The sequence below is a fragment of the Phycodurus eques genome, chromosome 9 (assembly GCF_024500275.1).
Source record: "Phycodurus eques isolate BA_2022a chromosome 9, UOR_Pequ_1.1, whole genome shotgun sequence".
In the NCBI taxonomy this organism is placed as follows: Eukaryota; Metazoa; Chordata; class Actinopteri; order Syngnathiformes; family Syngnathidae; genus Phycodurus; species Phycodurus eques.
Window position 1 is genome coordinate 5745332 of NC_084533.1, and position 129421 is coordinate 5874752.

At 42.8% G+C, this 129421-nt stretch overlaps 4 protein-coding genes across 11 annotated transcripts; 1 reads left to right on the forward strand and 3 right to left on the reverse strand.

The window, feature by feature from the left end:
• The first annotated feature begins 28483 nt into the window (after positions 1-28483).
• On the forward strand, positions 28484-45030 carry LOC133408071 (equilibrative nucleobase transporter 1-like). The gene is made up of 12 exons (XM_061686562.1): positions 28484-28667; positions 30388-30517; positions 31168-31214; positions 38098-38174; positions 39279-39371; positions 39460-39599; positions 40414-40517; positions 40598-40741; positions 41006-41113; positions 41410-41596; positions 43165-43288; positions 44680-45030. The coding sequence occupies exons 1-12, from the start codon at positions 28484-28486 to the stop codon at positions 44809-44811; spliced, it is 1470 nt and encodes a 489-aa protein (XP_061542546.1). The 3' UTR covers positions 44812-45030.
• A 3891-nt stretch (positions 45031-48921) lies between these two features.
• Positions 48922-89866, reverse strand: LOC133407290 (catenin delta-1-like). 6 transcript variants are annotated; one of them, XM_061684967.1, is made up of 22 exons: positions 89731-89866; positions 80689-80804; positions 76139-76302; positions 73294-73362; positions 73084-73203; positions 72062-72321; positions 68376-68657; positions 68057-68297; positions 67750-67972; positions 63537-63729; positions 63324-63441; positions 63077-63233; positions 62905-62922; positions 61745-61813; positions 61321-61448; positions 61070-61220; positions 60788-60980; positions 54007-54209; positions 53883-53924; positions 53712-53779; positions 53441-53542; positions 48922-50363 (listed from the first exon to the last, which is right to left on the reverse strand). In XM_061684967.1, exons 3-21 carry the CDS (start codon positions 76295-76297, stop codon positions 53483-53485), a joined length of 2754 nt encoding a protein of 917 aa, XP_061540951.1. In that variant the 5' UTR covers positions 76298-76302; positions 80689-80804; positions 89731-89866; the 3' UTR covers positions 48922-50363; positions 53441-53482. The 6 variants fall into 6 exon arrangements, with proteins under 6 accessions (XP_061540951.1, XP_061540952.1, XP_061540955.1 ...); XM_061684968.1 differs by having other exon boundaries at positions 80689-80807; XM_061684971.1 differs by lacking the exon at positions 76139-76302.
• Positions 89867-93222: 3356 nt separating this feature from the next.
• On the reverse strand, positions 93223-104069 carry LOC133407855 (zinc finger protein 813-like). Its single transcript, XM_061686149.1, has 4 exons — positions 103584-104069; positions 99112-99194; positions 98939-99014; positions 93223-94369 (listed from the first exon to the last, which is right to left on the reverse strand). Exons 1-4 carry the CDS (start codon positions 103876-103878, stop codon positions 93621-93623), a joined length of 1203 nt encoding a protein of 400 aa, XP_061542133.1. The 5' UTR covers positions 103879-104069; the 3' UTR covers positions 93223-93620.
• Positions 104070-106017: 1948 nt separating this feature from the next.
• Positions 106018-113487, reverse strand: smtnl1 (smoothelin-like 1). 3 transcript variants are annotated; one of them, XM_061686575.1, is made up of 6 exons: positions 113163-113487; positions 107585-108132; positions 107389-107503; positions 107156-107307; positions 107025-107075; positions 106018-106909 (listed from the first exon to the last, which is right to left on the reverse strand). In XM_061686575.1, exons 1-6 carry the CDS (start codon positions 113241-113243, stop codon positions 106564-106566), a joined length of 1293 nt encoding a protein of 430 aa, XP_061542559.1. In that variant the 5' UTR covers positions 113244-113487; the 3' UTR covers positions 106018-106563. The 3 variants fall into 3 exon arrangements, with proteins under 3 accessions (XP_061542559.1, XP_061542560.1, XP_061542561.1); XM_061686576.1 differs by lacking the exon at positions 107025-107075; XM_061686577.1 differs by having other exon boundaries at positions 106822-107075.
• Positions 113488-129421: the final 15934 nt, after the last annotated feature.

Below are 129421 nucleotides of genomic sequence, written 5' to 3' on the forward strand. Positions count from 1 at the left end.
TAACTAAAAAAAAAAAAAAAAAAACATCAATGCCACAGAATCTTGGACCAGATAAATGAAAACTGGACCAGACAAAAGAAAAATCCTGGGTATATTTTACTACATTAACAAAAGTGTTGTCTATTACTCAAATGAAACGGTTACATTACACATTACTTTCTTATTGAAAAGAGCTAGAAACTTGCCAAATTGTGTTAAATCTTCCTTTCCTCTTGGATGGAAGACTCATACTGGTGTGATGAGTTCAACTGAGGTTAAAATGTTACAAAAGATCATTGCTTTTCTGACAATAAACAAAACTGTTAAAAGTGTACAATGTTTTGGATCGATAGATTGATTTATTATTTATTTTCTATTTAGATAATCATAATTTTCGGCTCTCCCCCAAGGCACCTAAAATGCACCAGAATGTAGGAAATCACATCCACAATATTGCGTCCGGCCAACGCTCCCCCCAAGACATCACCACGTCATGTACCCCTCTGGCTGCCTGTGGGGCTGAGCCCCCCTCCAAAAGTCCGAACCTGGAATCACCCCCGCACTGCATCACATCCCTTCCTTAAACAAAGATCATTCACTGCAACAGCACAGGTAAAAGTAGGTGATAAGCCAGCTCACCGTGATGTGGGGTATTTTGGATCGACTCCTGATAGGATAGGTGTTTCTGATAATTGAGACTTGCTGATGCGCTGATGACGAGCTTGTCTTCGATTGTGCAGGATTCTAGAGAGAAATCATACCTTGATCAATTAAAAAAAAATGTTTTCACGTATACCGTATAGATCGATCGATCTATCTATTTATCTATCTATATATATATATATTGAGAGAGAGATACACACATGCAGTATATACACACACATACAGTATATACACACACACACATTTATATAAATACATATATATACACACACACACATACACAGCAGTTGAAATAAGTATTTAACATGTCACCATTTTTCTCATTAAATATACTTCCAAAGGTGCTTTGCTCTTGGACAACTCTTCTAATTATTCTTTGCACTCCTCTGTCAGAAATCTTGCAAGGAGCACCTAATCGAGGCAAATTTATGGTGGTATGATTGGCTTTCCACTTACGTATTATGGCCCCAACCATGATCGCTGGAACGTTCAGAAGCTTAGATAAGCGCCTGTTATGTTTTGCAACAGTTAGTTTGTGATGGTCTTGAGACAGCTCTTTTATCAGATGTGTCTTGACTCACTCCTTGGCAATGAGACGTTTTTTTAGGCCATCAATTAGGACTGATGTATGTATGGATTACTTGGGTTGTTCCCAACATCTGGTGAAGAATTTATGTCAATAGGCCCTTTGGAAATATAATTGAGAAAAATAGTGACATGTGGGAGGAGACCCCGGAGACGACCCAGGACACGCTGGAGAGACTGTGTCTCTTGGCTAGCCTGGGAACTCCTCGGGATCCCCTCGGAAGAGCTGGAGGAAGTGGCTGGGGAAAGGATAGTCTGGGCTTCCCTGCTGAGGCTGCTGCCCCCGTGACCCGACCTCGGATAAGCGGAGGAAAATGGATGGATGGATGGAAAAATAGTGACGTGTTAAATACTTATTTCATCCGCTGTATATATATGGAACTGTGGCGCAATACAGGCAGAGAATGGGATTGACATCTTTCAAACACAGATATACAATATAACTAGATCCAATTCCAAAAGACGTGCCTCCCGTGCCTACGTGTCGGCCATGTTGAATGTGGGACATTGACATGGCGGCCATGGTGATGATGATTATATCTATAGTCTTTTGTGTCTAGAGCGCTAAGCAGAGAGAGATCAGCATGGCATTGGCGTTACCTCTGAGGAATACAAAACAAAAGTATCTGGAGTCTGCAACATGCTATTTTTGGTAGAGTAATTCTTTTTTTGTCAAGCCACTCGTCTGTGGCATTGGATTTGGAACTAGGAAAAACACTAATTCCTCGTGGCTCATGAAAACTACTAGCCTATGATGAGTACTGTACGTCAACGTCACCAGTAAGTTTGGATAAAATTTAAAACTTTTCTAACATTTTCAAGCTTTTTTATATTCACGATAACTTTGTGCTGTACTGAGTGTTTTAGGCCATGAAAATAAATACCACAAAACAATATGTAGTGTAGAGTAATATGGGTGCATATGGCCACAAAAAAAAAAAAAACTGCTTCAATGTAACGGACAATCAGCTATTACGGACCCCCCCAGCTATAACGACACCCCCCCCCCCCCTTTAGTATTAATTGAGGTTCCGCTGATAATATACTGTATAGTGTGTCCCAAAAAATTTACTCACTCTTTGACTGCCCATTACTCATGTGTTTTTTGTTAGCGTTCATGTGCAAATAACCCTGAATAATGGCAAACATACAATTAACTTAAGTACAAATGTACTTACGGAAATACAAAAACAAGTGCAAAGACGGAATGAGGCAAAGTTTGGCTTGGATCGGGGTAGCGTTGAATTCCCTGTATGTTCTCCAGACCTCACGTCAAAGTTTTTTTTTATGGGGATATCTCAAAGATATTTGCACCGCAAAACCAACAACAGTCAATGAGTTAAGGGACAATGGGCTCTATTTTCGTGACTAGCGCAAATCCAGCGCTGCAATTGACGTAATGGCGAGGAGCCGGGCGAAACTGGGTTTTTGGTCATTTCATGGACTGGCGTAACCCCAGCATATTTCAAAATGGGACATCTGCGCTGGTGTGGGCATTACTATAGCCGACTTGGCAGATCACACCCTTTTAAAAGCAATAGTCTCGTATGAAGACCTCTCTGTAAAAGAAGGAGGACTAGGTGATCTGTGCATGACTGGAGCATTACCACTGCTCTTGGCTGATGTGGCAACAGGCAGTGTGAGCTTGTGATAACCGTGGGTGACATACATATCAAATCAAATCAATCTTTATTGATAGAGTGCTTTTATAAGAGCTTTACATAGTTCAAATCAATTCCCTGGCTTCCACCACTCATCTGCGCACACACACACACAGACACAGGTTAAAAAATAAGAAAATAATAATGACCTATGACCTAGTAATGTCCTATGACTGAGAACAGAGAAACTAAATATGTCCACAGACGTCATGCACAGTATCTATCCCCACCCATCGTTTGTTTATCCCCCCATAGCTGCATGCATTCCAGTGGGATGGTTTCCTTCCATTATTCCCAAGACATGCATGGTAGATTAATTGATGATTCTAAATTGCCCGTAGGTGTGAATGTGAGTGCGAATGGTTGTTTGTTTATATGTCCCCTGTGATTGGCTGGCAACCAGTTCAGGGTGTATCCCGCCTCTTGCCCTAAGGTAGATGAGATAGGCTCAGCACGCCCGCAACGCTAGTGAGGATAAGCGGTACGGAAAACTGTAATAATGATGATAATAATAATAATGGGATCACTGGATTCAGAGGGTACACATTCACATATTAATGAATGAAATACATCTATCCACCACACGAGCTTGTTTATCTGTCGGCCTGCACCTCGATCAAATTCACTAAAATCAAGGTAGCCTAGCTGTGACAAAAGTTAGACGTAGTCTGAACATGTGTAAGTTTAGATTGACTTTGTCACCAAATTATTAATGCGCTGGCCGGATGTCAAAGGACACCTCATTTCATCGATACGGCCATCTTGGCGCAAGCCGGTCAGCCAAATTCACAAACACGCCAGCGAGCCTTACACTTTCCCGAAAATCAATATACTGTACAGTATGCCACCATTTGCGCTTCGGCGCATGTTGCGCAGTCTGCGAAAATAGAGCCCAATGTCTAGCAACTCCAAAACGAATGTTCCATAATGAAACACGTTTGAACATTTGCGAACATGCACAAATGGGTACACTAGACCAGTGATTTCTAACCAGGGTCCTGATTCACATTAGTAAAACGTGGGCGATTATAAGGGGTGCTGCTGAAAATTACAACATTTCATGAAATTTCTCAGAAAATTATTTATTAATTACAAATGTACCTTTGTTCATCTATCTTTGCCAGCGATGAATATTGACAAGCAGCCCAATTAAAAGGTCTTTCACTTGATGGCAGAAGGTGGAATAAACTTGTGTATCCACCTCGCTTCCTGGAAGTATATCTGATTTGTGTTCAATTAAAGAGGACCAGATTTCACTCAAAGTAAGTCAATTTCTAAGTTAAAGTGAGACAAGATCATCATTATTTCAGTTTACATACCTTTTGTGACATTTTGGTTTGGTGTGCCGTGAGATTTTTCAAATGTAAAATGGGTGAATTTGGCTCAATAAAGGTTGGGAAACACTGGAGTAGACTGGCGGGAGGACTAATGTTTTCTTTTATGGCATTAAATGATCTTCGATTGACTGTTATTTTCTTTCATTGAACACATTTGGGCGGCACGGTGGCCAACTGGTTAGAGCGTCAGCCTCACAGTTCTGAGGACCCGGGTTCAATCCCTGGCCCCGCCTGTGTGGAGTTTGCATGTTCTCCCCGTGCCTGCGTAGGTTTTCTCCGGGCACTCCGTTTTCCTCCCACATCCCAAAAACATGCATTAATTGGAGACTCTAAATTGCCCGTAGGCATGACTGTGAGTGCGAATGGTTGTTTGTTTCTATGTGCCCTGCGATTGGCTGGCAACCAGTTCAAGGTGTACCCCGCCTCCTGCCCGATGACAGCTGGGATAGGCTCCAGCACGCCCGCGACCCTAGTGAGGAGAAGCGGCTCAGAAAATGGATGGATGGATGGATGAACACATTTGACTTCTCTCTATGCCAATGGACACAGTAATGGCCAGTCAAAGAGTATTTTTTGGGGAACAACCTGTATATATGTACAACCCCAATTCCAATGAAGTTGGGACGTTGTATTCAACATAAATAAAAACAGAATACAATGATTTGCAAATCATGTCCAACCTATATTTAATTGCATACAATTCAAAGACAAGACATTTAATGTTCAAACTGATAAACTTGATTGTTTTTAGCAAATAATCATTAACTTAGAATTTTATGGCTGCAACACGTTCCAAAAAAGCTGGGACAGGGTCATGTTTACCACTGTGTTACATCACCTTTTCTTTTAACAACATTCAATAAACGTTTGGGAACTGAGGACACTAACTGTTGAAGCTTTGTAGGTGGAATTCTTTCCCATTCTTGCTTGATGTACAGCTTCAGCTGTTCAACAGTCCGGGGTCTCCGTTGTCGTATTTTACGCTTAATAATGCGCCACACGTTTTCAACGGGAGACAGGTCTGAACTGCAGGCAGGCCAGTCTAGTACCCGCACTCTTTTACTACGAAGCCACGCTGTTGTAACACGTGCAGAATGTGGTTTGACATTGTCTTGCTGAAATAAGCAGGGATGTCCATGAAAAAGACGTTGCTTGGATGGCAGCATATGTTTCTCCAAAACCTGTATGTACCTTTCAGCATTAATGGTGCCTTCAGAGATGTGTAAGTTACCCATGCCATTGGCACTAACACAGCCCCATACCATCACAGATGCTAGCTTTTGAACTTTGCGTCCATTACAGTCCGGATGGTTCTTTTTCCTCTTTGGCCCGGAGGACACGACGTACACAATTTCCCAAAACAATTTGAAATGTGGACTCGTCGGACCACAGAACACTTTTCCACTTTGCATCAGTCAATCTTAGATGAGCTCGGGCCAAAAGAAGCCAGCGCCGTTTCTGTTTGTTGTTGATAAATGGTTTTTGCTTTGCATAGTAGAGTTTAAAGTTTCACTTGCAGTCATTTCTCCAGATTCTCTGAACCTTGATGAGCATTCCACAACTTTCTCAGTCTTTTTTGCCACCTGTCCCAGCTTTTTTGGAACGTGTTGCAGCCATAAAATTCTAAGTTAATGATTATTTGCTTAAAACAATAAAGTTTATCAGTTTGAAAAGTAAATAGCTTGTCTTTGTAGTGTATTCAATTAAATATAGGTTGAACATGATTTGCAAATCATTGTATTATGTTTTTATTTATGTTTAACACAACGTCCCAACTTCACTGGAATTGGGGTTGTATATCAGTTGAGCCTCGTAGCATGAGGCGTTCAGCAGCAGAGCGTTACTCTTTAGTTCCACCACAGGCATCCGTTGTAACCTCTTATCTCCTTGGTCATAATCTATTTTATTCATCATGTCCCTTACTGACTCATGGATCCGTTCCTTAGCTTGTAGAGGACGCCGTTTCTTTCTTCTTCTCTTTCGTGCAGCTTTAACTCTCTTAGTGGCATTGCAAGAAGTTGCTGTTTGCGTGATTGAGCGTGAGGACGTTGATTCCTCTTGTCTATGCTGTGGGGAGTGAATGCGACCATCATCTTGCTCCTCTTGTGCCTTCCTGATAACACAGCTGCCACTCTGTTGCTCAAAAGACTGCAGGAACTCTTCCAACACAGCTCTAAGATCTGCATCCGCCCGCGGCTCCGGAAGGACCAGCTCGCTATTTGCTCGTCCTGTAGCAACCTCTGTGGAGCTATGAATACACGAGCCAGCAGGATAGCCAGAGTCATCACCACAGGAGGCGACGGTGCAGCTGCAGCTCTGGGGTGATGGAGGTGGCTGGTAGTGTGGAGCGCTGCTGCTCGTTCTAACATCCGTGTCCCTCATCACTTCATCGAAGAGACAATCTAAGTGCTCTGGTGAATCCACATGAGACAAAGGACGTGGGGCAGTATGTGGCACCTGGGAAAAAAAGTTTGTTATAAATGATCATTGTTTTTACAACTCTTGTGTTTAATCATACACTGTACACTAGTTACATAAAAGTTATGTGATATTCAGATTTCAGATTAAAATTCAGGATGAACCTAAACATTTTTTTTACTTTTGACCCTTTTGCACATTTACAACTGTTCAATGTTTCAGTACTTTGTACAGTACTTTGTACAACTTGCTGTTCTCTAACAAGGAGCTGAACAGCAAAATTCCCAACATCTGTTTGATCCATTGAACATTGGACAAACATTCACACGGAGCAGCGCAGAGTGTTAGATGCTTAATTTTTGTATGATAACTATTAATGAGGACATGGGAAACAATTACATGCCTGCATTTACTGTATCACTCGTCAGAATGTGAATGTATGTCGCAACAGATTATACTTGGGGGGAGCCTCGGCATTATTGAAAGGGCAAACGTGTACACAAACACGCTTTGCTTAAACTAATGAAGGGACAAACGTTTACACAACAACGCGCTTTGCTTAAACTATCCACCCATCCATCCATTTTCAACACCGCTTATCCTGGTTAGGGTCGCGGGACGCTGGAGCCTATCCCAGCTGACTTCGGGCGAAAGGCGGACTACACCCTGAACTGGTCGCCAGTCAGTCGCAGGGCACATATAGACACGGACAACCATTCGCACTCACATTCACAACGTCACTGAGTGGGAACTGAACCCACGCTGCCCGCAGTTAACTAATGCACTCAAATATAGTAATGCTAATATGCATGTTAAAACATAGGGGTAAAATAATACCGTAATTTCTCGTGTATTATGCGCACTCATGTATAATACGCATCCCCCAAAGTTGACCTCAAAATTCTGGAAAACCTTTCTACCTATGTATAATGCATTTTTACAATGCATGATTTTGCTTCTAGCCATATGATCAAAACATAAAGTATTATCTGTATTTTGTGAGTTTTTTCTAAGAATTATTCTGAAGTTAACCACTTTATTTGAACACGTAATTCTTTCTTTTTATTTACTCTCTTATTTTGAAATTCACAGCCCTACTTTTATTTAGTAAATTAGAAAACACACAGTTGTGCTCATATATTTGATTACCCAGGCAGAATTTGTAAGATGGGTACAATTCGTTAAAGAAAAAAACGAAAGACCAGGCGAAACACATTTAATTTTATTTTAATGGGATTCAAATTAAACGGTCAAGCATTTCAGAAAAGCATTATCATTAAACAAAACATACCACAAAGGAAATTAATGATGGTTGATGTTCAGTCATATATCAGTCATATTTACAAAATATATATATATTTCACAAATTCTGCCACGGTATGAAACTTATGAGCACAACTGTACATATATGCAATCATATGCACCCCTGTCATGTTGGAATGAAAGTGTACAGCTTTTTCAAAACCACTAGATGGTAGCATACATTTATAAAATGTGATTTCTTTTTTTTCTCTCTCTCCATTTACCCCTATACCCTTGTATAATGGGCACTATTGACTTTTGACAATTTTGGGGAGGGGGGAATGCGAATTGTACACGAGAAATTACAGTAGATTGATTAAAAAAATCTAATAGTGTTACAAATATGCTGATGAGTCTACAGTATAAGTGGGCAGAAATTATTTTTACGTCATGTATGGCTTGACTATTGGTCAACACTACTATAGCGTATATTAGTTGAATAAAAATGTTAATAATTTCGGGCAAAAAAATAAACTGGAAGCGACACCTGTGTTATTTCCGGTTTAGCGTAAATTACAGTGTTATAAATCAAGCTATTTTATCTCGTAAAAGGGGCACCACGTCACTTTTTACGTGGCTAAAATTTAGGGAAAGTGACGAGAAACCTTTTTATCAGTCTCGTAATCTGAAGGTCGCGACACTTTCTGAAATTTTGATAAGAGTTCTCGACGACCAGAGGTTTCTTTCCTCCAACCCAAAGACAATGCAGGTTGCGAATTTTATGTAAATTTTAATGGTCTAACATGGGGAATCTACAGGGAAGCAATACAGAAAAACACAAAACAAACAAAGTACAGACGAACATTGGCAAAGGAAACTGACTTGTGATGTGAGGGTGGAATGAGCATGTAGTGACAATGCATATAGCTGGGGATTCCTGTTCTCATTAAATTAAACCCAAATATGCACTAATCTGTACTTTTAGTCAACCGCAATGTTGGATTTACATGTCTTGAACACGATTGTGGCAGGCAGGTCGAGCTTCCGAGTGTTCGGCCGGGCCGGTCCGCAGGGGGAGCAGGTGGATTTGTCGGAAAGGAGGAAGAAAAGGGAAAAAGGGAGCACAAAAAAACTCCCCAGGCAGAACGGCCGAAGAACGGGCGTCTCTGCTCGCAAGACACTCGGAGCGGACAGGTGGTGCCCGCTTCCGTCCCCACGGGGTGTGCTCAGGCCCCCAAAAAGGGTAGCTCGGAGCACTTGCAGGATGCCCCCCAACTGGTGGAGGGCTGGAGTGATGGTTGACTTTCTAGAAATTTCTCCCATCTCCCGACTGCATCTCTGATCTTTGGGTTCTTCTTTACCTCTCTCACCAAGGCTCTTCTCCCCCGATTGCTCAGTTTGGCCGGACGGGCAGCTCTAGGAAGGGTTCTGGTCGTCCCAAACGTCTTCAATTCAAGGATTATGGAGGCCAGTGTGCTCTTAGGAACCTTAAGTGCAGCAGATTTTTTTTTTGTAATCTTGGCCAGATCTGTGCCATGCCACAATTCTGTCTCTGAGCACTTCAGGCTGTTCCTTTGACCTCATGATTCTCATTTGCTCTGACATGCACTGTGAGGCGTAAGGTGTTATATAGACAGGTGTGTGCCTTTCCGAATTAAGTCCAATCATTATAATCAATCACAGCTGGACTCCAATGAAGGTGTAGAACCATCTCAAGGATGATCAGAAGAAATGGACAGCACCAGAGTTAAATATGAGTGTCACAGCAAAGGGACTGAATACTTATGGCTCTGTGATATTTCAGTATTTCTTTTTTAATAAATCTTCAAAAATGTCAACAATTCCGTGTTTGTCTGTCAATATAGGGTGCTGTGTGTACATTAATGAGGGGGAAAAAAATAACAAATGGCTGCAATATAACATTAAGAGTGAAAAATTTAAGGGGGTCTGAATACTTTCCGTACCCACTGTATAAACAAATCACAAACAAACAACCATTTGCACTCACATTCAAACCTACGGGCAATTTATTCTTCAGTCAACTTATCATCCATGTGTTTGGGATGTGGGAGGAAACTGGAGTACCCGGAGAAAACCCACACAGGCACAGGGAGAACATGCAAACTCCACACAGGCGAGGCCGGGATTTGAACCCCGGTCCTAAGAACTGTGAGGCAGATGTACTAACCTTTCTTCCCCCGTGCCGCTGTTTATGTCACAGTTTCTATTTTATTATTCACTTTAAATCAACATACTGCAAATCACAAATGATCTAATGAGATAAATGAATGTAAAAAAATCCAAATGAATAAATATAGTCCTACCTTTGCTACTATGACATCCTCCACTCATGGGTTTGTGTGTGTGTGTGTGTTTGTGTGTGTGTGTGAGCGCATGTGCCCACATCACCTGTGTATCCTGCTGTATTTTGCTCCTCTTTTCAGGCTTCTTGTTGTCCCCAACCCCCATCCAGCTGGAAATCTGACTTGGTCCACTCAGGCTAAAATCCATCGCTTTGTGCCGCCCTCGTCGCTTCTGGGGGCTCCAGGGCAAATCCAGAATGTGTCTAGTTTTTAGGTACAACTTCCTGCCTGTGGCTCCTCCTCCCTGGCCCGTCCTCATAGTGGTCGCCATCCCGCACCTCTGCAGGAATGACTTGTGCTGCCTGCTCACGCCGACTTCCTGCACGTCCACTGTCTGCATCCACCCACCTCTCCGCATCCCCCCTCTGCGAGCTCGCGGGCTCCGCGCTTGTCTCTCAGCTCCTCCGCGTTGCCTGGCCCTGCCTGTTCCTCCGGACGTCCTCTTACCTCGCCCCCTCTGGGACGCCTCCTCGGGATCCATGTTTAAAAAGTGGCTGATGAATCCGGGGATGTTGTCACAAAACTGCTCAAACTGCTTGTGCCCCCCTTTTTCACCCCCTAAAATTCTGGCTTCTGCCTGGTGACTGCTGGACAAGTAGCTCTGGGAGTCAGCAATCCACAGCGTGTCTGGGTGTCCAGCCACAGAGGATGTTTGAAGATTTTGGGCTTCATCTAGCGAGCAAATGAGGGGAATTGGAACGTATGGATGAACGAGATGATTGTTGGCCAGTCCTAAACTCTCAAACTGAGTCATGTCAATGGTCTCATAGGCAGGCACAAGATGACAGGAGGGGTCGGAGCTTGCTTGAATTTCTTCTGTCTGAGTCAGTGCGTCTTTTTTGCCGCTTGACAGCGTCTCTTTCCACATGATAGTGCTGCCGTCACTAACCTCCCACCTCCGCCATGTGACGTCCTTCTCCCCGAGCTCCACCATATCAGTTTGCACACCCACCTCAGTGGCCACGCCGCCTCTCCCCAACTGCCCCGTGACCTCCACCAGCCCCAGGATGCCAAGCTTGGTTGCTGCCGACACAGCCTCCTGCTTCTCACTCTCCCCCTCCCCAGCCATCTCCCCCGAGTACAGCAGTCTGACCACATGGAGCAGCGAGCTGGCGCCCATGGTCCCAAATTCCACCAGCTGCTTTTGTCCAGCTGGGGGCACCGATGAGGAGGACAGAGCAGTAGACAGCTGAGGGCTGATGGCTGAAAGGACACAACTGTGTGCTGGCACTGTAACACCTGGAGGGACAAATTGACATTGAAATCAGAAGTGCTGGAAAAGAGTGACGACCAAATATTTACGGATACTGTCCAACTATTATTAAATTTTTCTTAAAAAGGCATTTGGTGAAAATAAATGCTTGTAATATCTGTAAGAATGTGAAGGGGAAAAAATGCAATTTTGGTCCTGATTTTCTGACAAAACAAAAAGAAATTCATTCCAAAAAATATTATATATATATATATATATATATATCACTTTATCTTTGCTTTAGTAGGCTGAAAAAAAGGATGTGGCGAGCTGGATCTAGCTCCAAGGCCTTGCGTTTTACACTTGTGGCTTAGGGTGTTTGTATTCCTCATACAAATGGCAATGTGGTCAAAACCATCCCTGTTCACATAGAAATGGACTGAAAATACTCCAATACGAATGCCAGGCCAGTAGGCTCGTTTGTGAGGTGTTAGGAATGGGACAAAATCTAAATATTGCGATATATCGCATTATCTTCCAGAGTACAGAATCAACACAGCAGCCGCAGAGGTCTATACTGGTATTATTCGGCATCCAAGGGTATCATATGTGACCAAAATGGTGACATATGCGACCTTTTTTCCAAAGTGTGCGAGCCCAATGAATATAAGCATTCATGGTTTCACTGAAGTCAAATGTATTAGATTTCTTTATAATTAATTAATTTATGATTGATTAGGATTACATGTTTTTAAAATACATTAACATGAATCAATAACATTTTATCAAGTTTATTTACATTTATAGATTTTGGAACTCAGTGCACACATAAGGCGCGCCGCATTATAACGCGCCCCGTCAATTTTGGAGAAAATGTAACACTTTTAAGGGCGCCTTATGGTCGTGAAAATACAGTACGGTTACTTGACAATAATGTGACTCCAGTAAAAGTAAAAAGTAGTCCTCCAAAAAAATTACTTGACTAAGAGTAAAAAGTACAAAGTGACATTATTACTCAAGTACTGAGGAAATAGTGAGTAACTTTACCACAGCATGAACATCAATTTAAAAAGAAATTACAAAATAAAATGTGAATGTGCAAATTCTGATGTTGTTGGGTGTAAGTGTGTGTGTGTGTGGATGCACAGTCAAAACTCCCAAAAAACATCTGCAATTTCCTGCAGGATGTTTTCTCAAGTTATAAGGGAGCTAAAATATCCACGTTTGGGCAGACGGTGCCAGACAAATACTACAATACATTAAAGCTGTTGTTTTTGTTCGTCTAAATGTAAACATGAGTAGCGCACCGCTGCCTTCATGGTAACGACGACCTTCCCAACATGGCCGCCATGTACGCACGACGATCAGCGGGGCAGACTGAACTAGTTTTAATACCTATGCCCGGGAAGCCCAATGGAAGAGGTTGTGTGAGGACATGTGACTTTCTTGAAGTTGTTTGATGGCTGCACTAGACTTAAACGTCACTCGCAGTTAAACTGGATTGGCGCAAACAGCGCCCGATGCGGACATCAAAGTCGTAGTCTCACGCACGAAATAGTTGATAAATAAGCAATAATTGATAAATAAAAGTAGCGAGGGACATTTAGATAATTGTAACGCAGTAAAAATACCTTTACTTCTTATTAGAAGTAGAGGCGGCGGAAGTTTTTTTCTGGTCTCATCAACTCCTGTGAGTTATCCAAACCAGGTCCCGAGCGCACAAGGCAGAACCTCAGGCCGCATATTAGTCTGCCGCGGAGTAATATTCAGAAATACATCTGTGTGTGGATGGTGAATGTGTGGAACTGATCTAGCTGCCAGCGTTCAAGGAGTACAAAACAGCCTATGACGTAATCGACGGCGACTCCTCCCCCCCTTCCAGGAAAAATTCATCGGATCTATACGATTCACTTAAATGGCCTATTTTGAGTTCAGAACAGCGAATTGTATTATGCTCATTTTCCCCCAAAATTGTCAAAAGTCAATAGTGCGCATTATACATAGGTATAGGGGAAAATGGGGGGAAAAAACGTTCCCATTTTAGAAATGTATGCCGCCATCTAGAGGTTATAAAATAACTGTACACTTCCATTCCAAAATTTCACCGCCACCTAGAGGTTATGAGAAAGCTGTACACTTTCATTATAATATGCCACCGCCACCTAGTGGTTATGAAAAAGGTGTAACCTACACTTTCATTCCAATATGACAGGGGTACGTATGACTGCGGATATGTACAGTTGTGCTCATAAGTTTACATACCATGGCAGAATTTGCTAAATATTGTTTTTTTATTTTAAATATGACTGAGAACTGAACAACACCCATCATGAATTTCTTTGTGGTTATGTTTTGTTTAATGATAATGCTTTTCTGAAATCCTTGACCGTTAAATTTGAATCCCATTATTATTAAATTAAATGTGTTTCGCCTGGCTCTTTGTCTTTTCTTTAAAGAATTGTACACATCTTACAAATTCTACCTTTGTAATCAAACAATATGCGCACAACTGTGAGTTTTCTCATTTACCAAATAAAAGTAGGGCTGTGAACTTTCAAAATAAGAGTAAGAAAATAAAAATAAATGATTACGTGTTCAAATAAAGTGCTTAACTTCAGAATAATTATTTGAAAAAACTCACAAAATACAGATAATACTTTATGTTTTGATCATATGTGTAGAAGCAAAATCATGCATTGTAAAAATGAATTATACATCGGTAGAATGGTTTTCCAGAATTTTGAGGTCAACTTTGAGGGTGGTATTGGGGGTATTATACATGGGTGCACATGATACACGAGAAATTACGGTACCCATTGCAGTGATAAAAGTGAAAAGTATTTTGGTCCGAAAACTCACTTTTGGGAGATTTTCAGCAGGCAAAATGTTTTGGTGACTTAGAAATTTGTACTGCGGGCCAGAGTCAATAGGTACGTGGCGGTGCGAGATGACATGATGCTGGAAAATGAAAGCATTGTTAAGGAGAACTGCCATTGTTGGAGGTGTACAACTCCAATGGAATCGGCCAATTGGACCCCGTTTTAAGTCAGATTCCCACCACTAATCAGCACTAAATTGTACATCTTGATAGATACCCCTCTTCTGAATGTTGTTCTTACAATTCATTGACAACATCATATTAACAGAAGTGCTTAGTAATTGGGCCACAAAAAAAAAATTAAAGTGAGAACATAACTTCCTTAGCAAAGAGTAAAAAAAAAAAAAAAGAAAAACTGAAGGTGTATTTTATAGATGGTCATTACCTTCTGCCCGCAGCAGAGTGTCACACAACTGCTGGTGCTGTTGCTGTTTCTGCAACTCAGCCACGAGAAGGGCTTTAAATCCTGGCTTCTGGTAGCGCCACATCTCCACATCAACTGGAGAGGGTCAGACAGGTGAATATTCACATGTAAGCCTTACTGTTGTTGTTGGAATGAATAACACTATTTAACACTAGCATTATTTTATACTTTAAAACATATTTTCATTGGTCAGATCCCAATACTTTTTTACAAGATCAAATTTCAAGCTTTCCAGCCCCCTTTACTGACCGCAGTTACCAAAATAAAAATAAAAATCACAACACTGCATGCTCACAGAATAAGTTGACACGGATAAAAGTAACAATAAATTTAAATAATAATCGAAATTCATGAATGAAAATCAGGCATTTGTATTGTATTTTGACCAACTCATCGTGAGCAAACTGCTCCGGCTTTCTCTGTTTCAGCTACTTTTGCAGATGTTCAATAGAATTTACATTAGATGTAGGGCTATTCAGAGAAGTCAGATATTTTCTCCTGAGCCATTCTTATGTTCATTATTTTTAGCTGCGTGTTTTGGGTCATCATTATCCTGTTAGAAGACCCACCACCTGCGGCCGAGACCAAGCTTCCTGACACCAGGCAGCAGATTTTGCTACAGAATGCCTTGATAGTCTTGAGATTTCAGTGTATTCCTACACAAATTCAAGACACCCCGTGCCAGATGGAGCAAAGCAGCTCTAGAACAGAGCCTCGTCAATGTTGCACAGTAGGGTCAGTGTTATTATGATGCTAAGTTTTTGCATCTGTAAACATAGAGCTGATGTGAATTGCCAAAAAGCTCCAGTTTTGTCTCCTCTCCTAGAAGATCATTTACTTTTCAATACGCACTGGCAAATTCCAGTCTGGTTAATATTCAATTACTTAAGTGAAAATTGTGTGCTTTTCTTTCTTTGACGGAAGGGCACAATTTTGTCCACGTGTGGAAATACAATACCAGTCTGAAACAGTAGGTGTTTCCAAACCTTTGACTGGTACTGTAGCTCACGCTCAATAATATTATTTGAATTATTGACAAATTATTTTCACAATAACTGTTTTTCCTGTCAGGAGTGCACTTCTTACAAAGTCTTTCAAGGGATAAATTAAATGTTATGTGACATTCTATTTACATACATTCCTGTGTTATGTTACATTCTATTTCTCCATTCATTTAGCATGGCCCTTGGAGGATTTTATCACAAGTGAAATGGCTTCATACAAGAAAAACGGTGTTATTATTAAAAATGTGCTAGTGTGCACTGCTACTATGTTTATGATGTAGCTCGATACAGCTTTGCAAAACCTTAAATGAAATATTGACTTGGGTAAATACGAGAACGTTGCAATACTGTATTACATATCATATTGAAGACTGACAATATAAAATTTGTACTAAGAAAAAATGTTTCAGTGCGTAAATTAGTTGAGAAAGAACCTTTAATGTTATTTAATACCAAATCACTGTTAGCCTCGCTGCTAACAAACGAGCAGCTTGCTCGCAGCAGTCAGATTAAGCGGGTCTCACATGTCGTGCGTCACTTTATTAACGAGTCATGAACTGCACAAATACGACTTTAGCACTTGGACATGAACTGAAGACTACTGAATGAAGACTACTTAATTCGCATTTTCTTGTGAACTGCACTTGGGATGATACACTAAAGACGTTTGGCATAAACGTGAAAGTAGCATCACTTACCGTTTTTCTCAGCTCACTAGAAAAAAAAAAATTAATAAAACAAAATATTTTTTTAAAAAAAAGTATTATAACGACACCAAACGAGCATTTGTTTGTGCCCCGCTGAGTTTTTCCCTCATTTTGATGACGTCAAGCTTGGTCATTTGTTTGGTGTCGTATTCATTCCTGACCACTGGAGGGCAGTAGCGTAGACACACTGTGAACGTACAAGCGAAACAAACAAAACAAAGATGACAGTCAATGAAAACAAGACAGTTGGGGGAAATAAATCAAAATTATATATTTTTTTAATTATTAAAATTTAAAAAAAAAATAGTCTAATGTCTGGAGTGCTAAAACAGGTGTCCAGTATTAAGCACAAAAGCAAAATTCATCAGCGGAAAATGCTGAAAGTTGAAACAATAAGTCAAATACAAATTTATTAGATACAATTTGAACTAAGCAATAACTTTGTGTGTGTGTGTGTGTGTGTGTGTGTGTGTGTGTGTGTGTGTGTGAAGATGGAAGTCTCAATACAAACTCTACAATATAAAGGAAAAATCCACTAATTTTGAAAGTAAAGTAGCAGCATTCTGTTGAATTCATTTCTTGGACAATAGATTGTCACTATCAAATGAAAAGCATGTTTTTTGTTCTTTGTTTTCATATCATTTTCAATGGACAGTAATCAAAGTATTTCATCCCTGAAATACTTTTTTTCCCCCTCTCTAAAAAGTCAACAAGACTGGAAAAACAGATGGAATGGTCACAAAGGCGGTGGCATTAGTGTCTGATTGTTAACAGGGTGGGGAGTGTTATAATTTAATAAACACAAAGGGCCTTTTTTCTTAACATTTTATCCACTCGGACAATCAGTAGTGCACATAAAGAAAGCAAATAATCAGTTTTCAGGACCATAGATGCCTTGGCCATAGATGCCAGCTCAACCTTTTGTTTGACTTTGTTTTTTGTTTTTGTTTTTTTTAATGGATAATTTTACATTTTTAGCATGTTTTGTTCTTGTAGAACTCAGGTAAAGGTGTGCTTCTGCACCCTACCCATATGAGATGAAGATAAAAAAAATAGTCACGATGGTCATATTTCTATTTTCTGCAATATTTCTATGCATTGTAAAAAAAAAAAACAGAAATTGAAAAACAAACAAAAATACAAAGAATCCAATGTGTATTTCTTTAAAAAGGGAACTTGTCTTGTTTTATTTATTGAACTAAAATCTTAACCATTTGGTGGAGGCTAATATTTTTTAAAACTATGGATTTTGGTGATAACAGCCCAAAGGAAATATGAACTGCAATTGTTTTTCTTTGCATTGGTTGTTAAATGCAAAAAAATGCAATGTAAATCATAGCTTTGCCTTCCACATTGGAGTATGTTAACAATGACAGAAAAACACAAGCGAATGGTATACACAACAAAATGATACAGTATTCCCCTCTGAGAACCTGTTGATATTAAGCCGGGTTGCAGTAACAGTCCATGCTAGTTTGGGGAAAGAGTGTCTGGTTGGTTTGGAGTGGGCCTGGGCCAGCGCTGGTTGAACTTGACAAAGAAGTGCGGGTCTTTGAATGGGCCCCCGTAGATGATGGCCTGCATCAGGTAGATGAGGGCCACCATCAGGAAGCAGATGAGCAAGAATGGGATAAAGGGCCTCAGATGGTGCCATGCCACACTGAACCCGTAGCACAAGCTGCCGATTCCACCCTGCTTCGTCCTGTGAGATGTGTACCGGAATGAGTCCGGGGCTAGCGAAAGATCAAGTGACATGTCATCTGTGCTGGAAGGACACGGACTCGAGGAATCAGGTGAAGCCATCGTGCTGAGAACTCAACTTTTCCACTGGAACCCACGTATCATCCGTCAAAACCCCCACATAATCCCATCAGTGTTTATCCTCCAAGTAGTCTTCTGATCACTTGTGTTTGATATCACTGTATTTGAGCTTAGACGCAAGATGCAGATAATGTGAGACCAACTGCAGGAGAGCTCTAAATAGACATGACGAAGAGGGGCGCGGGGAGTATGATCTCAAATATTGGGAAAGGAATGTTTTTACCCCAGCAGAAGCTATAAACATCCTACAAACGTAAACACACACACAAGGCATGCAAGACGGCTTTTCTGCAATTTGCGGACTAAGCGGCAGCTGACATACTATGTTGCAAAAGGGGTCATGGAAACACGAAGTACTATAAATAATGAATGAAAACACAATAATGCCATAAAATAATTATAGCAGCACAGTGACCTTAAAAATGGAACCAACCACTGTGCTGCGGCACTTTCGTGTGGCCTGAAAGATCATCACGTATGCCGCGGGAAATTATCCATTTTCTTAAATGGTCTGAAAATTAATATTTATTCACTACAAATAATATATCTTTGTTCATTTCGCTATGTCAGTCACATGTAGTAACTAGCAGAACAATTAAATGCTCTTCCACTAGATGGCAGAAGGTGAAATTAACCTGTCACAATGACACAACAGCACAACTGGTGAGGGAGAAAGGTGCTCCAGGAGGCGGGGTCGGGTGCAGCCACGCAGCGTAGGACAGACTCCAGATTTTGATTTGCCCCCTCCGTCTGACCGTTATATTGCGGATGGTAACCTGAAGACAGACTGGCTGCAGCGCCCACCGCCTTACAGAACTCCTTCCATACCTGGGAAGAGAACTGAGGACCTTGGTCCGAGACGATGACAACGGGGATGCCGTGGATCTGAAATTCATGCAGGACTAGGAGGTTAGCAGTCTCAAAGGCAGAGGGCAACTTGGGAAGGGTACATAATGGACCCGATCAATGATGGTAAGAATGATGGTGTTACCTTCAGAGGGGGGTAGGGCGGTAACAAAGTCCAAAGCGATGTGGGACCAAGGGCAGCTCGGGACGGGTGAGGGTAAGACCAGCTGGGGGCAGATGTGAAGTTTTTCCTTGGGCACAGACGGAGCAGGCAAGGACGAACTCTCGGGTGTCTTTAACCAGGCTGGACGGCCAGAAGTGCTGTTGGATGAACTGGATCGTGCAGGTGATTCCAGGATGACATGTCAGCCTGGAATTGTGGGCCCACAGAAGGACGTCAGAGCTTGCGGAATTGGGTATGAACACCCAGTCTGGAGGTTCAGTCTTGGGATCCGGTTGAGTCCTCTGAGCCTCTTTAACCACTTGTTCAATCTCCCAAGTGGCTGCCCCAACGAAACAAGAGGAAGGAAGGATGGGGTCTGTTTCTACTAGACATGTTGGTGATGTTCCTTTGGGGAGCGAGAGTGCTGGAGCCTATCTCAGCTATTAATGGGCAGGAGGCAGGGTACACCCTGAACCGGTTGCCAGCCAATCGCAGGGCACATATAAACAAACAATCATTCACACTCACATTCACACCTATGGGCAATTTAGAGTCTTCAATGAACCTAGCGTGCATGTTTTTGGGATGTGGGAGGAAACCAGAGTACCCGGAGAAAACCCACGCAGGCATGGGGAGAACATGCAAACTCCACACAGGCGGGGCCGGGAATCAAATCCCGGTCCTCAGAACAGTCTAATTCAGGGGTGCCCAAACGTTTTGGCGCAGGGGCCACATTGCCGTAAAAAAATTGTCATGCGGGCCAGTATTACTTTTACATGCTACCGACGAGGGGAATGCTTTTTTGTATGTTTATTTTACTGTTTTACTATGCGAAAAAAATCGCATAGTAAAAGAATGCGAAAAAAATCGCATCACGAAAAAAATTCAAACTCCACTCCTTTTGCGTCCAACTGTCTCTTAATATCAGAAGAAACTTCTTCGCTCCTTCGTGACACACTGCTACGAGCCAGGCAAACATTGGCGAACTGCTGTTTTTTTCTCAGGACAAATGTTCTCCATCATTTTCATCACACGGTCTTGAATAAATTCACCCTCAGTAAAAGGTTTGCAGTGCTTGGCAATCAGCGTTGCCACCTCATAGCTTGCCTTTGTTGTATTTTCATTTGACTCACTGGCTCTTGTTAAAAAGTGTTGCTGTGCCGTTAAACCAGCTTCCAGTTGCTTCAATTTTTCACTGCGTTCGTTCCCAGTTAGCTTGTCGTAATTAGCATGTTCCGTCTGGTCGTACCTCTTTACATTGAACTCCTTGAACACAGCCACAGTCTCTTGGGAAATTAGGCAGACGCAGTTGTTTCTAAACTCAGTGAAAAAATATTCAGACTTCCATTTGTCCTGGAAACGTCGGCCCTCGCTATCAACTTTCCTTTTCTTACTTCCAGTTGCCATTTTAGAAATGGGCAAAAAACAGATCATGCGCAAAACGGCCCCGCGAGAGTTCAGCCACTAAGTTTACTGCCATCCTGTGGTGAAATATAGAATTGCGTGTCTATTTTGTACTGCCGGGCCACATATTATTGGTTTTATGACAGAGGCTTCGGGCCAGTGGAAATATGAACACGGGCCGGACTTTGGGCATGTCTGGTCTAATAGATAACGACAGTAATTCTTCAAGTGATGTGGGCTCGTCTCTGGCTGTGAGCTCGTCTTTGAGCTCTTCTGACAGTCCCTTAATAAAAAATACCCCTTAACGCAATGTCATCGCACCCGCACTCACTCGCGAGAATTCTAAATTCAATGGAATATGAAGCCATGTAACTAAAGCTGTAAGAGCAAGGAGGCGCAGAGTGGCTTCCGTGCCCTTGACGGGGTGGTCGAAGACCCTTTTAAGTTCTGCCTGAAATGAGTCGAAAGAAGCAAGAGTGCAGTCGCCCATTTTGTAGCTCTTCGCGTAGGAGGTTGGTCATGAATGCTATTTTGGATTTATCGGAAGGATAAGTCAACAGTTGTAGATAAAATACAAGGGCACAATTTAAAAGAAATTGACTACATGAACCTAGGTTCCCCAAGTAGGGTTCCCGGGGCATTCCTGGGGCCTCCTCCTGGTGGGACGTTCCCGAAACACCTCACCAGGGAGGCATAGAGAAGGACATCCTAATCAAATGCCCAAGCCACCTTATCTGGCTCTACTCAATGTGGAGGGGCAGCAGCTCGACTCTGAGTCCGTCCCGGATGACCGACCTGCTCAGCCTTATCTCTAAGGGAGAGCCCAGATACCCTGCGAAGAAAACTCATTTCGGTCGCTTGTATCCGCAATCTTGTTCTTTCAGTCACGACCCACAGCTCATGACCACTGGTGAGGGGAAGAACGTAGATCGATTGGTAAATTGAGAGCTTTGCCTTTCGGCTCAGCTTCTTCTTTACCATGACAGACCAATGCAGATTCCGCATCACTGCAGACGCTACACCAATCTGCCTTTCGACCTCCCGCTCCATTTTTCCCTCACTCCTGAACAAAACCTGAGATACTTGAACTTCTCCACTTGGGACAGGATCTCCTTTTCAGCCTGGAGAAGGCACTCCACCCTTTTTTTCTGACTGAGAACCATGGTTTTAGATTTGGAGGTGCTGATTTGGAGTTGAAGATGAGGGCTTGATGAAGCTATCAGAACCACATCATCTTCAAAAAGCAGAGACATAATACTGACGTTACGAAACCGCCTTGAAATTCTGTCCATGGAGGTAATAAACAGAATTGGTGACAAAGGGCAGCCTTGGCGGAGCCCAACTCTCACTGAAACATATTCAACCAAACGCGTACCAAACTCCCGGTCATACGGGGATGGAAGAGCCCTTATCAGGGGGTCCGATGCCCCGTACAGCCCCACAACATCCAGAGCCTTTAGGAACTCCGGGCGGATCTTATCCACCCATGGGGCCCTGCCACCGAGAAGCTTTTTAACCACCTCAATGACATAGACTACGGAGATAGGAGGACCACCTCAGAGTCCCCAGACTCTGCTTCCTCATAGGAAGGCATGTCGGTAGAATTGGGGAGGTCGGTCCACTGACTCACAACGTTCCGGGTTGAGGTCAGCAACTCCCCATCGCCAAAACAACTCCCTTGTTGGTGCACCACTTTCCCCTCCTGAGACGCCGCATGGTGTACCGACCTCTGCCCGTATATTAAACCTCTCTTTTTTTAAACTGTCCATTTGTTTTGCAGTCGTGCATTTCTGGGTCATATCCTTTGTTCCGTTCATGACAGAACGAACTGGCCATAACATGGACCCAGCAGACTCAGACCCGGTGCGCAAAGCCCTTCAAGTGCAGGGTCAACGCCTCTCGAAGCAGGATTAGCAGCTTGCTGTCCTACACCTTCATCTAGAGGGACTATCAGAATATCACGACAATATGATGAGACAGGTCGCCTCACCTGTTTGAAGTTCTTATGACAATGTATAAAGTATATTAAATCTGCTAAAAGATTAAATGCAAGGCAGGCTTGATGGGCTCTGTTCTTGTCTAGATTTAATTTCATGTTATCCTACCAACCTGGTTCTAAAAATGGTAAGCCAGATGTTTTATCACGTATTTTCTGCCAAGATAATTTTTTCTCCGACCCTAAGACTATTTTGCCCAAGTCATGTTTTATTTCTGCTTTTGTTTGGGACGCTGAAACTGCGGTTAAAGAGGCTCTGAAGAACACTCTTAGCCCTGAAGATTGCCCTGAAAACAGGATTTATGTGGTTCCGACCTTAAGGGGAAGAGTCATCCACTGGGGTCACACTAACCGTACCGTATGTTACCCAGGCATTGCCAAAGCGCAATCTGTGGTCAGCGCTTTTGGTGGCCTTATGTTAGGAGGGATGATATTGATTACGTCAATGCTTGCCAGGTATGTGCTGCTAACAAGCCCTCTCGTCAACGTCCTTCTGGGGAGTTGCGACCCCTGCCAATACCACAACGTCCTTGGTCAGACATTTGCTTAGACTTTGTGACAGGATTACTGGCCTCTAAAGGTAATACCACCATTCTCAAAGTTGTTGACAGGCACTCTAAGATGGCACACTTCATTGCACTTCTGAAACTCCCCTAAGACACTGCCCAGTTGATGATTAACCAGGTATTCAAGTTTCATGGTTTTCCCAAGAATGTGGTATCTGATAGGGGCCCCCAATTCATTTCACGATTTTGGAAGGAGTTTTGCAGTCTAATAGGTGCTACCGTCAGTCTGCCATCTGGGTTTCATCCTGAAACCAACGGACAAACCGAGAGGCTGAACCAGGAACTAGAGACTGGGCTCCGATGTCTCGCTTCACAGGAGCCTGTCTTCTCTGTGAGGCGGCTGTTGTTGTCTCGTCGGAGGGGTTTTCAATATCTGGTGGACTGGGAGGGCTACGGGCCTGAGGAATGTTCGTGGGTGCCATCTGCGTTTATCGTGGATGACTCACTCATTCGGGACTTCCACGTTGCGCATCCAGGGGCTCCAGGGCCGTCTGGGGCCGGTTTCTGTCATGGGTGTGTGTTCCAGTTTTTGTCTTCCCCCTGTTTCACACACACCTGCTCCTGAGAGCATCTTCACCACCTGTGCCTCGTTCACCCTAATTACCCCTTGCATTTAACCTCGTGTATCATTCTTTCTTGTCGCCAGTTCGTTGTACCTTGTCGTCACGTTCCAGCATTCCTTGTTTCCACGTCAAAGACTCACAGTAAGACTAGACCTTGTTCCGATTATCGACCTCACCTTTTTGCCTCATGTTTTTGGATACTGTTGCCTTTTTGGATTGCCTGCCTGTGGACCGACCTCTGCCCGTATATTAAACCTCTCTTTTTTGAAACTGTCCATTTGTTTTGGAGTCGTGCATTTTTGGGTCCTATCCTTTGTTCCGTTCATGACACGGACGACAGGACGTCCATGACTTTGAAAAATAATTTGTAATGTGGTCTTCTCAGACCACAGCACACTTTTCCACTTTGCGTTCGTCCATCTCAGATGAGCTTGGGCCAAGATAAGCCAGCAGCGTTTCTGGCCGTTGTAGATATATGGCTTTCACTTTACATGGTAGAGTTTTAACTTTTGCATTTGTAGATTTCGCGACAAACTGTGTTAACTGAAAAAGGTTTTCTGAAGTGTTCCTGAGCCCATGGTTTTTTAATGGAGCGTCGCCTGAGGGATAGACGGGCACTCACGGGCATTCAATGTTGTTTTTTGGCCTTACCACTTCCGTGCAGATTTCTCCATATTCTCAGAATGTTTTGATTATATAATGGGCCGGAGATGATTCATCCATCCATTCATTCACTGTACCGCTTATCCTCACTAGTTTCGCGGGCGTGCTTGTGCCTATCCCAGCCATCTTCGGGCGAGAGGCGGGGTAAACCCTGAACTGGTTGCCAGCCAATGGCAGGGCCCATATAAACAAGCAACCATTCACACTCACATTCACACCTACCACGCATGTTTTTGGAATGTGGGAGCGCCCGGAGAAAACCCACACAGGCACGGGGAGAGCATGCGAACTCCACACAGGCGGGGCCGGGATTTGCACCCTGGTCCTCAGAACTGTGAGGCAGATGTGCTATCCAGTCGATCACCGAGCCCCACCTCCAGGCCTGGCTCCAGAGGGGGCCCCTCAGTGACCCGCGTCTGGGCAAGGGAAACCTAGATCCATTTGTTTCTTTCTTCATAGGGGTTTTTGGAGCCGTGCTTTGTCTGGTCCCTCACCTTGGACCGGTTTGCCATGGGTGACCCTACCAGGAGCGTGAAACCCCAGTTCCCTTTTCAATAGGGAGCCAAAGTTGTCTAGTTAAATGCCAGATCTTCAGTTCTGGCTCTGATGCGGCTATTTTGTGGGATCACTGCGTGAAATAGGCTTTTGTCACGTGTTGACCTTGTGAATGACTTGGTTCAATGGCTTGGAGCAAGATGAAAGTTAAGTGGCTGTGTTTGGACATCGTCCAGGAAAAATGTACATTCCAGGACGTTTGTCAAGCAAACAAATGTAGATCTGATATGAGTTTGAAGGATGTAACTTTTTTCGATGATGAGAATGCCAGTTGACAAAAAAAAAACAACACATGACAATTGTGCAGCAATTGCAGAAGCGATGCTCTTTGTTCCCCCTTAATACACAGACAAGAGGCTGTGTGAAGCTGTACATCGATGAGAGGGAGGAACACGACCAAAAAGAAACCCCTCTTTTGGAGGTGACAAGGGGAGCGTTCGCGATGGGAATGCGATCGACATGTCACTACACTGATGAGTTTCATGACATCATATGTTTTGGACTGTTACCAAAATTATTATATTTTACAGTCACTTTCAAGCACAACCAAGGCTATAATAGCTTGTTAACAAGAAATAATGTGGTGGACATGTTTGAGGATGTACAATGTAGAAATGCTCTAAAAAGAGTTTTTAACCTGGATTTAAAAATGTTCACACTCAGGGCTCACATCACTTCTGTTGCCAAATTATTCCATTTGTGTGCAGCATAATAGCTAAATGCTGCTTCACCATGTTTGCTTTGGACTCTGTGCTCCACTATTTGACCTGAGTCTTTTGATCTCAGAACCCCACTGGGTTTATATTCCATTCGTATTTCTTTCATGTATTCAGGACCTAAACCATTTAGTGATTTATAGACCAGTAGCAGAACTAAAATCTATTCTAAAGATGACAGGGAGCCAGTGTAGAGACTTTAGAATTTGAGTAATATCTTCTGACCTCTTTGTTCTGATCAGAACCTGAGCTGCAGCATTTTAAAGCTCTTTTGGGGGAGTCCAGTCAGAAGACCATTACAATAGTCAAGTCAAGTCAAGCCTTCACTCTGGATATGTTCTTCAGCTGGTTGCAGGCTGTTTTCATAATTTATTTGATATGATTGTGAAAGTCAGGTCGGAATCTATCAGTACACCAAGGTTCCAGACTTGGTCTTTGTTTTTTAAAGAGAGTGATTCCAGGTATTTACTAACAGCAATCCTCTTTTCTTTACTGGCAAAAACCGTTATCTCAGTTTTATTGATAAGAGCTGATTCTGCACTGTGATGTGTGCAGAAACCTCATTTAAATTTGTCAAAAAGTCCATTTAAGTTCATGAAATTGCTGAGTTGATACCTTCTTGACCATCTTGGCGATGAAGGGGAGATTTGAGATGGGTCTATAGTTTGCCAACATGGAAGTGTCCAGCATTCTAAAGTCCAGGTTGCTCGCTGTGAGGCTAGCACCCTCTTTTGAGGATTCCGAAGACAGGGTTTTGACGTACCCTACCCTTATAAAATACAAGAATTAACATATTTTAATCACGTTCACAACAGGGAACCTTTTTCAGTACATGATTTCCTGGAAGACTGGTTAAACGTCATAGGTCGACTAGCAAAATTGAGGAATTGGATGAAACAGCGATGCTAGGACTGATGGAATGGAAATTTTCATAACACCGAAGCACTTCAACCCTGCGACATATGATTATTATATGAAATTAAAGATCTTAGTAACCAAGTAATGAGTAGAAAGTAAACACATCTGTTTTGTAAGTATGTAGGAGGTAAAAGTAAAAATTCATCAGAAAAATATATACTCAATTAAAGTACAGACACCTGTAAATCAAATATAAATACAATAACGAAGTATTTGGACTTAGTACCTTTCCACCACTGGGTTCTGTGTGAAAGGGAAAAGACATTAGATACAGTTCTTGCCAGATCTTCAGTTCTGGCTCTGATGCAGCTAGTTTGTGGGATCACTATGTGAAATACGATTTAGTCACATGTTGACCTTGCTGAATGACGGACTTTGACCGAGATGAAAGGAAAAAAGGGGCATTCCAAGACAGCTGTCAAGCAAACAAATGTAGATCTGATATGAGCTTGAAGTATGTAACTTTTTTAGATTATGAGAATGCCAGTTGACAAAAAACAATAACACATGACATTTGCGCAGCGATTGCAGATTAACAAAGAGGAGTTGCTCTGTATAAAGGAAGTGTTTGAGCCAGTGATAAAGTGACAGGATTTAGGAAAGCAGGTGGGGACCTCTGCTGAGGAACGACAAGGTCTGTATTCTTTGTGTTTTGGGTTGATGTGGTAACTTAACCCTTACATACTGTTCACTTTCCATGCGCACAGTATGTTGCGGCCAGGAATATGCTCATAATAATTGTCTAAAACAAATTATGAGCTACATACTGTGTCTTTTCAAAATCTTTGAAATATGCAGACTGGTGTTAATAAATGGATGATCCATCCTTCATCAATGTTTCACAGAGAAAAGAAAAAAATATTTGCTGGTCAGATCTCATGCCTGTGCTCAGGCACCCTCTGACCTCTCTGACTTGTTTCTTCTACTTCTTATGTTTAGTACATACAGTATGACCATTCTTATGCTATTTTACTTTTTTTGCTCTGCCGAGAAACTCCCTTACCCATCTTGTATGTTTCTGCGGGACCATGTACAAACCCCAATTCTAATGATGTTGGGTCGTTGTGTAAAATGTAAAAATAAAAACAGAATACAATGATTTGCAAATCCTGTTCAACCTATATTCAATTGAATACACTATAAAGACAAAATATTACATGTTCAAACTAATAAACTACACTGCCTCAATGCCACGGCACATTGAGGAAGTGATTAAAGCAAAGGGATTCCCAACCAAGTATTAAAGATTAACGTATCGTTTTGAAAGTACCATATTTTGATTGATTTAATGTGACCCTGATTTTTTTCTTTTTTTCCCCCACAAAAACTAAGAAGTAAATGGCGATTTCTTCACAGTATTCACATTTTTGGAATTCCCGATTTCGTCGGTTTTATGAGCTGAAAGCCAAAATTGTGTAAAAATAAACATAAATACTTGAAATTTTTTAAATTGTGGGCAATGAATCTATAATCTATGAAGGTTTGACTTTTTGAATAAATTATGGAAATAAATAAACCTTTCCATGATATTCACATTTTTTGGAAAGGTTCTGTACATAAGAATGACCTTTTGAAATATTTTCAGTTTTGTGTATTTTATATCACTTCAGAAAAAGTCATCAAATTTAGGGGTAAAAGACTGGCATTTAGGGTATTTTTATTGCCGTCAAATATCAAAAACAGGTCAATTTTCACCTGAACAGTATGTTAGAGTTAACAAAGTCTATTAGTCAATGTGGACAGAGCATTAACAGGTGCAGATTTTTATCATTTCGTATCATCTCCTCCTTGCCAGGTGTGTGTTCACGAAGCTTGAATGATGTTGCTATGTTCAAAGCAACTCAAAGTACAAGTGCTCATCTTCGTCACAGGCCTGGTGGAGTGTCTGTTCTTTGCAGGAATCGTGTTCGGGTGGGCCTCACTTGTGTTCATCTTCAAGTCGCAGGGGTTCTTTGGCTCTTTTTGTGTCAATACCACAAACAGTAATAGCTCGCAGATCCAAGGTCAGTTTGCTCTTCTCCCCTCTGAGTTGGAGTTATTCTACTTTCACCTGTGCAGCTTCTTCTCTGCTTGCTCCTGCTTCAACTTAATTTTTCCCCCCCCATTTCCCGTTTTCTAGCAGCTGCTCGAAAGTTGCCAACATTTACTCAAGAAAAACTATGCTGTCGTCATTTTGAACTAAAACGTGTGAGAAATAATAGAAATTGGAAGTACAGTGACTACAGTCTTCTCAAAATGAGTATTCAAGGAGTATTCCAAACAAACTGTCCTTCTGAAAACTGTTGGATTTATCAAAAAGAAATGTATGCGATACAAGCAAAAACATTTTGCCTTAGAAACAGAAAAAGGATTTCATGGAATGGTCCTCGTGGAATCCAGACTTCAATAAATTATTTCAGAGTCTTGAAAAAGTGGCAGTACCAACTTTCATGATTGGACCGCTCCCAAACATCGACAGGAGGATAAACAAATTCAGCCGGCCGCTTCAGTTGTACACATGGCTGTTTCGAGTTGATATGACCAGACAACTTCATTTCATTGAGAACTTTGATATTGTCTGACAAGGAGAAGGCTTGTTTAAAGGGAAAAGGCCCACACCAGAACAGAAGTGGTGTGACACAACTGACGGACGACTCCGAGGCATCAGAATATCACACCTGTCACTGACAAAAACAGTCGAAGAGCATCTGCAGTTTGAGTCCATCGAAGAGTTGCCTTGATGAGTCACCCGGTAGATTTCTAAAGTCTGTGCTGTCCAATATCAAACCTGGCATTCTAAGGTACTGTAAGGTCATAGAAAGTTGGATACTAATTTGCTTCTTCTGTCCAGGAATGATTTTAATATATATATATATATGGCCATCTTGCTAGCTTGCAATGCATTGTAGGTGGAAGTAATCAGAGAGTTGAATTGTTTTTAGTCATTTTTATCAGCACTGTACATTTGCACTCCAAATTATTCAACATTCATTGTAAATTGCACACTTGCAGTCAGACATTTACATATACTGGCCAGATGTTTAGACAGTCATTGAAATTTCGTGTTTCACTCAGTTTACATGTTTTTGTGTGCATGCTGAAAAATAATCATACACAAGATTTCAATGGAGAATAAATCACATTTATCTCAATTCCAATGCCTATTCTTCAGAATCAGCAGTAATGACAACTTTTAAAAGGGAAATATTTTCCCAAACCAACGTTTTCTATTATTTGGAATGTAATATTGTCTCTATGGTGCCCCAGTAAAAATGTAAAATATGAATTAAAATCGTCCACGCATTCCTGAGTTCCAGATGTTTTTTCTGCTGAGATGCCTGAAACCAGGTCATTCGGATTCGCTTATCTAAATCAGAAGCGAAGATCTCCACCTTCCCTTTGCGCTTCTGAGCCAGTGCTGTCAACATATTAAACACGTGTGCTCTCACAAGTGGGTCTTCTACACAGAGGCAACCAACCAGAGGAAAGGGGGCGGTCTTAGCCAGATATGGACAATAAAACTAGGTCAAACAGAAGTAACTGTCAGAGGGGCCTTACTTGGGGTGTAATTTGAAATTAAATTGACACTTTTATACTAGGTCCATGTTAGGAATTCACACTACGGAGGTCTAAATAGCCGAAATACGGGACCTTTAAGTTGTTGCTGCAAAAACGTCCATTTCCAGAATGTTATGCAATATTTGCAGTTTTTATTCTGTTAGTTTGTTTGTTTGTCTTTATCAGATTGCAGGGGGCAGGATGAACAGTTCTCTCTGGTCTTCACCATTGCATCCTTCTTGAATAATTTCCTGACATTTCTAAACGGCGTCATCTTTGACCGCTTTGGCACCTTGGTGGCTCGGCTCTTTGGATTGTGAGTGCTAAAATAACATATTTAAAGGGACTGTATCGTCATCTTCCGCTTTTGTGGTGATTTTTTAAAATGTATTTATTAAAATTTGGCAGGCTTTTTAAAAAAGAAATCTTCTCTGTGGTGTGTCAAATTTACAGGACCAGTTTTTGTCCCTTTAAAATAACACCACACAGTCTATGTTTGAGCTACATTTCATAAAACGATGACAGTAAAACAGTTTATCTGCATCAGTTACGTTTTTAGGGGGTTGAACCCGTCTCTCTACATTGCATCGCTGTGCAATCATGATCTAGATTAGATGACCTAGACTCTAGGTCACATTAGTGCGCCGTGAGAGCTCATCAGGTTTGCTGTGGGAAATTATCCAGTTTCCCTTAATTGAGCCAATTAATTTCTATTTTCTACAAAAAAGTATCTTTGTTTAATGATCTATGCCAGCGACATATAATGACAAGCAGAACAATTAAATACTCTTTTACCAGATGTCAGAAGGTACATAATTAACCTGTGTATTCACTTTTTGCAACAAGTTTATTTGGTGGTGTGCCATGATATTTTTTCTGATGTAAAATGTTTGCTTTGACTCAATATAGGTTGGGAAACAATAACCTAGATGAGTACAAATAATGACTTGTGTTTTGTTGCACCAGAGCTCTTCACACTGGGGGTCTCTTGATGTTGGCCTTCGCAACTCCAGGTAAATATCTACATATTTCTATTGCCCAAACCAGGCGTCCCCACCCTTTTTGAAACTGAGAGCTACTTCTTGGGTACTGGTTAATGAAGAAGGCTACCAAATGATCACTTTTACAACATTTCTATGAAGTGACACATCACTGGTGAGCCCACGGGCTACTCATCAGGTCCTTGGGGGCTACCTGGAGACCTTGGGTACCATGTTGGTGACCTCTGGACACTGTACAGCGGAATCTCAATTTAACTAACTAATGGGTCAATTTAACTAACTAAGGGGTCGTCCGTTACATCTGATTGTCCGTTATATTGAAGCACTTTTATTTGTGGTTGTATACACCCTTATTACCGTACAGTACAAAATTATTCTTTTGTACTTTTTTTCGTGGCCCAAAATACCCAGTACAGTACAAAGGTATTGTAAATAAGTATATAAAAAAGCTTGAAAATATTAGAATTTTTTTTTTATTTTATCCAAACTTACCATGCTGGTGTGCTTGATGTAGATATTGTTGACATACTCATAGGCAAGTCAAGGCGGGTCACTTCCATGAGGACGCAAGGAATTAGTGTGCTTCCTAGTTCCAAATCCGTTGCCACAGACAAATAGCTTGACAAAAAAAAAATGTTACTTACCCAAAAATAGTATGTTCCAGATTCCAAAGACTTGTGTGTGTGGTATTCCTCCTACAGTTAACACTGCCGCCATGCTGCTCTCTCTCTCTCTCTCTCTCTCTCTCTCTCTCTCTCTCTCTCTCTCTCTCACAGAGTTCTATGCAACAACAGAACTCCTGCCATCTTGGCTGCCACATCAATGCATGGCCTGGCAATGTTGCCACATTCAGCATGGCCACCAAATTTCAAAGCATGGCCTTTGATGGAATGACGCCACATTCAGCATGGCTGCCATGTAGGCACGAGAGGCATGTCTGTTGGTTGGATCTTCTTCTTCTTTTCCATTCGGCTTGTCCCTGTAGGGGTCGCCACAGCGTGTCATCCTTTTCCATGTAAGCCTATCTCCTGCATCCTCCTCTCGAACACCAACTGCCCTCATGTCTTCCCTCACGACATCAATCAACCTTCTCTATGGTCTTCCTCTCGCTCTCTTGCCTGGCAGCTCCATCCTCATCATCCTTCTACCAATATACTCACTATTTCTCCTCTGGACGTGTCCAAACCATCGAAGTCTGCTCTCTCTAACTTTGTCTCCAAAACATCGAACCTTGGCTGTCCCTCTGATGAGCTCATTTGTAATTTTATCCAACCTGGTCACTCCGAGAGCGAACCTCAACATCTTCATTTCCGCCACATCCAACTCTGCTTCCTGTTTTCTCTTCAGTGCCACTGTCTCTAATCCGTACATCATGGCTGGACTCACCACTGTTTTATAAATGTTGCCCTTCATCCTAGCAGAGACTCTGTCACATAACACACCTGACACCTTCCTCTACCCGTTCCAACCTGCTTGGACCCGTTTCTTCACTTCCTGACCACACTCATCATTGCACTGGACGGTTGACCCCAAGTATTTAAAGTCCTCCACCCTTGCTATCACTTCTCCCTGTAGCCTCACTCTTCCACCACCACCCCTCTCATTCATGCACATATATTCTGTCTTACTTCAGCTAATCTTCATCCCTCTGCTTTCCAGTGCATGCCTCCATCTTTCTAACTGTTCCTCCACCTGCTCCCTGCTTTGACTGCAGATCACAATGTCATCTGCAAACATCATGGTCCACGGGGATTCCCTGTCTAACCTCCTCTGTCAGCCTATCCATCACCACTGCAAACAGGAAGGGGCTCAGGGCTGATCCCTGATGCAGTCCTACCTCCACCTTAAATTCATCTATCACACCTACAGCACACCTCACCGCTGTTCTGCTGTCCTCGTACATGTCCTGTATTATTCGAACATACTTCTCTGCCACTCCAGACTTCCGTATGCAGTACCACAGTTCCTCTCTGGGTACTCTGTCATAGGCTTTCTCTAGATCTACAAAGACACAATGTAGCTCCTTCTGACCTTCTCTGTACTTTTCCATCAACATCCTCAAGGCAAATAATGCATCTGTGGTACTCTTTCTAGGCATGTAACCATACTGTTGCTCGCAAATGCTCACTTCTGTCCTGAGTCTAGCCTCCACTACTCTTTCCCATAGCTTCATTGTGTGGCTCATCAATTTTATTCCTCTATAGTTCCCACAGGTCTGCACATCACCCTTGTTCTTAAAAATGGGCACCAGCACACTTTTCCTCCATTCCTCAGGCATCTTTTCATGGGCTAGAATTCTATTGAACAAGCTGGTCAAAAACTCCACAGCCACCTCTCCTAGATGCTTCCATACCTCTACAGGAATGTCATCAGGACCAACTGCCTTTCCATTTTTCATCCTCTTTAATCAGAATCAGAATCAGAATCATCTTTATTTGCCAAGTATGTCCAAAACACACAAGGAATTTGTCTCCGGTAGTTGGAGCCGCTCTAGTACAACAGACAGTCAATTTACAGAACACTTTGGGGACATAAAGACATTGACAAAAAACAATTGTGCAAAAAGATGCAGAGTCCTCTCGCACTTAGAGCAGTTCGAATGACTGATATTGCAATAATCCGGTGCAATGACCATTGTGCAAAGGGCGCTGAGACTTCAAGGAGTGTATGCGGTTTAAAGTGACGAGTAGTGCGATCATCTGGGACAATGTTGGTTGTGCAAATGTTACAGATACTCCTCAATCAGTGTGCAAATGGAGCAGATGCTACTCTGGCATGAGTGGCCAGCATATGCAGACAACTACACAACTACAGTGAGTGCACGAGTAATACATAATTGGCCCCACAGAAATGTGACAACGAACTCAAGTCAAAAAATTTCCAGCTTGTTGTAATGGAATTATAGGTTAGGTGTTTAAGAAGTTGATCGCAAGAGGGAAGAAGCTGTTGGAATGTCTACTAGTTCTAGTTTGCGTTGATCGGTAGCGCCTACCTGAGGGAAGGAGCTGGAAGAGCCGGTGACCGGGGTGCAGACGGTCCGAGAGGATTTTGCACGCCCTTGTCTTAGTTCTGGCAGCGTGCAAGTCCTCAATGGTGGGTAGGGGGGTACCGACAATCCTTTCAGCAGTTTTGATTGTCCGTTGCAGTCGGAGTTTGTCCTTTTTTGTAGCAGCACCAAACCAGACTGTGATGGAAGAACACAGGACTGATTCGATGACCGCTGTGTAGAACTGTCTCAGCAGCTCCGGTGGCAGGCCGTGCTTTCTCAGAAGCCGCAGGAAGTACATCCTCTGCTGGGCCTTTTTGAGGACGGAGTTGATGTTGGTCGCCCACTTCAGGTCCTGAGAGATTGTAATTCCCAGGAACTTGAAGGTCTCGACGGTTGACACAAGGCAGCTGGACAACGTGAGGGGCAGCTGTGGCGAAGGATGCCTCCTGAAGTCCACGATCATCTCTACCGTCTTGAGCGTGTTCAGCTCCAGGTTGTGTCGGCCGCACCACAGCTCCAGCCGCTCCGCTTCCTGTCGATATGCAGACTCGTCACCGTCCTTGATGAGGCCGATGACAGTGGTGTCATCTGCAAACTTCAGGAGCTTGACAGTCGGGTTCGCTGAGGTGCAGTCGTTCGTGTAGAGAGAGAAGAGCAGCGGAGAGAGGACACAACCTTGGGGCGCCCCAGTGCTGATGCTGCGTGTGGATGAGGTGGCCTCCCCCAGCCTGACCTGCTGTGTCCTGCCCGTCAGAAAGCTGTAAATCCACTGGCAGATGGCAGGTGAGACGCTGAGCTGGAGAAGCTTGGTTGAAAGGAGTTCAGGGATGATGGTGTTGAACGCTGAGCTGAAGTCCACGAACAGGATCCTCGCGTAGGTCCCTGCACTGTCGAGGTGTTCTAGGATGAAGTGCAGTCCCATGTTGACTGCATCATCCGCAGACCTGTTCGCTTGGTAGGCAAACTGCAGGGGGTCCAGCAGGGGACCTGTGACACTCTTGAGGTGGTCCAGCACGAGACGTTCAAAGGACTTCATGACCACAGATGTCAAAGTGACAGGCCTGTAGTCATTCAGACCAGAGATTGCAGGTTTCTTGGGGACTGGAAGGATGGTGGAGCGTTTGAAACAGGATGGAACTTCGCACATTTCCAAAGATCTGTTAAAGATCTGAGTGAAGACTGGAGCGAGCTGGTCCGCGCAGACTTTGAGGCAGGATGGGGACACATGGTCCGGTCCTGCCGCTTTGTTAATCTTCTGTTGTTTGAAGATGAGTCTCACATCCTGTTCATGGATGGTTAACGCAGAAGTCAGAGGTGTGGTTGTGGTCGCGGGTGCGGCCGGGTGGGTGTGTGGAGTGAAACTGTCCTTTTCAAATCTGCAAAAGAAGGTATTCAAGTCGTTGGCTAGTGTGCTATTGTTCTCAGCTTGGGGGGATCGTCGCTCGTAATTAGTCAGCGATTGGAATGCATGCCAGACTGATTTTGAGTCGTTCGCGCTAAACTGTTTTTCCAACTTTGCTGCATAGAACCTCTTTGCAATGTTAATTTCTTTAGTCAGCTGGTTTCTAGCTCGATTATACAGGGCCCTGTCCCCGCTCTGATATGCATCTTCCTTAGCTTGGCGAAGCTGCTTAAGTTTAGCAGTGAACCACGGCTTGTTGTTGTTGAATGTCCGAAATGATTTTGTTGGTACACAAACCTCTTCACAGAAACTGATATAGGATGTGACAGTGTCCGTATATTCATCCAGGCTGCCAGCTGAATTTTCAAAGACACTCCAGTCTGTGCAGTCTAAACAGCTTTGAAGTTCCATCTTGGCTTCATTGGTCCACTTTTTGACTGTTTTCACTGTTGGCTTCGCACATTTAAGTTCTTGCTTGTACGTCGGTATTAAGTAAATTAAGCAGTGATCAGACGAGCCCAGGGCTGCACGAGGTATAGCACGGTATGCGTTTTTTACCGTAGTGTAGCAGTGGTCTAAAGTATTATTTTCCCTGGTAGGACAGTCGATGTGCTGCTTGTATTTAGGGAGTTCGTGGTTGAGTTTAGCTTTGTTAAAGTCCCCGAGAATAATGAGGGGTGAGTCCGGGTGTTTTTTTTCAATTTCGTTGACTTGTTCGGCGAGTGTTCGTGTTAGCTTGAGGCGTAATATAGACTCCAGCCAGTATGAACGATGCAAACTCACGTGGCGAGTAAAATGGTTTACAGTTCAAAAACAGCGACTCCAAATGCGGGCTGCAGTGTGTGCTGAGCACCGTGACGTCCGTACACCATTTTTCGTTTATATGGAGGCATATCCCGGCGCCCTTCGTTTTCCCCGATGATTCCATGTCGCGGTCCGCTCAATGAATGTTGAAGCCGGGAAGCATGACGGCGCCATCGGGTACAGCGTCGCAAAGCCAGGTCTCCGTGAAGCACATGGCCGCGGAACGTCCGAAGTCTTTACTGGTCTTTAACAGAAGATGAAGCTCGTCCATTTTGTTGGGTAGGGAGCGTACATTCGCGAGGTGGATTGACGGGAACGCCAATCTGTGTCCTCTCTTGCGGAGTTTCACCTGAATGCCGGCTCGTTTTCCTCTGTGGCGCCGCTTCCGCATCCATGCGCCGAAAACCGCGGACGCCGAATGCCTTTCTAACTTCCACCTTACACCTTACAAAGCATTGCCACTTCCTGGTCCACCACAATTACCTCTTCTACTCTCCCTTCTCTCTCATTTTCCTCATTCATCAACTCCTCGAAGTATTCTTTCCATCTATCTAGCACACTACTGGCACCAGTCAACATATTTCCATCTCTATCCTTAATCACCCTAACCTGCTGCACATCCTTCCCATCTCTATCCCTCTGTCTGGCCAGCCTGTATAGATCCTTTTCTCCTTCTTTAGTGTCCAACCTGGAATACATGTCATCATATGCCTCTTGTTTGGCCTTTGCCACCTCTACCTTTGTCCTATGTCGCATCTCTATGTATTCCTTTTGCCTCTCCTCGGTCCTCTCAGTGTCCCACTTTTTCTTAGCTAACCTTTTCCCTTGTTTGATTTCCTGTACTGTGAGGTTCCGCCACAAAGTCTTCTTCTCTCCTTTCCTGCCAGAAGATACACCAAGTGCTCTGCTGCCTGCCGCTCTGATCACCTTGGCTGCAGTGGTCCAGTCTTCTGGAAGCTCCTCCTGTCCACCAAGAGGCTGTCTCACCACTTCCCGAAAATCTGCACAACACTCCTCCTGTCTCAGCTTTCACCACATGGTTCTCTGCTCTGACTTTGCCTTCCTCATCTTTCTCCCCACCACCATAGTCATTTTACACACCACCATCCTATGCTGTCTTCAAACTTCAAGCCTGAGAAAACATGATTGGCTCCTGTGTCGTGGGAAGGGCTGGCAACGCAGATATAACGAGATGGCCATCCCAAACATGTATCACATTTGTACGAACAAAAACAAAGAAGTTTGGTGAGAGTAAGGGTTCGGGCAGGTTAGGGTTAGTGGGAAACATATTAACTCCTCCTCACATACTTCTTTTCCTGTCTGGAATCAGTAGGGCGTGTTCTACTGGGATACAGCAGCCAATCTCAGTGCAGCATTGCATGTCCTGGAGGCAGTAAGATTAGAGCATGGCGTGTGCTGCCTGGAAACTATGAGGGAGTTCTAATAATGCGTATCTGCCTCTGTTGCACCGCAGCACCAGTAAACAACAATGGCTAATTCTGGAACTCACAGACTTTGTCAACGCTGGTTTAAGTGACAACTGGAAACTATTTTTGGACACATGTACTGTCCAGACGGTCCGTTACTTCCGATATCCGTTAAATCAGGGTCCGGTAAATCAAGGTTCCACTGTATACATATAACTATAGAAATCTTCACGGAGGATGCTCTTTGTTCTGATTTTTTTTTTTTCCCACTAGCTATGTCCATGCTGCTTTACCCAGCGTTCTCATTCGTAGCTGTCGGTGGCATGATGCTGCTCCTCACCAACATGCAGGTAGGTAGTTGGCAGTCAGGATTTTTACATTTTTGTGCTCTTCAAGTGACTTTTTCAGCAATGTAGAGGATTTACCAAGGCATCGGTTAACTTGGCAAGTTGGTATGTTGTCCACAGTGTGTGTATGTGCATGTGCATGAAGCAAATGCACATTGCAATCTTATAAATTTAATGGAAGAACATCCGGGACTAACATATGGGACTAACTGCATTTTCCAAAGATTAACAGAGGTGGGACCAAGACATTGCTTTGCAAAGCACAGGTCAGTCTCAAATCTTTGCCCTCAAGTCCCAAAATCAGGTCTCAAACCACGAGAGAGGCCAGTGCCCAGTCAAGTTGCTAAGTCCGAGACTTTGAGTTTCAAAGTCTAGGACTTGTGTCTTGACTGGAGCTTGAAGTCGAGACAGGCAAGTCCTGAGTCAAGTTGCAAGTCCTGTTTCAAAGTCTAGGACTTAATTGCGACTTGACTTTGATTTTCAAAGTCTAGGACTAACGACTTGACCGGGCACTTGCCTGTCTCAACTTTGGACTTGACTCTGGACTTAAGGGCAAAGACTTGAGACTTACTTGTGACTTGCAAAGCATAGACGAGGTCTGGCCTTTGTAAACTGCATTTCTGGGTCTGCTGCTCTGACAAACTGTCATAGTTCCAGCTGAAATGTTGCAGATTTTACAAATCATTCGTGACTAGACCTCGCTCAAGCACTGCAAAGCTTGGTCTGATACTTGTTGGCTGTTAATAAAGTAAAAAAGCCGATTCACAGAATCCATACTCCCCACCGAAGAATGTCACGGCCAAATCGCTAAAAACAGTCCAAAACGGGTTAGCACATTGCAAGATGAACACTGAATGAGAAAAAATATTTTTAAAAAAGGAATGAAAAAGTACAATTTAAGGAGAACATTAGTAGAGCTGTTGGTACAGGGTGCCGAATCAGAGGCTCCTCTTTGCTTTGCATTGTGTAAGTTGCACTTAGAGCACTTCAAGTTGCTTTTTTGTGGATAAAAGGCGCATCAGTGTTCATTCATTAATGACTTAAGAGAATGTTGCTTGAACACACAATGAAATGTGACACTCATCCAATTAATTTATTCTCCTGAAGGTGGCAAATCTGTTCGGTGCTCATCGTTCCACCATCATCACTATTTACAACGGGGCCTTCGACTCTTCCTCGGGTGTCTTCCTCCTCGTTAAAGTGCGTCTAAGGGGTTGTACATGGCTTTTGGCATTTGTCGAACTCCAGGTTTTATTTATCAGTGATAGTATTCACTTTGCCCCCACAGTTGGTATTCGAATCTGGCATCCCTCTCAGGGCCAGTTTCCTGTTCTTGGCCACCGGCAGCATCCACCACATGCTCAGGACGATCTTCCTGTTTCCTAAAACCTCAATCCCGTACCCGATGCCTGACCACTACGAGTGTGGGTATGAATCTTAAACACTGCTCATCAGAGGAGGCATGAAAGGATGAAAGTGGGAGGAAAAAGACAAATCAGTTTGCTTGTATCTCAAAACACTCTCAAGTCATCTTTTCCCATTGAAATAAATGGAAATGCAACTAATATGCTCTAGCCAACCCAACCCCCCTTTTAAACTGTGCTTAAAATGTGAAGACAAAACACGACTGTACCTAATGTATTGTCCTTTTTCCGTTAGGTTTAGGGTTAGGGTTAACAATTTACCAGCTAACCATCTTATTGGTGCATTAGCACTACCAACTGGTATTGTCCTTCCACAGCAAGGAATCCAATGTGACTTGCTGGTGGCTGAATTTTGTGACTCCTTTAAGAGTTTAACTTTTTCACATAGTGGCGGTTTCACTCTTTGTATACTTGATTGTTCAATGAATCTTCTTCTTTTCCAACGCTTTCTGAGGCAGTGTAACATTAAATATACACTACTCACAAAAAGGTGTGGATATTTGGCTTTTGGGTGAAATTTCAGGATGAACCTGAAATGCATTCTAACCTTTAGAGGTGAACTTAATTTGAACTGCTTCTGCTTTTTCCTTGGCAATAACAGAGTTGCGGTTCTAAGTGGGCCAAGCTGATACCATATGGGTGATGTAAATCACTGCTGATCCCTCATTGGTCAAACAGATTTTTCAGTGCCGCAACACGGTAACATTTGAGGACATGCTGCAAGAAATGAAGATTGAAAATCAAGTCACTCTTGCTCTAATAGCAAATAGTACAGTCGTATACCTGCTGTTTTCTCTGACAGTCCTCTCTGACCTCAGGACATCCTGCCGAAGACCAAGGAACTCCAACAGAGCTGAGCAGACTGACTTCCAATTGCCAGTTGATGAGGGGCCACCCGCAGAGGATTCACCTGTAAAACCTGGTGTGTGAAATGATCAATTATTATAACCCAGTCTTCATATAAATCATGCCTTCATATCACATCTGCATTTTCTTCCTCAGAGAAAACCTTCCGTGAGTGTGTTCTGTCCAAATTCTTCTTCTTGGTCCTCCTCTGGTTGTGTGTGATCCAGCTGAGACATTACCTGTTCATTGGCACCCTCAACCCCACCCTGGAGCGTCTGGCTCATGGAGACACAGCAGTTGGTGTGCATTCGCTCACGCCCAAACACACATCACACACACATCCACCTCCATGCGCACACACACCTAACCCTACCCAGAAAACGACACGCGCGCATGCGGACGCGCACACATCCCTAACCACACAACCCCAGAGATAGTATAGTGCAGTAACCTTTGTCTAATATTAGTTAGGATATGATTATATTCAGTGTTTTCCTTGCTATTAGAGATCTTGCATATCAAACCATTTGTCATGTCTCACCTTTGCATTTTGTGTGTTGGCAGTGAGCCAGTACATCAACGCCTTCGCTTTCACTCAGATGTGCGGACTGCTGGTCGGTCCCATTAATGGCTGCATCCTGGACCGACACAAGCGCAAACCCGACGTGGCAGGTACTTGTACGGCTGATGTGGTTTGACCGTCTGGGGCTTCTCACTTAGCGCACACACAGATTGCATCTCTGGTGAAACCTCATGTAAAAAAGATGGATGCTTTTCCAAATCATGTCCAGTATCCAAGTGGAAAAATTGAAATGGGGAGATGGCACAGTACAGTATATACTAACACCTGTAATGGGGATTTTGAATGCGGAATTTCGCATAATGGGCAGGTGGAGCTTGTTGTGCATTCAAAAGTGATCAGTCAGATGTCTTTTCTTCTGTGTGTGTGGATGTGCGCATGTTCACAGGAATGAGTAAACAAGAAGCAGACCTAAATTCTGCAGTTCTCTCTTTCTTCCTGACGTCACTGCTGGCGTTGGTGTTCTCAATTTGCGCTTCCATCCCAACGCTGTCCCTTCAGTACTTCACGTTCGTCATGCAAGTGGTCAGCAACAGCTTCCTGTACGGTGGAATGGCTGCTTTCATCGCAGTGGCGTGAGTGAACTTGCGGGAAAATTTTTTTCAGAAAACTACGAATAAACTTCGCATTCCCACTCAAGGTTAGCAAGGCAATGCAGTTTTTCTTTTCTTCTAAATAACCTCGGGGGCTCAGTAGAATGCTCTCTTTTGGTAAATGAAAAAAAGCAACAACGCAGTAAATAGTAGTGTCCATTCCAAAACAATCAATAGAAAACACATGTCACTGATCACTGATTAACAATAAGCGTGAGAAAATCAGGGCAAAGTTTTCGCCTGCATTCCATGCATGTTGGTCAAAAGTCAAACATCACTAAAAAGGATTACGGCTATCTGATACGAGTGTCTTCCACCATGCTGCCCATAATGAAACAACAAACTGAAATTCTCCTGCTATATCGCGGTCATCGGAGATTTTTCAATCTGTGGGAAAGGAGAGCCACAATCGCAGATGTTTTCATCAATTAAAGTGTCTTTAAATGTGTTTAAAGCATGTGGAAAGGGTGAAGTTATGTTTTAAAGCACATATTTTTTTTCATATGGTCTCTCTAGGTGGGGCTCAAACGTATCCACTGTGATAAACGGGGATTCATTGTATTCCTTAATGGCCACATTCAAGATCTAATCCTAAACCGTTCGGGAATGGTTTTCATTTACTTAAGAGGAGAATGAAGTTGACTGCAATGTCTCGGCAAAGTATTTCAGTATTAATTCTAAAGGTGTGAAGGCTTTATTTTCAGTTATGGTGAGTGTACCAATACCACTGAGGCGAGCACCTGAAAATGGAGGTGTTCTACATTGACTGGCTGTAATTGATCAATGTCAAATATATTTTTGTTAAATCCGAACGTCTGCACTGTAAAATCACATCTTGTTTTATTTCAAACCCAGAAGCATAATACTATCCAAATACCTGTACAGTGGTGGCTTGAGATACGAGTGACCCGACTTGCGAGTTCTTCGAAATACGAGCCGTCATTGGGCCGAACAACCGCATGACTTTGCCTTGAAGTCTGCTAGCTTAGTACTAACACATAATGGGAAACGACATAGATGGTCTACAAAGAATGACTCATTTTACTGCGACTTACAGAGGAGCTGAGACCGAATCCATGTAGAATAGTGTGCGCATATTTTTATGTTTGTATTATAATGTCCCAGGTGGCTAAGATGTACACACCAGAAAGAGCAGCACAATGTCCACTGAAGTGAAGCAAAACAAATCTGTCAAAAATGTTCAGGTCTTTACATACTATTTAATTACGTCATTGCTACATGTTTTTCGAAAGTACAATATTAAAGAGTGCTGTCTTACGTTTTAAAGCATATTCTAAATATTTGTGTTGTGGGTTTTTTTGGGTGGGGGTGGGGGGAAAGAGATTCATGAAATTTCCATTCATTTCATTTGGGCAAGGTGATTCGCAATACGTTTTAAGTTACGAGCATGCACACGGAACAAACGAAACTCATATCGCAAGGCACCACTATATAAAACGAATGACAAAAGCAAATTAATTGTGCTTTACTGTAGGAGTGTTTAGTGACCTTCATTTGTCTGTGTTCTTTTCGTCTGTGTATATGTGTAGTTTCCCGCCGTGTCACTTTGGGAAGTTGTACGGCCTCCTCTTCGCTCTCTCAGCAGTGTTCTCCTTACTGCAATATGCCTGCTTTGCTGCGGTGGAAGAATTTCTTGATGGAGATCCTTTATATGTGAGTGCATGACTACAGTATTGTATTACATGTTGCTACAATCAAATGTGGACAAAATCGCTGTTAAAGACAGAAAAAGTAACAAAGATAATGGACTAACTTGAAAAGGAATGAAGCAATAATACATCTAATATGCTAAAAAAAATTATAATAAAAATCAAGCATTGCAATTAAATAGTGGTCCGACAGAAATGTAAAAAAAAAACAAAAACAATATAACCAGCCTGGACAAAATATAGTGTAACACTCTCTTTAACGGAAAGATTTTGTTGCACAAACACTGCAAAAAAAAAAAAAAAAGATTTCTGTAACTCAATGATAATTATGTATATAAAATATTATTCACGGGGCATAGGTGCTGATCCCTGCGGTGGATAGTGGGAAAAAAAAAAAAACAACACTGACACACACTTACATTTTAAATAACCTATATTGAAGGTTAAAACTGTAAATATACCACAAAATAATATCCCAAAACAGTTCAATATGATTTAAAACTCAATTTACAACATTATCCTTTAAAATAATAAAAAAATATTTATTTAAAAAAAAAAAAAAAAAAGAAAAAAGGCCACCCTAAGTGCACGAGAAAACTCCACTAACAACCCAGGCTAAACGTAACTTCTCCCCCACATACAAAGCTTGCCTCTCAGTCACTTCAACATACTTCCTCGGACCAATGTCGGTACTATTTTCTTATTTAAGGTCTTGGCACAATTTTGTGGCATCTTAGGACATTTCAGATAGAGCACAAAAACTGCTAATACTGCACTTGAGGGTTATTTTTTAACAAATAATGGAGGACTCGTTAAAAAATAAATAATAAAACGCTATTATGTGTACAGTGAACCACACATGTGCAGGGTATTACAGCAAATGGGATTAAACAAACCAGCCCCAGAACTCCAACCGAGCCTCGTCCATGTTTTACAATAGGTACGGTGTGATTTTCGACAGACAAAGGGCAATGGCAAAATTGTTGGTTCCCTGACGTGAAACAAAAACCCATAATTGTCGCCGAAATAACTTGAAACAGAGGAGATTGGAATTTTCCAAAATGCACATTGACAAGCTACAAAGCTCCGAGGAAAATGTCCCTTGAAGTGATAAAACTGGAGCTTTTGGCATGTCACGTCGGCTCTGTGTTTACAGATGCATAAAGGAAGACTAGAAAGACAAGAATACTGTACCACGGTGAAACATGGTGGTTCTGTTCTGGGGCTGCTTTGCTACAACCAGCACAGAATGTCTTGAATCTATACAGGTTGCAATTATAGAAACATCGTATTGCAATTGACTCAAAAGGTTGCACAGCAAAATATCAATTGAAGGGTAGAGTATTTTTGAAAAATAAAGATACTGTAATCATCCCTCCAATCATGTGTCTGCAGGTGAACATCGCTCTGACCGTGCTTATCCTTTTCTCCTTCGGTCATCCCCTGAATGTATTTCTGCACTGCCGAACGCTCGCGTCCAAGCGAGCCAAAGAGAACACAATCACTAATACAGTCACTGTTACTTAAGCAGTGTTGATGCTTTCACTTACCTTGAAAGCATCCAATGATATGCCTTGCAGAAAATAAGATTTTGGTACCACTTTACAACAAGGGTACCCTTATATAAAGAGTTTGGTTCTTGGCTTTATAATGCGATACAGTGCCGTGAAAAAGTATTGGCCCCCTCCTCAAATTCTTAGATATTTGCATGTACAACCCCAATTCCAATCAAGTTGGGACGTTGTGTTAAACATAAATAAAAGGAGAATACAATGATTTGCAAATCATGTTCAACCTATATTTAATTGAATTACACGACAAAGAGAAGATATTTAATGTTCAAACTGATAAACTTGATTGTTTTTAGCAAATAATCATTAAATTAGAATTTTATGGCTGCAACAAGTTCCAAAAAAAAACAGGGGCAGGGTCATGTTTACCACTGTGTTACATCACCTTTTCTTTTAGCAACATTCAATAAAGGTTTGGGAACTGAGGACACGAATTGTTGAAGCTTTGTAGGTGGAATTCTTTCCCATTCTTGCTTGATGTACAGCTGTTCAACAGTCCGGGGTTTCCGTTGTCGTATTTTACGCTTCATCATGCTAATGGGTGACATGTCTGGACTGCAGGCAGGCCAGTCGAGTAGCCGCATTCTTTTACTACGAAGACACACTGTTGTAACACGTGCAGAATGTTGTTTGGCATTGTCTTGCTGAAATAAGCAGGGGCATCCATGAAAAAGACGTTGCTTGGATGGCAGCATATGTTTGAGGGATCGAAGGTCAGGGGCATTCAATGTTGGTTTTCGGCCTTGCCGCTTACATGCGGTGATTTCTCCAGATTCTCTGAACTTTTTGATGATTTTATGTACCGTAGATGATGAAATCCCTAAATTCCTTGAAATTGTACGTTGAGGAACATTGTCCTTAAACTGTTCGACTATTTTCTCACACACTTGTTCATAAAGAGTTATAGTTTATACTTTTCCCATTTTAATGTTTAAGATCATCAAACAAAGATATCCATCCATCCATCCATTTTCTGAGCCGCTTCTCCTCACTAGGGTCGCGGGCGTGCTTGGAGCCTATCCCAGCTGTCATCGGGCAGGAGGCGGGGTACACCCTGAACTGGTTGCCAGCCAATCGCAGGGCACATACAAACAAACAACCATTCGCACTCACGTGCACACCGACGGGCAATTTAGAGTTGTCAATTAACCTACCGTGCATGTTTTTTGGGATGTGTGAGGAAACCGGAGTGCCCGGAGGAAACCCACGCAGGCACGGGGAGAACATGCAAACTCCACACAGGCGGGGACGGGCATTGAACCCCGCTCCTCAGAACTGTGAGGCAGACGATCTAACCAGTCTCCACAGTGCCGCCAAACAAAGATAATCCAAGTAATTTTATTAAGGGGGACAAACTATTCTGCCCTGTGTGAAAAAGTAATGTCCCCTTTTGTTAATTAAGCACTTTTTGGTTCATTTTCACATGGACTCCACACCCAAGCCTAATTACCTCCAGACATGTTCAATCAAGAAATCACTTAAATAGAACCTGTTTGACAAAATGAAGTCGGCCTAAAGATCTCAAAAACCTGTAACAAAATGACATGATCGAAAGAAATTCAAGAACAGAAGAGAAATGAAGTAATAGAGATCTATCAGTCTGGAAAGGGTTACAAAGCCATTTCTAAAGCTTTAGGATTCCAGCAAACCATGGCGAGAGCCATTATCCTTAAATGGAGAAAACATGGAAGAGTGGCAAACCTTTCCAGGAGTGGCCAGCCTACAAAAGATTACCCTTATAACACGGCAACGACTCATACGGGAGTTCACAAGAACTCAGTGTTCAAGACTGAACAATAGGGAAGAGACTGGGGTAAAATGGCGTCCATGTTCCAAGGCGAGAACCACTGCTCACCTAAAAGAACATAAAGGCTATTTGTTACTTTTGAGAAACATCCATCCATCCATCCATTTTCAACACCGCTTATCCTGGTTAGGGTCGCGGGGCGCTGGAGCCTATCCCAGCTGACTTCGGGCAAAAGGCAGACTACACCCTGAACTGGTCGCCAGTCAGTCGCAGGGCACAAAAAACCTTTTACGTGCAGTTTTCATGGGTTCCATTGGGTCAGAAGTGGACAAAGTGCGGCCAAAAAGCGCACTTTAATTAAAAAATATGTTGATACATGATCCCTTTGGTTACAAGTTTATGAATGAAGATTGGAAGAAAACTGTTACATCCCTTTCCCATATCACAGGCTGTCATGTAGCTCAACTTACTTTTCATTTCAAGTTAGAAACCAAATTTGGGTAGTTAAGAATGATGATAATGATTGAGGGGTTTAGATCAGGGGATTTCGCCGATCTTAGTCAACTGTGGGCCTGTGAAGTCCTTTGATACAAATAAACTTGACTTGACAATGGGCCCATTATTATGCTAAGAAAATCAAATGGACAGCTTTTCCTCCTATTTATTAATCATTCTTTTATATGCTTCTCTTTCTCATGTACTATATAGAGCAATCTAGTTTAGAAAAACTACTAAATCTTAATGTTTTTGTGGAAATGCTTCCATTGTCTTCAAATATCTCCTTGAGTGCATGTTGCTTTTAGCCAGGATGCTGCAATGATTAAAAACTAAATAAACTGTCATTCTACAGCAAAATGTGTTTGTGGTTATGCTTTTTTCTTCTGCCTTTTGCATCAACAAAATTAAGATTTTAAATGAAAAAAGACAAATGAACTTGCTGAATATGCAAATCTGTCTTTTAATTCTCTGCTTGTCTGACAGTCTGTCATTCTGTCTGCTGTAGCATATACAGCGGCTGAAATAAGTAACACGTCACCCTTTTTCCTCACTAGATATACTTCCAAAGGTGCTATAAAAATGTCACCAAATGTTGGGAACAAGCCAAGTAATCCATACATACAAAGAAAGTAGAACAAATAAACTCAGAAATTAAGTTGTATGTAAAAGTGAGAAATGACACAGGGAAAAAGTAATGAACACGTGAAGAAAGGGAGGTGCAAAAAGGCTTGGAAAGCCAAGATAAGACCTCAAATCTATCAATAATCAAACAGCAATCCAACCCCTTGTCAGTGGAAATTAATATCAGCTGGTTCAGTTCTAATTGATGGTCTACAAAAATGTCTCATGACCAACGTGTGAGTCAAGACACGTCCAATGATGGGTAAGAGCAAAGAGCTCTCTCAAGACCATCGCAAACTAATTGTTGCAAAACATAACGATGGCATTGCTTACAGGCAAATATCTAAGCTTCTGAATGTTCCAATGAGGACGGTTGGGGCCATAATACGTAAGCCAATCATATCACCATGAATTTGCCTCGATCAGTGTTGTCTTCCTTGTCATTCCTTTTTGTTTTCATACATCGGAAGGAAAAAATTAATGGCCGCAAATTACACGGACCACAGTCTGTCAAACAAATGTGTGACGGATATAAAACAAAAACCATTGGGGGAATTGAGGTTTTTTTTTTTTTTTTTTTTTTTTTTTTTTTTTTAAGTGGACCCCCGCGAACCTGAATATCTGCGGATGATTGACACCCATTATGATTCCCTTAAAAAAAAATTTTTTTTTAAAGCTGGTATAAACCTTGATATAAATAATTTTGAGGTTGGTTCCCCAACCCCACCCCCCCAAATTTTTTTTAACAAAAAAGTAAAAATTGGGAGATACAAATTACATAAAATGCACAGATTGAGCCACACTGCGAGTATGCAGGGATCCACTGTATTGCTAAATAATAATTTAAAAAGGTTTCCATGCAAAAGGGCACTTTTTTCCATCCGGGGCAAAATGGCCAATAGTAGGGGGCAGTCTCGGGTCACCCCTGATCTGGTGTGAATACCTTGGCCACCGGGGGGCAGTGTAATAAAGAAATGCAGATGTACCCAAAGACAACTACTCAGCAAGCTGCAGTAATATTAGATCTTTTTTAGGAGAGGAGCAGGAGTATATGCCTTTGAGTATTGTTATAGTCTGTCTACATGTGTTGTTGTGTCATTGGTGTTCATATAGCCATCCCACAAATATACGGACAAAGTGTCACAGTGCTATCTGAACTGTTGACACATTAAAGACACTCACAGCAACCAGACGAGCAAATGTCTAAGAAAAGATCTTTATTTATCAAAACATCAGTATAACCAGTAACATATTTTCTTGAAAAAAAGCAACTTGTCAGAGCCAAGGCAGGTATGAATGGAACGTAATAATTTTACATGGATAGGCAACATTACAAATATACTATATGCCTGTGGTGAACTGGAAGAAAGTAGGAGGGGGAACAGTGGTGTCAATTAAACATGGAAAATAAATTGCATAAGGATCTCACCCACCCACTCCAAAAAGAGTGAGTGAATCACAAATCGACAGAAAAGGTGTACAAAACAGATGACCAAAAAAAAAAAAATTGCATCTCGTTTACCTCCTAAATGAAAATGCAACTCACAAATTGTACAGACAGTCTCCTCTAAGAAAATACACCTCACATATTCTTTTTTTGGGGGGTAAAACATCTAACGTGCGAGTGGCTCCAGGTCAAATAAGTATTCAGTCAATGAAAGATGGAATTGAATCATAAATAGCAGAGCCAAGAATAAGTGATCAGTGGTTTAGTTGCACTTTATGCCAGCTTCACGCCCCACAATCATCAAGCCAGAGTTTGGATTAAATAATAGCAGACAGGAGTTGGTATTTTTTCCCCCCAGGAGAAAAGACGCAGGTAATGCACAACACACACACAAAAATGAGAAGAACAAGATATCTAAACTGACAAGAAACAAAATGAACACATGTATTGTTCTGAATCAGGCCATACAAAAAAGAAAAAAGAAAAAAAAAAATTCAAACCATTTCTCCCTCCCACACGCACACAAACATATATTGAGTGTATGACAAATAAACACACCTGCTCTCTTGTCCACACCCATTGCAACGAGAGGAAGTCATTCCTGACAAAACGACTCCGGTGCAAACAACGACAGCGACTTGTCGGGTCCAACGGCCGCGTCCCAACATCCCAGCGATCCCCGTGAAGGGACCATTTAAATAAACCAGCCAAAATGTACGCACTCATCTCATTTTCTCTTTGTATGTACAGTATATAACCCTAAACTGCAGTCTACATAGAACCCCCTCGTCAGGATGCTGGCGTTGGCAGAAAAATAACTTTACCACAACGATAAAAGTAAACAATACAAAAGCAGAAAAACACCAGAATCAAATGATTGTCAACAAAGATGATTACCTTTACAGATTCATAACTTAACACAGACTTGAATTCTGCTGCTACAGTAAATTGATCATCCCCCCCAAAAAAGTCAGAGGAAACAAAACAGCGGGTTTGTATGTATTAGTGTTGCAACATCTTTGCCTGCAACACAAACACGTTCTTTGGATGCCAAACGGTCGCCTCCCGATCCCATTGGTCCGGTTGGTGATGGAGGAGGAGACAACAAGGAGGGTGTGTGCATGTGGACCCTCCCTCCTCAATCAGTGGTCAGGTGGGGACGGCCCAGTCTGGGTGATGCATACGATCAGTTTTTCTGCAGGAACAACAGAGGGGAAGAGAGAATACTTTAGTTAACTTTTATAGTTCCTACCCGAAAAACTGACACTGCTATATTGTTTCCACTGTAGCATATTCATAATTTCCTGATTCTTTTGGAATCTATCCCCTGGTATTTGATTTAAAAACTATGCTGTTTTTGTTTTTTTTTGTTTTTTGCTCAGGTCAAACCTTTGTGTCATATAAAGTCTTACTTTGGCAATTCTAAACCTTTTGGGAGGACGTGAATTACATCCAACTCGTCGCTCCCACGAAAAAACAATTAGTTTGTGTGTATCTTGCTTAACTGACAGAACTTTCTGATCCTATCATCCACATATTGCTGGAAGGGACACACAAGACCTTTTAAATGTTGACAGATTGCTGTCTAATGCTAATTCATTGAAGAATTCTTTAAGTCTTTCAAATACTAAAACGACATGGATTATATATTTCAATTGATAGATAAATTGCTTTTAATGACTAACTGATCAAGTTAACGCAAGAGTAAATGACAATGAGGAACGCATTTACTCTATTGAAACTATCCTCCATTACTTTGTTGAAAAACTCTATACACTATTCCCCTACAAAAAAATATTTGCTGGTTTTGTGCGATCAGAACCCTCGCGGTGTTCTGTTATTGGACTTCTGTGCTCATCACGGATTGTCCATAACGAACACCATGTTCAAGCATAAGGGTGTCCAGACGTGCACCTAGGCCGCAGTTCGATGATCGACTTTGTGGTCATGTCATCAGAGTTGTAGCCGCATGTGATGGACACTCGGGTGAAGAGAGGGGCGGAGCTGTCAACTGATCACCACCTGGTGTTGTGTTTGCTCCGATGGTGGGGGAAGTTGCCGGTCCGACCTGGCAGGCCTAACATATTGTGAGGGTCTACAGGGAATGTCTGGCAGAATCCCCCATCAGAAGGCGTTTCAACTCCCATCTCCGGCAGACCTTCACTCACGTCTCAGGGGAGGCGGGGGACATTGAGTCCGAGTGGACCATGCTCCGCGCCTCCACTGCTGAGGCGACCGAACAGAGCTGTGGCCGTAAGGTGGTTGGTGCCTGCCGTGGCGACAACTTCCGAACGAGTTAGTGGACACCAACGGTGAGCGATACAGTCAAGCTGAAGGAGGAGTCCTATCGGGCCTTTTTGGCCTGTGGGACTCCTGCGGCAGCTGATGGGTACAGGCTGGCCAAGTGGAATGCAGCTTTGGTGGTCGCTGAGGCAAAAACTCTGGCGTGGGAGGAGTTCAGTGAGGCCATGGAGAACGACTTCGAGGAAATTCTGGTCCAACATCCGGCATCTCAGGAGGGGGAAGCAGTGCACCATCAACACCATGTATAGTGGGGATGGAGCACTGCTGACCTCGACTCGGGACGCGAGTCGGTGGGGAGAATACTTCGAAGACCTCTTCAATTCCACCAACACACCTTCCCATGAGGAAGCAGAGTCTGGGGTCTTTGAGGCGGGCTCTCCTATCTCTGGGACTGGGGTTACCGAGGTGGTTAAAAAGCTCCTCTGTGGTAGAGCCCCGGGGGTGGATGAGATTCGGCCGGCGTTCCTAAAGGCTCTGGATGTTGTGGGACTGTCCTGGTTGACACGCCTCTGCAACATCTCGTGGCCATCGGGGACAGTGCCTCTGGATTGCCAGACTGGGGTGGTGGTCCCCCTTTTTAAGAAGTTGTGTTCCAACTACAAGGGGGGAGGGGGGGGTCACACTCCTCAGCCTCCCTGGTAAGGTCTATTTAGGGGTGCTGGAGAGGAAAGAATCTTAGATCAGGAGGAGCAGTGTGGTTTTCGTTCTGGCCGTGGAACAGTGGACCAGCTCTACATCCTCGGCAGGGTCCTCGAGGTGGCATGAGAGTGCGCCCAACCAGTCTACATGTGTTTTGTGGACATGGAGAAGGTGTTCGAAAGTCTCCCTCGGGGAGTCCTGTGGGGGGTTCTTCGGGAGTATGGAGTACCGAATCTCCTGATACGGGCAGTTTGGTCCCTGTACAACGACCATTGTCAGAGTTTGGTCCGCATTGCTGGCAGTAAATCGGACTCCGCCAACGCTGCCAATTATGTTTAGAACTTTTATGTACAGGATTTCTTGGCACAGCCGAGGCATAGAGGGGGTTTGGTTTGGTGGTCTCAGTATTGCATCTCTGCTTTTTGCAGATTATGTGGTTCTGTTGGCTTCATCAAGCCGTGATCTCCAACTATCACTGGAGCGGTTCACAGCAGTGTGTGAAGTGGTTGGGAAGAAAATCAGCACCTCCAAATCTGAGACCATGGTCCTCAGTCGGAAAAGGGTGGAGTGGCCCTCTCCAGGTCGGGGATGAGATCCTGTCCTAGGTTCAAGTATTTTTGGGTCTTGTTCACGAGGGAAGAATGGAACGGGAGATCGATAGGCGGATCGCTGCAACGTCTGCAATGATGCAGACTTTGTATCGGTCCGTTGTGGTGAAGAAGGAGCGAAGCCGAAAGGCGAAGCTCCCAATTTAACGGTCCTATAGTCCTACCCTCATCTATGATCACGAGCTGTGGGTCGTGACCGAAAGAACAAGATGCCGGATACAAGCGGCCGAAATGAGTTTCCTCGGCAGGGTGTCCGGGCTCCCCCTTAGCGATAGGATGAGAAGCTCGGTCAAATGGGAGAGGCTCAGAGTAGAGTTGAGGAGAGGAGTTTCATTTTGTCAGGCTGCAGCTCTGTTACATAAAGCAGTGCTTTGTCACCATCATGTTACATCTACAGGCAATTCTAAACCTTTTTGGAGAGGAGTCAATGACTCACAGATTTTCACAATTTGTGGCATGGCTCGTTCTCTTTCAACATTACAATTCAGATTCTGCTACTGTGACAGCACCACATAAAACAACAGGTAGGGTTAGAAATCTGTACGATTGGCTCAGGTCACAAGTGCAACCTGGCTACTGTGGACCATTAGGTGGACCTCCACCAGGCTTCTGTTATCCCAATAACGAAAGTTTAGCTTAGCCCTGAGGGGTTTCACATCATAAGACGCCAAGGGAACACTGATCAGAGTTCCATGCAGGATAAGAAGTCAGTAGGACATACCATGCTGTTACATGCAGAGAGGGGGGGGTAGAGGGGGGAGGGCTAACCATCATAGGAGTCCAACAGAGGCAGGGAGCCCTTTCTTCCCCCATATACCCCTCTCTGAGAGACAACCAGAGAAAGAGAGAGAGAAGGGAGGGGAAAGGTAGTGAGTGTTAGAAAAGAAATTGTTAATTGTGAGGTTCTAAAAACTGAAACGTCAGACACAGCCAGGGTTTAATGATGTCAAGTGAGGAATCTAACAAGTGAACGGATAGTGTTTCAAAACTACCGGGAAAGTGTCTGTGGTGTCATCCAGAGTGTGTCGCCTCTCCCTCTGGTCCAGTGTCGAGTAAGCCTCTGAGAGAGAGATAAGAGAGTGGTGGAGGAAAAAACAACAATTTGACTTTATACACACTTTAAAAATGCATCTTTGAATAAACAAATAGAAGAGAACACTCACCAGAGCCGAGGTCATTCAGAGGAATCATGTTTCGCTTTTCCCCTATTGGGGTAGAAAACAATGTGAGCTCAAATTGCTGATTCTCCCAGCAGTAAAAAAAAAAGCGTTAAAGACAAATACACACCTCTGTCCAGTAGTGGTGTGGTACTGTCCCCGTAGGTGCCATTGGCTCGGGTGCTCGGGCCGTTGGTGGTGCCGGGGTTTAGGTTGACCTGGAAGTCGGTCTTCTTCCAGCCGTCTTTCTCAAGAGGCCGACGCAGGTCCTTGTGGGCCCACACCAGCTGCAGCACCTGGCCTGCTCCTCGAACCTCACGGTCAGACCGCTTGCTGCATGACAAAGACATTCAAACGGATAGTAAACCCAAAAACTATTGGATCTTGACTATGAAATCAGTCCATTAAACACAGGCGTTAAAAACTCAGGGCCCCGCAGGCCAGATCTGACCTTCAAAAGCTATTTGTCTTGGCTTACTTTAAACTAGTGTGCTGCCCCCTCTGATGTCCACGCCATGAGATACAAGAATGTCAACAAGAAGTAGCCATTGGCCAACAAACCTCTAGTATTACTAGGTTTTTTAGTTTGATTCAAGTGTGTCCATTTTCATCAGTAAACGTCAACCGGGAGTGACAAAAGCTTGAAGCAAGCAATTTGGAGAACTGTTCGCAATCTACCACAGGACGTTCAGGGAGGCAAAGAATAACTGGTTACCAAAGTCAGGGGCAATTATGTAATATGATGGGATTATTAGGATTCCAATAGAAAATATTTGGAAGTGTAACTGCCTTGAACTCTCGTCACATGACTAGTCTGTAGTCAGCCGTGAAACAGTGGTTAAGATCATCGCCTGCCACCGTGGGGGACCCAGGTTCAAGACCCTGACCGGATCAGCCGGCAACATCCCCCGGACCCACGGCTGTGCTGTCCTTGAGCAAGACACTGAAACCCTGAACGGCTCCCCGGGCGTTTCAGCTGCCCGCTGCTCCAGTACGTTGCACTAACAAGTGTGTGTGTTCACTGTGATGGGTAAAATGCAGAGAACAAATTTCATGTGCATGCATGCATCCATGTTCATGACAATAAAGGTGGTGATTCTTCTAAACAATAATGCTCTTCACAAATGGGTGGTGACGCGAATTGGCTTTCAAGTCCGCCGAAAATAAACGAACGCCGAATCTAAATTTTGGGATTTGAATCACAAAGAATTGAAGAATAATATACTACTTACTTTATTCTGACAAATGCTGAAACTACTGCCATGCAGCATTTAATTAAAATACAAAATATTTCCCGGTTTTTAGCCCGTTTTTGACCTATTGCGCATGTGCGTATACCAGACATGCAAATACCAAAGGCATGAAAAAGGTGACAAAAAAACCAACAACAACATTGTAGGGGGATCCCCCCAGGCCCTGCAGACTCTGACGAGTACAATGGCCGGGGGGGAATTCTTGACGCAGAAAAACTTATTTACACCGCTCAAGTACATGTTGATGTACAAATTTAAGATTATAATTAAATTTGGCTCATTTCTTTGCTTTTGGCCTCCAACTTGAGCCAGGCCCATCTCCACCTGCACCTAATGTCTGCTTCAAGTTGTGCCGCGTGAATAGCATCCCCCTCTTTAAGCACTCTCATTCTGGAAAAGAATTTCACTTCATTTTTCACTATTACCAACTTCAGAGGCTAATCCCAAATGCATCCTCCAGGAAAATATTAAGTACAATATTTTTCTTTTTTTATTGGCCATTTCTGAATTTGAAGTTAGCTCATTCCGTGTGTTCTTTTTTTAATTATTATTTTTTGTCCTGTTCGGCTGTTTGGCAGAATGGAGGATTCTGTATCCCTTTTATGCCGGAAGAGTTTTACTGTGTCACAGGGGAGTTCTTAAACTTCAGCTTTGGTGTCTTAGTATAATAATTGAAGTTTATTGAGAATCAGAGTCAATCAGTCGAACAGAACAGTTTCTAGAGGGTTCTCTAGGGTTTCTAGAGGAAAGAGAGAAACGAAGACAAAAGACAAAGCACTAACTGTAAACAGGATGAGAAAAGTCAGTCATTACATTATCTACAACAATGAAACATTAAATATGAGTGTTGCATAGGGCTGTAGTGCTACACCCTGTGAGGGAAGGACAGGACAAGGTAGAAAAGGACAAGGACAGGAGAAGAACCCGGCTGTACAACTGAAGTGTGGTGGGATTGACTATGTAAATTATAAAATTCTATAGGACGAGAGTATGAGTGAGGCGATACACAAGCGATTCGCATAGTCATGAGTTATTTGTTGCAATAAGTGAGTGGCCCCACACCCAGTGAAAGAGTTCCAGGGGTGTGTGCCTGTGGACACATGCAAGTGAATTGACACAGTTTTACATGCACAAAGACTGACAGAAGTGTCCTCTAATTGCTGTCCCCACACCGCGGAGGCAGAGGACCCCACCCAATAAATCGAGAGGCAGGATTGGGCCCAGGGGTCCACCTGAGAGCAGCCCGGTGGACGGGACACATCCCACACCGAGGGACCCAGGGCAGTCCGCCGGCCCCACCGAGGCACCCCGACAACTGGCCACCCGGTGGGGGCCACAGGGATCCAATGCCACCCACCCAGCCAACCGCAGGAGAGCCGGACGCCCCCCCAACCTGCAGGGGCCAAGATGCAGCCAGTCCCTGCCCAGCCTGAGGGCGGGAGAGTGTCCCTTGTGTGTTGGAAAGGAGGGTGGATAGGGGCACCCGAGAAGGGCCGTTGGAGCTCCCCTCTCACGACTGGTAGCTTTTGTATTAATGGGCTATTTTTTTGTGAAATAAATTTGAGTTGCTAAAGAATATCATAAAATTGTGTTGAAGCAAAACCAGTTGGGAACCACTGAGTAGCTGAAAGTTTACATCTACAGTGCTTTATTTCCCCTGACATTGCTTAGGCTTGAAGTGGGGATTTGATAACATTGTGCAATTGTAAGAGATGCTAAGAGTAACAAAACTGGCCTTTTTTTTTTTCATAGTTGATAAATGAAAAGACAGGGCGACAAGATACATAATTTCTTTTTAAAGAGAAGCAAGTCAGGCAACCGTAAACTGGACAGAGTGTGATTGAATAGCTCATGTGTGTGTGTGCACATAACTGTGTGAGTGGGTTACTGTGTGATTATTGAAAAATTGTTGCAGTTGTGTTTCCATGTACATTGTGTTGTAAACGTTAAACTATATTTTATGCACACAAACCTCATCTTCTGTGTGCTTGGTATTTACATTGCAACACTTAAGAGACTCGGATTGCAATTCATCGGCCGAGAAACAAATTCATTGTCATAGTCTGTGGACCCCCTGAGATAGCCTTGGCCACCCCCTGGCTACCCCAAGGATAAAGGTCTAGCCCCACCACTGCACTGGGCTGGCTTATCTATTGTTAATACCCATGTCCGGGAAGCCCAATAGAAGACGTTGTGTGAGGTCATGTGACTTTGTGTCGTTTGATTGGTGAATTAGACTTAAACGTCACTAGCGCTTAAACTGGATTGGCGCAAAAAGCGCCCAATGCGGAAGTCGAAGTATAGCACACGAAATAGTTAAGCAATAATTGATAAATAAGAATGAGCGACATTTAGATAATTGTAACGGAGTAAAAGTACCGGTACTTCTTAACAGCAGAAGGGGCGGAAGTGTTTTTTCTGGCCTGGTCAACACCTGTGACAGGCGGAACCTCAGGCCAATGCGCTCCCATATTAGTCTGCCGCAGTGTAATATTCATAATTACATCTGTGTGTGGAATGGATCTAGCTGCTTGTGTTCAATGAGTACGAAATAGCCTATGATGTCAGCGCGACCCCCCCCCCCCCCCCCCCCAGGAAAATCATCAAACAAATTTAAATATTCGTCAAAAGACAACAAGTAAACACAAAATGCAGTTTTAAAATGAAGTTTTTTTATAATGAGGGGAGGGAAAAAAAATCTAAATCCAAAAGTTTGTTTGTTTGTTTTTAGCCTTGTCGTGTGTCTTTTGACGTAGTACTGTAAATATCTGACCACCAATAAAGTTTTTTTTTTTTTTTTTAAACATGTCGGCCGTGTGGGGCAGACAACACATCTGAGACAGACAACACGTAATGCCTGGATCAAACTACAAGACAAATTTGGTCTCAAAATTGCACAATCTCACACTACTACAATAAAATCTTGTATTCCGATACCACCGAAACCCCGTCTTTTACGATCACTGGGATTTATCGTCAACGCAAACGCGACTGGATACACTCGTCATGATGGCGACGACAACAACAATAGATCACGCAAATTTATTGTGAACAACGTATGGTGGTCATCACCGATGCTCAGGAGAGGATGTCCATTCACGGATTGCTTGAGGTATGTTCATGTACTTTTAATACGAAACGACTCGCAAGCACGTTTTGTAGCCTAGCAAGCTAGTGCGAGCACTAACAGTTGTATGTAAACATGCCAGCGTTCTGTCGTATCATGTTCTAAAGTTTCGGTGTGTGTGAAGTAATTTAATTACAATAAAGTAATTTAACTATACTAAGGTAGAACTAGACTTTACACCGATCTGATCGGTTTGATTGGTATCGGTCGATAATTAGCATTTTTCTGCTGGTCGGTTTTCATGTCATAATTCGCCGATCCAATCAATGACGTCATCGATCGGCTCTGCAAAAGACATTTACTCCACGTCGCCGTCGCGTATGAAACCAAAAGCTAGTTTATTTTTAGCCTTGTCTTGTGGCGTAGTACTGTAACTATCTGACAGCCAATAACGTTTTTTTCAATCTTGTCAGTCAAAAAACACGTCAGTGTGGGACTATTTTGCGGTGTCTCAGACAAACAACACACAAGGTATTTGCAGTCTGTGCACAACTGACGTACTTCGTGGGGAATGTCATCTAAATGCTTCAACACAACAAATTTGATCGGGCACCTCGAGAATGTACACAAAGAGGAGCATGCCGTGTTCAAGCAACACAGCGTTGCGAGTAAAATAAATAAATGAATAAATAAATAAAATAAAAAAGGAAAAGCCAAACCGACGCAAACTCTGGATAACATCAGTCCATATAGCCGGGACAGTGAGAAAGTTAGAGTAAGGATGTCATTAACAGTATTTGTTAAAGTTACAAAGTTTAATTGCAATAAAGTAATTTTAATTACAGGAAGTTAGCACCCATTATTAATGTCGTGTTGTAATCTTGAGTTGATCTAAATTTATGTCAGTGGCCAATCCTTGAATGCCCCCCCCTAGAGGTCATTGATGTTTTAACTTTTTCTGAAATGCTAGAGAATAATTTTGAAAATACAGTACCCAGTATAAAGTACACAAGTATATACAATAAATGAACAAATCATGTAATGTAAATAGACACGTTGCTCCATCTTGTGATTGGATCGGTTATCGTTTTTTTGTTGTTGTTTTTTTTAAACCTGGTGATCGGCCCCAAAAATCCTGATCGTGTAAAGCCTAGTTAGCACCCATTATTTCTGTCATGTTGTAATGTTAGTTTGACCTGACAGAAAACTTAAACTTATGTCAGTGGCCAATCCTTGAATGCCCACTAGAGGTCATTAATGTTTTACCATTTGTCTAAAATGCTAGAGAATACTTTTGAAGATACTCAGTATACGGTACACAAGTATATACAGTACATGAATAAGTCATTTAAATAGACAGATTGCCTCATCTTGTGATAGTTTTTTATTTTATTTATTTTTATTATTATTTAAATCGCTGATCGGTCCAAAAAACTGACCGTGTAAAACCTAGTAAAATATGGTGTTGGTAGTGTGACGGTCTGGGGCTCTTTTGCTCCTTCCGGACCTGGAATTCTGCTGTCTTCCTAAAAATCCTAAAGGGAGAATGTCCGGCCAGATGTTCCTGACCTCAAGCAGAAACGAACTTGGGTGCTGCAGCAGGACAATGTTCCAAAACACAACACCAAGTCCACATCTGAATTGCTGAAGAAAAACAAAAGGAAGACTTTGGATCCTATTGAGATGCTGTGGCATGACCTTAAAAAGGTGATTCATGCTCGAAAACCCTCCAATGTGGCTGAGTTACAACAATTATGTAAAGATGAGTGAGCCAAAACAACAGAATAAATAGACTCACTTGAAGTTATCGCAAACGCTTGAAAGCAGTTGTTGCTAAGTGTAGCCCAAGCAGTTATTAGGTTTAAGGGGCAAGCAACCTTTTCACACAGATCCATGTAGGTTTGGATTTTTTTTCTCCCTTATTAATAAAAACTTAAACTGCATTTTGTGTTTACTTTGTTGTCTTTGTCTAATATTTAAATTTGTTTGATGATGGAAAAAATGTAATTGTGACAAACATGTATGTAAATAAGAAACCAGGAAGGGGGCAAACAGTTTCATACCACTGTAGCTAGCTGGCTATAAAGCAGGCAGATGATCTCTGCCAGTATGCCTTTACGCATGTTACAGCATTGAGATGGGTGCAAAATAGACCTGGGCTTCTACTTTTGGCCATGGTAACTGAAGGATCCTGGTTAAAGTAAGCCATATTAAAGTAAAACTAAAACTTTTCTGGAGGGAGACACAGCAGCTAGAATGTGCCAGCATACTCTATCCAGTTCAATAGACAGTTTTCAAATAATCAAATTAAATTTTCCATTTGTTGGACAACAGCATGTCTATTTGGGAAAAGTAACAAGTGACGATTCGATTCAGACTGCCTGTCATTTGTTAATGTCAATGCGAATGGGGTTTAGAGGGCAAGTAAAGTGCAGTGCACAGTGCAGCTCAGCATCTGGAATTTGTTCCTCTACTGCCCCCAATGTGAGACCTCCTGAGAGTAACCAACCATAACTACAAAGAGGCCTGTGATGAGAGTTTTACACGTCATAAAAAAAATCTGAAAATTAGTGACTGTCCAGCTTTCTTACCCGTCTTTGTTAATGAGAACCAGCCTCTCAATGCCCTGCGACGCCCTGAGGGTCTTGGCTGCCTCCAAGCTGGTGCCGAGCACCTCTGTGAGCGTGCTCAGCACAGACACCACCGTCTCCTCCGACAGGGCACGCCCCGACTGGTTCTGACCTCCTGGCAGGTTGGCCACAAGGTGGGGCACAGCATGCAAACCTGCAGGAGAAATACAAGTCAGCTTCTCACGCATGGCAAAAGGAAACAAATATTGATAATATCCGGTAAAGGAACGTCTGTAATCTTACCGAGAAGTTCACAGTTCCTGTTGTCGATTGAGAGGTTCCTCAAGGCTCCGGACATCGCCCGCACCACACGGTCGTTGCCGTGAGCCAGCAGCTCGGCCATCATGGGAAGACCCTTCTCCAGACGTACAGTGGACCGAATGTAACGACCATACTAATGTGGAACCAGAAAAGAGTTGAAAATATCACTCCAGTTATTCTACAGAAGAGGGAAATTCAGAAGAAACAAGTAATTTGTTCGTAGAAGTACTTACAGTCCATCTGCCTGCACACAGGTTCTGGATGGCCCCAGCAGCGGCTTCCAGAACCGAAGGGTTCTTGCTCTCTCTGAGCAGCGACGTGTAAATTCGAACCACCTCTGGTTGGAATAATAGCTCGTAACCTGACACACACACATTTTTTCAGTTAGGTTTTTTTTTCCCCCACCTCAATGCATGTCCATTTGCAAAAGACATTTACTTAAATGTCCTTAAACTTAGTAAATACTGATTCCTATTTTGTAGGACAATCATTGGTAGTAGTAATAATGAGGAGGAGAAGAAGAATGCATTACACTTATATAGCGCTGTTCTGGGCACTCAGTAAACAAATTATGTATTAGATGGTTTTTGTTTTGAGCAGGATTTATGATTAAAGACCTATTTTTCAAGACTCAGTTCTACCAATATAAACACACACCTTTGGCAGGCATTGTTCTCTTTGGAATGTCAACTTGGTCTGCATTTTCATCATCTCCATCTTTCTTTCCTGAAGTAAAAAAAAAAAAACACACACACACACACAAAAGGGGAAAGACATTACAAGTGAGAAATTTTTTTTTTTTTTTTTTAAATAAAAAAAAGACTGTTGTGCCTTTATGTTTCATGCACCGTGAAAGTGACCATGCAACCAGTGAGATAAGCACAGTGATCATGCAGTGGAATTGGCATAGCATCGTTACAATTCATTTGTTAGGCTGGACTTACACTGACGCAGTGACACACTTCCAACGTTTTGCTCTCAAGTGGCATAATTTGGAATGGGATACCTTCAGATCAGTAAAATTGTATAATCTAGATTGTTTTTCACATTTAGATATATGTTAACAGGGTCCAGTGGAGTAATGTGAAGGTTACCTTCATTAAAATCAATGGATAGAGAAGTCAGCACAGACCAACTAAATGTTTAATCATATTGTTTGCTTCTGTGATGTCACACTGCCTGGTGTAGCTGCTTGAGGAGTTGCACGCAATTTTAGCACCTGTGCATGTGGGTTCTCTCATGTTCACTTCAAATGTACTCTACATCTAAATAGACACTTAAAAAAACGGATACAGTTGTACCTTGAGATACAAGTGACCCGACTTATGACTAAATGACTAACATTACATCAACTTACAGAGTAGTACAGTAGAAGAAGTCTATTCTTCTTCGTTTCTCTGCATGACTATTACACAGTACTGCCTCCCAGTGGTCAAGGTGGGCACACCAGAAGGCACAGCACACTGAATTGGATTGCACCATTAGATCATGATGCAGATGCACAAACTGTTTATTGCTTTACATCTTATTTAATTATGCTATTACTCTGTGTTTTTATAAAGTACAATATTTTAAAGTGTTATTTTTCTTGATTAAAAAGAAAAACTAAATGGGTTTAATTTTTTAGGGGAATGGGGGAAGATGATTTGAGGTAAGTTTTTCATGAGACCGTAGGCACGGGACAAATTAAACTTCCATGAAGACAATAAAAATCAGAAATGCGCAATGAAGCTTCAGTGTAAATTTAGCCTTATTTCGCTAATCAAAAAGACTGTCATGATCATACAATATGATCATAACACCAAAGAAAATCTTACCTTTAGAAAACCACTCATCTATCAGGACAGGATGAAAGCAAGGAAAGAGCAGAAATGGAGGGAGAGGAAGGAGAGAAAGAAGAAAGGAGTGTGAAAAACTGCAACTGTGTAACCTCCACCAACAAGCCGCAGACACCTTGTAACACTGACCGTCGGGTAATTTTATACAAACCTTTGCCCTTTCGAGAGCCAAAGCAGCCACCCTTGTTCGAGCCGGGTGCAGGGCCCTGGTTGATGGGCGCGGTCTCTGCATAGCGTTCACAGCTGGGGACCTCACGGTGGACCTGATAGGACAGATTCCTTAAGAGGCACATGCAGTTCTCCACCAACTGCAAGAATGACAAAAGCATTTGAAAAGAAATGTTTAGTCTTGCGGGGCATTTAAAAAGAACCAAAGCATTTTTGAACTTCTTAATGACCTTATTGTCCACATCTTTGCGGTTTATCTGTGACTGCACGACGTACATCAGCGAATCCACCAACCCTGTGCACTCTCTCAGCTTTCGCCGTGCCTCACTGCGCTCTGAACTCACATTTCTGTTGCACATAAGAGACATTCGAACATATAATTACGTTTGTCTAAATATGTCCCTCGGCTGCGTTCTTCCTCTAGTGCTCTCATGCTTTCATACCGTAGGCAGCCAGCAGTGTTGGTCAAGGCGGTCTCCCACTCCAGATGCCGCGGTTTGCAGCTTTCCTCTCTGCCGTTGTCTGCTCGCTCCCAGCCCGAGTGGGGCACTATCACCTCGTCTGCCAGAGCGTGCAGGGCGTGGTCCACTATCTCCATCTTCACGGAATCGTGGGATGAGAGGTTCCACAGTGTGCCTGGGATGATGACAAAAACAGTGTCAATTACAAAAGGGTAAAATTTACCCCAACAGATAAATCTAAACTTATCTGAGCTAATTCTTCAAAGTACAATTACAGCTACTACTATGGGGTAGCTGTATTTGTAATAACCTTCATAAGGAAAAAAATGATTTTATTTACTGTATTATTCTTTTGTTAGACCAACCCTTTTTGGGAGCAGCTAAAGCACACAAGTGTCAAAACTTGATTTAACAAGACCAGTGGGTAGGATTCTGTGGCATCTATTGGTGGCATTGGATCTTGATGAATTTATATTTGAAGTAGTTACTGTACTTTCCTTTCCGTGAAACAGGAGTCATTTGTGTGGAATGGATCTTACAGCCTACATATCCTTCACCTGTATCTGAAAATGGTAGGCCACCATGTAAATATTATGGGCTCAATCTGGGGTTGGGCATCGAAAAGTAACTTTTTTCCATAAAATGGATGGAACCAAATGCTGTAAAACATTGATTTATTTTCTTGCCAACAATTAGACTTCTCCATTTTCCCTCCAGAGTATGGGACCTTGATTTCAAAATGAAATCCAACATTTACTTTCATCTGAAAAGAGGACTTCGGACCACTGGGCAACAGACCTGTTTCTCCTTAGGCCAGCACAGATGTTTCTGACGTTTTTGGTTTCATGAGTGGCTTGACACACAGAATTCTACAGCTGTGGCCCATGTCATGCAGACGTCTATGTGGTGGTTCTTGATGCACTTACGCCAGCCTCAGGCCACTCCTTACGAAGCTCACCCAGATTTCTGAATCGCTGTTGCTTGACAATCCTCTCAAGGCTGCGGTCATCCCTCACTTATGCACCTTTTTCAGCCACATTTCCCCCTTGCTCTTAACACTCTGTTAATATACTTTGATACAGCGCTCTGTGAGCATCCAGCTTCTTTTGCAATTTATTTTTGAGACCTTTTCTCCTTATGGAGGGTGTGAATTATGGTTATCTGCACAACCATCAAGTCAGCAGTCTTCCCCATGATTCTGAAGCCTACTAAGCCAGACAGACAGACCATTTAAAAGCTGAGGAAAACCTCTGCAGGTGTTTTGCATTAATTAGCTGACAAGATTGGGACACAGGGAGCCTAAACTTTGTCATGATATTCTATCCATCCATCCATCCCTTTTCTGAGCCGCTTCTCCTCAATAGGGTCGCGGGCGTGCTGGAGCCTATCCCAGCTATCATCGGGCAGGAGGCGAGGTACACCCTGAACTGGTTGCCAGCCAATCGCAGGGCACATACAAACAAACAACCATTCGCACTCACATTCACACCTACGGGCAATTTAGAGTCATCAATTAAACTACCATGCATGTTTTTGGGATGTGGGAGGAAACCGGAGTGCCCGGAGAAAACCCACACAGGCACGGGGAGAACATGCAAACTCCACACAGGCGGGGCCGGGGTTTGAACTGCTGTCCTCAGAACTATAGGGGCAGACACTCTAACCAGTCGGTCACTGTCATGATATTCTAATTTTATGAAATACTGGATTTGGTTTTGTGTCTTTCTGCCATAATCATCAAAATGAAACAAAGGCTTCAAATATTTCACTCTGTGTGGTGTGCCAACATACAAGTTTCAATTTTTGAAACAAAATATTGAAATAAAAGGGCCTTTCCATTGATATTCAAATTTTTGGGCAAATACCTGTAGACAAACAAGAATTGACACTCACATCCATACCTATGGTTAGTTTAGGTTCTAAATTGTATGACTCAATTTTAGTCTTCAAATCAGCTCATATGCGCTGCCTTGAGAAAGTATTCATACCCCTTGAAATTGTTCACATAATACCACCTTACAACCACTAACTTTTTTTTCTTTAAATTGACAGTTGATGTGATCAACCAACACAAAGTATCACTTAACTATGAAGTGGAATGGAAATGATGTATAGCAAAAAATTAAGCAAAGATTAAAAATTTTAAATTTGGTGTGCTTTGTATTCAGAATACCTTTTCAAGGCACTTATGTGGAGGGAAGACAGAGTACGCTGTGAAAACCTATGCAAGCTCCAGACAACAAGGCCAAACATGCTAACCACTAGGCCAGTGTTCTGGCTTTATCATTATCCATCCATCCATTTTCTTCCGCTTATCAGAGGTCGGGTCGTGGGGGCAGTACAATTAGCAGCGACACCCAGACTTCCCTCTCCCCAGCCAGTTCATCCAGCTCTTCCGGGGGGATCCCGAGGCGCTCCGAGGATAGCTGGAAGACAGTCTCTCCAGCGTGTCGCGGGTCATCCCCGGGGTCTCCTCCCTCAGCAGGGAGGCGTCCGGGACGCATCAGAATCAGATGCCCCAGCCACCTCATCTGGCTCCTCTCAATGTGGAGGAGCAGCGGCTTTACTCATAGGTGAGTGTAGGAACGTAGATCGACCGGTAGATCGACCGGTAAATTGATCGACCGGTAAATTGAGAGCTTCGCCTTTCGGTCCTTCTTTACCACGACGAACCGATACAAAGTCTGCATCACTGCAGACGCTGCACCGATCTGCCTGTCGATCTCCCGTTCCATTCTTCCCTCACTCGTGAACAAGACCTCAAGATATTTGAACTCCTCCACTTAGGGTAGGATCTCCTCCCCGACCTGGAAAGGGCAAGCCACCCTTTTCCGATTGAGGACCATGGTCTCAGATTTGGAGGTGCCGATTTTCATCCCAGCCGCTTTACACACTATTGCGAACCGCTTCAGTGAGAGTTGGAGATCACGGCTTGATGAAGCCAACAGAACCACATTTACAAAAAGCAGACAATACTGAGGCCACCAAACCGGACCCACTCTCTGCCTCAGCTGTCCCTCAAAATTCTGTCCATAAAAGTTATGAACAGAATCGGTGACAAAGGGCAGCCTTGGCGGACTCCAACCCTCACAGGAAACGAGTCAGACTTACTGCCAGCAATGCGGACCAAATTCTGACACCAGTTGTACAGGGACCGAACAGCCCGTATCAGTGGGTTCGGTACCCCATACTCCTGAAGCACCCCACACAGGACTCCCCGAGGGACACGGCCTTATCCAAGTCCACAAAACACATGGAGACTGGTTGGGCGAACTCCCATGTAGCCTCGAGGACCCTGCCGAGGGTGTAGAGCTGCTCCACTGTTCCACGGCCAGGACGAAAACCACACTGCTCCTCCTGAATCCAAGATTTGACTTCCCGGCGGACCCCCTCTCCAGCAACCCTGAATAGACCTTACCAGGGAGGCTGATGAGTGTGATCCCCCTGTAGTTGGAACACACCCTCCGGTCCCCCTTCTTAAAAAGTGGGACCAATACTCCAGTCTGCCAATCAATGTCCACGCGATGTTGCAGAGGCGTGTCAACCAGGACAGCCCCACAAGATCCAGAGCCTTTAGGAACTCCAGGCAAGTCTCATCCACCCCCGGGCGGTTGCCACCGAGGACCTTTTAACCACCTCAGTGACCTCAACCCCAGAGATAACTCCTCCCATGCCAGAGTTTTTGCTTCAGCGACCACCAAAGGTGCATTCCGCTTGGCCAGCCGATACCCATAAGCTGCCTCAGGAGTCCCACAAGCCAAAACGGACCGATAGGACTCCTTCCGCTTGACGGCATCCCTCACTGTTGGTGTCCACCAACGGATGCGGGGATTGCCGTCATGACAGGCACCAACCACCTTACGGCCACAGCTCCGGTCAGCCGCCTCATTCTGTCGGAGGTGAAACTCCTTCTGACAGGGGATTCTGACAGACGTGCGCAGCAGACTCTCACAATACGTTTGGGCCTGCCACGTCGGACCGGCATCTTAGCCCACCATCGGAGCAAACTCAACACTAGGTGGTGATCAGTTGTCAGCTCCGCCCCTCTCTTCACCCAAGTGTCCAAGACATGCGGCCGCAAGTCCAATGACACAACCACAAAGTCGATCATCGAACTACGACCTAGGGTGTCAAGTGCACGTGTAGACACCCTTATTCCAATGTTTGAATAATACATGTCAATGAAGACGCATACCTGTGATTGTGTCAGTGAGGTCCTGGTCATGGGTCTTCCTCAATAATCGGACCAGTGCTGGCACTCCATCACAGTTCTTGATAGCGATCTTGTTGTCTGGGTCTCGTCCATATGAAATATTTTTTAGCGCTCCGCAGGCTGAATGGTGCACGTCTTTGCTGGGGTGGTCCAGCAGTGACACTAAGGCCGGGATACCCTTCAGGCGCCGCACCTCTGACTTAACCTGGAAAAATGGCAATTAAATCAGCAAAATAACAACAGGGATTCAAGATGAAATGGCTGTAATTTATGGGGAACTCTGTTTCACCTTGTCATTTTTGAATGTGAGATGCTGAAGGAAGGCCGCTGCATTGGTTTTGACAGGATCCAAGCGGTAGTTCAACATGGCGATCACCTCTGGCAGCTCTGGTTGTCTCCATGAGGAGGGAGGACCTTTCCTCAGTGTGCTGTCTAAGGAAGCCATGCTCCCTCGCTCCAGGGTCATGGGAACACCCCAGGCGTATGGATCAACTCCTCCCATATCACCATCCAGAGTATCTTCAAAGCTCCTGTATGGGAAGCAGTCGGATAATTGCTGTAATGCATGTATGCAAGTCGAACATTTACATATGTCTGTGCTGTGTCACCTTAGTCTTCGCCTGTCCATACCACCTGGGCCAGGACCCAGCCGTGGCATGGTGCCGTAACCCCCAGGGTGCATGGGTGGAGGCCCCATGCTGTACTCTTCATAGCCCACGCTACGCTGGTCATCTTCCAGACCATAGTGTCCTTGGCCGTATCGCATCTCCATTGCTGAGCCCATGGCCCTCATTCCCCTGCCCACCTGAGGCTGTGCTGCATAGGGGTCCATCTGCTGGCGGCTCGGGGCCCGGTAACCAGAATCAAGAGTTCTGTAGCCATCAACTGGCCTGCAAAAAGAGAAAGTATAAAAATGGCAGTGAAAAGCATCTAAAAACAGTGGTACTTTGACTTACAAGTGCCTCAAATTACAAATTTTGAGTTATAACCAGTCGCTTGGCTTGAGAGATGAGATATGCGGCCATTCGAACGATTGGGGGGAGTAGACCCACAGTCGCTGATGCACTGACTTTTTTTTTTTTTTTTTTTTTAAATAAAAATGGGACAAACAGTCAAACGCACAAATACAAAATGAGAACACTTGCAAGGAGCAACAGTAGGTCAAAACTCATGCACAGGCGCTCACGTGCCGACAAACAAGGCAAGTTGACCCGAGTTAAAGGACCTATCTAATGCTGTGAACATGGGCACTTATTCCATTGTTCAGGACTTAAAAACGATATCTGCAGGGAAAAAAATTCTGTACTAATTTTAGGCTTGTTTTCTGATGACATTTCACTTTCAGACAGATTTTGGCCCACCCACATTTAGGGCGGAATCTGCATGAGCTTGCTGACGTCAGCGACACAAGGCGAACACATTGCCGTATACTAGTAAGTGTTCTTGGTTGCTTCATAAATTCATACTATTGGTCTGTACCCAATTCTCCATGTTATATTTATGCAATATTAACTAATTTACCAATTTAACAAATTTTAAAAAAAAAAAACTAATTTTAAGTGATGGAAATAGCTTTAGAACAAATTTATAAATACTCTATTTCCTTAAAACCCAAATAAAAAAAATATTTTCAAATCCTTTTCAACCTATATTCAATTCAATACACTACAAAGACAAGATATTTAATGTTCTACTGATAAACATTGCTTTTAACCCAACTATTCGCTCATTTTTAATTTTAAGCCTGCAACACGTTCCAAAAAAGCTGTGACGTGCATGTTAAGCACTGCTACATCATCTTTCCTTTTAACAATAATAAGCATATGGCAATTGAGGACACTAACAGTTCAACCTTTGTCGGTTGAATTATTTCCCATTCTTGCTTTATGTACAACTTCAGTTGCTCAACAGTCTTCTTGTCGCATTTTGCGATTCATAATGCACCACACATTTTCAAATGGGAGAAATTGGTGAACATCGCCCCATTCTTCCTTGTGAATAGCAGCCTTTCAAGGATGCTTATTTTATACCCAATTATAACACTAACCTACCGGTTTCCACTCAACCTATTCAACTCTGGAATGTTCCAAACAACCTTTTCAACTCTGGAATGTTCCAAACAGGTGTTTTTTTTTTTAGCCATGAGAGAATATTTGCAAAAAACATCATTCATCAGTTTGAACATTAAAAATCTTTGTAGTGTATTCAATGAATCATAGGTCAAAAAGGATTTGCAAATCATTCTGTTTTCATTTATGTTTTACACAATGTCTGAACTTTATTGGAGTTGGGGTTTGTACATTGCGATGTGAAAAAAAGCATTACATACTCGTGATGTGAAAATCAGCAGATAATTATTTTCCCCTCTCTGTATTGTTTGGACAATTTATAACAGCTACAGTAGAAAATGAACTACGCTCAGTAAAGCAGAAGTAGTCCGAAACCAACATTTTCACTTCCGATACCAATATTGCAGCCTTGAATTTTGGCCCATACCGATATCGGCCCGATCCAATATCGGCAATAATCAGACATCCATCCCTCCATTTTCTGTACTGCTTATCCTCACTAGGCTCGCAGGCATGCTGGAGCCTATCCCAGGTGACTCTGGGCGAGAAGGGGGTACACCCTGAACTGGTCGCCAGCCAATCGTAGCAATCACATTCACACGCATAGGCAATTTAGAGTAACCAATTAACCTACCATGCATGTTTTTGGAATGTGGGAGGAAACCATACTTTATTTATTTTGTAGTATGGAATGTTAGAAAAGACTTGAAGTGATATTACTCAAACAGATAAATATAACCAGCAACAGTAGGTATGAGGAAAAACTGACTCATTATTGACCAATGGGTTACATAAGGTAACTAAAAATAAGAATGTACCTCAATTGAATAAAATAAAAATTATATTAGGAAATCCTGAAAAATCACTTCAATCAAACCAATAACAAAAATATATTTAAATTGCAACATAAATATTGCTTGAGGTAAACATACGCATATATTCTAAATTTGAAGATTCAAAAATAAATTAGAAAACCATGAAAAATAATCTCAATAATCTCTTATATAATGATATATATATATATATATATATATATATATATATATATATATATATAGCTCTCTTCCAAGTGCTCCCGACCCTTCCCCCCCCCCCAGTGTAACTTGTTGCGACATACGTACGTTCGTCACATACTTAAGGGCTATACAGTAAATGCAGGTGTGTAACCGTTTTCCAGTGTCATCTTTGATAGTTATACAAGAAGTATATAACACTCTGGGCTGCTCCGTGTGTGTTGTTTGAAGGGTTATCATTTACCGTCACATCCGTTTTAATCTTATTAGCATGTCCAACCAGGTCCCTTTGCTGGTTACTTATTAATATTACAGCTTGTTCGCTGCATAACACAGCACACCAACATCGCAGGACCCTGCGATGTGACTACCGCTCACATTTACATGATGACGAAGCTCTAAAAACATATCGCGCAGCCCTAAGATTGATTATTGGAAATGACTGCCAGTTTCATTTTCTTCAGCAAAAAGTACATAGAACTTGTTCGTGAAATATAGGCCAGTTGGATGCTATAGGTCATTTAAGCTCCGGATGTCACTCACTAGGGCACACCCCCTAAAGGCAAAGCTAAATTTGAGACATTTGGCTTGTCCAAGTGTGCAGTTATTAAACGTTATAAAAACCTGTTCATTTCAGTTTATAACACAGTGCTATTTTTCTTGAAAACATGTAACAAGTTTCTTTTGAATGGATTAATGGTATTTCAACATTTTTTTTTAATGAGGAAATTGTATTTGATAAACGAGTAAATTGAGTTATGCACTTGGTCACAGAACGATTTAAAACTCGTAAGGTACCACCAATTCAAAGAATGAACTATTCGGGTTTGAATTTACAGTTGTTAAATAAGGTTTTATGAATTAAGCATCAGAGTGCTACTTACATGTTATGATAGGAATAGGGATATTATTTATGCAATAAATAAATGTTAAGATTACCCTCTTAATGAAACCATATATAGTGGTGTCTTATTGACTCGTTTGGTAACAAAGAGTTTTCATGAAGTGGGAAAAAATTGTAGGGGAAATGTTGACTTTGCCTACATTTCACTAGTGACTGCTAAATCTTCCCTCAACACTCGCGTGCGTCATGGTGACGCGATTGTGACACACATTGACAGAAAAGCAGAACAACGCCAACTCCACAATAAATATGAATTAGAATTAACTAAACTTGTTAAGGACAAGCAGTGTGAACACAGAGTCCTGTACCTGTAGCGATCGTCCATGTGCGAGCCCCTGCTCAAGCTTGTGTATGCCTCTGATGGCGGTCCTCCCCTGTAGTCATCATAAACTCCTACAGGGCCGTAGTGGTAGTTTCTGGGCACCGTGGCAGTGGGGTAGTCCCCTCCCATCTGTCTGTATGGACGGTCCAGTGTTGCGCTATAGCCGCACATACCGGACATAGACATGCCGCCATTGATGGACATTGAGTCATTTGGCAGGACTGTGCGTGAGATGGGTTTCTTCATCTGTGACAGAGATTGGAGACAGGTTTTACTTTGAAGTTTTTTCTTTGAAGTTTTTTTCCAGATTAAGAAAACTTCATCCCCACGGGGCAATTTATGCTGGTACACCACAAAATTTTAATTGTGTTACATTAGGGGGGTTTACATGGAGCCTTGTATTTCGATTATAATCAGTTTAGAAGCCCAAACCGAATGAAAATCCTTCATGTAAACGCCTCATGTAAACGAGCCAAATCTGAATGCAATTTCATTCAGTTTCACAGGGGTGGACTATTTCTTTTGCCAAACCGATCAGAAGTAAATATTTATATCTATCTAAATCTATCTGAATCGTAATGGTGCCGGGCTGTGCTCCGTCTGCGCATGCTCTGTCTTTAACGTTACTGCACGGTGACGTCATAGTTTACACACGTAAATATGGCGCCTTCCAACCAGAGCTCACATGTGATGGTTGTTTTTAACTACTTGTAACTTGTTTTTAATCAAGCTGTTGTTTTAATAAAAGTGTAAAAACAGTGCCAGCTACTGTGTTAAGCAGATGACCGACATCCAGCTTGATAAATGACGTGATGTTTACAACGATGCGAGCATGTCACATGGCTATTTCGATTAAATGTAGTGCACAGATATATACCCGATCAGAATAGATAACGTCACATGTAAACAGTTGACCAGAGATCTTCAATCGGAATTATTTCAATCGGAATGACAAAATAGTTTAGTTTGCATTATTTCAGTTCATATTCTTAGGAAGGTACAACCCACCCCATTGTCAAGCCGCCGTGTGGTTCCTTCTTCAGAAAAGACAGAATGTGCTTCATGGGAGTCGTCCTCTGGTGTGTAGCTCTCGTCTAGAGCGCCGTGTGCTGGGTCCACCATTCTGTACTGTAACAACCCCAACCTCGGATTAAACCCACTAAACATTCACAATAGCCAAACAATAAAACATGTTCATGAACTAACGTAAACACGTACCTGTGTGCTGTGTATGTAGGAGTCTGTCAATTTCAGTCGCTCGATGTCCGCATCCCCTAAACGCCCGTTCTAGAATGTGATAGAAAGAGACGAGTTTAAATTGTGTACAAACACCAACAATTCTACTGAGTAATGTCAGGTTAGGGTAGAGCTTGGCGATTATATGATCGAGATCGAAGATTGTGATAGATTTCCCGTCGATCTCGATTATGAACTGTTTGCATATTTCCTCGATCTAACATGGCTGGATGTGAGTGACAAAGGCCAATCAGAGTCATCCTTTTCCTGTTCAACTTCCGGTTGCCAGTTGGGAAACTCTGGGTCCAATTCAGCCGCCGTCACACAGAGCACACCGCGCCGGACCGGCGATGGAGGCAGCTGGCCGGTACGAGAGTTTCCATCGCCGGTTGTGTGGTAGCGTCTCCAAAGCGACCTGGAGCCAACTAGCTAATGTGTAAGGTATGTCAGGGTCCTCAAAAACAGGCAACACAGTTTATTCATTAGAAGAAGTACCACCACCACCCAAGTGATAATGTGGAGAGCATAAAAATGTGAGCACAGTCGGTACTGCCTGTCACTCACTGCACAGTACATGTAGCATTAGCAGTTAGCCACTAGTAGTGGTAAAGCCCACCGGACCAAAGCAACAGTCAATCGTTTTCAGGAAGGGTAAAATAGCAAAACTAGTTGTTTTCTGTATTATTATTATTAAAGATGATGCACATTTGAAAGTAGCAATAACAGAATAAAAAAATAACAATAGCATCATAACTGGAGAATGACGTTTACAATCCAATTTGTCTTCATTATTCCAGAGGGGCCAGTTTGTTTTATTTTGTATCTTGTACCGCCAAAAATACACAAGACTTTAAACTAGTGCACGGTTTTATTTTTCTACATTCGTTGGGCTGTTGAGTGAAAATTGTTTGCCTTATGGGCTTAGTATGCCAATATCACTTTCGGGTTATTGTTTTAAATATTGACTATGAGGAGTGGTTTTAACAAAATGCATTAAAATATTGAACTACTTTCTAGCTTCTTTGGTTTTCAATGCAGATGCTTTAAAAACAAAAGTTTAAAAATGATTAAAAAATAAAATAAAAATCGCTATAATAATCAAGATGAGACGATATGAAAAACATTTTTTTGCCAGATCGCCCAGCCCTAGGTTAAGGCATTTTTTCCCCCAGTCTATTCTCTTACGAAACACACAACAATAATAAGGTCCTTCAACCATGCTTGTGTGTTTATGGTCTGTGAATTACTGTGAGACATGAGGGAGGACATTCTGGAATACAGCCATTCATCCTTACACCCGACTTCCTCCTCTAATCAGTTACGTAATCGATGTCTGTCATCCTGTGTAAACCAGAGACTTTACTAAGCCTGAGTAACACTCGGTTTCACGCAACAATAGCTTCAGCTACTCTATCAGCATTAGCCTCAAGCTGAATCATTTGGGGATGAATACAACTGGGGTTAAATACATTCTGTGGCAGCTCCGACAGTTTGAGTATTTCCAAGCATTTTCTGTGGAAATGTATTTTAATGGCAGTGAGGTTTTTTTTTTTTTTTTTTTTTTTTTTTTTTAAATGGGAAGTGGAGGTTCATGAGAAGGGAACATTTACATAAAATCTGGGCCTTCCCATAAAATCATCTCCTCTGCTCTGAATTCAAAGCAGTGATCCGAGAACAAGCAAAACATTGGTGGTATTGTCATTGGAAATTAAATAGTCAACATGAAGCTACACTACCTTCGCCACTGTCTCAGGCTTTATCTTTGGGCCCACCTTCTTATCAAGCGCGTTCAAGGATTTGCACAGTCAAAACAGTCTAATGAATGTCAGTGAGGCCAAAGGAAGAATAATATTTACAGATGGAATTAAAAATTTTCATCTCTGCTGCCAAGAGATGCCTTCGCTGTCTATCTGAATACAGCAAAACATGACCTCAAAGTACAATGACACGGGATCACCAGAAAGTTCAGCGCTTGTTGATAATCTAAAGATTTCTAGGCAGAGACATAATCTGATCATTTAAACAACAGCAGAGGCCTTTACACACACGAGTTGGAAACACAGTAGTAACTGGAGTGGGAAGTAGGAAAACTCATCTTCAAAACCGCCATTTTCTAGCATTACCGTTTTCAGATTTGTTTTAAAAATTATTCCATCATAATCGTCTCAAATAATATTTTGCCACCTTTATTAGCAACATAGCCCACATACTGATGGCTGCCAAATTGTATACACTTAAAAATTTAAATCCATTTATTTTGCCTATTGGACCATATCATTGAATGACCAATAGACAACTCACAAGCATGTAGAAATGTTTCACTACGACACAGAAAGGGAGAATTAACAAAGGTGAAAAACTTGACTGTGTGCATGCGACAGCAACGACAGATGGCCACATTCCAAAACATGCTGGAACAAGAGGAGGAAAACAACTGAGATTCCATAAGAGGGGTTGACAAAAGGTGCGCTTCTGATGAGTGATGGCAAAGGCATGCTAAAAGTGCACGATGATAAAGATGATGACAACCGCCGACACGTTACCATTAGATGTGCAACGTTTTTTTACATGGCTGGGACTAGTGCAATGCATTGTAAATGCAGACTGACATATGACGGGACAAACACAGTATAGGAACGGTGGAGAGACTGGTGACTGAGATCAGCATGAGAAACTGATGAATTAATTAAGACGACCGGAAGGCGATGTTACATATATTTGAATGAGGGTACTTGCGTGGTAACATGGAGGCGAAAGGCATCCACAAGAGGGTCTGGACTAGACTATTTGTTTTGGGGTTTTTTTGTGCAAATTTTGCTGGTGTTACCTGTGTGTGAGGGAGGGGGCGACCCAGCGCCGAAGGGCTGGTGGCAGAGAGGCCCACTCTCCTCCTCTCCTCTTCCAACGCCCTGGTCAGCTGTTCAAACTGCACCTCCTGCTCCCTGACCGACTCCAGCAGAGCTGCTGCGCTCTCGCACTGCTCCATACACACTACACCACCCCGAGGGGGAAGAGGGGGGTGTTACACGTTATATAGAGAAACGGAAGGATCTGGGTTTTATTTATGATTTAAGAAGGCGATTTTTATTTTATTTAGTTATTTTTTTAAAACGGTTTGGGGACAGACTACTATAAAATAAAAGGATCACACAAGGCATGGAATAAACAACAGTCATAATGAAAGTACTTGTTACGATTCTTTATGATCACCCCCCTTTTCTCTGACAAACCAAACAACACTGTTCGAGGAAAAGATGCGGGGTGTTTTGACTACAAACATCATTGTTGAGTTGCCGAAAAATGCAAACAGATAGTTCACTACAATTGTCCATTTCAGTGTAACCATTTGGCCACTGTCCATGTCTATGACATTTCATGCAGACGTACGCACTGTTGAGCCCGTAAAAAAACATTGCCAAAAATGACATAGCATCTGTAAGTGATTTTTAAGACACTATTAGTTGTGTAATATACATAGAACATGATGTATCAGTGAGCTGAACGGTAGTTAGCGTTTTTGTAGCTAAAACACTCATCACTAGCGCGGCAATCGTGAATGCTAACCTTTTAGCGAAGGCTGATTTTGTTTTCTCAAATTTATACCATACACTCAGTACCAACATGCATTTTAAAGATAGAAGTCCAGCCCTCATAAATGAGAATAAAATGCAAGTTGGTCATAAAAAAAAAAAAGAAAAGATTTTGTGTGTGTGTGTGTGTGTGTGTGTGTGTGGTAGTGGGGGGGGGGGGGTTGGTTACTCAACAAAATATCTTTATAATAATCGATTCTAAAAAGACTAGACAGTGACAAGGCCTACGTCCAATTATATGCAATTATTACATAAAATGCCAAATTACAACTCAAAAGTGAGTGATTTCCACCACATCAGCTTTAAATTGTGTACATCACCGTCATTTAGCAAGGGCACATTTTACATTACAAATAATCTCACAGCATACCAGACAAACTGTCACAAATGCTTAAATCCCATCTAGCGGAAAATAATTTCATTGTTTTGCCCGTCACCATACACTGCTGGGATAGATAGATGAACAAAGATACTGGGGCTGCAAATTAAAAAAAGGATTTCGTTTGATGTGCCTCCCATGTCTGAGATGCACAAAAATTAGCAGGGACACGAAGCATAGTCATTCTGCGTCTGTAGAAGCATGGATTACGACCCACTCTACGTGTGTATGCGTGGGCGTGTGTTTGTGTGATGTGGGGAACACACACACCTCAGAGCGGTGATGTTTTAACGATATCACTGCAGTCGAGTGAGCTTTTTAGCTCCAGCCCTTCGCTCGCTAGCTCATTATCTTGCCGGCTAGTAAATGGAATAAGCAATTAACGTTCTCTTAAGTGTCCCAGTTGTGAGTCTACAAAGCAAACCGCCTTTCTGTCAGCGGCTTGCTGCGTCCTGCGTGGTGCAGTGGTGTTACCACAACAATGAAAATGTATCGAGTCCAGAAAAAAACTCCCGGGCCCGTTGTATGGAACGATAGACAGGATTCGTACTTTAGGTTCACTGTGTGTGGAAGCTCTTCACCAACACCACGCACACAGACACACTACTTCTGCTTTTGTTTAGCTCAAAACAAAAATGTCGCTCTAAATTTGATGAGATGGTATACATTGAACTTTGAAGTTATTAGTGTTCAAATAAAGTGCTTAACTTCAGAAAAACAAAGTTTGAGTTTCCCCTTTTCTGTTTGCGATATTGACAAAACAGTGAAGTCTCAAACAATTTTACTGTAGCAAATCTTAATTTAACCATTTTAGAGGTTATGTTCGTTCAAAACCTGTTTTGTTTCATGATGGCATTTCTCCGTTTTTAACTCCACTTCCATGCCGAATCTCTCACGCTCTCTCTCTCCCCTGCTACATTTCTCATCTCTGTCTGGGCTCCACGCAGTCAGTGGTTATTGCCTGAGATGCTGATTTGATTGGCTGTAGTGGGTGGCTGAACTTGCATGTGATTGTTCCGTACGGTTCGTTACTACCGTAAAGCCTGTAATCCTGCGCCGCTGAAAATAGAAGCGCCCGGTATGTCTTGAATAGTAACCTTCTTTTTAGGCTATGATGTGGGTCCGTATAGAACTTATTTTGGGTCAGCACCTGGAGCCCATAAGCCTGCACTGTATGCTATAATGACCACCCACAACATGCTGTGTTGGAGAGGGCAGACAGTGTGTGTGTGTATGCGTCTCTCTCTCACACACACACACACACACACACACACACACACACACACACACACACACACACATGCACACACATTGCGTGTGTCTCTGATAGTAATTCTATACCAGTACTAAATAAACAAACCAAAATGTTACATTGTGTAATATGAACAAAGATGGATTATTTTGTCACTTTGTAAGATTACCCAACATCGATACCTTGTTTGTGATTGTAGCCATGCTGTTTTGGAATGTTAGTTCCGCTTTTAAATAGCAACATTGCACTTATATTTATTAAAAAAAAAAAAAAAAAAAAAAGTGAAAGGATATAAATCTCAATCACAGGTCATGGGGTCTTGCAACAAAATAATGACCCAGCTAAAAATGCCCAAGAGAAAAATATTGGACTACCAGTATTCTGAAGTGGCCTTCTATGAGCCCTGATTTAAATCTTAGATCTGTGGAAGGAGCTGAAACATCCTGCCTGGAGAAAGCGTCCTTCAGACCTGAGACAACTGGAGCAGTTTGCTCAAAGAATGAGCCAAACTACCTGCCGAGAGGTGCAGAAGTCTAATTAGACGTTACAAAAATCGTTTGATTGCAGTGATTGCCTTAAAATGTTGGTACCATAATTTTTGTGCAGGCCTGTTTCATAAGTTTATTTTGAGAATAATTATGTTGACCCACAATTCAAAAGCAATGTCTCATTTGCATTGGTTAATTTCATTAAAATGTTATTTATTATTACTTTTGTCAGATTAAAGTTATTTCTGTGACCGCTGTAGGTTTTTGTTTCATTAAGAGTGGGGTACCGACAATTATGTCCACGTGTATTTCTACACAGTGGTGCCTGAGTCTGCAGTACCATGAGTCCATGTGCAAACATTATCATCGTGAAGCTTGAAGGCAGAGATTTTGCATTGACTTGTTTATATTGGAATTATTGAAGTTATTTGATAAATCATTTTAGCCCTAAAAGATACATTAGTTGTAGTAAATAAATCATTTTCAGACCAGTTACATGAAATTGGACAATTTTCCACTGCACACCAGATGCTATCTCACAGCACACTGGTTGGGAATATCTAAAGTACCGTATTTTCACAACCATAAGGCGCACTTAAAAGTCTTAAATTTTCTGCAAAATGGACAGGGGGCCTTATACTGCGGCACACCTAATGTGTGCAGAGTTCCAAAATCTGTAAATGTTGGTTGACTTCGATGAGTGCTCCGCTTGACTGACTGGGAGCATTTCCTGCCGATACGCTGCTTATATAGAGGAAAGGCGGACGTGACTGAGGACAGCATGCGGACGGTAAAGGGGGAAGGCTGCGTGTGAAAGAGGACGCTAAATGCACGCCCCCAGTAGGTATATAGCAGTCTGTATGTGCATTGTGCAAAACAACATCGGTTTGGCTAAGGACCCCCGAAAATGGCACCTACGAACAGACACGGTTGCGAAGCACAGTTTAAACTGCAAGCTATCAGTTACGTGGAGGAACATGGGAACGAGCAGCCGCGAGAGAATTCAAGATCAACGAAACCACGGTACACAAGTGGAGGAAGCAGGAAAACAAGCTTCGCCAAGTCAAGAAGACGAAGTGCCAGGCAAATTATGCCACCATATGCGAATGGATTGTGGATGCCTGGGCTAAGGTATCTGTTTTGATGTTTGTCCGAGCTTTCGGGAAAGCCGGAATTATTGCTGAACAGCCCCCCGGCAACGAGACTGATTCCGACAATGACGAGAGGAAACTCGGCATGTTTGATGGAGAACTTGCCCAGCTGTTCATTTCGGATATAGAACATGAGGATTTTGATGGATTTGTGGATGAGGATTGATCAAAAAAATAAAGTCAATAAAGTACAACCAAACACAGTTTTGCTCCCAGTGCCTTTTTAAAAACATATGCTAGCATTTTAGCGTGCATGCATGCTACCGTATGTTTTAAGATAGCGTATGTTTTACCATGCCTGCGCACAATAATATGGTGCGCCTTATGTATGTCAAATACAGAAATAGACCCCGTAACTGAGACTGCGCCTTTTAATACGGTGCGTCTTATGGTCGTGAAAATAGGTTACGTAGTATTTACAGTGATGCTTATGTAGAAAGCCTGTTTGCAGTGATTTATACTTTCAGGAGAGGAACACAATCAACTTAAAAGAGTCAGCAAACCTAGAAATACACACCTTCACCTGTGGGCGTTTTTTGATAGAAGAGGTGAGCGATCACACCAAGACCAGAGGTGACGCTCTAGTTGTTCATTGGTAGAAACTCAGTGAATCCCCCAAGCTCAGAAACAGGACTGCTTGCAGAGACAGAAAACAAAGAGAGAAGTGTTTTAGTGAAGGATGGGCTCATTGGAAAACAGCAACATAGTGAGAAGGCCAAACTATGTGTCAGCGGGGATGTGTTTGCTTTCAAGCAGACCAACCTAGTGTTCAACACCCAGCCACCAAGCTCTGCTGTTATCTTGGTTTTAACCCCGCACAGAAACAGACACTTTGTTATACGAGCCCGACAAGTGGCGACTCAGATCCTCTTATCAGTGAGTGAATCCACCCCCAGGAGTCTGGTCAACTGCCCCCCTCCAATACCCAAGGTGAATAAACTCAACCACCGCTTAGCAAACACCTGCATGACCGGTTATTCAAGATAGCAAGAGTAATAGGGGGTGTCTGTTAACTCTTCAAAACGTCTGTGTAGCCAACATGCACAGAGACAGATGGGTACTGTAAATTCAGAGCAGTGTGGGTAACAAACTGAGATAATTACATTTCAGGCAGCAGGTGCCTATACACATGGCAGGTGGATTGTTCAAATACCATACTGATGATTAAGAAAGAAGAGAAGTGATGATTAAAGTTACGGTTACTGACACAGCATTACAAAATTTATTTATTTTTTTTATCTTTTAAGATGAAGCCAGCTGAGTGTCTGTTCCTGTAAGTCTGTACAACGAATGACTCAAGACCTGCCATGCTTGGGGGGCTGTGCTCAGTGTGTGGAAAGTGAGGAAGATAGGACAGCCTGATGAGAAAACAAGGAGTGGCTGTAGAGTATTTCACAACTCTACAAGGAAATTTGTCTGTACCAAAACCGCTATTTACGCAGAAGGTATAGTCACGTAAAAGCCCCGAAGCAAATTACCTCCCACCTGTTGGAGGGATAAGAAGAAAAAAAACACTATCCAGTACTGCATGCCCATATATGGTCAAAACCAGGCCTGGGCTGTTTTATACCCTGAGAAGACAGAGCCCCAAACAAATCAAACAAAAAGCATGATTGGCTGTGGAAAAAGACAAGAGCAAACAAGGAGGGGCTGGGGAAAGATAAGTAAGGTTATAGTGAATTAAAGATAAAAGCTAATCTTGCATTCCTAAAATTTTCTTCTGTCAATGCTGCATAGCAGCCCACCCACGTGTCCACAGGCAAATGACCTTGCCGTGACCAGTGTTCACCACACAACACTTAATGCTAGTTTACCAGCCCATCCACACACGCACACACACACAAAAAGATGTCTACTCCTGTCAAACTCACTCATACGAACACTGGCTCCTTCCATATCAATTCGAGACATGAGTGAATAATCATCATCATTAGCGCGTTACACACTCTCTCTTTCAGTAATGAGCATCGCTGTCAGTTATACAAGATGAATTATAAACTGTGAAATTTCTTGACAAGTGCACTCAGGGTTGTTATTGTGTGTCAGAAGAAGGAATTTGCAGCTGTCCGTCTGAGGAGGAGCCTGGCGGAACAATGAAAAGTTTGTGAGAAAGTACGACAAGAGCGAGAAGGACGCTCAATCTCGAGTGCACAGCCATGTTTTTTTGTACCTATCTGACTTCTGTCCTCCATTTGTCTCTCCCATTCACAGCTGTTTCTTTTGGCCTTAGAGGTCTGTGCAAAGTATCGCTGAACAATGAAAACAATTGCCTCTGTCCCACAGCTACTCCCCTCGCGACCCCAACCCGCTTCCTGACAAACAGGATGTTATGTTCGACATCAGAGGCAAGTGCAAGAGATGCAAGAGCTACCGTGGTTAGCCAAGAATCACGCTTTCGTTCCATGCATGTAGGCACTAAGCATCAAAGCGTCAAGCATGAAAACCTCAACTGGTCGGTTTCCACAGAACGATATGATTGGCTTCTTCCTTTAAATGAGTGCTCTGTGGTGAGAAATCCCCCCACAGTTGACCCAACCATAAATTACTTTAATTTCACTAATATTCTACTCAAATTGTCAATTTATTTTTTGCATTTTTAAAAAGTTAATGCCAGGTGTGCGTGGAGTTTGCATGTGCTCCCCGAGTCTGCGTGCGTTTTCTCCAGGTAATCCGGTTTCCCTCCCACATCGCAGAAACATGCATAGGTAGGTTATTTAACGACTGCAAGCTGCCTGTAGGTGTGAATGTGTGTGGAAATGGACGTTTGTTTATATGTGCCTTGCGATTAGCTGGCGACTAGTTCAGGGTGTGCCCCACCTCTCGCCCGAAGATAGCTGGGATAGGCTCCAGCACCCGCGACTCTTGTCAGGAAAAGCGGCACGGAAAATGAACGAATGAATGAATGAGTGCCAGGTTTAACCTCAGCACTCAATCGTGACATTTTGTCTATACGGGTCCTTGAGGGGTTGAACGGTTTAAGATTAGGGACGTACTGATCACTTTTTTTTTTTTTTGAGTTTGAGTCACTTGATTTAAAACAGGGGTGTCCAAACTTTTTCCTCCGATGGCCATATACAGAAAAATCTACGGATACAAGGAACACTGATGTTCTTTGACTCTATTAAAAATGCTATAACCATTGCATCAAGCAATTATATATCAGTTATTTTGAAAAAAATCTGTCACAATAGTCTGTTAAAGGTGATGAGAAAATAGTTGAAGGATTTTCCAGGATTTCTGTATTCCCTAGATTTGAGCCACCTAAAAGCAATCAAATCTCTCCACATTCAGAATCAAAACGAGGGAATTATAGTAAGCTGAAATTTCTGAAAGCAGTTACTTGAGTATCATTAATTTGATTTTTTTTTCCCCCAGAAATTGGACCTTGACAAAAAAAAAAAAAAAAAAGTGGAATAGTTGTAAATACACGTCAATCTCAAATTATAATTAGAAAACCTACATCTGCAGCTCAATTAAAAAACGGATAGATTCACTACACAGCGTAAACTATTTTATGATGTTATTTATTATTTTGATGATTTTAGCTTACAGCTAACAAAAACCCACATTTTACCATCACCAAGAAATTAGAATGTTACATACGAAACAGTCAAAAAGATTTTTCTATGGAAATGAGGTTGGAATTGGCCTTCTAAAAAGTATTTTTTTGTGTTGAATGAAGAGTTATAGTTATAGTTAGTTCACTTTTGGAATTGTAATGGATGGAATACAATGAACGCCCCTTCAAGCCATAGTTTGGACATTTTCTCATCAAAAATGACTGAAAATAACAGACACATTTGGCTTGTTTTGTTAAAATATATCATTGTTAAAATCAATCTATTTAATACTTCATTGCAGAAGGCAGCTCATCAGCTATGGAGGTAAGTATACGTGCAGATTTAGATCGTCCTAATGACGCAAGAAGTCAAATCACAGTGTATTGCGCATACGCTCGTAGTCCTGAAACACCACAGTCCAAAGCACTCGAGTGAGCTGAAGTCTGACGAGATTTGCTGACGTCGCCTGTGACATCCGGCGATATGAACAAATGGGAGGCCACCCACCCCAAAATCCCAGAATTGTGTGCCCTTTAAAAGTTGATGTCAAACACCAAATTTGACATACACTACATTTCATTCAGGGGGACAAAAACAACAAACAAAACTTATCCTACACCTTAAAAATTAAGAAATGAAAGCAAACACGACTTCGACAAGTGCTGAAAATGTCAAGGAAAACGTTTGCTTTAAAAAGGTTGCGCATACACACATACTACTCGAACAGCTGATCACATCACGAGTGTCATAGTTTCACCTGATTCTGCACCATCAGTCAGCATGACTCACCCAGGCCTGCCAGAGATCTGTGACCATTCGCACATAAGCAACAATATGGCATTTGTCGACTTCATGAAACCCCACAGCAAATGCACTGTCAAAACGAAAATATTGTATCTCTCATTAGCTTGCTGCTGAGTTTTGTCAGCGTGATGCCACTGGCGCGAGTTGGAGAAAAGCGTGGTTAGTAATGGGATTGAAGCTTTAGCCCACCAATCCACTAAGCTCCTCACAAACATACATGTTCACATACATGAGGGCTCTTTCGCTTAACCTGCGCACCTTAAGAGACCACACATAGAATAGCAGCCGTCAACAGTCAAAACAAGTTCACATCAGAAGTTTAGGCTAATCAAATTAACTAAAAATACCAATTACTACTTTCCTGGTAGCAATTTCATTACATTTTTACTCAGTGATGTATAAATTCATCTTTTTGCATGTTCTCCCGGTGCCTGCGTGGGTTTTCTCCAGGTACTCCGGTTTCATCTGACATCCCAAAAACATGCATGGCAGGTTAATTGAAGACTCTAAATTGTCCATGGGTGTGAATGTAAGTGCGAATGGTTGTTTGTTTACATGTGCCCTGCGATATGGTAAACAATACATTTACCATAATTTCTCGTGTATAATGCACCCCCAAAGTTAACCTCAAAATTCTGGAAAACCCTTGCACCTATGTATAATGCATTTTTACAATGCATGATTTTGCTTCAACCCATATGATCAAAATATCTGAATTTTGTTAGTTTGTTTCAAATAATTATTCCGAAGTTAAGCACTTTATTAGAACACGTAATACTCTCCTTTTTATTCACTTGCTCTTATTTTGAAATTCACAGCCCTACTTTTATTGAGTAAATGAGAAAACCGTTGTGCTCATATATTGGATTAACCATGCAGAATTTGTAAAATGGGTACAATCCTTTTAAGAAAACATGAAGGACCAGGCAAAACATTTTATTTTAATGGGATTCAAATTAAACGGTCAAGCATTTCAGAAAAGCATTCTCATTCAACAAAGCATAACCATAAAGATAATGTTCATTGTTTAATCATCAGTTATATTTATATATAAAAAATAAAAAAAAACATTTCACAAATTCTGCCAGGGTATGTAAACTTAGGACCACAACTGTACATATATGCAGTTATACATACCCCTATCATATTGGAAAGAAAGTGTACGCTACACCGGTTTCATAACCTCTAGATGGCAGTGGCATTTTTGAATGGAAGTGTACAGCTTTTTCATAACCTGTTGATGGCGCCATACATTTATAAAATATGAAAGTTGTTTTCATTTTCCCCTATACCTATGTATAATGGCACGGTGAACGACTGGTTAGAGCGTCTGCCTCACAGTTCTGAGGAGCAGGGTTCAATCCCCGGGCCCGCCTGTGTGGATTTTGCATGTACTCCCCGTGCCTGCTTGAGTTTTCTCCGGGCACTCCGGTTTCCTCCCACATCCCAAAAACATACATGGTAGGTTAATTGACAACTCTAAATTGCCCGTAGATGTGAATGTGAGTGCGAATGGTTGTTTGTTTGCATGTGCTCTGCAATTGGCAGGCAACCAGTTCAGGGTATACCCCGATGATAGCTAGGATAGGCTCCAGCACGCCCACGATCTAGTGAGGAGAAGCGGCTCTGAAAATGGATGGATACCTATGTATAATGTGCATTCTTGACAATTCTTTGGGGAAGAAAATACACATTATACACGAGAAATTACAGTTATTTTAGCGTTGGTCTTACCATGCAGCTATGCTGTTGATGGTTACGTCATGTGCATAACTCTGCTCTTCTACAAACAGCACTATTGATTTATGACCTCGTTTAAGTGCAACCAGTGTGCAAAAAGCTGGCTTGTCACAAAATAATTCACACTTGTTAAACTTCTATTGGATGTGAAGTCGTTTGAATGTGTCAAAATTGCTGACCTTTCTGTCGTCCTCTCAACTGTGACGATGCAGTTCAGCGAGGCGGCTTTCGATACCAGGCTTTGCAGACTTCTAAGTATCTTTCGGCTCGCCCTTAGGGGCATGTAAGCAAAATGTTTTGACATCGTGTTTAATTGTCTGAAAGCCTGCACAGCTTTAGGGACAAAGACGTTGTTCCTTCTACACGGTGTGCTGCATTGGGCCAACAGAAGCAGAGCAACACTGTGTGTAAATGCGTCTCCGTCTGTCTGTTACATGCACTCTATCGTGGTGCGTCCACTGTGGGCGCAATGCAGGAGTGGGGGTCGGAGTTATTGTAGGCAGCCAGACTAGACTGCAGTTCCATACCTCCTCAATGAGTAGACTTAACTCCGTAAAAGTAGTTCTGCCTGTGTCGAGCAGAAACCTACGATTGTATCTTTATCAGAGCGGACTTGGTGCGTGAGAATTAACTATTGCGATAAACCCGTATTTTAAGTAGCACTCCTGATATAGTGTTGTTTCGTTCGCGAACGTTTTGTTGAAAAAAACAAATCTTTTCAGTAAACGTAATGAAATTAATTAGTTTATGAAATGATTTCGTTCTTTGAGATTTCCCGCCGTTAGCCAGCCCGCTCAGACCGGAAACAGAAGCGTTCGAGTCTGAGACGCGCAGCTGGTGCGGCGGAGAAGATCTAGTCAATTTTCAAAATAAAAAACATTGACACGCAAATTGCAATACAACAGAAATTATATAAATTGGTCATTCTTTCTCTCCGGCCCGGTAACAAATGCCTCACCAGTCCGCGGACTGATGGTTGGGGACGACTGTCCTAGAATACAGTCAATGATAATACAGTCTGTTGTTCCTGCTGTGCTTGCCTTGGCCTCTTCGGGCCAATGCGGTGCAATGCATGCATAGAGCATTGGTATTTATTCTCTTGAAAAAAAATTATCAAATGTTTTTGTCTAAATTAATGTGATTTTATGATTCATTTTTCCCCAGATCATATAGACAACTGCCCTCACCATTAAAATAAATAGGAAAAAAATTACAGCTAATCCATGTGATCGGTATCAGCAGTGATCTGCAGATCACACTTATGGATCATTGGTATCGGAATATGCAGTAGAAAACCCTGATCGGAGCACCCCTACTAAACCTAAAGAGTAGTTAAGAGTAGCTGCCTGCCTGCTACAAGTGTTGGAATGCATCTAGTTTTAATTCTCCAACGTTGCACTGTGTGAAAATGATCCACTGACCATTTAAGATCTATATTTTGTTATTGCACAAAGTGGAGTTTCTGAACTCCTTTTTTTTTTTAGATTATAGTTAATTTACAGCATGGTGAGTTGACTGGTTAGCACATCTGCCTCACAGTTCTGAGGGCCGGGGTTCAAATCCCGGCCCCGCCTGTGTGGCGTTTGCATGTTCTCCCCGTGCCTGGGTGAGTTCCGGTTTCCTCCCAAATCCCCCCAAAAACGTGCGTGGTAGGTTGATTGAAGACTCTAAATTGCTCATAGGTGTGAATGTGAGTGCTAATAGTTGTTTGTTTCTATGTGCCCTGCGATTGGCCGGTGACCAGTTCAGGGTGTACCCCGCCTCCTGCCTGAAGATAGCTCGGATAGGCTCCAGCAGCCCGCGACCATAGTGAGGATAAGCGGTGAAGAAAATGGATGGACGGATGGATGGATGGCTGGATAGTTAATTTAAGACAGGATATGTAAATTGCATTTGTTTGCAGTTATTTTTTGCTTCACTATTGAAAGCAAATTGTTTACCTTTGTGTTCAATCAAATAGAGACATTTACAAACATCTGCTTTTACTTTAGAAAACAACGATCAACATTGTTACCCATTTTCTAACAAGTTATGGACAAAAGAAGTTAATGAATCATAATCAATTTGTGTTTGTGCATATTCTGCAGTCAATATCAGTCTTGTTTTCGAATAAAAGGATGGAAATTATTGTTATCCCATTCATTGATTAATTGAAAAAACTCAACAGATTAATTGATTATTAAAATTATCCTTTGATGCAGAGCTACTTATAGCCATATAAAAATGGCATCATATTGGTCTTATTATTCTTATTCTTATTATTGTTCACTCAAGTAAAATATGTAAGACAAACCCGACAGTTTTGGTGTGCGCTCTATTTTCTTAATGCATTGCCAAGGTATGTGATTGGGAGTCGGTATCGACATATTCAAAATCATGTGACTCAGTCTCGTACTCTGCTACAGAAAAGTTAGATCAGGATATGTCCATGTTTTGGAAAAAAATAATATTTTTTTAATGTATTACATTCAAAAACGTTTGTGAAATGGTTGACAGTAAAGTAGAAATTGACAGTTATCCCGCACCCTTGTATCGCTTACAAAACAAGTTTGCGCAGGACCCACCGGACGGGTTGACAAACTAACAGACCTAAGCTGGAAGAAGACCACCACCCAAAAAGATGTCTCAGTTGCGCTAACGAAGCAAACACACGAGATACGATATCTAGGTCAATAGAGACACACACACACACACACACACACACACACACACACACACACACGACCATAATAAGGAACAGAACCTAGTTCAGCTGTTAAACTAACAGGCATGTGAGCTCCGATTTCCCATTTCAACAAGCCTCTGGAATCCTGGCTGCCCAGCCGTTAGCAGTTGCACATCTAGGAGCGTCGTTGAATGTTAAAGATAGCAGCGTATAAACTTGGCCGCTAACAGTTAACCAAAGCCCCCCACCCCCCCAAAAAAAAAACATGAATAAATACTCCTCGAACAAAAGGAGCGCCCGAGATACACGGCGTCGTTACACACACACACACACACACACACACACACACACACACACACACACACACACTAGCGCGGTGATAAATGACAACGTTGGACATCAAATCAGGCCCACACGGCTTGAAGTGGCCGTGTGACCTGGTTCGGCTGTCGCGCTACGTTAGCATCACAATAAGCCACGACGGAGAGAGCGAGAGAGACAGCTAACGCTAGCCTAGCAACCGCTCGGATTTAACGGTCGTTTCGCTCGCTCGCCGTTATAGTTACACACGTAGTCAAAGCTCAACGAGGACGGCGTGTGGCTTTTATTCGCTTATAGTGCGAAGTGTGTCCGAAAGGAAAGGGGAGGGGGGGGGCACACTTCGAAAGCCCTATCGGTGGTCTCCCGGTGGACGTGACCACTCCTTTTCCCAACGCTGCAGTGCAGCCACTATTTTCGCGACAAAACACCGCTATATTACCAATTTAGGAGCCTTTATACATGCGCTTACCTTATCGTCAGAATGTCCCCAGACGCCTTACGGATTATTCCGTTTAGTGTGTGTTTTGTCTCGCGTCTTTCTCCCCTCCTTTCCTGGCCTCTGGGTCAAGCTTGTTTGGAGCAGCCAGCCAGCCAGCCAGGCGACATCAGAGAGGTTTCTTCAAAGAGGGGGCGGGGCCATTTGAGCGCTTTTACCGTAAGGGACAAAAAACTGCGCGTGGGAAATGTATCGTTCTGCGCTGTTTGGTAAGAACGTATGACCATATTTCATATCATTTTCTCTTTACTGGTCTCCCCCGGGATGAAATTCGTCTCAGACAGGGGGGGGGGGGGAAGCCACATTACAAGAATGACATACAAGGGAAACAATACCTAACAACAACAAAATAACTACATCAGTTTAAAAGACAGTAGCGGATGAGGTACAGAGCAACACCAGACGCTCCTACCCATGCGTTGCCACACATACACTTCCAAACACGCCATCATAGCATCCACACAAGTATCCACGGACTAGGGGCGTCTAATTCATAATGAATTTAATTATAATTAAAAACGAATCATTCAATAAAATGAATGAAAATGTGAAATTTACAATTGTATCACAAACAGTTTTAATTATTCAAAATAGTATACAGTGCCGTGAAAAAGTATTGGCCCCCGGGGACAAGTCTAGATCGAGTGCTTTGGGTGGGCTGAGCCCATGAACAAATTTTGGAAAGTACCCTTCATAAATTTGATCAAACTTCTTCGACCTTGAAAGAGACCACTTGGTGGATGACCCAAAATAGGGCTAGCCCAGATAATAATTATATATAATAATTAAATATATTTATATATATATAAAAATAATAATTATCTATTTGTCCATTTATTCAATACATTATAAAAGTCTGGTTTATTGTCAGAAAACCTTTTGTAACAGTATGAGTATTTCATCTCAGAGGAAAAAAATATTAAAAACATTTTAGCTCGTCTCTTGCTCTATTAAAGAAGAAATTTGTTGTTTATAAGGTGACCTTTTGCTTTGAGTAATAGACAACACTGTTTGAAATGCAGTAATAACTACACAAAAAATAAATGAATAAAAATAAAAAATAGTTTGCCTAGCCTGCTTTACATTGTGCAGTACAAAACATGAGTCACAGTAATCATAATACTAAATAGCAAGGGTGTCATCTAGAGGTTAAAACTGAAAGCACCGTCTGTTATACATACACACACACACACACACACACACAACTGTTGTAGAAAAAAAACAAGTATTTATTAATGTGCAGTTGACAGAGCCACAAAATGGAAATGGACAGAAACAAGGGGAAAGAACAGTACAAAAGTACAAAAAGTCAAGACAAGTTCAAAACAATGGAGGTAGGTTCAAACGTGTAAATAACCCAATGAAACAAATTGTCACCTTTCTGTCACGAGATATGTAGCTCAAAGGGTCAAATATTCAAACTTTGTTTAAAATTGAAATCGACAACTGATTTTCAACCTGCAAAAACTGACTGAACAGCTATTGTAAGACCTGAAAAGCAAAGGTTTCATCCACATCTGGAATTTTGTCTGGCTTCCTTAGAACAAAATGTATTAAAATCCTGGGGGGAAAATCAATCTAATCTGCCATATTAAACACCTCCCCTGCAGAGGTAACAAAGCTAGTGTTTCCGAAGTTGACATTTGAGCATTGTTAATATAGACCTGGCTTCATTTGTTGTGCACAATGTTGTAGCAATACAGTCTAGATTCCATCAAGGTAAGTACAGTAGGAAGCTAAAGTGGAATTAAAGTAAATCCAATTGCGAGATTATTGGCTGGATTTTGGTCATTTTCAGCGATAAAAATCTCTTTTGCTGTTCTAAAATACAGGTTTATTTGCAACTGCTGGTTTTTATTCGTTTGGTCTCTTTTCTAAACCACAGCTGTCCAAAATAGAAGAGTCTGAAAACAAAGTATAAAAGAAAAAAAAAAAAAAACATCCATCCATTTTCCGTACCGCTTATCCTCACTAGGGTCGCGGGCGTGCTGGAGCCTGTCCCAGCTGACTATGGGCGAGAGGCGGGGTACACCCTGAACTGGTCGCCAGCCAATCGGCGAGCAAATATAGACAACCCATCGCAGTCACATTCACACCTTACGGGCAATTTAGAGTCTCCAATTAACCTACCGTGCATGTTTTTGGGATGTGGAAAGAAACCGTATGTGGGAGAAAACCCACACACGGCACACGGAGAACATGCAAACTCCACACAGGCGAGGCCGGATTTGAACCCGGGTCCTCAGAACTGTGAGGGAGACGTGCTAACCAGTTGTACACCATGCCTCCCATTATTTAAAAAAAAAAAAAAAAAAAAAAAGCTACAAGAAATTTTCACAAAACATTCAGAGGACCTGAAAAACAATTTGCACATTTCCTGATATCAGATTTTTTTTTTTCCATATTAATCCCATTTAAATGTCATGCTGATGAAATGATCAGCAAGCCAATTTCAATATCTTACGAAGACAACCCAAGTAAATGCAGTTTCCAAATTAAGATATTTATTGGGGGGATCCAAACCTATCTGGCTGGCCCTATGAGAAAAACTAATTTCCCTCCCCTTGTTAAATCATGAGTTAACTGTGATGAAGCACAGTTTTTGGAAAGCTGAGTTCAATTTTAGAGGCCACACTAAAGCCTGACAACCTCCAGATTTGTTCAATCTCCTAAATAGTACCTATCAGACAAAATGAAGTAGGCTACAAGATCACAAAAAGAAATGCATCATGCCACGACATGCAAGAACAAATGAGAAAGTGATGGAAATCTATCAGTCTGGAAAAGGTTACAAAGCCATTTCCAAGGCTTTGGGACTCCAGCGAACATCCACAAATGGAGGAACATTGTCAACAGTGGTGAGGCTTCGCAGGAGTGGTCCGCCAACCAAGGAAGACTCATCCAAGAGGTCACAAAAGAACGCCGAATGACATCCAAAGAAATGTAGGGCTAAGAGGCCTCAGTTAAGGTCAGTGTTCATGACTCAACAATAAGACAGACACTGGACAAAAATGGCATTCATAGAAGAGTTTGAAGGTATAAACCACTGCCAGCAGGCTTATGTCAGTCACATTTGCCAAGACACGTTTTGATGATACCCACCCTAAGAATTTTGGTGAAATAGTTGAATTGAAAGTTGAAGGTTTTGGAAGGTGGGCAGCTCGGCGTAAAAATAAAACAGCATTTGATAACAATAACACAGCGCCAACAGTCAAACATGGTAGTGGCAGTGTGATTTTCAGGGGCTGCTTTGCTCCTTCAAAACCAGGACGACTTGCTGTGATTAACGAAAGAATGAATTCTACTGTCTTCCGGAAAAATCTGCAGGCGAACGTCCAGCCATTAGTTTGCGCCCTCAGGGTTAAGCGCTCTTGATTTTTGAAGCAAGAAAACAACCAGAAACATAACGACAAGTCCACAACTGAATGCCCCCCCCCCCCCCCCCCAAAAAAAAAATAATCTAGGTTTTGTAGTGGCTAAATCAAAGTCCGAACTTAAATTTTATTTCGATGCTGCGGTATGAGCTTAATTGAGCAATGCATGCTCGAATAACACTTCCAATATGAATGCGTTATCACAATTCTCAGAAGATTGGGACAAAATTCCTCCACAGCGATACAAAAGACTCATCACCAGTTGTCGCATTTATGGATTTTAGTTTTTCCTGCCAAGGGTAGCACAACCAGTTATTAGGTTCAGAGAGCAATTACTTTTTCACATAGGGGCAGATTTTTATTCGCATTAATAAAGTAAAATCCTTGAGAAACGGCAATGTATATTTACTTGGTTGTCTTTGCATAAATCAGGAAGGGGGCAAATACTTTTTTACAGCACTATAATTGATCCTTTTCCACAAATCACAGTCAGAGCGGTCCATTAGTGTTGTGCGTAATCATGTGCCTGCGGAGGTTGCTGGGGTTGTTAAAGCTGGCCGGGCACTGGGAGCAGGAATACGGCTTCTCCCCTGAGTGCGTCCTCAGATGAATCTTCAGGCTGCCGTTCTGCGTGAAGCGCTTCCCGCAAAGGGAGCACACGTACGGCTTCTCGCCGGTATGTATGCGCATGTGGATGCCCAGTGTGGTTTTGTTGGCAAACGACTTGCCGCACATAGTGCAGGAAATATGCGGCTCTGCCGTGTGAGTGGCCCGATGAGCCATCAGGTCCTCGCGGTTGGGGAAGAACATGTCACAGAAGTTGCAATCTAAGGATTTGGTGAGGGTTTGAGACTGGAAGATGGGGTTCAACTGCTGGGGGAACTGGTCCATGTGACTGGGATGTCCTCCCCTACCGTCGGCTGTTCTTAATATGCTCGTCTGAGAGGAGGGAATTCTGTCCAGCTCGGTGTTTTTTAGCAGGGTTCTGTTACTGGCACCAGGGAGGACACTCAGGAAACCATCATGGGTAAGGTCCTGAGAGTTAAAAGCCTGCTGATCAGTTGCCGCAAAGAGGGTTTCAATCTCATCCTGGAGAGGCCCTTCTCCTCGTCCATGAATGCTGATGATTCTCAGCTCCCCTTTATTTCCTGTCAGAGAAGAAGATCCCGCAGAGTGTATGTTCTGTGCCCCAGCGGCAAGCTCACTCTGAACAGAGGGATGTGTAAAGGCGTCCTGACCTGAAAAACACAACTACAATGTCAGTGAACAAGCGCAGACCTCTGCCAAGGACAAGATATAAGCATTCTTTTGGAGTTTTTTTTAATAGTACAGCGTTCCCCACATATTTGCGATTTTCTACTTCACAGCTTCACCTATTTGACGATTTTTGGGGGGAATCTAACCTCCATTATTCACTGGAAAACATATCTATTTTGTTTTTGTGCTCAGGTCAAAGCCCTGTATGGAGGACAGAGACTTCCAAAATTAAATACATAATTAAATAAATAATCAGATAAGTAATTCAGTATTTACTTATTTCAGTAAGTACTTTGATTATTTCAACATGTATTCATTTATATATTTATTCATCTATTTAAATATTTCACTATTCCATGATGCACAGGGGACAGGAGTGACCAAATTGAATCGAGAAATAATTAAATATTTAAATACATATTGAAATAAATATTAAAATAAAAAATAAAACAAATAAATATTAAAATAAATACTCATTGAAATATGTAAATACATGCTGAAATAATATAACACTTCATGATAGATAACTACTGAAGTGAGCTTCCTTTAGACAGTCCATTGCGCTGTCTAATATAAATGTAGTAGTTTGTCGTCGCGGCACGGTGGCCGACTGGTTAGAGCGTCAGCCTCACAGTTCTGAGGACCCGGGTTCAATCCCCGGCCCCACCTGTGTGGAGTTTGCATGTTCACCCCGTGCCTGCGTGGGTTTCCTCACACATCCCAAAAACATGCATAAATTGGAGACTCTAAATTGCCCTTAGGTGTGACTGTGAGTGCGAAAGGTTGTTTGTTTGTATGTCCCCTGCGATTGGCTGGCAACCAGTTCAGGGTGTACCCCGCCTCCTGCCCGATGACAGCTGGGATAGGCTCCAGCACGCCCACGACCCTAGTGAGGAGAAGCGGCTCAGAAAATGGATGGATGGATAGTTTGTCGTCATCTTGTGGCATCTATAGGCAATTAGAAATATTTATAGGGGGGGCCTCAATTACTCAGTGGATTTTCATCATTCACGACAGGGCGAGCACTGAATTTACACGGTAAAACGTAAACTGCAGTCAAATGTGGACTTTTAGGTCCGATCCAGACAAGACTTTGGCTAACTTTAGTTTCTGTCATGCAAGTATTTTGTCTCAAAATGCATTTATGATGTGTTATGTTACTAATGCACAAATTTATCTCATGTTGCACAGATGACTTGACAATCCCATTAGGCTCCAAAGCACTTTATGCTCACTTGCAAAGTAGACTAAGTGAGACTTTGGATTTTTTTTTTTTTTTGGCCCACTTTGAACTCTCACCACTGATTGGCACACGTGAATAGGGGCTGGAATTGCATTTACCCACAGATGCATATCTTTTTGCCTGGCTAGAAATGCATTGGAACTAGGCAGAACATCCAGTGTCAGACATCTAAGGTAAGTTGGACTCTTTAGCAACATGCATTCCATTATATATTGTTTTTTTAAACGTGGCAAAATGTATACAAATACTGTATGTGATTTATTTTCCCAAATACTGTACATGGAGTGGCGCTTGCAATGGAACAAACTCTGTTCCGTGATGCTGGGTGACTTCAAACTTGTTCTCATTTCAAAGATATTATCCACGTGTAACATTCTTTACTAGCATTCCATTTTATAGCAACACTAAACAAAATCAAATTAACCCTTTAAAGACACCCCACCTAACCTAGGAATAGAAATTTGTTTGCAGAGCGACACTGTCATCTAGTGGTCGTTGAGTTGAGTAGTAGTCGTAGTAATGACTGTATTTACGTTACATTTGATAGGTAAAAATCCATCCATCCCTCCATTTTCTGTACAGCCTATCCTCACTAGATCATTTGAGTAATTGATATTCAACAAACTGTTTTTGCTCATATTGTACGGAGCAGCCAGAAAGAAAAACAAAAATTAATCACACAAAAACAAAAATAATCCTTTTGAAAGTTACTGAGCTTAAGTCTCAAATTTGAGGACATATCACGTGTCCACTCACTAAATTCTAGTTAAACTCCAAACCGTGTGCCTTTTTGAGTATTCAACTTTTAATTTAAAGAGCCACTTAAACACTTAAACATCAGTGTTAACAAATAAAACAAATGCAAAGGTGATTACACAATTGCCTCAGGTAAGTCAACTTGAAGAGCAAGCATCCTTTGTGCATTAAGCTGAAATAGCAACAACGAAGGGACACTTGCCCTTCTGCTTTCTGACTAATGAATGCTCCCTCTTGATGTCTAACCCTTACACCTACAGGGAGTGAAAATGGAATATCGAGTTGAAGCGAGAACTAGTTGTACTCCTACTAGAACTGGTGCTATGACATCTTCCTCTCTCCTGGGAAGAAAGTTGGAAGCATAGATTCAAGGTCTATTGCTAAAGTACTGAACCTATTAAGAGGTGTGTCCCAATACTTTTATCCATATAAGTGTGGCTTTGAGCAACCCATGCTTTAGAACAGTGGGTCTCAAACGTTTTATACCAAGTACCACCCCAACAATATTTTGCACTCCTAGTACCACAATAATGACCAACATTTGAAAACAGTAGCATAGTAGGCCCAAGTGTTAGTTAAAAAACCTGCTTCCTGTTGTCTCTTCAGTGCCACTGTATTTAATCTGTACATTATGGCTGGCCTCAGCACTGTTTTATCAACTTTGCCCTTCATCCAAGCAGAGACTCTTCTGTCACATAACACAGCTGACACCTTCATCCACCCGTTCCAACCTGCTTGGACCCGTTTCTTCACTGTCTGACCACACTCACCATTGCTGTGGACTGATAACCCCAAGTATTTAAAGTCGTCCACCTTCGCTCTCTCTTCTCCCTGTAGCCTTACTCTACCCCATCCACCGATTTCATTTATGCACATATATTGTCTGTCTTTGGCTAATCTTCATTCCTCTGCTTTCCAGTGCTTGGCTCCACCTTTCTAACTGTTCCTCCACCTGCTCCCTGCTTTCACTGCAGATCAAGTCTTCTGCGAACATCATGGTCCACGTGGACTCCAAAAGCACACATCACCACTGTTCTGCTGCCTTCGTAGATGTCTTGTATTATTCGAACATACTTTTCTGCCACTCCAGACGTCCGCATGCAGTGCCACAGTTCCTCTGTGGGAACTCTGTCATAGACTTTCTGTAAATCTACAAAGACATAATGTAGCTCCTTCTGACCTTCTCTGTACTTCTCCATCAATACCCTCAGGGCAAATAATGCACCTGTGGTACTCTTTCTAGGCATGAAACCATACTGTTCCTCGCAAATACTCACTTCTGTCCTGAGTCTATCTGCACTACTCTTTCCCATAACTTCATTGTGTGACTCATCAACGTTCTTCCTCTATAGTTCCCACAGCTCTGCACATCATCTTTGTTCTTAAAAATGGGCACCAGCACATTTTTTCTCCATTCCTCAGGCATCTTCTCACCCGCTAGAATTCTATTGGACAAGCTGGTCAAAAACTCCACAGCCACTTCTCCTAGACGCTTCCATACCTCCACAGGTATGTCATCGAGACCAACTGCCTTTCCATTTTTTATCCTCTTTTGTGCCTTTCTATCTTCCCCCTTACTAATCATTGCCACTTCCTGGTCCACCACACTTGCCTCTTGTACTCCTCATTCATCAACTCCTTAAAGTATTCTTTCCATCTATCCACCACGCTACTGGCACCAGTCAACACATTTCCATCTCTATCCTTAATCACCCTAATCTGGTGCACATCCTTCCCCATCTCTGTCCCTCTACGCTGTCTGGCCAACCGGTATTGAGCTTTTTCTCCTTCTTTAGTGTCCTACCTGGCATACATGTCATCATATGCCCCTTGTTTGGCCTTTGCCACCTTTACCTTCTCCCTACGTCGCATCTCCTTGTATTTCTTTCTCCTCTCCTCAGTCCTCTCAATGTCCCACTTCTTCTTAGCTAACCTCTTTCCTTGTATGATTTCCTGTCCTTTGAGGTTCCACCACCAAGTCTCCTTGCTTTAAAATCACCAATCTCCATTTCTCTTCCCACCTAAACCATAGTAAAATAATTTGAACGCTGCCCCTAAACTTCTATTCTTGCCTTATTGTCTTTCCACCTGGTCTCCTGGACACACCTTTCTCATCATCATCATCAACATCATGCCAACTCCCGAGCTTTTCCTGTCATAGTCCTAACATTCAAAGTCCCCAAAATCAGTTCTAGGCTCTGAGCTTTCCTCTTCTCTTTCTGCCAAAGAACCCGCTTTCCACCTCTCCTTCGTCTTCGGCCCACAGTAGCTGAATCTCCACCGGCGCCCTGTAGGTTAACGGCGCCGGTGGCGGACATTGTTAACCCGGGCCACGACCGATCCGATATAGAATTCTTTGGATGAACGTTCATATTTGTTTGGCAAATTTTTAAGCCGGATGCCTTCATGGCCTGCCAGCAAATTGGAAATTTCAGAACTCATGAACAATCTGCTCAACACGAATGCAGGGTTGTGAGTGTGACAAAATTCAATGATTATTTATCACACTTTGTCTAATTACTGCTTTTGAAGAATATGACCATGCACTCACTTTCACTTTGCTCGCATGATCCAGTATCCTCTTCATCTTTTATCAGGATGATATCAGGGATCTCTTCGACTGCACGCTAACAAGAAAGCACGTTTTTAATAACAATAACCAAAAAAAAACAAAACAAAAAAAGCAACTTTTGTTGCAGCAAGATGTCTCAAAAAAATATATACCTCTTTTATATCAGGAGAAGTCTCATGTGCCAGATGCCCAGAGATGGAAGGAGTTTCGTGGGTTGCTGGAGGCTTTAAAACAACTGGAAAAGGCAGTGTAAAATTGTGTGTGAAATGCAACAAAAATGCAGTGTTCAAATGTTCACATTAGCATATAGACAAAAAAATCCAACATTATAAATAATGACATCTCAATTTACTCACAAATGTATTTTACTTATTGTGAAATCGGGGCCTGTTTAGCTAGCTACTCTTCTGTTGTATAATTGGCAACAGGTGGACACACAGGTGAATTGTACCGTCTGCCATCTAGTGAAAGAGCATTTAATTGTTCTGCCTGTCACCATAAGTCAGTGATTCCCAACCACTATTACATTAGTGGTTGGGAATCACTGATCTTCGAGTGTCGTCTTCAGTTAACCTACAAAGCTATTTTGGGGACATGGAAGAAACAGAACCCTATACAAGTACTGGAAGAATATGCAAACAAACCCAGAACCTCTCGAATGCGAGGCAGACATGATGGTAACTACTTCTCATCGTTGTTTAATACATATGGAGTAAATTATATATAGTTTGCTCTTATTTTGTTTGGAACAAAACCTATTCTAAACCACAAATATTGATAAAAGATAAACATAATAATAAAGGTCCAAGCTCAGTCTTAAAATGATCATTTCACCTTGACCACAGGCACCGCACAAGTTAAATGACATGGCCAAAAGAATTTAAAAAAATAAAATAAAATTCATGATTTAGTACTTCCCATCTTTCTAGGATACTTGCTTCCAGTTGGGGCTCATTTGGGCAAAATCCCTAGTCAAAGTTTGAGCCCTGGAATTGTAACAAAATGGCTGCTTCAAATGAAAATGGACGACATTCTGTTAACATTTGCGAATGAGTCCTTGGGACTTTTTCCCCATGCGTTCTATTATGATAAATATGTCCACCCAATTTCATACAGATTGGTGAAACAGGACTCAAGTACTGATTTTGATTCCAACTTTTCAGGGGGGCTACTGATTGAATTTTGGGGGGTCATGTTCGAACCCTTAAAACATTTTTACCAGGATACACACGCTGGTAAAAACTGCTGAGTTCTTGAGAATGTTGAGGTACCCCATAAGACGATTCATTCATTGCAAACACAACAAACAGTGATTCTAAAATGGCCTTCGCACCACCTGGTGCTCGCTTGACCCCTAATAATAATATTGTTATCCTCGTATGTGCATAAAATATATCAGCCATTGTGTGCAAACACTTGTTTATTTCAAAATGTTATGTGCTACTTGAGAAATCTGTAAACCACATCGAGCGCCTGCTGTGTTTCCGGTAATTGCTTTGGGTCAGTGAACCAAAACATCTGAGTGAGCCAACTTGAGTCAGTGAACCAAATCATACGAGTCTGTTTTGTTTTCGATGAGACCGCTAACGCAAGTCAGTGAAGCAGATCATCCGAGTCTGTTAAGTCGCCTTGTGTATTGTTAGCCAACCAGAGGAATCACAGGATTGGGGAAATTATTAACACAGTTGATTCAGGAACCCTAGCTACGGCCATTTTGTGTGTGTGTGTGTGGGGGGGGGGGGGGGGGGGGGAGAGAGAGAGGAGAGAGAGAGAGAGAGAGAGAGAGAGAGAGAGAGAGAGAGAGGGGTTTTTTTTTTTTTTTTGCTGACATCGGACCAATTTCCAATCTCAAAGATCGGATTGCGACACCCCTAATTACTATATGTTCTTACAAATTCCAATATTATATAATACTGTTTTGCACAGAATCCGGCCTCGCCTATGTGGAACTTGCATGTTCTCCCAGTGGCTGCATGGGTTTTCTCTGGGTACTCCGGTTTGATCTAATATTCCAAAAACATGCATGGTAGGTTAATTGAAGATTCTAAATTGCCCATAGATGTGAATGCGAGTGTGAATGGTTGTCTACATGTCCCCTGCGATTAGATGGCGACCAGTTCAGGATATAACTCACCTCTCGTCTGAAGTCAGATGAGATGGGTGCCAGCACACCCGCGACCCTAGCGAGGATAAGCGCTTCGGAAAGTGGATGGATGGATGTTTTGCACATTACAATTTTTTTAAAGGAAGCTGGAACCAATAAATGGCATTTCCATTCATTTCAATGGGGAAAGATGATTTGCGATACGATACGATTGTGTTTTGCGTTACGAGCGTGGTCACGGAATGACTTTAACTCCTATTGCAAGGCACCACTGTATAATAATTTCCAGAGATTGTGAATTAGTTTTTTTGTTAGCTGGAAGCTATAATCATAAAAAATATAACAAATAAAATAATGACATATATTACTCTGTGTGTTGTGAATCTATAAAATATGAATCTCACTTTTTTTTTTGTTTTCCACCTGTAGAGGTAGGGATGTGTTTCTTTACTTATAAGTAGGATAGAAAACATATATACATATATAGAAAACAGCTTGGGAGCTGAATCCAGGGGTCACCAACATGGTACCAGCAGGCACCAGCCCCCCAAAGACTACATGAGTTCACCAGCGATGGGACAACATGATTTCCTAGGAATGTTGTAGAAGTGATCATTTGAAAATGTAAACACTTATGTAAACACACATATTGATATTTATCTGTTTCCTTCCTTGTTTAATCATTGCTGATAAATATTGTGAGAAATTAACGTGATAAGTGTCTTCACATATATTAATATTCATTAATTAAGAAGAGCGGCACGGTGAGCGACTGGTTAGAGCGCCTGCCTCACAGTTCTGAGGACCGGGGTTCAATCCCTGGCCCCGCCTGTGTGGAGTTTTCATGTTCTCCCCGTGCCTGCGTGGGTTTCCTCCCACATCCCAAAAACATGCATGCTTGGCTAATTGAAGAGTCTAAATCGCCCGTAGGTGTGAATGTGAGTGTGAATGGTTGTTTGTTTATATGTGCCCTGCGATTGGCTGGCAACCAGTTCAGGGTGTACCCCGCCTCCTGCCCTGATGATAGCTGGGATATGCTCCAGCACGCCCGCGACCTGAGTGAGGAGAAGAAATGGATGGATGGATAATTAAGAAGACATTTTTTAAATTTGTTGATTTTGGGTTGTTTATTTCTGGCTGTATTTCCACAGTACATCACTAAGGAGATAAGCAATTAGATTGCTTGTGTCACATAACATCAACAAAAGATTGTGGAAAAAAATAAAATAATCCATCCATCCATCTTCTGTACCGCATATCCTCACTAGGGTTGCGGTCGTGCTAGAGCCTTTCCCAGCTGACTTTGGGTGAGAGGCGGGGTACACCCTGAACTGGTTGCCAGCCAATCGCAGGGCACATATAAACAAACAACTATTCGCACTCACATTCACACCTACGGGCAATTTAGAATCTTCAATCAACCTACCACGCATGTTTTGGGGATGTGGGTGGAAATACGAGTAACCGGAGAAAACCCACGGCGGCACGGGGAGATCATGCAAACTCCACACAGGCGGGGCCGGGATTTGAACCCCAGACCTCAGAACTGTGAGGCAGATTTGCTCACCAGTCGGTCACCACGCCGCCTAATAAATACATTTTTAAACTTAATTCGATAAAATTTGTTATTACAGAAGTGTGTATCAAACTTTTAGCCTTTCGCATTAATCAGTATCCAAGAGGTACCACGACCCACGTGACACCTGGACTATCGCGAATGAAAACCCTCAATTCACCATCTCAAGACATTATTAGATCCCATAAGAAACAAATTAAATGATTTGTGGGCATTCAACAAAGGCTTAACATGCACAAACTCTGTAATACTGGGGTTATCATTTTGATAGTTTCAGAGGTTGAAGAGGGCATACATAGAGATGACCACATACATTTTGGTGACGACTGATCACAGTTTTCAGACTTTAAGTGACGTTGGTTTTTTTGTTTTTTGTTTAAGAGTAATGTCCCCCACCCCCCGTCTTTTGTCCAAAAAGAATGTTCGTACAGCATAGAAATGACCACAGATTACGTCTAAGAACAACTTTTTCACCATTTTCAATAAACTTGCAACGGTGTCAAACTCTTTTTTGTTGCTGGCCTCATTGTGGTTAGGGGTTTCCTCAGAGGGCCATTATGACTGTGAAAACATAAAAATGTTGACTACATATCCACCAAATTTATGAACTAGTTTTGGAATCAGAAGTCAAGGATAATAGTTTGTTCAACTATTGTTCAAGTGACTGGAAAAACAGGTTTGTATATAAAAAAAAAAAAAAAAAATCCTTGCAGTATTTCAACATTATCATTCATGACATGATAATTTGAATTTTTGGGTACAGATTTTCACAAGAATCATGGAAGTTGACACACATGATTTGCTTTTGCGGGCCACATAAGATGATGTGGCAGGCTGGACCTGGTCCCCGGGCCTTGAAGTGTGACACATGTGGACTGTCACGCAAGAAAGCAAAGAGTGATTTTGCGTGTGACAAACTTTTGGTGCTCCAGCTACTTGGTTACCTGTTGTTTTGCTTCGGGCTTTTGTCACATTCGCTCTCAAGGCGGAGAAGCGGCTGACGGCCCGGTTGCTCCTGGTCTGCAGGCGGAGGGAGAAGATCTCGCTCCTCATCGCTTTCATCCTCATCCTCAGGCTCTCGTTGTCCCGTAGGCTCTGGCTGAGGTGGAGCCGCAGGGACGTCGAGCTCTCCGAGAACAACTGGCTTATTTCCAACACGGCCGCTTTTACCAGCACGTCCATGATGGATAAAAGCTGCGACTCGAGATTCAAAGTGTCCGTCGGCATGTTTGTTGACATTAGTCACGTCGCTGCCGGTAGAAAACACCGTTGGAAGAGAACAACGTAACGCTACAGCGGCTAGATTAGCATTAGCCTTGCCAAGAGCTACAACACAATAGTTGGGTCGCTCGCAAACGAACAAATTTTGGAGAGTGAACGTACTGAATTGAATCACTTTATGAAGTGATTCTTTCTTTTCTCCGTTCTGTTGGTAGCGGAAACGGAAGTGCACTCGTTCTGCAACTCGCCTGTGACGCTTTTGGCGAGAGACCATTGAGCAGCCGGCGTGCAGGCGGGGGAGGGACTACTGAATGTACTGAGTGATTCGCTCATCTACATAAAAACTAGATAAGACAGCGTGCTCCGGCAAGTGACGTGCCTACGTGGCGGCCATTTTAGGAAGGTCTTCGTTCCAATAGACGACAAGGCAATTGAAATTTAGTGGTAACGTGCTTTAAACGGAGATGCCCCTGGTGCGCAAAACCGACGAATTGTTTTGTTTTGCTGTAAACACTGTATGCATAATACAATTGCCTACTCAGTACGGCAGCCTTAACACGGCACACCGAGGGCACCGCAGCCACTGGTCGAGTGTTCCTCTCCACACACGCGGGAAATGCGCTGTTTGTACCACTTCCATCATGAAAGCAGTACAGGTACGTTAAAATAAGAACAAAGACACTGCAAAGACATCCTCTCACACACAGCCACGCACACTCACTTCTTATACAGTGCACACCCGTCCTGACAATCATGCCGACATTGACCACATGTTCTCAGCAGGATGACATCATACATTGTACATTTATTCACAAACTTAAACTAAACAGCACGTTATCCACGCTATCCATTTTACTTGACTTGAAATATATGGTTTTTTTTAAATTTTACACATGTTCGATTTCTGTCTGTTATTTAAGTCTGGCTTTGAAGCCAGGATTTTCTTAAAACATAAATAAATAAATAAATAAAGTCATTATGTCCTCATAATTATATTGATAGGCAGTTGATGAACTGTAGTATTAATAAGTGACCAGCAGAGACACCTGCAAGGACATGGTTAGTGATGTGAGTTAAGGGTGAAGTCGAAGAAGAGTGACGAGAAAGTATGGACATGTGATATATGTATGAGGTGTTATCGATGAAAATCAGTCTGACTTTATATGTAACTGACATCCATCCATCCATCCATTTTCTGTACCGCTTATCCTCACTCGGGTCGCGGACGTGCTGCAGCCCATCCCAGGTGACCTTGGGCGAGAGGCGGGGTACACCCTGAACTGGTCGCCAGCCAATCCCAGGGCACACATAGACAAACAACCATTCGCACTCACATTCACAGCGACGGGCAATTTGGAGTCTTCAATCGTGTAACTGACATATTTTCAATAATGTAAGATTGTTTTTGACCTTATTGATTATTCTGACTTGATAACTGATGTTGTTCTTTTGTCGGATTTCTACAAAGCTTTTGACATGCTTCACCATCCCCTTATTCTTGAGTGCCTTGAGAGATTTGGCATTGGAACCTACATTTGTAATGCTATGAACATCTCTACGCTGATGGAAATAGTTCAGTTAAATTAAGTGATGGCACTGTACAAAGATTTTGTTTGGAGAGAGGCATAGGACAAGGTTGTCCAGTAGCTGTTTATTTGTTGCTGCACAGATGTTATGTCACTCTATAAAGACAACTAAATTGAAGGGCATCTCCATTTTTGCCAGAAATATTATCAAAAGAAGGAAGGACGGAAGGAAGGAACAAACTTGTAGGATTTTCACCTGGTCAACACACACACAAACCTACACTTAAGTTGCACGTGAAACCCTCACACTGGGCTTGAAACCCTAATTTGAAACCAATATGGCACGGGGCGAGCTGAAGGTTCCCCACCCCTGTATGAACCACTGTACAAATTTTCATATCTTTAATATTTAATTGATCAAACAACTGTGATTAGAATCCTTCTTTATGGCCATCACTCTATTGTTGATCCATTCTACACCTCTCAAATGCCTCTTTAAATCATTAAAAAATATTAATTGCTGGATTTACTTTCTACGGAGGCCCTAAAGGGACATTGCAAACAAAAAAAGAAAAAGAAAAAAAAAAAAAGAAATGTCTACCTGTGAGTGGTAGCTTATTTACACACACTAGCAAACATGGCTATCTATAGCCTGTACTGCTATATTCGTGTGATGAAAGTTTACATTTATACACACCTTATCTTCTTTTAGTTGGTCGATGACACGATCATGTATATTCCTTGTTTTGAGGAAAGAGAGCAAGTCCTCTTCTGTTGCCACTCTCAGCTGACATGCGCTGGAAGCAAGTTGTAAATAAGCTACCGTACGGCTACCCGAACGCAGGAAGCTACCGCTAGCAGGTAAGTAAGCTTGCACCCACAAGTAGACGTTTCTCATTCAAATGAGAAAGCTTCTCATTATAAGGAGAAAGTTTCTCGTTTGAGAAATGTCCCTTTAGGGTCTCCGTAACTTTCTCAGTATACACAACAATTAGAAATGAAAGTTTGCTACTTCATGTGCACGAAAACAAAAGCAGCTTTTACAAAAATATACATGACACAGCTGACATAAGAGCATGTCAAAAACACCAACTAAGACTATTCTCAATTCAGTGCTCCAATGATATATATATATATATATATATATATATATATATATTGGGGGGTCATTTCTTTCCTAGGACTCTGCCTCCACAAAAACTCTTCCATCTCCCTCCGTTTCGCAGCTCTTTGGGGTCTCTTCTTCCTTTCCAGTTGCTTCTGAGCTGTCGCTACCTTTCTCCTCCTGGCCACGTATCAGTGGCCCGCTCTGAGCAGGCTCGGCCTCATCCTTGTCCGCTGACAGCTCTTTAGCGGCATCCTCATCCTTCTTATTGCCCTCTTTGGCCTTCTCCTCTTTCTCAAGTTTGGAGAGACTGTGACACAAGGACTGGACATAGGTGAACACACACATGGGGTCCGGGTTGTTGCCCATCATGAGCATGTCAGACACTTCCAGCAGTGGCCAGCAGTCGGCCAGTGACCTGGAGGGAAGTGCGCCGGGTTCATATGGGGAGGGAAGAACAACAGTGGGAGAGAAATCAATTATAGATAATGATAGATAATGGGTGTTGTGGATGGATGGATGTTGAGGAATACGTAGATGATAGATGGCAGGATGGATACTGTAGATATCTGGATGGATGAAAGCTAGATGGACAGATTGATAGATGAGGGATGTGATTGGCGGACAGACAGATGAACAGACAGACAGACATGGATGCACATACTCTGCAGTTTGGAAGGCCAGTGTGAAGTTCTTTTCCCTTTCAGTGCCTTTTAAGGTGCTGTAGTCGAAAGCCTCGGGGAAGAAGCGATGGATCAACGCACAGAAAGCCATCCCGTCACACCAAGACGAGGAGAAGTTTTCTATGTTGACGCCCTGAAAGGATCAAGAGAAGGACTTGGTGTCTTGAGGCAACTAAATAAATTAATAATGCTGAATCGTGGTTTGACAACATACCTGATAGTGTTGAGTTTTGCTGCGGCACCACTGCAGCATCCTCTGTTTGATGGAGGCCCCTGTGGCCGAAGCAGTGGATGACTTTTGAATTTTGAAGTTGCGTGGGATCGGCGTCCTAGACCGGCCATAGATAGATAGATAGATAGATAGATGGATAGAGAGATAGATAAATAGTCTCTCGTGTTTAGTGACTCACTCTGGTGCACCCTGTTGGAACTTGGCGATGATGTCGCTCTTTTTAGATGCTCGGGCAGAGCGAGCCGAGGGCCTCGGACGGGATGGAGCGTGAGGTGTTGCTCTTGGGTTTCTTTTGGCCTTCCCTTGTTTTTCTCCCTCTTTTACCGCTTCTTTATCTTTCATTTGATCTTTAACTTGTTTTTTCTCCTCCTCCACCTTTTTAGGGTTTTTATCAACACTTTTGTTTTCACTTACCTTTTCTTCAACTATATCTTTGCTCTCACCCTTCACCACACCTAGATCTCCATTTTTGAGCTCTTCCCTATCTTCCCCCTTCTCTTTCTCTTCAGGATCCTTCTGGTGGTCTTGTTCATTGCCTTCTATGTCACATTCAGCTGACTTTGAAGCAGTTGTCCGGAGTGGGTGTGTGTCCGCAGCCTCCTCACTCCTCACTTGTGGCGGTGGATCCTTCCCCACCTCAGCCGTTAGCCCCTGACCTTCAGCCGCGCATGCCTCTGGAGTCCCGCCTTCTGGGTCGTTACTGTGCACAAGCTGCCGTTCATCTGTCTGCAGGGCAATCAGCACAAAACTGACTAAATCCACACTGTCAGTGAACATTCATTCCACTGGCGGATTGTTTGCATTCATATTTTTGTACAACAGGTTAGGGGAGACCAGGGATAAATTATAACATTTTTTACATTTCTGTCTCTAACTTCGAGCTCCTTTAACCAAGGGTGTTCAAACTGCTACCCAAACTAGCTTCAAGTGTCAGCTAATAAATGGCATTTAAAATGTCAGTGTAACACAAACAGAGCTTGCATGGCTTAATCTAAAAAAACAAGGAGTGAAACGTTACAATTGACCCCATACCTTGGGTCAGTTGTAACATACCTTGCGATGAAACGTAACAATGAAATAAAGGCCAAGACAATGATTAAACATACTGAAAGCTTTTTGTTCAAAACCTTTCAACAAAATTGCTGTGGTTCTGCAGAATGCAGGAACTTAAACTACACTAACATCTGAACATGTGTAACAATAACATTGTACAAAAAGTGCCACTGTGCACTGGCTTAAACCATCAAACATTTTTGAGGAAAGCTTATTCTCCATTTCACCATCTAAGACCTCATCTTTTGCTCTACTTCCAATGCCATCTTGACAGTCAGTAATTATTGCTCTTTTTTTAAAGGGAGTTTCTGTTGTCTGCCTTTTGGTTCAGCTGGGCTGAAGTTCAGCCATGTCAGTATAGACACTGTGGCTTTTGAGTGGCTGGAGAAATGGCTTGGTTGCTAGCTAGAGTAGAAGCTTGGGTGGTTGTTGAAACAGCAGCTTGGTTGGTAGTTGGAGCAGAAGTTCACTTGCTGGTTGGCGCACGGGCTTGGTTGGTAGCTGGGCAGAGGCTTGGTAAGTAGTTGGAGCAGAAGCTTGGTTGGTAGTTGGAGCATAAGCTTGGATGGTAGCTGGGGAAGAGGCTTGGTCAGTAGTTAGAAGAGAAGCTGTGTCAGTAGCTGAGGTTGTGGCCTGAAGAACTGGACCTGGACAATCTGTTACTTGTGAATGTGCAAACTCACATTCCTCAAATGTGGCTGGATTCCGTGGACAATTGTTTTTTAATATAAAAATCTACACTGAACAAAAATATAAACGCAACACTTTTGTTTTTGCTCCCATTTTTCATGAGCTGGACTCCCAAGATCTAAAACCTTTTTCTACATACTCAAAAGGTAATTTCCCTCCAATATTGGTCACAAATCTGTCTAAATCTGTGTTAGTGAGCATTTCTCCTTTGTCGAGATAATCCATCCCACCTCACAGGTGTGGCATATCAAGATGCTGATTAGACAGCATAAGTGTGCCTTAGGCTGGCCACAATAAAAGGCCACTCTGAAATGTGCAGTTTTAATCACACAGCACAATGCCACAGATGTCACAAGTTCTGAGGGAGCATGCAATTGTCATGCTGACTGCAGGAATGTCCACCAGAGCTGTTGCCCGTGAATTGAATGTTCATCTCCAAAGGCGTTTCAGACAATTTGGCAGTACATCCAACTGGCCTCCCAACCCAACCGCAGACCACGTGTAACCACACCAGCCGTGGACCTCGACATCCAGCATGTTCACCTCCAAGATCGTCTGAGATAGCTGCTGCAACAATCGGTTTGCGTAACCAAAGAATGTCATAGACCATCTCAGAGAAGCTCATCTGCATGCTCGTCATCCTCATCGGGGTCTCAACCTGACTGCAGTCTTTTTTCTTCACTGACCAGCAAGCGTTTTCAGAATCTACAGATCTGCTCCCGCGCCGTTATCAGACTTTTGCTCACCTTCCCTATTTGAGTACTCAGCTGAAATGACTCTTTTACAGTGTGTTAAATGAACCCACATAAATGTTAATGGGTGAAATAACATAATTGTGGAACCTCTCTCCACTGCCATCGAGGCTGCCACAACTGCTCTGACACAATGCGGTAATGCACACGTCACGCTGTCCAATTTAGTCGAAAAATAAGCTATTGGTCTTAGAATTGTTATTGCACAGGTGTGCTATTACATGACCTCCGTACTTACGCAACAATACGGTGATAAGCTGTCTAATCAGCATCTTGATATGCCACACCCGTGAGGTGGGATGGATTATCTCGACAAAGGAGAAATGCTCACTAACACAGATTTAGACACAGATTTGTGAACAATATTTGAGGGAAATGTGTATGTAGAAAAAGTTTTAGATCTTTGAGTCCTGCTCACGAAAAATGGGAGCACGAAAAAAAAGTGTTTTGTTGATATTTTTATTCAGTGTGATTTGTACTCATGCATTTAAGTCAAATTTAGCTTGTGGTAAGTTGCAACATTTTATCAAAATTTTTCAATGCTACAATTCTCCATTCATCCATCCATTTTCTGAGCCGCTTCTCCTCACTCCGGTCGCGGGCGTGCTGAAGCATATCCCAGCTATCGTCGGGCAGGAGGCGGGGTACACCCCGAACTGGTTGCCAGCCAATTGCAGGGTACATACAAACAAACAACCATTCGCACTCACATTCACATCTACGGGCAATTTAGAGTTGTCAATTAACCTAGCATTTTTTTTTTTTTTGGGACTGCAGGAGGAAACCGGAGTGCCCGGAGAAAACCCACGCAGGCGCATGGAGAACATGCAAACTCCACACAAGCGGGGCCGGGGATTGAACCCAGGACCTCAGAACTGTGAGGCAGACGCTTTAACCAGTCGCCCACTGTGCCGCCTGTTACACCTCTCCCTGAGAGCAATAGCAATGAGCTAGCTTGGCTTCCAGCTAACAGCTAAAATATTACCACAAACAGTCTAAATGCAATACAGCTTTGTAATTTGACTTTGTAATTACAAAAAGAATTTAAACAAATAAATAAATAAATAATACAATTTTAAAAATCTTACCTCAAAAATTATGTTTCCGCTCACAAATTTTGCTGTGTCTGCTTTATGACAAAATATCTTCACATGTATACTGAGGATTAAACTAAGCATGTGCAGGGTGAATCAAGTGATGTCTAACTTGACTGATAGGAGCAATTGCAAGTCTTGCAACTGGCATGTGTTACAATCATCCCTGGTCTCCCCAAATTGTAATGCAAAATGTGCCGTGGCTTAATAAAGGTTAGGAAACACTCCAGTGGTGGGCTCCTCGTTGGTGCCATTAACATGTGAGAAGGAGGGGTAAAGATATTCGTTATGTTGGCACTCAAGATTATAGTTGAAAGTAAGCGCTGCTAATATTAGTCAACACACTCTCCCCTGGAGAAATGACAGCCCTCGACAAGTAGTCATGCAACGTGAGATAGGAAACAAAAACACCACTCTGGGATTTGGGGAGCATCTCGATTTAGACATTTTACATCAGGACTGTCAGAGTTCACTCTTTGGAAGATTTTGACAAATGAAATCCAAATAACTGCACAATAATGAGCCTTAATATTTTAGATCCATTTTGTGCATCTGATTCATCTTATTGTTTTGTTTTTATCTAACAAAAAGGAAGTACATTTCAGTTGAGTGGTGTTTTTATTTGACTTTCAGATTATTAAAAAAAAATTGTGCATTTGTTTCTGTTTTAGCATACTAATAATCAAAATCCCAACTGCGGGCAAACGCTGAAAAGTAATTGCTATTTATGCTCTTGCAGCATATTTGTTGCTTTCATTTTAGAGTACAGTATTGCTGGTATTTAAACGGGATCATCCATATTACTTAACTGAAAAGATTTCTGAATACGAGGCTCATGCAATATGAGCATTTAAAGTATTTGAATTTTTAAAACATGGAACTTCCAAAACAAATGATGTCTTAAAAAAAATAATTTGAAGACTATTTTACTGTATGTACATCTTTTATATCACATCTCATCTTTTATTCAAATCTTTTTATCTTTTTATCAATCTTTTACCTTTCAAACCGCACGTTCCAATTTGCTGGAGTCATTATGTGGTCATACTTCATAATGCCACAGCGTTAGACGTTGCTCATACTTTACAAAGTAGAAAAAAACCCACACAAAATTGTGCGTTACCATTTTGTAACACAACTACTACTTCTAAAGTATAGAGCAATGGTTCGCATACTGTACTTTTAACACCAAATATCACTTTAAAAATACATAGCTCTCTTAGTATCACCATCAAGCTCAACATTAAAAATATATTAGCGTAGTAGGGTTTAGCAAAAACAAGACTGAGATTCTATTCAGAGAAAAAGTATTTTTAATATTATTGTAAGCCACTGTAACATTATGCACAGTTTGAACAGTAACACTCCGCTTAGAGGAAATAAAAAAAAAATGCACTTAAATAATGATTCAGTGAAAATGTCTTGCACATCAAAGTTAAATAAAACAGTTATTAAAGATTAAATGCAAATATGTTGAAGTTTAACGTTAAATACAACTGAACTGTACTGAGGCAGTGATTCTTTTGTGTACCTCGAGTGTAGGGGTGTCAAACTCATTTTTGTCACGTGCCACATCGCAGTTATGGTTCCACTCGGAGGGCCGTTATGGCTGCAAACCCATATGATTGTATGATTGCCTCATATTATTACATATACACAAATTAATGGATAATTACTTTTGAAATCAAAAGCCAGTAAAAACTGTTTGTTCAACTACAGTATGAATCAATTTTATTTTAAAAGTGAGGTTGGAAACAAAAACAAATGCCTGCAATATCTCAATCTTTTTAAAAGTGAAGCCAATTTTGAATTTTGGTATTTTAGCAAGAAACACAAAGTCGATGCACACTCTCGCGGGCCACATAAAATGACGTGGCGGGCCGGATCTGGCCCCCGGGCCACCAGTTTGACTTGCTCGAGTGGGAGCAAGGGTGAGTACCACAATTTAAGCATCACTGGTAGGAAAACAAAACTGGGTTGCAACATTGAATTGTTGCAGTGTAGACCCTCGTTTCTTGGTGTTTGAGGAATTTTATGCTTTTTGAGACGTATAACAAAAGGTCGCGCAGCCTCAAATGTCAGTGTTAGCTTCATGCGGTCCTGTCAAGTGAGTTTAAGGCATTTAAATGAACATTTATCTTTACTGATTGTACAGAAACATATATACCTGCTTGCTGTCGCTTGAGTCAGCCTGGCTTGTCCCCTCTGAAGACTCCGGTGTCTCCTGGTTCACTGCGTCTCTATCCATGACAACAGGAGTTAAATCCGATTTTTCAACAAGCCTGTTCAATGCAGTTCTGCACTCTCGTCCTCACTCTGTTGTCTCTCTGATCCATTCACCCGACACGCTCTCCTTCTGCTTTGAGAGGACGCCTTTGCTTCTTTATCTGACCTTTTTAATAACACGTCCCCAAAATAGCATCTTAGTGACAGATGCACAGTCCAAAGTGGCAGGGCAGCTGCATCTGCTGTGGAAACCGCGGCAGTACACATTACACACGCACAAACACACAGCTATTTCCCTTTTGACTGTAAGGGGGTGAGTGGGAATTTGGCTCCCGCAAATAAATATCCAATCTGAAATATATTTTAAGTGGTGAACAACCGAATTCAGTTTTGCTCCCGCTGCCTTTTTAAAAACATTGTTTTAGCGTGCATGCATGCTACCGTATGTTTTAAGCTTGCGTATGTTTTACCATGCCTGCGCCCAATAACGTAGTGCACCTTATCTATGTGTCAAATACAGAAATAGACCCCGTAACTGAGAGTGCGCCTTTTAACACGGTACGCCCTATGGTCGGGAAAATATGGTATGTCAAAAACACACAAGGAATTTGTCTCCGGTAGTTGGAGCCGCTCTAGTACGATAACAGTCAATCTATTGACAGAGAATACTTTTGAGACATAAAGACATAAAAAACACAGTCACTGAGTGATAAAGGGTTCCCAGTAATGTGGTAATATTTATTCTGTCATGTATGTTTCAACAAATTACGGAGTGTTTGTTCATTCTCGACTCTTAATTTTGAGTGCCAAATAACACCACACATCACCTGATCGCCATCTGCAAATTCTGTTCGGCCCTAGATCATTGAATAAACCTGGGCCCTAAGCAAACGCTTTCCATAATTACTTTAAGTTCATCATTATTACATTGTATCTTTCTGTGTTTAGCCTTTCCAATGTTACTAGCCTTTTAAAAATAGGAACGTTTGAAACTCTGATTCAACAAAAAAGGTCACACTTGAAATCTCAACCCACATTGGTCTTTGTATTTAGACATTGGCCAGAAATTGGTGCATTTTTACCGGTTTTAAAGATTCATAACTTTCTTAATATTCCTCAGAGGAAAACGATACTTATATCAAGATATGTCTGGTAATGCTGGTCTCATGTATATCAATTAAAATTTGACACATAGCGACTTTGATTTTGTTTAATATTATTGTAATCAACTATGGTATGTTAAATATTACCCACTGGGCAGGTTAGTTGTTATGCTGCCACCTTTGACCGGTAAGAGACTGACAACATACTGCACAGAACCACGATGTAGAGAATGTAAACCTTATTGAACGCAGCAAGTTCGAGGAACGAAGCGAAAATACAGAGGACAACCTTTAACGCTTCCCTTATGAGCTACCGGCAAATCAGCTGCCCTCTGTCACAATACATCAAATGACCCAGTATAGGCATACAGAATGCACTCCAGCCTTCAGCATGTAGGGGTCCACACTAACCCCCCCCCCCCCAGAGCGACATGCACGACACGTCAATTAACCTGAGGTAGACACGCTTATGGCATACTTAATTTGACCCTGTGGATTTAGGTGATTACCTGGGAGGACCGAACCCACTTTTTGCCTAACAGCTACGCTCCTCCCCGGTCGGGTCCCACAAATCAGCTGCAATTACTATATCCTATATTAAAATAACTAAAATAGTTCATATAACTGAAAAATACACACAGACAATAAAAAAAACAATACATGGAACATGAACTATGGTTGTGCTAAAATGAAGTGTCCACTTCACTTGCCGATTGGCCAAGAAACCTCCCCCGGGGTTTGACTTGTAGCGCTGGTGCGGCAGTCGCCGGACATTTAGTGGACATTTAGGAACGTGTTGCAGCCATAAAATTCTAAGTTAATGATTATTTGCTAAAAACAATCAAGTATATCAGTTTGAACATTAAATATCGTGTCTTTGTCGTGTATTCAATTACATATAGGTCAAACATGATTTGCAAATCATTGTATTCTGTTTTTATTTATGTTTTACACAACGTCGCAACTTCATTGGAATTGGGGTTGTATTTAACACGTCACCATTTTTCTCACTAATTATACTTACAAAGGTGCTATTGACCTGAAAATTTAACCAGATGTTGGAAACAACCCAAGTAATCCATGCTTACAAAGAATGTGGAACAAATAAAATCAGAAATTAAGTTGTGTGTAAAAATGTGAAATGACACAGGGAAAAAGTAATGAACACATGAAGGAAGGGAGGTGCAAAAAGGCATGGAAACCCAAGACAACACCTAAAATCTATCAATAACCAAACGGCTTTAAAAAATAACTGGAATTAGCAGGTACTGTTGTCACAAGGAAAACAATGAGTAATGCATTCTGCCGCCATGGCCTGTATGCACGCTCACCATGCAAGACCCCATTGCTGAAGAAAAATGCATGTCAAAGGTCAAAGGCATGTCAAAAATCTGCTGCGATCTACGAGGATGATGAAAATGAAACGAGGGTGGACGTTACAGCAGGATCATGATCCAAAACATACTGCGAAGGAAACTCTCACTTGGTTTAAAAAATAATAAATAAAGCTGCTAGAATGGCCCAGCAGATGACGTGACTTGAATCCTATCGAAAATCTGAAACTGAAACTCAAGGTCCATAAAAGAAGCCCACGGAACCTTCAAGATTTGAAGACTGCTTGTGTGGAGGAATGGGCCAAAATCACACCAGAGCAATGCATGCGACTAGTTTTTCCATACAGGAGGCATCTTGAAGTTGTTGTTGCGAACAAAGGCTTTTGTAGAAAGTATTAAATAAATACTGGTTGGTGTGTTCAATACTTTTCCCCTGTGTCATTTCATATTATTACACACAACTTAATTTACTTAACTTTGTCAACTGTGTTGCTTGTAATGATACCGTAACAGCATACTAGATCCAGGATGTGTCCTTTGTCGTGAATGTTAGGAGACAGTGAAGACTGATGGGGCAGACGGGCAGCAAAGTCAGTTAAAGTTGTGTTTCGGTGGCCGGTAACAGCAATAATAGGTGAGCGATGTCCAGGTGATGGTGGAGCGTCAATAGCAGCGGAAAGGACAGCCGAAAGTGGAGTTGCACAAGGATGAGTGCCCGTCGCATGCATGAAGACGATCAAAACCAGCAAGCTCCACACTTGTGCTATGGTAGTTAACGCAACAAAAAAACTCTGGGATGAAAGCGAAGGAGCGAAGACTGATGTCTTCCAGCAGGCTCCTAGGACCGACAGGTCAGGGCTTCCATGTATGGACCGGTAAGTCGCGCTTAAAATCAAATGTCATTGTGCAATAAAAGATTAAAACGAGTCTAAAACATGAATACAAACTAAAAGAAATCTTAAAAGAAGTCGGTGAGCAGCGGCAGCAGAGCACGCCAGTTTGACATTCTTGACGAAATGCCACTACCCGGCATCTTTGAAGAACTGCAACTACCAAGCCTCCTTGACAAACCGCCACTACTTATTAAATGCATTGACACATCCCAAGACAAAAAAAAAATGATATCCGAACAAAAAAAACAAAAAAATTACAGTATTGAATTAACCTACCTACTTCAATTAACCTACCTAACCTATATTGAATATTTTATCTTGGCTAGCACTTTTTTTCTGAAGAAGTGACCTGTAAGAGCATTCATGCCAAACGCCATGCTTGTATCACAATTTGCAAGCTGGTTTGCCTGATCTGCTCTCCTAATGACAAAACAGTGATGCCAGTTTGTTCCAGTCCCATCGAACATCACAAAGGTTTACTGCACATTATTGGCTAACATTAGGAAAATAGCAGAACTGCTAACAAGCTGGGACAAAACAATATACAGCTGTTTGAATTTGTTTACAGAAACGGGTATATGCCATTATTAGCCATATTGCAAGAAGTAAGCCCGCTGCTGCCAATGATCATTTCTCCTATTAGCAAAATAATGCATTTGTTGTTCAATGCTAAAATTGATTATAACCTCAATTCTGCCATCACGTTGGTCTGTTCAAACTGATACAAATGTGAGTTTGGAATAGAAAGCGATAGACCTCCTTGAATTTTCTGGTATAGACTAAATATTACATTGAACAAAATGTTAATACTACTACTACTAATGATAATAATAATAATAATATATATATATTTAATATTCTATCACATTCCATAAACCTGCCTTATTAGATCAAATTGCTTCTTTTCAATGGAAAACTGGCATCTGTTGTATTAGGAGTTACACGACACACACACACGTGCACAAACATACGCGCGCACACACACTGACACACACACACGTTTTAAATCGAGTGTCATCAATTTCCATCACAACATTTTATTAAAGAGGAAGTAATGATTGGGAAAGAGAATCCTGTGTTTGTTTCTATTTTGGCTATTTTTTCTGTTGAATCTTATGTTCAATGACATCGGATCACAAGTTACCCCAAAAGTTAGCTGATGTTGACACTGGTCATGTTTTGTAGTTCCTTTATTTCGGAATCATGCACGCCATTAAAACCCTGACAAATTTGACTTCAGAAGTTCATGTGTTTTATTCTCATTGTTTGTGTGGCATGCCATTGCATACGCTTGCAGACAGAAATTAACTATGTAGCTTTGGACACGTTCTTAAATCTGCATAATTTGTACTAAGAATTTGTCTTTAAAGTCCCTGTAGAGTGACAATAAAGCGCAAAGCCCCTGGCCACATGCTGGCTGTCAAGTCAGACTTTAAAAAGAATAAAATTCCCCGCTCGCTCCTCACTATTCCGTCTTTTTCTGCGTGACGCATGCACATTCTTGGCTGACAATGAGGTGCTCTAAAGCGGCCACGCCAGCAGACTATACGAAGGGAAGATGCATTTGCGGGTTGTATGCATAGTGAGCTAGCTAATTGCATGTCGTAATTGCAACAGATAACCGCTGATGTGAAAGAAGGCGTTCAAATTCGTACAGTGGGTGAAGGGCGACACATGCAGGATGCCCGAAAAGTGCGTCACAGGGCCTGTTTTAGCTGCGCCCAAAAAATCAGGATAAAAAAAAATGAAATGAAGAAAAACAGTTTGCTATATCTCCACAATTTAGTACTGCCTAGTACTCAGTCTTTGTACGTTTTAGCAAATAGCCTCAAACATATATCATGGATTTCGAAACAAATCTCAGAATTCACTTTAAAGCGCCTTTAAAAATAGTAGTTTTCATGGTTTTCATTTTCAGTGATCTTTTCTACATGTTGTCTGTCAGACATGCATGATGTTGTTGGGTATGCGTCGATGTTTTTGGCTAGCGCTGAGGGGAATTTTTAACCAGAGATTCAACTAATACACAACCTATATTTTGTCCTACTCTTCCTTGCAGAATTGTTTGAAATCAGCAAAAATTCAAAATCTTTGAACATGAACAGCCTTTTTAAGGTCATGCCTGTCATGAGCTGTGCCCTGCAGTCCTTTTGTCGGAGCTTGCGTGGCGCTTTCCGCTCCTCTCGCCCTCTCTCTCTTCACAGTAATCAGCACCACCTCAGCCGTGCACCTGTCATCAATCAGACCTCATCATCACCTGCATAAAAGCCTGCCAGATCCCAGAAACCTTCACCGGAGTATGAACGTTCTCCTGTGGTAAAACAGCGCTCAAGCATACAAGTAAGCTACGCCATTCCTCCCTATTTTTATGACCTCCGTGTATCTCCTTGTCCTCAGTGCTCCCTCCGTGTCCCTCGCCAAGTTGACTTCTTCCACCACGCCGCCAAGGCAGCCGCCTGTTCTCACCACCGCCTGCCACGCGTTCCCTAGCTCGATGACCCGCCAGCACAACTCAAGGACCATCCCTTTTTCAATAAACCTTTCATCATAACCTCTCAGCCTCCGCCTGCTTCTGGGTCCAATCTAAATCTACTTGTGACAATGCCACTGCATTTCAATTGGATTCAAGTCTGGATTTTGATTAGGCCACTCCATAACCTTCATTATCCATCCATCCATCCATCCATCCATTTTCTGAGCCACTTCTCCTCACAAGGGTCGCGGGAGTGCTGGAGCCTATCCCAGCTATCATCGGGCAGGAGGCGGGGTACATCCTGAACTGGTTGCCAGCCAATCGCAGGGCACATACAAACAAACAACCATTCGCACTCACAGTCACACCTAGGGGCAATTTAGAGTCTCCAATTAATGCATGTTTTTGGGATGTGGGAGGAAACCGGAGTGCCCGGAGAAAACCCACGCAGGCACGGGGAGAACATGCAAACTCCACACAGGCGGGGCCGGGGATTGAACCCGGGTCCTCAGAACTGTGAGGCTGACGCTCTAATACCTTCATTTTGTTTTTTTTAATTTTTAGTTTTTTTAAGCCTTTCAGAAGTTGATTGGCTGGTGTGTTTTAGAACGTTACCCTGCTGCAGAACCCACGTGGGCTTCAGCTTGAGGTCACAAACTGATGGGTGAACATTCTCCTTCAGGATTTTCAGTTAAAAAGCAGAATTCATGGTTCTATCAATCGCAACAAGTTGTCCAGCTCCTGAAGGAGCTAAGCACCCCAAGGCCATCACACTACCACCACCATGTTTGACCGTTGGTACGATGTTCTTTTTCTGAAATGCTGTGCTACATTTACGCCAGATGTAAAAAGACACACACATTCCAAAAAGCTCAACTTTCGTCTTGTCAGTCCATATAATACGCTCCCGAAAGTCTTGGGAATCATTCAAATGTTTTTTTTTTTGCTAAAGTAAGACGAGCCTTTGTGTTGTATTTGGTCAGCAGTGGTTTTCGCTTTGGAACTCTGCCATGGATCCCATTTTTGCCCAGTCTCTTCCTTATTGTTGTGTCATGAACTGACCTTAACTGAGGCAAGGGAGGCCTGCAGGTCTTTAGAAGTTGTCTTGAGTTCCTTTGTGGCCTCCTGGATGAGTCATTGCTGGGCTGAAGACTGGGCCGAAGGTTCACCTTCAAGATGGCGCCTACCAGTGTGGTCGCCTCGGTAACGCGCTCTCTAGTATTGTCTTTGTTTTTGTGTTTTTCGTCCGTCTTTGGAGACCTTACTCCGACTCACTTACACAAGGGGAGACCTGCTAACCATCAAGGAGGCTACTCCGGACTTTCTGTCACCAACTTTCGAATATCCGCTCAGTTTTTTCCCTGAGTTACTCACCGGAGCGGCGTCCGTGGTTTTCGGCGCATGGAGACGGAAGCGGCGCCACAGAGGGAAACGAGCCGGCATTCAGGTGAAACTCCGCAAGAAAGGACACAGATTGGCGTTCCCGTCGATCCACCTCGCGAATGTACGCTCCCTAACCAACAAAATGGACGAGCTTCATCTTCTGTTAAAGACTAGTAAAGACTTCGGACGTTCCGCGGCCATGTGCTTCACGGAGACCTGGCTTTGCGACGCTGTACCCGATGGCACCGTCATGCTTCCCGGCTTCAACTTTCATCGAGCGGACCGCGACATGAATCATCGGGGAAAACAAAGGGCGGCGGGATATGCCTCCATATCAACAAAAAATGGTGTACGGACGTCACGGTGCTCAGCACACACTGCAGCCCGCATTTGGAGTCGCTATTCTTAAACTGTAAACCATTCTACTCGCCACATGAGTTTGCATCGTTCATACTGGCTGGAGTCTATATTACGCCTCAAGCTAACACGAACACTCGCCGAACAAGTCAACGAAAAAAAAAAAACACCCGGACTCACCCCTCATTATTCTCGGGGACTTTAACAAAGCTAAATTCAACCACGAACTCCCTAAATACAAGCAGCACATCGACTGTCCTACCAGGGAAAATAATACTTTAGACCACTGCTACACTACGGTAAAAACGCATACCGTGCTATACCTCATGCAGCCCTGGGCTCGTCTGATCACTGCTTAATTCACTTAATACCGACATATAGGCAAGAACTTAAATGTGCGTAGCCGACAGTGAAAACAGTGAAAAAGTGGACCAAAGAAGCAAAGATGGAACTTCAAAGCTGTTTAGACTGGACAGACTGGAGTGTCTTTGAAAATTCAGCTGGCAGCCTGGATGAATATACGGACACTGTCACATCCTATATCAGTTTCTGTGAACAGGTTTGTGCACCAACAAAATCATTTCGCACATTCAACAACAACAAGCCGTGGGCCCTGTATAATCGAGCTAGAAACCAGCTTACTAAAGAAATTAACATTGCAAAGAGGATCTATGCAGCAAAGTTGGAAAAACAGTTTAGCGCAAACGACTCTAAATCAGTCTGGCATGCATTCCAATCGCTGACTAATTACAAGCGACGATCCCCCCAAGCTGAGAACAATAGCACACTAGCCAACGACTTGAATATTGCAGATATGAAAAGGACAGTTTCACTCCACACACCCACCCGGCCCCACCCGCGACCACAACCACACCTCTGACTTCTGCGTTAACCGTCCATGAACAGGATGTGAGACGCATCTTCAAACAACAGAAGATTAACAAAGCGGCAGGCCCAGACCATGTGTCCCCATCCTGCCTCAAAGTCTGCGCGGACCAGCTCGCTCCAGTCTTCACTCAGATCTTCAACAGATCTTTGGAAATGTGAGAAGTTCCATCCTTTTTCAAATGCTCCACCATCATTCCAGTCCCCAAGAAACCTGCAATCTCTGGTCTGAATGACTACAGGCCTGTCACTTTGACATCTGTAGTCATGAAGTCCTTTGAACGTCTCGTGCTGGACCACCTCAAGAGTGTCACAGGTCCCCTGCTGGACCCCCTGCAGTTTGCCTACCAAGCGAACAGGTCTGCGGATGATGCAGTCAACATGGGACTGCACTTCATCCTAGAACACCTCGACAGTGCAGGGACCTATGTGAGGATCCTGTTCGTGGACTTCAGCTCAGCGTTCAACACCATCATCCCTGAACTCCTTTCAACCAAGCTTCTCCAGCTCAGCGTCTCACCTGCCATCTGCCAGTGGATTTACAGCTTTCTGACGGGCAGGACACAGTAGGTCAGGCTGGGGGAGGCCACCTCATTCACACGCAGCATCAGCACTGGGGCACCCCAAGGTTGTGTCCTCTCTCAGCTGCTCTTGTCTCTCTACACGAACGACTGCACCTCAGCGAACCCGACTGTCAAACTCCTGAAGTTTGCAGATGACACCGCTGTCATCGGCCTCATCAAGGACAGTGACGAGTCTGCATATCGACAGGAAGCGGAGCGGCTGGAGCTGTGGTGCGGCCGACACAACCTGGAGCTGAACACGCTCAAGACTGTAGAGATGATCGTGGACTTCAGGAGGCATCCTTCGCCACAGCTGCCCCTCACGTTGTCCAGCTGCCTTGTGTCAACCGTCGAGACCTTCAAGTTCCTGGGAATTACAATCTCTCAGGACCTGAAGTGGGCGACCAACATCAACTCCGTCCTCAAAAAGGCCCAGCAGAGGATGTACTTCCTGCGGCTTCTGAGAAAGCACGGCCTGCCACCGGAGCTGCTGAGACAGTTCTACACAGCGGTCATCAAATCAGTCCTGTGTTCTTCCATCACAGTCTGGTTTGGCGCTGCTACAAAAAAGGACAAACTCCGACTGCAACGGACAATCAAAACTGCTGAAAGGATTGTCGGTACCCCCCTACCCACCATTGAGGACTTGCACGCTGCCAGAACTAAGACAAGGGCGTGCAAAATCCTCTCGGACCATCCGCACCCCGGTCACCAGCTCTTCCAGCTCCTTCCCTCAGGTAGGCGCTACCGATCAATGCAAACTAGAACTAGTAGACATTCCAACAGCTTCTTCCCTCTTGCGATCAACTTCTTAAACACCTAACCTATAATTCCATTACAATAAGCTGGTAATTTTTTGACTTGAGTTCGTTGTCACATTTCTGTGGGGCCAATTATGTATTACTCTATTACTCGTAGTTACTCTGTAGTTGTCTCGCCATGCTGCACTATTTGCATATACTGGGCACTCATGCCAGAGTAGCATCTGCTCCATTTGCACACTGATTGAGGAGTATCTGTAACATTTGCACAACTAACATTGTCCCAGATGATCGCACTACTCGTCACTTTAAACCGCATACACTCTTTGAAGTCTCAGCGCCCTTTGCACAATGGTCATTGCACTGGACTATTGCAATATTAGTCATTCGAACTTCTCTAAAGTGCTCGAGGACTCTGCATCTTTTTGCACAATTGTTTTTTGTCAATGTCTTTATGTCTCCAAAGTGTTCTGTAAATTGACTGTCTGTTGTACTAGAGCTGCTCCAACTACCGGAGACAAATTCCTTGTGTGTTTTGGACATACTTGGCAAATAAAGATGATTCTGATTCTGATTCTGATTCTCTTGGGGTATTCTTTGGAGGCCGGGCACTCCTGGGAAGGTTCACCACTCTTCCATGTTTTCTCCGTGTGAGGATAATGGCTCTCCCAATGGTTCGCTGGAATCCTAAAGCTTTACACATACTGTAGCTTGGTAAACCTTTCCAGACTGATAGATGTCAATTACTTTGTTTCTTTACGGTTCTTGAATTTGTTTGGATCATGTCATTTTTTGCAGCTTTTTTAGATCTTTTGTCTGACTTGATTTTGCCAGACAGATTCTGTTTAAATAATTTATTGATTGAACAGGTCTGGAGGTAATCAGGCTTGTGTGTGATCAATGAAAATTAACCAAAAGTTGTGATTAGTCATGATTTAATAAAGGGGGCAATTGATTTTTCACACGGGGCCAGATAACTTCAAATTTTGTTTTTCTTAAATAAATGAAATCACCATTTAAAAAGAGAATTTTAAGTTCATTTGGGTTATATTTGTCTGATATTTACATTAGTTTGATGATCCTAAACATTAAGGTGGGGAAACTATGGAAAAATATAGAAATTTGAGAAGGGGGCCAATCAAAATTCAGCCTGGGAATTTAGAGGGAGAGGCCCCCGGTGCGCACAACCAAAGACCACATTTTTTTTCTGTTCCTCCTGCCTTGCAAAGAAAGCCCGAATACTAACCAATGAGCGATGACCATGATTTTAGGTCTAATCATTTTTGCTGTATACACTGTTGTATAATTGTATAATACAAATGCCTGCCCAGTACGGCAGCCTTACACACAGCACCTCTACCGGTCTGGTTATTGCTCCTTCCTGTTCCATTCTCCTCCTTCTGCCCCAATAAGACCACCACATCTTCCTCCTCCTCGTTCTCCAATACCAGCACCACCTCCTCACTGCCACCATGGGGTCATCTTCTGTAGGTCTTTAGAAGTTGTCACATTCCATGGGGTCATCTTCACCCCTAATTCCATTACAACATGCTGGCAATTTTTTCACTTGAGTTCGTTGTCACATTTCTGTAGGGCCAATTATACTCGTGCACTCACTGTAGTTGTCTCGCCACGCTGCACTATTTGCATATCTGTTGTTGACCAATACTGGCCACTCATACCAGAGTAGCATCTGCTCTATTTGCATACTGATTGAGTGTCCCAGATTATCACACTACTCGTCACTTTAAACCGCATACACTCCTTGAAGTCTCGGCGCCCTTTGCACAATGGTCATTGCACCGGACTATTGCGAGATTCGTCATTCGAACTGCTCTAAGTGCTCGAGGACTCTGCACAATTGTCAAGTAAAAAAAAAATTTTTTACCGGCATTACCAGATAACGAGCAACCCTTTCTTGCTTAGTGACTGTTTTTTTATTTTATTTGTCAATGTCTTTATGTGTCAAAAGTGTTCTCTGTCAATTGACTGTCTGTTGTCTTACTAGAGCGGCTCCAACTACCGGAGACAAATTCGTTGTGTGTTTTTTGGACATACTTGGCAAATAAAGATGATTCTGATTCTGATGCTGCTGCTAATCATAATAATAACAATAATCATCATAACAACATTTATGTTCCTAATACACAAAGGCAATCTATGTAAGAAAATGCCATAAACCACACACACACACACACACACACACACACACACACACTCTTTGAGGGTTTACACTTTCTTATATCAGAGTAATCACGCTAATTTGTTCACCATCCATTCATCCATTTTCTGAGCGGCTTATCCTCACTAGGGTCGCGGGCGTGCTGGAGCCTATCCCAGCTATCATCGGGCAGGAGGCGGGGTACACCCTGAACTGGTCGCCAGCCAATCGCAGGGCACATATAAACAAACAACCATTCGCACTCACATTCACATTACACATAATATGTAAGTATCCCTTAATTGCCTAAAGTGTAAATCACAAAGTCAGGTCACAGAGACTAGATCATGTTCTGATATTGAACAACAACAAGAATCAATTATGCATGCAATACATAAGGACGAAAGTATTTTCACAGTTTTGTATCCCAAATCATTTGCATAACAAATGCATGGTCTGCTAGGTGTCATATTTGGCCATTTTCCCACTGTGCTCACCTGTAGTCATGCTGCTAGATCCTTCCTCCACTGAAAAGATCTTTCAGCGTTGCACATTTTGGTTCACGTCTGGTGTGGGAGTTGGGTGGCGGAGACGACCCGCTTAGAGCTTGTCTGCTGCTTAACAACAATTTTTGGCCGCACCACGCACGGCACAACGGTCCCACGAAGTCATCATCATCGAATCATAATCACATGCTGTAGTCCACAGGCTTTAATCTTTACCGGCACTCCGGCCGGTGGTCGGGACACTAGTTTTTTTTCTAACCAATACGCTCGTTCACGGTGTTGTTGACATCAGACTCCCCTATAAGTCATCTTGTATTTGTTTAATAGTAGTCTGTAATTGTGTTTTTTTAAAAGACGGCTGTCTGTATTGGAAATTATATAGAAATTATTCTATTTAAAAAAAGCCATTCTGCCATCCAGCAAACCTCAGCCACCTGCCACACCTGTTGACCTCTCCTGTGTGCCACGAACTCTCTTCTCTGAGCTTGCCATCTCACTAAACCCTCACCGCCCTTATGACTGCGCTATTAATCTTCTGCCGGGAGCCCCTCTTCCCTCCAGCCGCCTCTTCAACCTTTCCCGCCCTGAGAAAAAGGCTATGGAGGACTATATCCCTGACTCCCTGGCTTCAGGACTCATCCAGCCCTCGTCTTCTCGCGTGGGGGGCTTTTTTGAAAAGAAAGATACCACTCTCCACCCCTGCATCGATTTCCGTGGATTCAATGACATCACTGTAAAAAATAAATGCCGACTGCCCCTTATTGACCCCTCTTTTGAACCCGTCTGCTACGCCCAGATATTCACCAAATTGGATCTACGCAATGCATACCATCTCATCTGCATTAGAGAAGGGGATGAATGGAAAACTGCTTTCAATACCCCTCTCTGACATTTTGAATACCTGGTCATGCAATTTTAATTAACCAACGCCCCGCCAATTCCAAAGCTTCATAAAAGACATCCTCCGTGACGTGCTCAACCGGTTCGTCTGTCCACTTAGACATTATACTCATCTTCTCCCGCTCTCCCGAGGAACACCAACAACATGTCCACCGAGTCCTCCAAAGCCTACTCGAGAACTCCCTCTTTGTGAAACCGGAAAAATATTAATTCCATCTCTCCTGCGTACACTTCCTGGGATACATCATTGCCAAAGGACAGTTACAACCAGAACAGGCAAAGATCCAAGCAGTTGTCAACTGGCCCATTCCCTCCACCTGCAAAGAGCTACATTTCCTAGGCTTCGCCAACTTCTACCACCGCTTCATTCCGTAATTACAGGAAGGTGGCTGTTCCTCTCACCAGCCTCACCTCCACCAGCTCCCCATTCAATTGGACCACTGCTGCCTCACAAGCATTTGAACACCTTAAAGAGCTATTCACCAGTGCCCCCATCCTTAGACACCCCGACCCTTCCCGGCAGTTTGTTGTGGAAGTTGACACCTCCGACACTGTGGCGTCCTCTCCCAGCGGGACCCCGAATCGTTGCGCCTTCTTTTCCCGCCGCCTTTTCCCATCCGAAAGGAACTAAGACATGGGGAAATGTGAGCTGCTGGCCATCGTCTGGGCTCTGGAGGACTGGAGGCACTGACTGGAGGAGACTGTTTCTCCTTTTATTATATGGACTGACCACAAGAATCTCTCTTATCTCCGTTCCGCCAAACGTTTAAAACCCCGACAAGCTTGTTCGGCCTTATTTCCCAGCCGGTTCAACTTCAGCCTCTCCATCCGCCCTGGTTGCCGCAACGGCAAGCCTGACTCCCCCTCTAGCCCAGTCCTTCCTGTCCTCTTGTTTCGTTGGGGCGGCCACTTGGGAGATCAAACAAGTGGTTAAAGTCGCTCAGAAGAACCAGCCGGATCCAAAGACTGGACCTCCTGACCGGCTGTTCGTGCCCACTTCCACACACTCCTCCAGTGGGCCCACAACTCCACGCTCACCTGTTATCTTGGAATCACCCACACCTTCCACTTCATCCAGCAGCACTTCTGGTTGCCAAGCCTAGCTAAAGCCACCCAAGGGTTCGTCCTAGCCTACTCCGTCTGTGCCCAAAGTAAAGCTTCACATCAACCCCCAGCTGGTCTGGTGCGCCCATTACCCATTCCGAGTCGCCCTTGGTCAACACATTAACTTGGACTTTGTAACCATCCTACACCCCTCTGAAGGTAACACCATCATTCTTACTATCATTGATCAGTTCTCAAAGTGTGTCCATTATGTACCCCTTCCCAAGCTGCCCTCTAACATTCTTGTCCTCTTGTGTTCAGACTTCATGGCATCCCAATTGACGTTGTCTCAAACCGTGGCCCTCAGTTCTCCTCCCAGGTATGGAAGGAGTTCTGCAAAGCGGTGGGCGCAGCAGCCAGTTTGTCTTTCGGCTACCACCCCTAATCCAACGGCCAGACGAAGCGGCGAATCAAAACCTAGCGTTTGCTCTTCGCTGTGTTGCTGCTCGCCATCCCCCCTCCTGGTGCACCTTTCTCCCGTGGGTTGAATATCCCCATAACCCCCTCACCAGCTCCGCCACAGGTATGTCCCTTTATGGCATGTTATGGTTTCCAACCTCCTTTGTTTAAGGACCAGGAGCATAGGTGGTGGTTCCCGTGGTGAGGGAGCATCATTGATGGATCCAATCCATTTGGAAGGACGTTAGGGCTACCTTGGGTCGGACAGCTGAAAGAAACAAACAATTGGCAGATCGGCATCGCAGCCCGATGCCTGTTTACAAGGTGGGTCAGTCGGTTTGGCTCTCCTCCCGCGACCTTCCCCTCCAGACTGAATCGCGTAAGCTTACGCCATGCTTTATTGGTCCATTTCTGATCTCTAAAATCATCTATCCCACATCAGTTCAGTTGAACCTCCCTCAGTCTCTCGAGATCCACCCAACATTCCGTGTGTCTCTGCTCAAGCCTGTCTCCACGAGCACCCTTAGCCCTCCGGCTGTACCCCCTCAGCTCCCCCTGTGTCATCGATGGCCATCCTGCCTTCACGGTGTCTTGCATTCTGGATGTCAGGCCCAGGGGCAGGGGGTTTCAATTCCTAGTTGACTGGGAAGGGTATGGCCTGGAGGAACGCTCCTGGATCTCTCGCAACCTCATTTGGGATGACTCATTAATTGTTTTTATGCTGCGCACCCAGAAAAGCCACGGAGGACACCAGGAGGCATTCGTTGAGGGGGTGTTCTGCCATGGTCTGTCCCTGCAGTTCCTTTTATGGAACTTGGGTGGCGCTTTGTGCCTCGCCTTTCCCTCCCTCTCTCTCTCCCCTGCAAACAGCACTCATCACCTGTGCACCTGTTCCCCTGTGCACCTGTTCCCAATCAGCACTCTACACTGGCTGCATTTAAGCCTACCAGATCCAGGAAGTTGGCGCCACAGTATTAACGTTCATCCGTAGTACACAGGCCATCTCGCGCACTCTTGCATGTGAGCGACTCCACTCCCCGCGATCGTACTTACCTCCTTGTTTTTCTCCGTCCCCAGTGCTCCTTCCAAGCTCCCCGCCTCGCTGTCCGCTCCAACCACGCCGCTAAGGTCTTCCACCTGCTCACGCCACCGCTTCCTGCACGTTCCCTGTCCTGACGGGCCACCATCATGCCTTGGAGGCACTTACCCTGAGCTATTATCAAATTAACCATTCCTCCGCCTCCCTCTGCTTTTGGGTCGAGTCAAACATCATACAATCACCACCCGTGACAGAAGTCTAGACCTAGCAATAAATCATGATTTTTTTTTACACTATGAACTAAATTGCAAAGTTAAAAATAAACGAGAGTAGGCCTAT

What these genes read in the sequence shown, in the direction of transcription:
- LOC133407290 (XM_061684967.1), bottom strand. Translation starts at nt 76,297, where the DNA reads ATGGAGCAGTGCGAGAGCGCAGCAGCTCTGCTGGAGTCGGTCAGGGAG. An exon ending in CCTCACTGACACAATCACAG is followed by an intron (nt 63,730 to 67,749) that starts GTATGCGTCTTC and finishes TCATCATCCCAG; the next exon opens with GCACACTGTGGAACCTCTCA. An exon ending in TCTGAATGACCTCGGCTCTG is followed by an intron (nt 53,780 to 53,882) that starts GTGAGTGTTCTC and finishes TCTCTCTCTCAG; the next exon opens with AGGCTTACTCGACACTGGAC.
- LOC133408071 (XM_061686562.1), top strand. Translation starts at nt 28,484, where the DNA reads ATGTTGCTATGTTCAAAGCAACTCAAAGTACAAGTGCTCATCTTCGTC. An exon ending in TCATGGAGACACAGCAGTTG is followed by an intron (nt 40,742 to 41,005) that starts GTGTGCATTCGC and finishes GTGTGTTGGCAG; the next exon opens with TGAGCCAGTACATCAACGCC. An exon ending in TTGATGGAGATCCTTTATAT is followed by an intron (nt 43,289 to 44,679) that starts GTGAGTGCATGA and finishes ATGTGTCTGCAG; the next exon opens with GTGAACATCGCTCTGACCGT.
- LOC133407855 (XM_061686149.1), bottom strand. Translation starts at nt 103,878, where the DNA reads ATGTCAACAAACATGCCGACGGACACTTTGAATCTCGAGTCGCAGCTT. An exon ending in CTTCTCCTGATATAAAAGAG is followed by an intron (nt 99,015 to 99,111) that starts GTATATATTTTT and finishes CTTTCTTGTTAG; the next exon opens with CGTGCAGTCGAAGAGATCCC. An exon ending in ATCATGCGAGCAAAGTGAAA is followed by an intron (nt 94,370 to 98,938) that starts GTGAGTGCATGG and finishes TGTGTTTTTCAG; the next exon opens with GTCAGGACGCCTTTACACAT.
- smtnl1 (XM_061686575.1), bottom strand. Translation starts at nt 113,243, where the DNA reads ATGGATAGAGACGCAGTGAACCAGGAGACACCGGAGTCTTCAGAGGGG. An exon ending in GCAAAACTCAACACTATCAG is followed by an intron (nt 107,308 to 107,388) that starts GTATGTTGTCAA and finishes TGATCCTTTCAG; the next exon opens with GGCGTCAACATAGAAAACTT. An exon ending in CTGGCCTTCCAAACTGCAGA is followed by an intron (nt 107,076 to 107,155) that starts GTATGTGCATCC and finishes CTGTCCATCTAG; the next exon opens with CTTTCATCCATCCAGATATC.